The sequence below is a fragment of the Lygodium microphyllum genome, chromosome 20 (assembly GCF_053477565.2).
Source record: "Lygodium microphyllum isolate KBCC chromosome 20, Lygodium_microphyllum_v1.1.10, whole genome shotgun sequence".
NCBI lineage: Eukaryota > Viridiplantae > Streptophyta > Polypodiopsida > Schizaeales > Lygodiaceae > Lygodium > Lygodium microphyllum.
Genome location: NC_141154.1, coordinates 65,463,045 through 65,607,223, shown reverse-complemented (window position 1 = coordinate 65,607,223; position 144,179 = coordinate 65,463,045). Strand labels below are relative to the sequence as shown.

Below are 144,179 nucleotides of genomic sequence, written 5' to 3'. Positions count from 1 at the left end.
TTTTTGAAGAAGAATATGTAGATGATTTGCTACAAGAAATGCAACATATTTATTGTCCCATGATGTAATATCCCAATTCTAGTTTATTCCAGAAATCTCTCCAACCTAGCCACACTGCTGAATAACTATATGAATATCTAGAATCTATATTTCTTGATTGGTCTGAAAAAGATTATCATGCTGCTTTTGATGAGATTGATGAATATGATCTTAGTTGAATTCAATGGCAAAGAGAAGCTAACAAAGTTTTGGATCAAATGCCTCTGTGCATTGACCTAGAAAACATGCATAAGGATGAATTCACCCGCTATGTTGAAGGACGCCTTGACTCCAGATTTATGGGTGAAAGCATTGAGCAACATCCACCACACATTCCTCCAACGGAGCTTCATGCATGGTATTATCATGACCAAGAATTTTTTAAGAGGAATGCTACTTATACACTTACTTCCTCAGACGAAGATGGTGATAGCATGATCAAAGAGGACTTTGTCCATATAAATCCGCACAAATCACAAGATTCTCCTACTTTAGTTCTGCGAGCTCAAATGAATGCTCATCATGTAAGTAAAAAAACTTCAAAATTATATAACGTCAATACTTCCATTCCTATGAATGCTACAACAACTACTTCTTCATCAAAACCTTCCTACAATAGCTTCTACAAGAAAATTGGAGTACCTGAGAAGGTGGATTCATTCCCAATTTGGTCAATAGATGGGAAATCCCCTAAGAAAATAAAACTCCCCATCTATATGATGTACGCATATGTTGGACAAAAAATAGTTGAAAATCCACAAACAAATAGAATAGATATTCCGAATGCTATGATGCACCGATTTGTTAGTTGCCCCAAGCAGTGGTGGGTATCCATACACCCATAGGTGAAAATGGCAATTGTTCAACATGCAGACCCAGTTCAAATATTCTTTGAACTCTTACTTAGTGAATTAGTTGGGAACAAACTAGATGATGTACTTGAAGCAAGAGAAGCTTTCTTTAAGTCTAAATTGTGCGACCCCAGAATGTACAAAGAGTATCTTATCTATACGAGAGATCTACTCTATGAAGGACTTGACACCCATGACAATTCGATGTAAGAACACCTTGTATGTTCATTTCTTGAGCCAATTCCATTTTACTGTAAACAAAAAATGAAAGTAGAGACTTCAGGACAGTGTAGGGAAAATTATACAGACAATAGAACAAACTCAATAAAGGATCTAAAAGCTTTAATAGATTTAATCATGGCTAGTATCTCCCGTTGATAGAAATGATAATTTTGCTGCGTATAAGAGAAAATTCCTGAGGCATATCTGTAGGGGTATAGTGTGGAAGATTCTTCTTCATATAGACAAGCCAATAAACAAGTATTTAATTGGCCATGGTCATCCAATCTCTCCCAAGGACTTGTTGCTAAAGAAACTAAAAAAGGTGACATCACATTTGAACATGTGCAGGGCATCCAAAATACTATTGTTGATCTTTTGTCCTGAAAGCGACCTTGACATATGATGAAAATGTTATGTACAATATTCCACATTTGCAAGGCTTGGACAATCCTCTCCTCCCACCTACTGCATGTATACTTCACCAATTTTTAGGAAGGATAGCAAGCTGGAAGGTGCTTTCATATTGTCCAACTATGAGCGCAAGCATTGCCCTTGGTGGTTAGACATGAAAAAGGGTGAATTCTTGGAGGAAGAGAAGGAGATGTATCTCAGGCACTTGAAAGGAGAATGCAAGTCAGATTCAAGCTCTTCATGCAATTTGGATGTGCAAAAACGAAGGAAGCTAGAGGAGGAATTGAGGCAAATCAAAGAGAGAGAAGAGGCTGAGAGACTGATGAACTGTGCCAAGGGAAGACATCCTACTGATAAATCGGATCTAGAAAAGAGTATGATCTCACATTGGCCAAATTCATTGTTATTGGGGATTTTATATATTTTCTTTCTTTTTGTTGGTTTGTATGTGAGACCCATTGGGATGTTGTTTATGTAGAGTTTGTGCATTTGACTACTGCCATCCTTTCTCGCAAGAAGATGGGTCACATAGAGTTACAACATGTGCCCCTTGAACATTTTCATGAGCTTGCAAATAAAAACCCTCGAAGTCACACATATGTGTGGCCATAGCTAGCAGGAGAATTTCTTGCTAGAAATTTCAAGGAGGGTTTTGAGGTGATAAGTTCTATATAGAAGTGGATGGCAGGAAGAAGCTAAGAAATTCAAAGCCAAGCTCTTGGAGTGTGGAGTATTGTTTCATTCACCTTCCCACAAGCTCCCATGTAGTGGGTTTTGATGACATTCCTCCATGGAATAGTCTATCAAGTGAGTGTCAAGATTGTGGGAGAGAAGGAAGGAGTCTCACTTGTAGCTTTCTTGCTTGCACAATGGGGAATACACACAAGGGTGGAGGCTGAAAACAATTTTCCTCTTCTTAGTTGTGTAAGCCAAAAAAACTCTCTTACAAAGAAATAGAAGAACCCTATATATGGGTCTCAAACCAAACTCAACTAACTAAGGTGGCATACTAACTGAGCCACGAACTAGAGTAGATAAGGATAGCTGTCATGTAGCTATTATTCATGGGCGGTGTACCAACCGCATCTGCAACTGACACGTCGGTGACATAAATGCACAACGGTCACCCTAGCATATCACGAGTGGAGCTCGATATCTCAACACTCCCCCTCGAGCTCAATCCCAATTCCTGCACACCAAGCAGGTCTCTGAACTTGCAGAGCTTCTCTGCGCCCAATGCCTTCGTGAATATGTCAGCTACCTGATCCTGTGTGCTGACATAAACTAGATCAATAAGACCTAGTAAAACCCTCTCTCGCACATAGTGATAATGCACCTCAATGTGCTTTGTTCTAGCATGATAGACTGGGTTATTTGCCAAGTGTATACTGCTCATGTTGTCAGAATAAATGACAACTGGCCCATCTGTAGGCTGATGCATATCATAAAGTAGCTTATGCAACCAAGCTACCTCACATGCAGCCATTGCTGCGCCCCTGTACTCACCCTCTGTGCTCGACAAGGCAATTGTAGGCTATTTCTTGCTGCTCCAAGTGACTGCAGCACTCCCAAAAGAGAACACATATCCACTGATAGATCGTCTATCAGAAATACTACCAGCCCAATCAGCATCAGTGTATCCATGCAACTGTATCTGAACCCCAGTCTCATAAAGTAGTCCATACTGCAATGTGGACTTCACATACCTGAGTATGCGTCTAGCCGCATCCAAATGTGGTTTCCTTGGAGCCTGCATAAACTGACTTACCAATCCAACAGTATAGCTCAAATCTGGCCTGGTAATAGTCATATAAATCAAGCTTCCTACTATGCATCTGTACATAGTAGGGTCTTCCAGAAGCTCACCTGCATCTGCGCTCAGCTTCACATTCTGCTCCAAAGGAACTGAAATAGGCTTACAGCCTGTCATCCCATATTTGGACAGCATGTCCAATCCATACTGCCTCTGCAAGAGCTGTATCCCACTTGGTGATCTAATCACCTCAATGCCCAAGAAATAATGCAGCTCTCCCAAATCCTTCATCTCAAACTTCTGCTTCAATAGCATTTTCACATGAAGGATATCTTCATCACTGTCACCTGTCATAATCAAATCATCAACATAAATGACAAGTAGCATAATATCTTTCTCTGTTTTTCTCACATAAAGTGAGAAGTCTGCCTTGGAAATCTGAAAGCCAATAGTGACAAGATATTGTCCTATCTTGTCAGACCATGCTCTAGGTGCTTGCTTCAAGCCGTACAATGCTTTCTTCAACCTGCAAACAAACTCAGGATGAACAACATGCACATAACCTGGTGGCTGCTCCATATAGACCTCTTCTTGCAAATCACCATGCAAGAAGGCATTCTTTACATCCATCTTATGTAAAGACCATTCCTTTGATGCAGCCATAGCAATGACTGCTCTTACAGTTGCCATCCTTGCAACCGGACTAAATGTTTCTTCATAATCAATGCCATATGTTTGTGCATACCCCTTGACTACTAATCTTTCCTTGTATCTGTTCACAGAACCATCTGCATTGTGCTTCACCTTATAAACCCACTTACAGCCAATTGCATTCTTATCTTTAGGCAAAGGTACCAATTCCCATATAGCATTTGCTTCCAAGGCATCCATTTCTTCATCCATGGCTTTCTCCCATTTTTCTTTTCCCATGGCTTGCTCAAAAGAAGTGGGTTCTGGTTCCTGTATCACTTTGACCATATATGCATAGTGAATGGCTGTAAATCCATCATATTTCAGCCTATCCACAGGATACCTAGCTCTGGTAGACCTGCACAAAGTAGGTTCACTCCTAGGTGCTCTCAAAACATCCCTGGTCTTCCTTACTCCAGGTGTAACAATAGAAGGAATACCCAACTCATCATCAATGCTCTGTTCTGAGCCACTGGATTCACCATCCACATAAGAGTGACCTGCATTCACATCAAACATGGGCTGATCTACCTTCTCTTTTCCTTTTCGTGATACCTGCATACCACTATCTGCATTGCTTTGAGAAGATTCTCTTTATCTCAATTTGCCTATCCATGGCGAAGAATGTGAACCACTGCTAGAGGACACTCCAGGTCCACTAATATTTTGTGACTGCTGATGTGAATTCTGTGCAGCATTACCATTTTGTGCATCTACATCATCAATCACATTTACTGGTTTATACCAACTACTCATCTCATCAAAAACAACATCTCTGCTCACTGTAAACTTACGAGTAGAAGGGTTATAGCATCTATACCCTTTTTGCTGCAGAGAGTAACCAATAAAGATGCACTTCTCAGCTTTTGGATCCAACTTGGATCTCAACTCATCTGGCACATGAACATAGGCAATGCATCCAAAAATCTTCAAATGAGAAATATCTGGTTTCCTACCAGTATACCTCTCCTCTGGAGTCATCCCATGTATTGCTGCAGTGGGAGTCCTGTTCATTATGTAGACTGCTGTAGCAACTGCTTCAGCCCAATAGAAGTGTGGCAGGTCTTTTTCATTGAGCATGGCACGAGATACCTCTCCAATATGCCTGTTTTTCCTTTCTGCAATTCCATTTTGTTGTGGGGTATGACTGCATGAATATTGTTGCTTTATGCCATGCTCTTGCAAAAACCTTACAAACTCATTTGAGAGGTACTCTCCCCCTCCATCTGACCTTAGGCATTTTATTTGCAGACCTGTTTCTTTTTCAACCATAGCTTTAAGAGTTTTGAAATGCCCAAAAACTCACTTTTCTTTTTCATGAAATACACCCAAACTTTTCTGCTATAGTCATCAATAAAAGTGACAAAATAATGACAGCCTCCAAGAGATGCAGCTTTAGTAGTCCACACATCAGAGTGGATTAATTCCAATGGCTTTTTATTCTCTTGAACATGTCTAGGAAATGGTTTCCTTGCCTGTTTTCCAAATTGGCAGGCTTCACATACCTTATGCATTTCTGCAACCTTGAATTTAGGCAATCCTGCAACAATATTTTGGGCCTGCATTGATTTAAGTCGCTGTACATTAACATGACCAATGCGTTTATGCCAGATATCAATATCTGCAACTACACCGGTCCCATGTGCAGACATTGCTGCACTCAATTCAGACATGTCTGCATCCAACGTAAACATTTTGCCCTTCTTCTTTCCTTTTGCTATCAAGCGACCTTTATTTTTCATATCCTCAACAAAGCATCCATGAGGATTAAATCTGACCTACAAGCCCTGCTCAACCATTTGACCAACAGAAACCAGATTCTTGGTGATATTCGGGACATGAAATACATCGGACAGGTATTTCTTTTTCCCATCCTGCATAGACAAAGGAATTTTTCCAATCTGCACAATAGGATGTGCAATATCATCACCAGTCTCCACAAATCCTGGTTTTTCCATTTTTCTTGCATCCTCCATCCATTCTGCATGACCTGTCATGTGGTTTGATGCACCTGAGTCAACATACCATACATCATTACTTTCTTCTGCACTTGTCACAGAATTATTCATGTGCTGCACCATAAACAAATGCTCATTTCTGCCATCACCCTGTCTATTAGAAGACACATAATTCCCTTGTTGCAATTTTCCATTCATGATGTCATTCTACTTTTTATAGCAGTCTTTAGCCATATGACCAATTTTATCACAGTAGTAGCATTCAACATTACTGTTTGCATTTTGGCCTCTTTGCCATCCACCACGACCTCTTTGGCTCCCCCTGCCTCTAGAGTTACCACGTCCTCCTCCATAGGACTGGTTTTCTTGAGTTTGCTGCATATTCTGATTTCTACCACGGCCTCCAGATCGGCCTCCTCTACCTCTGCCTCTACCTCTTCCAGCATTTGAGAAGAAAACAACTTCTTTTGAAGTTCCTCCTGAAGAAGATGCACCACCATTTCTCTACTCCTTAGAAATTAGAAGAGCAATCAACTCCTCAAAATCAGGAAATCTTTCACGGACGGAAATGGATGTTCGAAACTGTGCATAATCCTTTCCTAGACCATTCAAGGTCACTGAGACTAAATCATCATCTTCCACTGGCGACCCAATAGAAGCAAGTGCATCTGCAATCTTCTTCACCTTCATGTGGTAGTCATTGATGCTCATATTTTCTCTTTGCACATTATGCAACTCTTGCTTGAGCTGCATTTTCCTGGCTTGCGTATTTGTGCTATATATTTTTGACAAAGTATCCCATGCCTCCTTTGGCGTACTTGCATCCTGAATATGCACAATCATAGAGTCTGAAATACTGATAGACAGCCAGTACATAACTTTCCTGGCTCTCTCATGCCATGCTTTAAATGCCTGCATTTGCTGTTGATTGGGAACATCAAGAAGAACTGGTTCTTCTTCATTTCCTGCAACAAATTCCCAATATCCTTTTCCCATAAGGAAATTCGTCATTCTAAACTTCCATGCTTGGAAGTTGTTCTTGTCAAGCTTTTCAGTTACAATCTGTTAAAGAGAATCAGACGCCATTACAGAACACTGCAAAAAATTCTGTCACTGCAAAAAAACACAGCTTCACCCTCACAAGGGCAAATCTGCAAAACTGGCGAAAGTGGTATTTGACCACACAGTCACTTCCTAGTGACGATTTTGCATCAACAGGCAACAAGGATGATTCTGTAACTCCCAATGTCTCTGTGCACAAGCATACGATGCAATTTCTACAGTAACTTTTCACCGACCTGTAGAACAGTGGCTGCACAGCATAAAACTGGGCCTTTTCCTGAGTGCGTGCAGAAAACTTCCGCCTCCAAAACAGGCCCCGAAATGGCCTCAAATCAAAAAAACAGGGTCGCCAAGGGCTAAAGCTTTATCCCGCAGCATATACTGCCCTCTTGCTTCACCGCGAAGGGCGTCTCAACCTGAGACAATGCACTCTTGCAATTTCCGGCTATGCTACCTGCAGAGATCTGCTCCCAAAACAGAAAATGAAAGCAACACTACTCCTCTTACCAGAACACCGCGAGCTTGGCTTGCTTTCTTGAGCTCCTTACCACGAACAAGGCTCTGATACCATGTCAAGATTGTGGGAGAGAAGGAAGGAGTCTCACTTGTAGCTTTCTTGCTTGCACAATGGGGAATACACACAAGGGTGGAGGCTGAAAATAGTTTTCCTCTTCTTAGTTGTGTAAGCCAAAAAAACTCTCTTACAAAGAAATAGAAGAACCCTATATATGGGTCTCAAACCAAACTCAACTAACTAAGGTGGCATACTAACTGAGCCACGAACTAGAGTAGATAAGGATAGCTGTCATGTAGCTATTATTCATGGGTGGTGTACCAACCGCATCTGCAACTGACACGTCAGTGACATAAATGCACAACGGTCACCCTGGCATATCACGAGTGGAGCTCGATATCTCAACAGTGAGCATATCAAGTCATCATTGATAGAGGCAAGTGTAGTTATGGATGACTTGGGATGGAAGCTTATTATTTGTATCCCTTCATGCCTTGGAGTTGTGAAGAAAATGACATCACACACAGGATTGGAGATAGGTATCCAATGGGCAATGGAGTGTTCAAATCCTTACTCAAGTACAACAAAATGCGGAGTCTCCTTCAAGGTGTGAGGTGTTTTTTATGTCTCTTGGTTGCTCAATAGCAATTCCATTTTAGTTGCATTGTACTTAAGTGTATTTGTGTTTACACAGAGTTGAGTTTTTCACATGATGGCTTTCCATAAGGTTGGAAAGAGACCAAAATATGACATAGAGGCCGCCTCAAAGGTAGGAAAAATAATCAGTATACCCTTGTTCAATGATGCGATTGAAATATAAGTTTCAATGTTAGCTTTGAGTTCTAAAAATGGTAATTGTATATTATGATAGCACAGGTTGGGAATGACTTGCAAGAAGATTTGATAGAGGACGTCATCCACCATTACTTGCCCTCATCTTTGAAAGCACGGCATGATGGCAAGAGTGGTAGATGGCATGGGCCGCTAGAGAAAAGTGCCTCACATATGTTGCTATTCATGGAGGCATTTTTCCCTCCTAATGGTTGTGTACTTGAGATTGGAGGAGGAACTTCACCTTGCATGAAGGCAGCCATGCTTATTAGGTGACACCCCTACATGGTGATGGAGAGTGATGCTGAGATATGTGAAAAGTATTAGCTTCATTTTGTCAATGGTTACTTCTATGACACGAATACAATTGGAGCTATGGATGTTGACACTAAGGACAATGAAGATGCTGAGGCATTCATGTGCAATGTTCCATCCGATAAGTAAGTGAATGAGTCCAATGTCTTAAGTGTATCTTAGTCATATTATTTTCTGCAAATAAGCTGAATCGTTGTAGCTATTTGCCATGTTATGCAGAGGTAGGACATGGCAAGTAGCATATGACACAAGTATTGTCAAAAGAAGAAGAAGACCAAAATGTGTTTTCATTGATGACACTGCTATTGAGGATTAAGTTTTTTTTCCTTTATGGTTACCAACAACCATGCACATTTCTAAATTTTGATGATACTTCAATTTCTATCGTTCATAATAATAGTACCAATGTTATGCTATTTGTGCTCCACTCTATTCAATGCTATGCTACTTGTGTTCCATTCTATTCAATGTTATGACATAAATAGTGTCAAAAGAAGAAGACCAAAATGTGTTTTCATTGATGACAATGCCGTGGAGGATAGAGTTTTGTTGACTTTATGGTTACCAACAACCATGTACAATTATACATTTTGATGATGCTTCGATTTCTATCATTCTCGTAATAATAGCCCCAATGTTATGCTATTTTTGCTCCACACAGATTCAATGTTTTATTGTTGACAGTGGAAGTACCACATATTTGTGAGAGTGGTGGGAACTTTTATTATTGACAATGGAAGTGTCGTGGTATGTTTGTAAAGGTGGGATGTGTTGCATGATATAAATCCTTTTGTTATGCTCATGGATAATGGTTACCTCGTGGATAATAAATAGCACATGGTTGTTTTCTTTGAGAAACTATATTTGTCAAGTATTCATAAATACTTGCTCGTGCTCGACTCACTCACCACTTCCTGCTTGCCAAAAGTGGACATACTCCCATCCAATTGGTATGTAATCCAATGATCTTTCATGCAAAGATCAAGTATATTGAGATCCGTTACCACTTTATTAGAGAGGCAATTGAGGGCAAGTAAATAGATCTTGTCGAGATCTCTATAGATGAGAATGCTATAGATTTGCTTACTACAAGTCTCCTAGTGGATGATGACTGTAGGATGAGACCATCTATTCCTCAACTTGTTATACTTATATGTACACTTTTTACTTTCTTACTTTTTTCTTGTTTCCTCCTCACTCATGCACATTTGCCTAGGAGGTTGTTGGGGGGTTAGATGCCACATGTGCCTAGCCAACTACATTTATCTTTTTCTTCTTGCCCGCTTTCATATACATTACAGGTGGTGGCTATCCATCATTATCACTTTATTCTTTATTCTTAATATGACAATAGAATAAGGGAAGGAAAATCACATATTGTGATTGTTGGAGTTCCCGCATACGATCATACACTCTCTCTTGCTCCAACATCCATAGCTCTTGCTTCTACATATGCTCTCATTCTTACTCATCCCTTTCACCTTTCATGCAAGGTCAATGGGGTGGACCATCTCCACTAGCTTGTCAAGGGCCATGAGCATGATAGAACATTACATATAGAGGCTCTATGAGACCATCCTAATGAAGCTCTCCAATGACCTAGGCGTATCCTTGTACAATGAAAGCTAGCACTGAGATGAATTGGCCTGCAAACTAGTCATGTTCAAGCAACAAATTCAAGAAAGGTGTGATGAGAGCCTATATACCTCTATTTGAACATTTAAAAATAACTTTAAGCCCAACTTAGATTGCTCCCTAACACCTTGAAAAACATGGAGAGGATTCAAGGAATCACTTTTATGATAGAAGTGCCAACAAACCAAGAGGACCTAAACTGACAGTTGTGAAAAAAGGGTTACGAAGAGTACGAGCTCAAGGCAATAGGATTGATACAACCTAGGTAGCCCCATCCAACCTCTCCCATTGCCGTGGATTCATCCACAATAATGACACCGCCCATGTGTTAGATTTCATGGAAGCAGCAAGGAGAGCAACACGGAGTGAAGCAACATGCTTCCTCTCTCTATTCTTCTTCTTATTCATTTTGCACACACATAGTGCATATACAACCTAAGGTCATAAAGACCATTCACACTAGAAGTAGAACCGACTTATTTAATATACCTAACTAATCTAGCCAGACTAGTTGTGTCCAGCTCATGTCGATCAAACACACATATATGAGCTTGATATTCTAACACTCCCCCTCAAGCTCAAGACAACATATGTACTCCAAGCAGCTGTCTAAAACCACAAAACTTATCTTTACCCAAGGACTTGGTAAAGATATCCGCTACCTGTTCATCAGTCTTCACATGCATAAGATCAACTCGTCCTGCAAGAACCATCTCTCTGATGAAATGGTAGTGTACCTCTATGTGTTTCGTCCTGGCATGATAGACTAGATTCATAGCCAGGAGTACACTACTTATATTGTCACATAGTAACTTCACTGGAGCATCTACCTGTATGTCCAAATCAGCCATAAGCTTGAGCAGCCATGAAATCTCGCATGCTGCCAATGCAGCACCCCTGTACTCTGCCTCAGTACTCGACAAAGCAACCGTAGGCTGCTTCTTGCTGCTCCAGCTAATCATGCCGCTACCAAATCCAAATGCATATCCACTCGTAGATCTACGATCATATGAGCAACCTGCCCAATCTGCATCTGTGTATCCAGTCAATATCAAGGGCTTATCTCTGACATAGAACAGCCCATACTCTACAGTGGACTTAACATATCTCATAATGCGTCTAACTGCATCCAAGTGCGGCTTTCTAGGCTTCTGCATAAACTGGCTTATGAGCCCTACAGCATAGCTCAAGTCAGGCCTAGTGATGGTCAAGTAAATCAAGATGCCAACCATCTGTCTGTACATAGTCACATCCTCTACTTCAGCCCCAATGTTCATGTCTAGCTTGACATTCTGATCAAGAGGTGTATCCAGCGGTTTGCATTCAGCCATGCCATACTTCTTTAGCATCTCTATGGCATAGTGCTTCTGCATCAACCATAACCCATTGTCAGCTGGAATTACCTCAATGCCTAAGAAATATTTCAGTTCTCCCAGGTCTTTCATGTCAAATTCAGATTTCAGCATCTTCATTACATGCTGTATGCCCAAGTCATCATCACCAGTGATTATCAAATCATCAATGTATATGACCAGCACTACTAAACCACTGTTAGTCTTCTTTGTAAATAGGCTATGATCAGCCCTGCCAATAGCAAAACCCAATCTCTGCAAGTAGTTACTGATCCTAGCATGCCAAGCTCTCGGAGCCTGTTTCAGCCTGTACAATACCTTTTTCAGCCTGCATACATAATGCTAAAATCAGGGTGAACATACCCTTCCGACTGAACCATATAGACATCCTCTGCTAGGTCACCGTTAAGAAATGCATTCTTAACATCCATCTGCTGCAATTTCCAGCCTTTAGTAGCAGCCAAGGCAATCATAGTGCGTATGGTTGCCATCTTGGCAACAGGGCTGAATGTTTCCTCATAATCAAGTCCATACTGTTGGGCATACCCCTTTGCAACCAGCCTGGCTTTGTATCTCTCCACACTGCCATCTGACTTGCATTTGATTTTGTAGACCCATTTGCAGCCAATGGTCTTTTTCCCTTCAGGCAGTGGTACTAAATCCCATGTTTTATTTTCAACCAAGGCATTCATTTCTTCATCCATGGCTACACACCAATTCTCATCTTTCACTGCTTCAGCATATGTACTTGGTTCTTTGACCTCCATCACTTTTGTCATGTACGCATAATGCTTTGCAGAGTAGCCACTGTATGTCAACCTGTCAACAGGGTATCTGACCCTCTGCGAGCGTCTAAGCTGTGGTGCACTACTCGATTCCCCTCTCATGAGGCGGAATATACCTGCTATGCCTTGTGCCAGGCATATAGACAGTCGGAATACCAAGTTCGCTGTCTAAAGTATCACCAGACTCAAAGCCAGAAGTCATTCTGCCAGGTGTCATCATACCAGATGCATCCTCAATAACTTTCTCTTTTCCTTTGCTGTCCAAGAAATCATGTCTCCCCCTCATTGACATACCGGTGTCAGTGGATGGCGAGCTCCTCAATCTCCCTGTCCATGGGGATACTGTCTGACTACGAGGTCCTGTCATAACAGTACTCTGCTGTAAATCAATTGTAGAGGCATGAGTGGAAGGAGTATCCGCTGGCACTGCAACTGGTGATACATACCAAGAACCCATCTCATCAAAGATAACATCCCTGCTTACCAAAGTTTCCCTGGTAGAGGGATCATAACATTTGTATGCCTTCTTCTCCTGCGAATATCCAATGAAAACACACTTATGTGCTTTGGGATCCAACTTCTTCCTTTTCTCATCTGGAATATGCACATAAGCAAGACAGCCAAAGACTTTCATGTGACTTACATTCGGCTTATAGCCATACAACTTCTCAAACGGTGTCATCTCATGAATACTTGCAGTGGGAGTCCTGTTCAAAATGTATTCTGCTGTCATAACAGCCTCTGCCCAATAGTAAAGTGGCATATGCTTTTCATTCATCATAGCCCTAACAACTTCCATCAGAATTCTATTCTTCCTTTCAGCTACTCCGTTTTGCTGCGGAGTGTAGCTGCAGGTGAGCTGCCTACGAATGCCATTTTCAGCCAAGAAATCATCAAATTCATTTGATACACACTCCCCACCACTATCAGATCTCAAGGAAGAGATGTAGCATTCAAACTCCTTCTCAACCTGTGCTTTAAATTGTTGAAAAACAGCAAAGACCTCATCCTTTGTTTTCAATATGTAAAGCCAGGTATAGCGACTGTAGTCGTCAATGAAGGATACATAATATCTGGATCCTCCCATAAATACATTATGAGCTGGCCCCCAAACATCAGAGTGCACTAACTGCAATGGACGTGTACTCTGTCGTACATGCCTGACAAATGGCAATCGTGACTGCTTACCGAACTGGCAAGCCTCGCATACATGACCAATATCTGAATATTGGAACTTCGGTAACCCTATAACCAGCTGTTTCTTTTGCATAATTTGCAGCCTTTGCAAATTGACATGCCCCACTCTCTTGTGCCATATTTCCAAATCCCTAATAGTGCCAGAACCATGGGCAAACATAGCTGAATTCAGCTCTAGCAAAGAAACATCAAGAGTAAACATTCTGCCATTCCTGTGACCACGAGCTATCAACTTGCAGCCATTGCCAAATTCTTCAATGAAGCAGCCATGCTTATTGAATCTAAACTGCAAGTTCTGCTCTGTCATCTGACCAACAGATAACAAGTTCTTCTTAATTGAAGGGACATGCAATACATCATGCAAATTTTTCTTTCTGCCATTATGGACCACAAGAGGCACTTTGCCTTTATGCTCAATGCTATGCTGCGTGTCATCACCTGTGCATACATAGCCATGTTTTTCAGCCACCATATCCGTGAACCAATCACCGTGAGGGGTCATGTGATTCGACGCCCCCGAGTCAATGTACCACACTGTATCATCAGATGATTTTTCAGCAGCCTTATCTTTGACATACTGCATGGCAAACAGTCTATCACCAGAGTCATCTGCCTGACTGGACGTAGCATAATGTCCATGCTGCTTGCCCTTCTGGTTTCCTTGCTTCTTCCAGCAGTCCTTTGCAATATGCCCATACTTTTCGCAGTAGTAACAATCCTTATCTTTATTTGGATTGTCTGACTAACGCTGCTGCTGCCATGAGCCTCTGCCACGGGAGTTAGATCTCCCCCTGCCTCGAAAGTTTCCACCACCTCTTGCATTTGATGACTATTGATTGCTATTACTATAGGATGCATTCTGCTGGCCTCCTCTGCCAGATCCATAGCCTCTACCACGGCTACCACGACCACGCTGATTCGAGTAAAAAATTGCATCCTTATTCTTTGAGCTGCTTGACCCTGTAGCTAAGCCAAGCTTCACCTCTTCATGAATCAATAATGCAACCAGCTCATTAAAGTCAGGCATCTCAGCCCACACAGATACTGAAGTGTCAAAAGACTTGTACTCCGGACCCAAGCCATTTAAGGTCACTGCAACCATATCCTCATCTTCTACCTGTGAGCCAACAGATGCCAGCTGATCTGCTATGGTCTTAACCTCTGTGACATAATCTTGTATGGATCTGTTCTTCCTCTCTATGTTATTGAATTTCTGCTTCAGTTGTATCTTCCTTGCACTTGTAGTTGTGCCATAGTATTTGACCAATATATTCCATGCATCTGCTGGGGATTTACAGTTCATGATCTGCATCACCATAGCATCCGAGATACATAATGACAACCAATGTAAAACTCTGCGAGCTCTTTCCGTCCAAGCTCGATGCGCTCGTCTTTGATCAGCTGTAGGATTCCTGTCTAGAACTTCAGGTTCAGCCTCAACACCTGTCACTAAGTCCCAATATCCTTTGCCTATCAGAAAGTTCTCCATGCGAAACTTCCATATTGCATAATTGTTGCTATCAAGCTTTTCTCCCACAATCTGGGTTACATTATCAGTTCTATCAGCATTTGCCATGTTGTAGACCTTGCCTGACTACCTGCAAACCAAGATCTTCTTAACAGTTCAACTTCAGCCCGGAACTGTTTATGACAGTTTTCTGCAATTAATTGTAGTAAAAAACCAGGGTATTTCAGCCCACTGATAGTCCAAAACAGCTCACACCAAGTGGCTTAACCTGTGAGTAGAGCAGTCAATGCAAATACTATGTATTCACTTCGGTCTGAACTCCTACAACCTCACTGCCAGGATACATATATGCAGTCTGAAAACTGTAATTCTGTGAGTGACCAGCAGTGATTTCAAGCCCAAAACTCAGTAGTATACATGGCATACATGTCCCAAACCTTCATAGACATCTGCTAGTACATGTAGCAATCCGAGCATAACCAATGGGGCACAGATCAGTGCATAGATAGAATGTATAAGTATCAAGCCTTCTGCTTACAAATTGCAGTTAGCAACTTCTCAGTAAACCACAGTCAATCCAGCTCCAAAAACAACCTCAAATCATGTCAGACATTCACTTTGAAGTGTTAGGTTCAATATATGAGCATTCGGGTAACTATAGGCATCCTGTCTTCATGAATCCAATTCATATATTGCATTTACTACTTGCAACCACTGAGATAATGTCACTGCAGTAATCACGAGCCTTATACTTCAACTTCCATGATCCCTTGATGCTCAACCCAATCCATAAACCTCCAGCATACATATCCCATGTCATACATATGATAGATCCCAGCCAAGTGTCAAGTAATGCTTCAATGAAAGCTAATGCTTGCTGCCCACTGTTTTGAGACAGGTTTCCAGCCTGTTTACACTTTCAGATCTGAGTATTTTCTTCAAGAAACTTCAGCTCAAAGGCATGAGAACTGATGCATATGTCTTCCAGAGTGCTCCTAGGCTCCAATGAGGTCCATAAAGCATGTCAGAGAGCTTCAAGGCTCTTCCAAAGTATTGCATATGTTGTATATACACTGTATACAGTAGTTCAGCCTTCTGTCCCAGGTCTGTGTACTCTGATTTTAGCTCATAACAGAGCTCCAACACAAGCAATGGCTTCTTGTAGCCCTGAACTACCTTCCAATATACGCTCACTAGCATTTGATGACTTCTTGTACAGTGCTCATGTCAATTTTGCTTCAGCAGAAGCGATGCCTTCATCAGGCGCAAACACGCAGGTCTGACAGGAGTGTACAGCAACACCATTTGATGATAATAATCATGATAGGGCCCACACTAATACTCAATCAAGCCTTTGAAGACTCCTCAGCAAGCTACAACTCCTCCTTCAAGCAATAGGAATCCAATGCTTCACAGTACATACCTCTGTGTGACCATTGATGGAAATGACAGCCAGTCCTCTTCCTTTTCCAGCTCTTCAGGTCAATCTTCAAGTCTTCTTCTTGAGTGCATTCCACCAGTGAGCCCATTCATGGCTCTGATACCATGTTAGATTTCATGGAAGCAGGAAGGAGAGCAACACGGAGTGAAGCAACATGCTTCCTCTCTCTATTCTTCTTCTTATTCATTTTGCACACACATAGTGCATATACAACCTAAGGTCATAAAGACCATTCACACTAGAAGTAGAACCGACTTATTTAATATACCTAACTGATCTAGCCAGACTAGTTGTGTCCAGCTCATGTCGGTCAAACACACATGTACGAGCTTGATATTCTAACACCATGGACCTACCAGGCTTACCAAATTTTGACATAAGGGAGTTAGAGGACCAAGCCATAGTAGCTGAAGAGGAAGACCTAGAGCAGAGGGAGGCCTACATGGCCATGATCTAGACCCTATGAGCCCAACCACATAAGGTATCAAAGTATCCCATCCCCTTGAGCTCCTATCAATAGAAGAGGAAGAAAACCTCAAGGAGACAATATAGAAATACCAAGAGAAGCGGGAGGGGAGACCTTCTATGAAGTTTGACTTCAAGGAGAATGAAGAGAGCAAGATTCGGAGAGCCACTCCCATTACCCACCCTACAACTACTCGTACTATGAATAGCTAAATACATTGCTACAAAGTGGTTTGACCCCCTAGATATGAAAGCTTATCAAAGGTCATGTAGGATTCAAGGAAGCTGGGGGAGGTACCTGAAATTGAAGCCCATGGAAGTATAGCCAAGACTATTGAAATGGCAATGCCTCCTATCTCCAACTTGTTGTGAAGGCCTCTATGTAAAGTCTTGAAGGTGTGTCCTCCATGCTTTTGAGACTTCTTTTGCTTTCTTTAAAATAAGAATCACAAGCTTAGTATTGTATCTATGCTTCCAAAAGGGACTCAAATAATTAGATTGGATGGTGCACACAGAAGTTGTTTGAAATCCATCGGTGCCCTTTCAATACATTGTTGGATTTGACCTATTGGATTTGTTGCCATGCTTGCAAATTTTTGAGCTTCTCTATGTCTTGTGGAGTCTTTCATACCTTTATTAGCTATATGGAATGGTTATATTGAGGCAAACATCTAAGAAAACTTATAATCCCTCAATGGATTCAACCCCTCTAGAGTCACGTACAACTCCACAAAATGCTAGAAAGTATGGGAAATGAAACTAGGGTGCTTTTTCTCTTTCCTAAAGTAAACTTCAATAGGAATCAACGACCCTAGTGTCAAATGATACAACTATAGAAACTCCACAAAATGCTTAAACTTATGGGAAAGGAAAGTATAGTGCTTTTGCATATGGAAAAATCAAGTCCTAGTAGGATTCACGATCTTGTGTCGAGAACCAGTGATACCAATGAAAATGCATCAAACTTTGAGATGAGAAAATAAGGTTCTTTTCAACATGCAAAAAGGCCATCCCAGCAAAAGAACTGAGCCATAAATGGAATAAGAAATATTCCTTGCTGAAAGAAACCCTAGAAAGGGGGAAAAAGAAGCTTAAGGAGCCTTTGCCCATGCCAAAAGTGAATGTATTCAAGTCCCAAGAGTTTATGGAAAGAAGGATGAATCAACAACTTGATTCCCATAGAGGAGCTCAAAAAACTATCCTCATGATATCCAATGCACTATCCTTGAGATCGGTAAAGGATATTTACAATAGAAGACGAATTAATATGAGCTAGCAAAGTGGGGCCTTGGCCTAACTTCAAGAAACTACAAAAATCTTTCTAATAAATTTCATACATGATAGCTATGCTATATGTTTCCCGTGTTCATAGGATCACACTTGTGGATAAGGACATGCACACAACCAAACTGATAAGGTATGGGCTTGATGATATGCTTATGCCAATGCATATAACCAACAAGAAGGCCTACAACATTGTGAACATTCCCCTCATAAAAAAGCTAAAGGAGAGCATTATGGAAATAGAGGAAGTAACTAGGCAAGATACCAAGGGAGACAAAGAAAAAGAGATAGATAAAGAGAAAGAGGACAAACAAGTGGAGGAAGAGAGAATATGAAGAACAAGAAACATTTCATAAGGTTACGCAATTTGAAATGCAAAACTCTCAAAGGCTTCTACTCATTCTAGGATAAGTGGTGGTGTATATTGGGAGAGAAGAAATCCAACATTACTTGATAATATTGCTTGAAGAAACCATATTTTTCCATAGAAAGGACAAGTAGATAAATGGCACAACCATATTGGTCCTCCTAAGATATATATTCTTTGTCTTTTTATATATGAGTGTTATTCTTAATGGATCACTTTTTTCAATAAGGTGCATACTTTTCAAGGCCAAAATGGAGCCTTTTTTTCTTATTTTTGAAGTATATTTGTAAATCCTCAATTTTCTCCCTCAGCTCATTTCTTCCGAGCACTCAAAGAACATAACTACATACATACACTTAAGATCTTTAATCTAAGCAATATATGATTATCAAATCCTCTCATATGTGCCTATTTTCTCCTTTGAAATGTTATGAAATAAAGCTTACTTATTTATTGAATAAATTGGGATAAATATTTACATGTTGAAGTATAAGGAAATGTATTTTATTGCAATTTGTATTGGAACTAATGTTAAGAAACTTCTCGTGTATATATTTTTTTAAATCTTTAGATTCAAATAAAAACTTGTTCTTTCATGAAATACAAATTATGTTTGCCTCATCTAATGGTATAGATTCATATTTTGTATCTCTTAATAACAAGATTTGATCCATTTAGTACTTAAAATCTATTTTTTATCCCTTGGCTTAATATATGTGATTTTAGTTCATAGCTTTGTAGTTTATCACCAAGAAATTTGTGTTTCTTATAATAGCTTGACTTTTTATCTGGATTTTTTTTTGGAGAGAGAAAAATTACATATAAAATATTTATGATAAGATTTGACAAAAAAGAGGCTATCCCCTAAAGGAATGGAGTAGGAAGTGATTGAGAAGACAAGTGATGACATGTTTTTTTATTTTCTTCACAAAGCAAAAATTTTATTTAAGCTCAACTATATTATGCTTATGTTCAATATTCCTTTCAATCTTCAAGAGCTTCTAGAGAATCTGACTAATAAGCTTCAAGTTGCATGAAAAGATCATATTATACATATATACAGTCTTGCAATTGACAATTATGTTTATTACATTGATTCAAGCAACCAATGCTTCCAGGAAAACTCTTATTACCGGGTGGAACCTCATTGAAAGTAGGTTAACCTTTAACAAATAACATGTCCATGGATATGCTAACTAGCACAAATCTGGTATGTGTTGACTAGACCTAAATACCATCCAGAATGCAAAATTTTCTATCATCTTATATATCTTAAAAAGCTCTTCAACTAGGGATTCTTGATGTGTACTTTACAATGAGTTATAATTTGATTTGTAAAACGTTTACCTTACACCTATTTCGTAACATGTTACTACTTTTAAGCATAAAAAGCATACTAGGATAACTTGCTTTCATCCTACCAATACAATAGCTCATCTTTATGTTTTGTTAATAAGTGATTTTTCAATCTTAGAACATCTTTGTTTGTTAACAAGATTGAGTTATATCCTAAAAATCCATTATAACCATCACCAATAAAAAGTTTTTGTGGAAAGGAGATGTACTATTTCCTATGGGATCTTCAAGATATAACCTCTAACCAAAGATCAAGTTTTTTGTTTTCTTCAAATCTCCATGTATGCTTCATGGACTCTAAAATAGTACTGAGTTTTATCATTTTTATAAACTCATCTAGCTCTATATGAATATGATAAAGAGCCTTTTTACCAAAGATATAAAGATCAATAGATTATTTATCTATAACTAAGAATGTGATTTGAATATCCATATCAGAAAACTATGTAAATTCAAAAAAGAAGAAAAAAAAGGAAGAAACTAGTGAGAAGAAAGAAAAAAGAAAATAAGGATGAATGAAGGCAACCAAAAGTCAAAGAAATTCAAATTGAGTATTTATTGTCACTTTTATGATGAAAAGATAAGATCATTATTAGACCAATCCATTTCATCTTTATGGAGACCTTGATTTCTAAGTTTGGTGTAAGCCATGAGAATATTATGATAGTGAAATTTCACAATTTCAAATATACTTATTTTTTAAACATTAGACTTTTTAAAAAGTCACAAAATGACTTTTCCCCCCAAATATTTTCTTTCTAGGATCTCTTACAAGACTTTTTCAAGACCTCAAAACTCCCTTAATGATCCTTTAGTTGAGAGATCTATGCTCTCCCACATTTGCAAGAGAAAATAAAGAGATACTACTTCTCTTTTATGTTGTCCCTATTGCAAAGTAATTCCTTTTAATCTCTAAAAAGTTCTCCATTCTTACTCTCTTGCTTTTCTCTTCTCTACTCTTGTGGAAGCTTGTGGAAAAAGAGTATAGCTTCTGAATGAAGGACGATATTTAGTTTACATCTCCTCCTTCCCCTATTAGATTAGTAGTGGGTATGAGCTAAAATGTGCAAAAACCTCAATAGCTACAACATGTGAGCACTTTAAAAACCTACCACAAGTGATTCAAATGGGTTATGTTAAATGGTCTACACAACAAAAATAAAAATATAAGCAACAACTATAAAAGCATGAAAATCATTTAATGAGCTTTAAGTATATAGAGTTTTGTGTCCCCCTTCATTGCTTTTTGTTGGCTTGCTTTCAATATAGGGAGCATGCAACCTCTCTTTTTGCTACTTTATGCCCCACTCAACATGTATTCTAAATGTGCAATGAATTACACTATCAACTAGAAAGTACAAGCATAAACTAGTGGATGGTTTCAACTATCAAAGCATCAGTTGTGAAAGGAATCTTTAATGGTCCTCAAATAATGTTTAGTATAACCAAAATATCAATTGGCCGAAGTGCATACCTAATATATATTATAAGTTTTTCTTTTGGACATAAGAGCATATTAGGGTCTTTGCTTTAGCCTAGTAACATGGATGTGAATTATGTCAAATGTAGTAAGTGTTCAAGCATTCAATTCCACTTATATTTCTATAAAATAAACCACCAAAAGAACATGAACATACAGGGTCTTTGCTTTAGCCTAGTAACATGGATATGAATTGCTTCAAAAGTAGTAAGTGTTCAAGCATTCACGTCCACGCATATTCCTATACAATAAATAACCAAAAGAGCATAAATAAAAGTACATTTGTTCATGTTTCAAAAGGAAATCAACATGGATTTTCATGTAAGAGGAGCATGAAAATTCAAAATAGCACTTTTAAAGACACCTTCAATAGATGAACATTGTTTGTTGGTATTTATTTTCATTTACATTTTGTTTTAATATATGAAAACTTAAAGCACATTGTTTGGCTTGTATAATTGAGCATATGCTTCATTATATCTTTTAAGTAAAGAATGAACCTATGCATTTAGCATAAATTATGTGTTAACCATATTCTTATGTCAAAGCAGTGGGTTCACCTAGAGGACCACGAGAAACAATCCAAGAAAAATGCGTGTTCTATTCTGTATTAATAGTAAAGCTCTCATTATTATTTGTAAATAGCAAAGATGTTATTGGGATAATTCTTGTGGGATGTCACCGCCCACTTTAAAACTATGCTTGCATCACCAAACATCTTCGCTTTACAAGCACCCTAGGCTAACACATTGGTTTACACCACAAATCGCAGCCAATGATTTAAGCTTTACAAACTCCAAAATAGAAATACTACTAACTCAGGTGATATGCCAATATAGTCTAAAAATGAGCTAGACAAGGTACAACTGAGATGTTCTATACATGCTTGCTTTCACACCATATATATGAGATTTCATAGAGTGACCTCACCTGTCCAATCCAAGAGTTCAGGCTGCCCCATCTTATGACAAGCCACATGCCAGTCTCTATCAAGAACTTGCTGGTCTCTGGTCAACTCTTTAAGCAAAAAAAGAAGAGTTGAAACACACCATCATTGGCAATGCCATTCCAACTTATCCATTTGCATTTCTTCCTTCCAGAACCAAAGCAGCATTCCCATTTTCAGAGGAAAATTGGTGTGAGGCTAAGCAAATTACCCCCTGATAGAGCTGGCCCACTCAAGTCCCTCAATCTGCAGACTACTTGAAAACTTTTCCAAAATGTAGAACCAGCAGTACATAGAAGAAAAAGTTTATGGCTTTTATCAAGAATAGTCTCACAATCAAAAAAGTATTTAATAGCAGTGCACAGTACAGGATTCTGGCAGTATCAACACATATAAAGCTTGTCAATTCAGTTGTCTTGACTGGCATGCAGCCAAATCTTGCTCACTTGTTTGCACTATCAGACACCCGTGGATGAAGCCAGCCCTACGGAAATAGTACTTTATTGAATGAAGCAGACAAATAGTTTACCTTCAATGGTTTGCTTTTGGCCAAAATTGTCTGCATGTGGATCAATACATATACCATAAATTTACAATGAAATATAATAATGATGCTTTGATCTGATCCAGTCTTTTCCTCAGTTAAAATTGAAGTGCCATGAACACATCCCAGTTACTCATTCTCACCCCAACACTAACAAAACCATTAAGTAGAGATATACACATGTGCAACATGACTCGCAACTCAGAGCCAGAGAGCCACGTGATATGGATGTCCACTGGCCCAGTCTGATGCTGATCAAAATCAAGGGAGGATTCTCAAGTCTTCTGAGTACCAATTTATTCAGGTGCACTGCAGAAATCTTGCGTTGAACCTACTGGCAAAAATTTTTGAGACCAAATATCCCAGAAATATTTTATATCAGGGCACACGTGTATCGTTCAAGGACAAGGACCCTAGCTGATCACTTGGTGGAGCACCTGCTGCAATTACTTGAGCATGGTGCAGCACCTCCATTGCCTCTGCTACTTTTGCCTTTAAAGCTTCAGGTGACTCAAGAAGATGTAAAACTTCAGTCTGATCCATCTCCAAAAGCATACCAGTGACTTTGCCAGCATGGTCATGTTCTAACTGATCAACCAGGGGATATAACTGTTCACCTAGCATCTAAGTTTGCCCAACCAACATGCATCAGCAAGATCACACCAACAAAACATTGAAGTACCATAGAGAAAACACATGCTCCAGCTAGTCATTAAGAAGATATCATGAACAAACAAGTTGAAATGACATACCACTCTCTGCTGATCTGGAGGAGCTGAAGCCAAGGCAGATGCCAGTGCATTGATTGGTATAGGTTGAGGTAAAGCTGTGTCACCTGTAGGCACTGCTATTCCACCAATTTCCAATGGAACAGGAAGCATAGTGCCTACTAACCCCTGAGGAGGGATGACTGCATCTGGCGTATTCCTTGCATTTGATGTGTAGCGGAAACCGCGATTGGCACGTAACAGCTATGATCAAGAAATAATACACTGTTTAGGTATCAACAACAAAACCCACAAATCCGTTTGACATGCAATTAGGAATTCACACCATAGCTTTTGCAACATTGGAATATATGACCACAGACTGACAAAGCCACAAGTGTGGTATTTCAAAAATAATTACTCGAAGCTATCCTGTCCAACTGTGGAAGGAATCATGTTCAGTGAGTTGGCCATCTAAGGGTCAAGTTATGGAGGTACCTGCTGCTGCTGTTGTTGCTGTTGCTGCTGCTGCTGCTGCTGCTGCTGCTGTACATTGCCTCGTCTCCCAATAAGTCTCCCTTGCTGCCCTTGCCTTTGAACCATGGGAAGAAAAAAGTTTGGCATTTGTGTTCCACCAGGCCGCATCCCAGTAAGAACCTGCTGCTGGTACCCATATCCAGTTGGCTGCAATATGTTGAGAAAACATAGAGCTTTTGACATTGCTAAATCTCTTGATATTTATCAGTATCGAGGCTGAATTCAAAAGGCCACATGTTTCATCATAACAGATTATATGTTTCTAAAGGAATATTTTCATAGTCAGTCAATAACATATTTTCACTAGTCTTGCAAAAGCTCAAGGAAGGTAATTCAAATAGACATGCAAACTTAAAAGCCTTTTAAGCTCACTGACACTTTAATCAAAGAACCTTGTACAAAATAAACCATGATTGTCGCAATATAACTTATGTCCATAATCTATGTTATGTTCACTAACTTCATACATAATTATGGTTATCACCTCGAAACTTACCTTTGACCTTACTTTCCTTATGTGCCAAAATTTGCTCGGGTACCAAAATCTCATCCAGCTCCTCAACCTCGGGCTGAATTTCAACAAACATATCTTCTGACACATCATCATGAAAAGGCCTCAACAAATTGACATGAAAGGCACTATGTATCCACCAATGTGGAGGTAATTTCAACTGATATGCCACATCGCTGATCTTCTCCAACACCTGGAAGGGCCCATAGTATCTAATACTCAACTTTGGATACAATCTTTCTCTTCCTTTCATCTTTTTCAACCTTGCCTTTTTAAAACGTAGCAATACATAATCACCCTTTGCAAAATGCAAAGCACATCTATGGCGATCAACTACCCTCTTTTTCTTTTCTTGCAATCTTTGAAGTGCATATTTTATCATCGCATAGGCTACATCCAAGTTTTCCACATAACAATCAGTCTCAAAGATCTTATCCTTAGTTTACAGAATAGGTGGTATCTTCTTGCCACCCTCAACCACCTCAAATGGAGCTTTGCCCGTAGAACTATGGAGAAGCAAACTCAACCAAGGGAAAATACTGCTCCCACTGTGTCTTGTGGTCTGAAACATAGCACCTCAAAAGATCTAGCACTGTGGAATTTGCTTCCTCATACTGACCATCTGTCTATGGATGGAAGGATCATGAGAATTTCAGCGTGATATCAATATTCTCAGACACCCCTTCCAAAATATACTAATCATCCGGGGGTCTTGATCACTAATGATCGACTCTGGCATACCATCATACTTAAAGATGTACTGCAAAAACAATCGTGCCATACGATCAGCCTTTATTTTCTTCCTCACCGGAATGAAATGGGCTTGTTTGCTAAACCTACAAATGATAGTCCATATCCCATCATTCCTTGTAGATGTCTTAGGAAGCTCAAAAATTAAGTCAATTGCAATGCTTTGCCAAGGCCTATCTGGAATAGACAAGGGCTGCAACAAACCCAGCATCTTTTGCCTATCATGCTTTACCTTCTGGTATACGATGCATGTTTTAACAAACTGTTCTACATCATGCCTCAAAGCTAGCCAATAAACAAAATGCTCCACGGCCTTGACCGTGGCATCAATACCTCTGTGTCCTGCATACGAAGGAGCATGACTTTCAATGATAACTCTAGGCCTTAACTACTTTGTGGCACACAATCATCCATGCATCATCAGAAATCCATCTCTTAGCACAAAGTGTTCATGCCATTGGCCATTGCAAAGCTGATCATAAACATTCGCAAAGTCTGAATCAACAACATATTGCTCTTTCATAGCATCCAACTTAGTGTGATAAACCATGCTGATGGCTGAAATTTGTGGCTTACGTGACAATGCATCAGCCACAACATTCTTTTTACCATCAATATATACAATTTGAAAATGAAACATAGAGAGAAAATTTGCTCATCTTATATGCTTCTCTGACAACTTTGTCTACATCAAAAAGTACCTCAAAGTTTAATGATCTATCTGCACTATAAAATCAACCCCCAACAAATAATGTTTTCACGTAGACAGTGCATGAATTACAGCCAAGAGCTCTTTCTCATAGACCTGCAAATTCTTTTCTGCACCGTGGAGAACTCGACCGTCCTGCAACCAATTCAATGCAAACATTTACTTGAATTGTACCCACGTTGACAGTGCTCTACCTTGCATCAAAAGAGTGGACTACCATTGTAATGCATTCCCTTTCAAGAAAGTGGTGCCTTTTTAATCTTCGAGAACTCCGTGAAGTTTCCCCCTGAATAGACTACATCAAATTACTGAATGAAAGTCAAAGCTTTCAGCCTATCTTATACACCACTGAAGGACTCAAACTTCACTACTTTTCCACCCTCACCATAGTGTCAAGTTGTCATACACTGGCTACTGCAAAACAGGTGCACTTGCTGAATTTACATCAAAACCAACGCCAAATGGAGTATTTGCATGACGAGCATTCATTCCTTGAGCCCCATAAGCATTTAGGGGTGCAGATACAATTCCAAACATGCTGCTTTGTGCCCCAGGCATCAAGCCACTACTGTCATACATAGGGTTTTGCATATTTCCAACCATACCCGAATACATTGGGCCTTACACACCATATATTGGTTGCTACATACCATAGGGATTTGTGCCATACATTCTCGTATGTGGTCCTTGTCCAGCCATAGCATGAAAAATCACAGCCCTTTTATTTCATTAGCATCTTTGGAAGCTTCAAATGAAGGGTTATCTTCGATGTATCTTGCTGTCCCAAAGGTGTAAAAGATGTCTTCTTCTTCTTGCTTTTCATGTCCTTCTTTGAAGCATTCAAAAATCGAGTAAATTGAGGATCCTTTGCCAATTCAGCAAAGAGATTTACTGCTGTCATCATCGTTTTCTTAAACTGGTCACATCAAATTCCTCTTCACTTTGTTGGTCATCAACCTCCTTATACCCTGAAGGCTATGCATCTTGCCCGATAGCAACATTTTCAGCTTGCCGTCCATGGTCTAAGCCTTGTCCAAGGTCAAGCATTGCATTTCCTTCATTCCCATGTGAATGCTCATATTGAGAGGCATCATTACTACTTAAGTCCATCTCACTATATAAAGACATATAGCTGTAATTTTTCAGGCTTCAGCTGAGAGTAAAAATCAGCATTAGCACAAAGCTTTGGCTTGCAATCAAGTGTCTCGGGTCCACCAAATCAAGGGATTGAGTGGTAATTTCGGCAATGGAACCATGAAACCAACCTTCCTCCTTGGATAGGGCGGTAAATAATCTGATTAAGCACTACTTACAGCAATTAACAAATTCACAAAACTCAAATGCACACTTTACCATATAATCTTGGATATTGGACACCTTGTTGGCCCCAAAACTAGCACCCTTTCGGTATTTATTTAACTTAATTGAAGAAGAAGTTGATGTACAATGGAATTCTCCCAATCCCTTTCGGTATTCCAACTTCCCTTGCTATCCAAAATGACCAAGAAGTCTTCAATCTGATTTGCCCCTTGATTCGGGCAGTCAATTGGCCTTCATCTGCTTTGATGGAGATAGAAAATGCCTAAAATTCATTAATTTGTTGGTCCCTCCACTTAAATTTGAATAAAAACAACTTCAGCCCTATTAAATCCAAGTCTTGGAGCTTTCAATTTCTAGCATGCTTCCCGAGGCTGCTATTAAACCCTAATTTCTGTTGCTGCAGATTAGGGTTTACAACAAAAAAATCTGAAATTTCTCAACCTCTCGTAATCTCAATGTTGTAATCTTCGGAGCAAGGCTGTAGAAAGATTGGAAGATGAGAGAGAATGCTAAGGAGAAGAAAATTCTGACTTTCTTCGCAAAGAACTGAAGAAAATCTGTCATTTACTACTATTGTCCTATGTCAACAACTTGTAGATACAAATAACTGAAGAAAATCAATCATTTACTGTTAATGCCCCGTCTCAATAGCTTGTAGATGTTGTCACTTGCTATTGATTGGTCTTCTCCTACTCTTGGCTGCCTCAATGATCCTCCAATGGCTGCAAATCAGACCAGCAGAATCTCCTCCATCTCTCTTGTAGGTTGAATACACTACTCTCTCCAACCTCTAAAGACGTTTTTCAGTCTTCCATGGGTATTTTTTACAAGTGGTAGCCTTCCCAAATGGTTTTTCCAGCATTATCCATAACTAAATATTAATTTTCACTCTTTAAATACTGAAAATTAATCTAATAATTATTTCAATGCCCTGAAAAATAATTTGACTGACCAATAATTAAATTGGCTAGACAACTTCCATTCCTGAGTGTCTTTGCGTCATCTTTGACCATTGGATTGGCATTAGGTACCATTAAAAGCCACTTCTCTAGTGTCACCAACTGACACTTATGGCCAAATGAATGACCTAGGCCAACAACTAGCATCAGATACCACCAAGTACGTGCACGGCATAACTTACAGCAACTTTTGCCGTTGACATCCCCTAATTTTCTCGGATCCCAAGCTTGTAAATTTACTCTAACCCTAGTTACACCTCACATGTGCAGCATTTACTTAACCATGTGGTTAAAAATTAATCCACATGTTAAGTAAGGTTTCAAAAATACATGTCCTCATGACACCTAGTACCTATAGACATAACTTATTACAACTTTTGCCTTTGGTACCAACTAATATCTTGAGGTCATGATTCCACACTGTGAAATAATTAACTTTCATCTCACATATACAAGTGACATTAATACATTTGATTAACTTTTAATTAAATGCTAAGCAAAGAAATAAAATTTCACGTCCTCGTGACACGAAGAATCACCTGTAATAGTACCATCAATAGGATTCTCAAAGGTTGAAGCCTCGTCGAAAATCACATCTATGCTCACCTGAAGCTTATGTGTCATCAGGTTGTAGTGTCAACAGCCCTTCGTGGTAGTGATGTGCCCCACGAAGATGAGCTTCTTGGACTTCAAGTCAAGCTTCGTCTTCCTCTTCTTCTTGTCAACATGAACAAACACATCGCATCCAAAGATACGGAAGTTAGACACAAAGGGCTTTCGACCAAAGAAAGCTTCGTAGGAAGTTGTGTCCTATAACGCAGAAGTCAAGGAGAGGTTGCAAATGTGAACGACAATAGCCACCGCCTCACCCCAAAGGGTATGAGGAAGACCTCGATGCTCCAACATCAATTAGGCCATCTCTAGCATGGTCCAATTTGCACCTCCACCACACCATTCTCCGAGGGTGTGTTCAGATGGGTATGCTCCACGCGAATGCCGTAATCCCTACAAAACCGACAAAAGAAGTCGGAAGTAAACTCGCCACCATGATCTACTCGTACGCCACAAACTTTGGAAGTAGTCTATGTCTCCACAAACACCTTCAACTCGCAAAAACTAGAATACGCCTTGCTCTTGTACTCTAGAAAATAAGACCACACGTAATGATTGAAATCGTATATAATCAGCATCAAATACTTGGCCTTCCCAAGGAAGGCCATGCCCATAGGTCCGCAAAGGTTGGTGTAAACCAACTCAAGCGGGGTAGAAGTCTGTCAGAAGTGAAGCAGCGGTGGAAGCATAAACATGTGCTGAAATAAACTGCTGAAACACAAGACAAAAAGAGAAAAGAAAAGAACACAATACAGATGAGAACTCAGATGTATGCACGGGAAATGGAATCCATATATCTGAACACGAGACAGTCGCATACAACAGTGAGTCACTGGCTGCGTGGGCACTGGCACTGGCTCCTCTCTCCACAGAGTCTGCAGATGGTAAAATGAAGTGGCTGACTGAGGAGGAGCCACTGAGTATAAATAGGCTGAAAAAGTGGGGCGCAATAATGCTGGTCGGACAGCATTAAAGCTGGCCGACTGGTACATAAAATGCTCCACTGGCATAAAATGCCACCCCAGAAAAATACCTAAAATACCTAATAAAAATGCCTAGCCCAGATCAAGCTCAGACTCACACATGAGCTGACAAATACTCTGCTAACACCCTCTCTCAGATCATGAGTGATCTGATACAATACAATAGTACAATGAATAGGGATCAGAAACTATACAACATAGAACCACCAAGTAGAACCATGGATACCCAAGCAATGGGTGATCAAGCCACCACCAAGGTGCCTCGGAGAGAACCTAATGTCGATGTCGATCGTACCAAACACCTGAAAATAGAGAAGATCATAGCATGTCTCTGTGTCCATCACCAATGTCTCGCAGTAGCATACAAGACCAGCCTGTCAAAAATGCCTCTGAACATAGGTGACCATGGAGTCCCTGCCTTTGGCCAGACCGCCAAAGTGTCCCCTCATGTGAGCTCCAGACGAAAGCCTCCCGCTCTCTGTCAGAGAACCAGCTCATCATGAACGTGGATGTCAATCCCAGCTCCAGGATTTGATTCCGCCAGACTGAAGTCGATGCGTCAGGGACGTCCCTCTCTGGAACCTGTGCACCTGTATAAAAGTATAGATGAGGCGCGGCTGCCCCACCTGAACACCCGCTCACACTCTCTCTCTGGCACAAGAGAGTCGTGAGGGATGACCTCATCACCACCACTAGAAAGCAGCCGAGGAAGGGGCCACCAAGCCCTTCCCGTGATCCGAAGAAGAGGATCCCTTCCACGCCTTGGACTTCACCTTGGTCGGAGGATCGGAGCCGGAGTCTGATGAAGGAGAGGACTCATCGGTAGAGTCAGCATCCCGCGTCGTCTTCTGCTCCTCCTTCCTAGAAGCCGCTAACTTCTTGCAGTCCTTCCGCAAATGTCCCTTCTTGCCACAGTGGTAACACTGGGCCTTCGACTTCTTCTGCCCATGACCCCTCTCTGAAGCTACATAAGCCTCACCTCCATAATGTGCCGGAAGCCGCCCCTGTAATCTCAAGGATGCCTCATGCTCAAGAAGCATCGAGGTCATATGTGTAAAACTGACAGGAGTTGATGATGTCTGCACCCGCAAAGCATTGGCCACTCCATCAAACTCCGGGGGGAGCTTGTAGAGGACCGTCCCGACAAGATGCACCTCGGGAAGAGCAGATTGCATGTGCCGAAGATGGTCCTGTACCTGCGTAACACGAAGAAGAAAAGACTAAATAGTATCTTTCGGCTCAAACTTCATCTGCTGGAGCTGGCCATAAAGTGTGACGGCCCGCATGGTGGAAGGTGCCTCATACATCTGCTGCAACTTCTGCCATACTTCAGGAGATGTCCTACAGGAGGTAACCGCCGGTAAGACCGCTTTAGAAATACACCGAAGCAACGCCGAGTAAGCACGGGCATTGTCCGAGTCCCATGTGAGCACCGCTTCCTCATGGTTGTCCTCATCAAAGTCTTCAGGAAGAGGAAAAGGACGGAGAGGTCGAGCAATAGCTCCACAGACGATGTACCATAGCCGCTTCTGCACAAACCAAGCTTTCAAGACAGCACTCCATGTGAGATAATCAGGTCCATGTAACTTATCATCAGTGGAAGTGCACGGAGGAGCCATATGGAGAGGATAAGAAGAGAAGTAGAGAAGAGATGGAATTTAAAGAGGAAACACAGCCAAAACACAAGCACAGACTACAGAAAATGAGAGTTCACATGCAATGGAACCCAAAATCTGATCAATAGAAGACAAAATCTGCTGCAGAAAGTCAAAAAATCAGTCAAAAAACTGCCAAAAACAGCAAAAACGGCCTGAAGTAACAGTCAACTAGCCACGAGAGACGCTGAATCAGCAAAACGCAGGCTGTAAACTGGAGAAAAACAGGTAGAAAACTGTCGCCAGCAGCTGCAGATGAAAAACGCAGGCAGTAGAGGGTGCATAGGCAGCAAGCGATGGCAAGACTGCAAAAAACGCAGGCTGAAAACAGCCCCAAAACAGGTCGCCTGGCTGCGACAGCAGTCGTCCGATCAGCAGGGGTACAAAACAGTCCTGAAATTAGCAAGAAAACACAGCAGAAACATAGATCCTGAAAACTGATACCATGTCAGGCAGCTTGTGAAGGACTGCATGAGCATCTACAAAGCCTCCCACAAACCTCCCCCCACCACTGATGGAATGGCAGCTGGCTCAGGTCTGGCTGCAGTGGAAGGCGAAGGTGCAGGCCCTCCGGTTCGCCCTCGTCTCCAAGAGCCCTGATTCCCATGTCAGAAGTGGAGCAACGGTGGAAGCATAAACATGTGCTGAAATAAACTGCTGAAACACAAGACAAAAAGAGAAAAGAAAAGAACACAATACAGATGAGAACTCAGATGTATGCACAGGAAATGGAATCCATATATCTGAACACGAGACAGTCGCATACAACAATGAGTCACTGGCTGCGTGGGCACTGGCACTGGCTCCTCTCTCCACAGAGTCTGCAGATGGTGAAATGAAGTGACTGACTGAGGAGGAGCCACTGAGTATAAATAGGCTGAAAAAGTGGGGAGCAATAATGCTAGTCGGACAGCATTAAAGCTGGCCGACTGGTGCATAAAATGCTCCACTGGCATAAAATGCCACCCCAGAAAAATACCTAAAATACCTAATAAAAATGCCTAGCCCAGATCAAGCTCAGACTCACACATGAGCTGACAAATACTCTGCTAACAAAGTCCTCCTAGTGGCAACTTGGGAAGGTGGTTGCCTATGTTGCTTACCTCTCAAAGAGCTAGGATACAAAGTGTGAATAGGAGAAAAATCAAGGAGTCCCTCCACCGTCTTCTTCCTAGAAGCCCGTTAAAGTTGAGATGGCCATAATGAGCATGGCAAAGCAGCCCAAGCTCATGAGAAGACCTCATGACTAAGGCGGTGAGTGTATAAAGCCCACCCCCCTAGGATCCTATCCAAAGAATGGCACCTCTAGACTCATCCTCCACTGTCACTACATCTTGTGTGTAAAGACTACACAGGTACCAGGTCATATAAGACTATGAATAGACAGTAGGTTGAAACCTAAATTTGATACATAGAGAACTTTGGCTGAAGAAGATTGTCTGACTGGCAATAAAGGAATAGTCCCCACTTCTCAAACGGGAATGGTAGAGTTGTCACCAATGGTTACTATGCCCCCTCTAGCACTCAAATCCTGAAGTTATTCATGTTTGTAGGTCATGTGAGAAGAGGCCCCATTGTCAACGAGCCAAGGCTTCTCTTAAGCGGAAGAAGCAAGAGTAGTATCCTCCTCGGCAAATACATAGACAAAGACAAACTCTATCGTCGCTAGGGCAGCCTTCGAATTCTTCAAATCCTTTTTCTCGAGATGAGTGCCCTTTCCACAATGTGGGCACTTCGGCTTCTTTTTCTTCTCATCCTTTTTGTCCTCCCGCTTCTTGTTCTTGGCCTGTGCCTTCTTCTTCTTCCCTCCACCTGTACCTAGAGGAAATGCCTTGGTGGAGCCATAACCACTAGCCCCAACCTCTCTGAGTCGCTCATCATGCTCCAAGAAAAGTAGTGAAAGCTCCTCCCATAAAAGTGTCTCATGTATCCTCGATATAATAAGGCTAGTGTAGAAGACATTGAATCGAGGAGATGGCAGCTCAGTCAAAAGGATCATAGCCATGTCTTCAGAGGATATCATCTGAACAAGACAAGCAAGCTCACCTCTTATGTCCTTCATCTTTGTGATGTGCTCCTTCATAGAGAAGGAAATGTAAAGACTGAGCATCAGCAACCTCTTCTCAAGATAAATCTTGTGGGCAAATATCTTGTGCTGATACAAAGACACAAGCTTCTTCCACGCTTCTGCCACGGTCTTCAACCTACGAGCATACACAAGAACACAATCTTGCAAACTCATTAAGAGAAAGAATCAGGCTTGGAAATTGAGCCGATCCCACAAGGCTGCTCAATCCATAGAAGTCCCATCTATTAGATCCTCCTTAGGATAAGGGATGGAACCTAAAACAAGAGCCCAAAGATCAAAGGTGTCGAGCAAGCACTCCACCTTACACAACCACAATGAATAGTTTGAACTGTCAAGTTTGTCTTCTTTGGGTAATGAAGGTAGAACTGGCACCTACATCGAGGGTATCAAGGACAACATCTTTACTTCAAACAAAGCCTTCTGTGATAGATAAATAGAAGGGAAATAGGTGCAAACGGAGGACTCATCTTGCCGACTATAATCACGATAATCGCATCTCCACTCAAAAGAGTGTCTAGAAAGAAGCTCCTCCTCTAAGCCATCAAAGCTCGTGAACCGGTAAGATATCTTTGACCCTATAATCACCCAAAAAGTTTTGTTTGGATGGAGACAATGCGGAAGACAAAAGATAGTTAGCTAGAGGGACTGTAGATGCATCGTCTGTTAGGAAAAAGCAATTGCCTGTCACCAAGAAGTTGTCGCCTACTATAGAAAATTTGTGTTTTCAGGAAAACAAGGGCTGACTCATGTCTAGATACTGACACCTAGCTCCTACGGAAGTCGCTTGGCTACCAGAAGGTTGGTTGGATGGTGAACAACTAGGACATAGCAAAATGACCAAAAGGTCCACTAGGTAATGCCATGGAGGCAAACTATGGTACCAATTGATCCATACTTGATGAAGGCTAGGTGGCATTCCCAAGTCGTACAAAATCCAAAAGTGGGGGATGGGAGGATAAACCTTTATCAAGGAGACACCACCCTACTGAGAAAAAGGGCATGCCTAAGGATAAAGAACCCCCCGGAGTGATGTATGAAGGCATGAAAGGTGCACTTAATGAAGCCTAAAAGGAGGGTGCAACGGAACTAGTGGGTGGAATGCGTGGAACATAACAAGTTAAAGGGATTTTGTCATTTTTGTAGATGTGGGATATGTGTTAGTTTCCTTTTATCCATTAAATGCAAATGATGAAAAAGATGAATCACCAAAATCAGATCAACCATGAGATGTAAAACCTAAAGGAAAAGATGAAGAATGAGCACTCAACATAGATTCTCGCAATTTTTGTTTACCTTTTCTTAAGTTCAAAAAGAAAAATTTGTCCTCTTCAAGGCTTATGATCGAATACTTAGTATAGAGAGTTCCTTCAACCTGAGCATCACCAATATCTTACAAAAAAGAGAAAGTAAACTCAAAAGATTGAGTAGTAGCAATATGCATACCTGACATAGGAGTGAATGAAGATGGAGAAGTGTATGTAAAGGATGAAGGAGGTAAAGATGGAGATGATAGTAGTAATGAGGGAAATGGTTTGTACTTCATGCTAGTTTCCACATTAGGATGGCCAATTCATTGTTGAACTTCCGTCCTTCTTGCAAAATCATTAGAGTGGTGTACCGAATCTAAAGGAGAAATCTCATATTTACCTTCAATCTACTCTTGAGCGTGATACATGAGGATGAGATCATATTTAGCTCATGAGATCTGATATGATCTGTGGACTCCATGGTAGTCCAAAGACTCTCCGACCATGTCCGAAGGAGAGTAAGTTGTGAAGCCCACTTCGTCTCGTGTTTCGATGTGCTAGGCTTGAGAAAATTATAATGATGCCGTGATGATGTGTTCGAAGCCATCTTGTCCTCCTATTGTTCTTGCTTCTTGCAAAGGGCTTCCAAATCAAAGGCTGAGGTTTCTGTGGAAGAGAACCTTGATTTGATACTATATAAAGAAATACTCTAACGTAGAAACATAAATGAAAACGTACAACAAGAATAAACCCAACAAAAAACAATTAGGGTTAAGGTAACTCAAAGACAATGAACACAATGGAAATTTGAATGAATGGTTGAATACTGAATATACAATGCTCATGCAACAAACAAACCATGCAAGAATGAAAACCATACCCCAAACTCTCATGTCTCAAGGACCAAGGCAAAGGTGCTGAGCAAAAGAGTGTGTCATACTCCTGACGAATTTTGAAACGCAGCAAAGCAACCTCCAGAAGTCAAACAGCAACAAACACAGCAGTGTGTGGTGTTGGATAAGTATCAAACAAGCTAAGGAGAGAGAAAACAGCAAAGGCAGATTTTGATGATAACATGGATTGTCAAGCGGCAGCTTGGAAGACCAAATGCACCCTTCTAACGATGTCTAAGTGAGGGCAACAGCTGGAAGGGCCAAATGAGGCAGTGCGAATAGTCCCCAGGCTGAAATCAGCACTAAACGCAAGGCAATTGGTCGCGAGGCTCATGCACAGCCACTTGAGAGGTGGAGGATAGCAGCAGGTCCAAGGGGTGTAGATTGCAAAGGGGAGACTAGAAACACGCACTAGACTGATGTAGACAGCAAAGGGTAGCTTTGGCTAATATGTCCTCCACGAACAAGGCAGCAAAGCTAGAGGGCTTGAAACCCTGCAAAAACGGGATCGGGCTGAATGGAGGACAACATGCCTATTTATAGAAAGTTTTGGGACCTTGTATCGCACACTATTTTAAAACTCTCTCAAACCATGCACCATTTAAGGGGTAGCTTTGGCTAAGATGTCCTCCACGAACAAGGCAGCAAAGCTAGAGGGCTTGAAACCTTGCAAAAACAAGATCGGGCTGAATGGAGGACAGCATGCCTATTTATAGAAAGTTTTGGGACCTTGTATCGCACATTGTTTTAAAACTCTCTCAAACCATGCACCATTTACGGGGTTTTCATTAATTAAGTATTTTTGAAGCTATTTAAGAGGCCAATTCTGCATGTAATGCTTATTTTAGCTCAACACCTACAATAGTGAGAATGTTGATCTAAAAAATCATTAGCCTTAATTAAATAGCCCAAAAACATAAATTAATTAATGAATTTCAACATGCTTTAAAACAAACGTGATTCTAGAGAGTTGCAATGTCCCACATGCAAACACTAATTTGGGAGGCCCCAAACTATCTATGAATAGACAGGCTGCCCTCCCACTCAATCGATCTCGTTTTTGCAATTTCCAAGCCCTATAGCTTCACAATCCATACCCCGTTCTGGAGGATATCTCAGCCAAAGCTGTCCAATCAGCATCCTCTATCACTAGGCACCTATTGTGTCCAGCCTTCCACTACTGATTCGAACTGTTTCCAAACATCATCTACTTGCTAGTCATCCTAGCGGCTGCAGTCTTCGCATCAAAGCTTGCATTTGCTGATCTTCCCAACAACTTTGCATTCAATGTTGTCCAATCGTCACCCACTATAGGTGACCACATTGCTGCCTATGTTTGCTGTTGCTGCTGCCGCCCACTTGGTCACCATCTTCTAATGCTGTGTTTTCCAGATTCACACCTTCCTCAAGCTGCCACATCATCATCACAATCTACGTTTGCACTTTTCTTCTCCATCTTTGTCTATCTAACACTAATCCAACATCCACTACTATGTTTGCTGCCACCAAACACATATGGAAGCTGCCTTGCTGCAATTCAAGATCCGTCGGAGTACGACACACTTTCCAGTTCATACTCTGCCACGGTCCTCAAGACACGAGTTCCTTCACTGCATACTGTGTTTGCTGCATGAGCATTGTATTCTAATCAAATTCATTCCATTTGTTATTCACTATGTTCATTGTCTCTGAGTTACCCTAACACTAATTGTGTTTTTTAATCAATATGTGCCATTGTTGTACGATTGTATTTTGAGTTTCTATGTTAGAGTATTTCTACACATGGTATCAGAGCTAGGTTCTCTTTGAAAGAACCTAAACCTTGATCTAAAAGCTCTTCTCAAAAGCCAAGAACCAAAATAGGTCAGATGACTTCGAACACATCTACATTGAAAGACCATCTGTCGAGAACTAAGCACGAGTGGCATCCACTACCAACTCCAAAAGGTTCCAACAAGACAATTGATCCTTTTGACTTCAATGGAGACATCATCGATGAGGTGCTACAACTGATCTTGGCATACAAAGCCGGGATATCTAAGAAGTTACATCAACAAGCCTTCAAACAAAAGCTACATGAAGAAGGTATATTTGGCTCTTTCCCATCAAATGTAGTGCACAAATTTAATGATGTTGCAAGACCGTCGAGACCTCCACTAGGGATGGGGGCCCCTATTGGAGAGAGAGATCCGAAGTACATTCCATATGTCTAACTACACCACTTGGCTGAATCTGATGAGACACATAGTTAACCCTTAGAATCTATGGGACCTTGTGCAAGGATTGGAAACCCATCCTGATCCCGCATTGTTCCATATGAAGTTGTCCTTTCATGAAAGGCCATAGTCGAGTTGATGCAAGGTCTTATCCACGAGTTTGACTCATAGTTACAACATTTTGACCTAGCATTTGTACAATAGGAACACTTGATTGACCCTATGCAGCTCAAGACAAAACCCATCATATCACACTTGACCATGATCTCCAAATTTTCAAAACCACTAACCGAGATAACCTTAAGGTCAAGTTGACAGAGTATCAATGCCTTCTTGCCAAGTTCTCTACCACGCGGGCTCTTTAAATCCTTTGATGACCAAGTCATGTTGTTTCTAAAGTGGTCAATGAAATACTTCCATTTTGTGCAACATGTGATTTCACAGCGTATCGTGCCCACCTTTTATGAATGAGTGTCAACTATTGCGTTACACTCAGCTATTCAATCAATTTCATAGCCCTACATCTTTAGAGGGGGGCCTCACTACCACTTCTCAAAAGGGGTAACAAGAGAAGGGAAAGCAAAATCAAAACCAAACATCAAAGCAAAAGCAAAAGCAAAAGCAAAATCAAAACCAAGCTAGTGAGTCACAAGGAATCTCCCAATCATCTTTTAAACCGGGGTGGTAGAATATACCTAAAAAGAATAGGTATTCTCACATTATAAGAAGGTTGGCCATTTTGATAACGAGTGTCGATCAAAGGTAATAGGCACACAAACCCTCACCCCTCAATCGAGAAACTCCTAATAGGGGAGGGAAGGTGACGGCAACCAAAATCAAGGGCAATGGCATGGTCCAAACCCACATTGCCACCAGTCAACCATCATAGTCAAATTCGTTCTCGACGCCAAAGGACCTATCTAACTAGTCTACTAAGGCTCACCAAGGATTCGAGTCTCACTCATATCTTCGAGTTGTCTCTCGATGAGGTGATTGTAGAGGCCCACTCCCCATCCAAAACATTTTCCTAAACCAACCTCTACAGCCAAGCATTCCCTCTGCTGGAGATATCCATCATGTCCCCCAAAATGGAATGAACTTATTATATGTTTAGTAGCTTTGCCAATTGGAGCAAGCAATCTTCTTTACAGCAACCACTGTCGAGGTCCTCGAACTCTCAAATTGGTTTAGTGATTGCTCACAGTGAGGCACAACCTACTAGCTTGTATCACATGATAGTTTCTTTCCGAGCCGATAGTTGAGGGCTCAGAGTTCCAACCCTTCCAAGCTTTGGCCACCATACGAGAGCCTACAAGCAATGAGTGTCTTTGGCATTATCTCTTGGGGCATCTCAAGTACCAATCTCTTTATGAGTTGTCTCGCCTACAAATAGTTAAGGGTCTTGCACGCCTAAAACTGTCTAAAGATGTCTATAAAGCATGTTAGCTAGAAAAACAACACCATATCCCATTTCCTCAACAATCTACACATCAACCTGAGGTGTCATCCATCTTGATCTTTGCAGGGCAACATCCACTTTCACCTTAAATGGTGTGTTATACCTTTTTTTTAATTGTGGATGATTTCTCTAGATATATATGGGTGTATTTCTTAAAGCATAAATCTAACATGTTCACCTACTCCTCTACATGGGAGGAGTTGATACATAACCAAATTGGTCATCGTGTAGGTTACATGAGGAGTAATATTGCTGGTGATTTTATCTCCCATGAGTTCATGGAGTTTCTACAAGAGCATGGGATCTCTCGCCAACTCATCTCTACTAACTCCCCTTCCTAGAATGGAGTGAGAAAGCATAGGAGCCGAACAATCATGAACATGGCATACTCCATATTTTTTGCAACAAAGCTCCCTAAGTACCTTTGGATTGAGGCTATTAGCACTTCAATGTACATCTTTAACCACTGCCCCACTACAATGGTCTCTCAAATGACCCCATATCATGCATTCTTTGGCTCTTAAGATGTAGCTTTCCACTTTAGAGTCTTCAAATGTCACGCCTACATACACACTCCTAATGATAAGGTAGAAAAGCTCACTTCTCAAGCTAATGTCCTAAATTCTATAGGAAACTTCTTCGAGGCAAAAGCCTATCGTTTGTTAGATCCTTGGACAAGGTGATCGTAAGGAGAGATGTCATTTTTTATGAGAGAGACATTGTGCACTCTTCTGCACCAAACTCCGAGCTGATTCCTCATGATACACCATCACAAATAGTACCTTCTGAGCCAGGTCTACTACCCACTCCTAACCTTCCCATAGATTCTTCAGCTCCGATGCCCCCCTTCACAAGACCCGTTACCTTGCTGGTACCAATAAACCATGCCAGATTCGAGGATCTTTCCATCGAATTCCACTTCAGAGGGCTCTAAAAGATCTTCCCGACTTGTCCCCCAAGCTTCATTTGCATCGTTATTTACGACTAACTATAGCCCATTCCAAGACAAAAAGTTAGCAGGAGGCTCTTCGACACCCCCAATGGTGAGAGACTATGGAAAAGCTAGAAAGTACTGACCAAAATGAGACTCAATCCTTGGTGGATCATCTGAGTCACAAGAAAGTCATCAAGACTAAGTGGATTCTCACAACCAAGCTAAAAGCTTATGGGACTTTAGACAAGTACAAGAATCGCCTTGTAGTGCAGGGGTTTCAACAAAAACAAGGCATTGACTATGAAGAGACTTTTGCCCCTACTGTGCAATTGGCATCTTTCCATTTGTTGGTTGCGCTTTACCTACTCATCACGGTTGGCCGATCTACCAAATAGATGTTCGTCTAAGGGCTAATAACTCCTCAACGATACTTGGAAGACAATTTGTCCTAGCCAATTTAATTATTGACTAGTGAACTTAATTTTTTGAGCACTAGAACAATTATTAAACTAATTTTAAGAATTAATATTTTGAAAAGTAATTTAATAAGATGGATAATACTAAAAATGAGATTAGAAGACTGCCACTTGGCAAAACTTGCTCATACAAGTGAAAAAAATGTTTTTAGGGGTTGGTGGAGTCTATTCCAACCATTGTGAGAGAGAAGGAGGTTGTTAGAGAGCAAGGAGAGGCTGCTGATGTGATTTGCAACCACCAAGGATCAGTCCTACAGCATGTGGCAACAATTTGGAGCCCTCTAAGAGCAAGTGAACACAGCCCAAGATCCTTCTGGTACAGACTACAACATATAGGACAGGGCAACAATCTTTTCGATAGTCCTAAGCTATAGGTGACAACTTCCATGGCTATTGAAGCGGGGTAGCAACATTTTTTCAATGTTTCTAGCAAATTTCTCTCTCTACAGGATTCTCTCTCATCCCCTAGCCATCTCTCAAGTTATCTCAGTATTTTCTAGTAGTTTGAGCCATCAGAGGAAGAGATTTCAATCTATACTAGAAATTAGGATTCAATAGTCGCCTCAAGATGTGTACTCAAAATTAAGAACCTAGGACTTAAATTCCAATAGGAAATTAAGAAATTTCAAGGAGATTCAAGAGGCCAGTCAACCAACATCAGATTTGGGATTGAATTTGTCTTTCAAGGAGCAAGGTAAAGGCCAATCCCCAAGCAAACTAAGGGGCAAATTGGTTTGGAGGCTTACTAGTCAATTTTGATAGCAAGAGGCACTTGGATTAGCGGAGATCAAAGGATCTCAGTTGTACTTCTTCCATTTGCAATATAAGATAAAGAAATACCACAAGGGATCCTACTTTTACAACCAACTGGGTGTCCAATGTCCAAAATTAAAGTGGTAAAATGTGCATTTTCAATTTATGTGAATTTTATGCTTACTGTAATTAGTGTTTAATTAGGTTATTTACCACCCTATCTGAGAAGGAAGGCTGGTTTCAAAGTTCCATTCCCAAGATACCATCAGTTCCCTTGAATTGACGGGCCCGAGATACTTGATTGAAGGTCAAAAGCTTTGCCCTAGTGCTGAAATTGTATTCAATTGAGCATTATAGCAAGAATGACTTCACATAGTAATATGTAATCAAGCAGGGATGATGCCTCTCACTCTGAAAATTCATAAAATATTGTAAAAAATGCAATGCTCGATCTTGGACAAGGCACACAACATGGGCAACAAATTGAGAATAAGGGAATTGAACAAGAGGTGGGTCCTTTTAGGCCTTTAGAAACTGATGATTAACAAGAGGAAGAGAAATTTGATGACTAGTTTAAAGATCAATTGAGAACAACAACTAAAATGCAATCGACAAATGATCCTCAATTCATACACTTTTTGTACCCTTAAAAGAGGGCAGCAAAGGCAAGAAGAGAAAATTGTCTTTAAGAGCTTTAAGACAACAAGATGCACCGAAGGAAGAGCCAATACAGCAGCATAATGCTCTAAATGTGGGTCCTGAGCATAAGCAAATGATGCTAGTGGGGCAATCAATGCATATGCAAGGCCAACTTGGAAGTACCAATCCAATGCTTTTTGGACAGTAGGGCATATATGCAATGATGGGGCAGCCATGATACTTTGGTAGTGGCATTACTTTCCATGCTATGGTGGATAAGAGACTGCACATGAGAATGTATAGCACTACTCTTTATGGTATGCAACAACCAATGCATGGTATGCAAGGCCCAATGTATCCAGGTATGGTTGGTAATATGCACAATCACATGTATAACAATGCTGGCATGATGTTGCAACACAAAGTGGCAAGTTTGGCAATGCATATATATAGCCCACTATGTTTGGGGCTCGCCGTATTAACCGGTCATGCAAATGCTCCATATAGTGTTAGTCTGAGGAAAAATGCAACTAGTAATGCATGCAATGTATAGGAAAATGTATCTTGGTATGGTTGGCAGTATGCAAATTCCCATGCACAGTCACATTGCAATGGTTCAAAATATGCAAACAAGAATGTTTCCTAATGCATTTGGTGCTCCTAGAATTTCAAGTACACATGAGGGGCTAGTCAACTAGGTGCAGTGTTGCATATTAGTTTAAGTTGGAATTGCAACAATGTGAAAGTATAAAGCATCGCAATGCTTAAGGGAAAAAACGGCCTACAACCTAGTAGAGATTTTGAGGCAAGTAAAGTTAGAGGTAAAGTTTCCATATGCTTCTTGGTGAAGCTTCAACACTATTTCACCAATAGATGCAAAGTGGATGGAAGAGGATGACTTGGCAAACCATCCTCAATTATTGCAGCTTTACCGAGATGCCTTTCAATTGGAGCCGACTTCGATTTGGACTCAGTCAAGTTCAACACAATAGGGATCCGAAGCATTGCCTCATGCTCAAGGTGGGTTTAGCACTTCCACTCCAATTGTAAACAACTCTCGTATGTAGTGGATCTCGGATATGATCAACATGCATCCAAGGTACTGTGTTGACAGTATGTCTACCTTGAGGTCGCTACTTAGTGTACTAGTCATTGTCAGATGTATACAAATGAGTATGAGTTTCACCCGGACAGTGATACTATACCTTTGCATCAGTTTATGATCAATTTGGCATGAGTTTTTGCCTTGATTTTGAGATAAAAATACTAATCGGTTTCAACTCAATTTTTGATTAGTTTGAGAACCATTTATGGTCACTTTTGGGATCAGTTTTGCATCAATTGCTGATCAGTTTTTGCAATCAGTTTATGATTAATTTGAAGGTCACATTTGCAGCAATTTGTGATCAGTTTTCAGATCAGCAAATGACTAGTTTATGATCAGATTTTTGCACAATTTTCAATGGTTTACAGCCGGTTCCATGGATAGCAGCATGTTAGTAAATGCACCATGGTTTATGCTGAGATATGCTTTACTATGATCTATCATTCATCGTCTAATAGGTTCTGGTGGAGGGAGAGGAGCAAGTGCCAATGCCTTCATAGCCGGTGACTCACATTGGTTCTCTATTGTCTCATATCTTGGTATATGGATTCCATTTCCGGAGTATCTCTTAGCTTCTGAGTTCTTTGTGCAGTGTCCTTTTCTATTGCAGTGTTTCTCTTTCCTTTGTCTCGTGTTCAGCAGTCTATTACAGTAGTTTTCCACCCTTCCATCACTGCATCCACTTCTAACATGGTATCAAAGCAGGGGATCATTGTTTCTGCTGCTGTTTCAGGTCTGAATTATGACTTTTCGTCTGCTCTTTGGACCTGTTCTGACTGCTGCGACTGATTTAAAGCCTGGGCGGCCTTTGCTAATTTTCGGCCTGTTCTGCTCTTTTCTCAGCATTTGGCAGTCTGCCATTTGTGTTTACAGATTTCTAGGACTGTTTTCAAGGCTAGGGACCTGTTATTGCCCCTTTCCAATCTGTGTTTTGGGGACAGCAGGCTGAGGCGACCTATTTTCCTGCAAATTGACTGCATTTATTGCAGCTACTGACTGCATTTTACTGATCAGCCTTTGTGTTTTGCTTTTTTGCTTCTGTACAAGGCTGGGCGACAAGTTACATGCTGCTTATTTTCTGTGTTTGGTCCGTATTTTCCTTTTGTGCTACACTGCTCAGCTTTAGAGAGGGTTCGTGTGCATCCAGTTGTCGTGTTCTCATCACTACACTCTAATTACTGTTGATCTTTTCTCTATGTGCTTTCTTACTGCTTGTGCAATCCTTGTGACTTTGTATTTTTGGCATACTTTTCTCCCTGAAGATCCCTTGTCTTTCTTCATCTTCTCTGTATCTCCCTCCTCATAGTTCCTCCGGCATCTCCTCCTAATGGTCAACATACCAACATTATTTCCTCATCTACAAGTGTTATGTTAAAGGCATGATGTGTTCAACTTCAAGTTTCTATGAGGATGCTATTACTTGGTGCTTTAGATGTTCCAGTTTCAGAGAGGGGTGCCATATAGTGAAAGAAGAAGAAGTCTCTATGCTATTATTGCGGCGAGAAAGACCACCTCCATAAGGACTATAGGACATTAGCAGCTTTACGATAGGTGCATGCACAAACAGTGATGAAGGGTGACGACTCTCTGGGCGAGTCTTCCTCATCTCCAAGTCCATGTTTATACTCCAGCTATGTGGCCCTCGCAATGGCTGCAAGGGCCTCTCTTCCAAGGTGCTAGGACAAATCATACGGTCATCCCTCACAATTCTCCAATGCCAAAGAGGGCGTGTAAGAGGATGGTGCAATGGGGCTGAAGAGCCTCATCTATAGAGGTATACAGGTGCACAAGTTCCCGAGAGGGGTTTCCGTGACACATCGACCGAAGTCTGGCAAGTTCAAACCCTAGAGCTCGAATTGACATCCAAGTTCATGATGAGCTAATTCTTTAACAGAGAGCAGGATTGGCTCCTAGTCAAAGCTCACATGAGGGGACACTTTGGAAATCTAGCCAAAGGCAGGGAATCCATGGTCACATATGTTCAAAGGCATTTTTGATAGGTTGGTCTTGTATGCTACTGCAAGACATTGTTGACAAATATCAAGAGCTGCTATGATTCTTCTCTGTTTTTAGGAGCTTATACAATCGACATTGACATCAACATCAAGTTCTCGAGGCACCTTGGTGGTGGCTTGCACACCCACTACTTGGGTATCCATGGTTCTACTCCAGTGGTCCTTGTTGTATGTACTATGATGGGCCATTATCATTGTATATTCTATTATATCATATCACCCATGATTTGAGAGAGGGTGTTAAAAGATATACTAGTTCATGGTTGAGTCTGTGCATGTCAATGGGCTAGGGTACCAGGATTCCTAGATTATTTAGGCATTTTATTTGGCATTTTATATGGTCATTTTAACATTTATTGCTGGCCGACTTCTCAAGCACTACTCCACCATAGTTAGTATCATGCATCATTTGTCATTCATCGTCTGACAAGTTCTGGTGAAGGGAGAGGACTAGATGTCAGCGCCTTCACAGCCAGTGACTCACATTGGTTCTGTACTATCCCATATCTTGGTATATGCATTCCATTTCCCAAGCTTTTGAGTTCCTTGTACAATATTCTTTTCTTTTGCAGTGTTTCTCTTTCCTTTCTCTCTTGTGTTCAGCAATCTATTACAACAATTTTCCACACTTCCATCATTGGATCCACTTCTGACAGCTCATTCCAAGGGTCATATTTTTGTATCACAACAAAAGTATGCTCTTCAATTGATAGACCAGTATTGCACTGATTAGACACAACCTATGGCCACAACTCTTGATCCTACTATTTACTTATCTAAGGATACTCTCGATCAACCCTTCATGAGTACACATATAGGTCTATTGTAGGGAAGCTTCTTCGGTTGATTCATACTAGGCCAAAATTAGCATACTCAGTTGGTTTACTTAGTCAGTATTTCACTACACCTAGAATGTCACATTAGACAGCAATGCATCTAGAATATCACATTAGACAGCATATTTACGTGCTTTGAGATATCTTAGATGTACCTATTCTCATGGCTTGACTTTTAGTCATGGTTTGTGCTTACACAGCTATATAAATTGTGATTGGGCAGGAGATCTTGACACCCAACGTTCTCATGGCAACTATCTCTTTTCCTTGGGCAAAGCTCCAATTTCTTGGTCCAACCGAGCAAAAGATAGTGGTGGCTTCCATGGGGTTGAGAGCTCCCTACAATGATACTACAAATGCCAACTACCCGAGGAGCTTACTAGCAGCACTTTAGTTCCCTTGTGTTGCTCCAACTATCATCTACTGTGACAACCAAAGTGCAATTACACTAGCCAATAAACCCAATATTACTCCGCGAACGAGGCACATTGTAGTACACTTCCACTTCATCAGAGAGCAAGTTGAGCTAGGCACTATACACCTAGAGTTTGTGCCTTCCAATGATAATTTTGTAAGTATATTAACGAAAGTGGCCAATCGACTGGTTCTCCAATATCTACTTCCCAGGATCATCGGCTTGGGTACGCCCTTCCCTACTGCTTCAGACTAACAGGGAGAGGGTGACTCCCTCTAGCTTTCCTTTCCAGTTTGAGAGGAGGCAGTTTCTTTTCACTTGATCGTAAAAGGGTGTTACTTATACATTCATTCAAACGTTATATATTTACTTTGTACTTGGTATCTTCATCCGCATCATCAAGATGACCATGATTCTAAAAGAGCGCTTAGGCAAGTGAACAATTCCCTTGCAAGGGCACTGTCTAAGGGGCACCGTTGCATAGCATTTTGCATAAGCATATTCACACTAATTGTCTCTTGTATAACTCTAGTGCATCAACATTTTGTTCTTGTAAACATGCATATGTGAGCATTTATCCCTTTTCAATCTTTGACTAGTGGACTCCGGATCTACCATATTCACGACATTGCACATGGCAATCTCCCTTGCTTGCTTCGCTTGTTCAGCTTGCCTAAACCTATCTTTTTTGCCTCTACCACATACCCCCCTATACGTCCACTATTCTTTATTGTTGATATCCACTGGTGATATGGATAGCCTTGTTTGTTTTGTGAAAGTCTTGGGATTGACATTCCCTTATCATTCTCCCTTTGGGACATTGTTACTCAATAGGCCAAAAACTTATGGCAAACCCTCAATGATAAATCTTTTGAAAAACAAAACAAAAATCCCTCCCTTGTTTAATAAAAAGTCCATTGTGTTTCCATCCGCCTTTGCAAGACTTGGTAGGCCATTGAGCAACTACGATGCTCTGGCCTCTTTGAGGTGAACACTTGCTCCCTTGGTAAAATTACCATCGCCTCTATAGTCTAGGTAGGTCACTAGATAGCCAATGTGCACCCTTTGCCCGATGCCTTGGCTGCTTTGGGGTGGGACACTTTGTTTTTGCAATTTGCAGGTGTTGTAGCTTCATTGTCCACACCTCGTTCACAGAGGATATCTTAGTTGGAGCTGTCAATCATCATCCTCTATCGTTAGGCGACTGCTCAGTGCTACCGCCCAGCCTGGTCACCATCTTTTGCTGCTACGTTTTGCAATTTCAGACCTTCCTCAAGTTGTCACGTCATCATCACAATCTGCATTTGCAGTTTTCTACTCCACCTCTACCTATCTGACGCTGATTCGGCTAACATCCACTACTACGTTAGCTGCTACCAAACACCCACAGAGGTTGCCTTGCTACAATTCGCGATCTGTCAGAGTATGACACACTCTCTAGCTCATACTCTCTACCCCTATCCTTGAGACATGGGAGTTCTAGTCAATATTTCTTCACTGCATAGTGTGTTTATTGCATGAGCATTGTATTCTATTCAAATTCATTCAATTTCTTATTCACTGTGTTCATTGTCTCTAAGTTACCCTAACCCTAACTATGTTCTTTTAATAACTTGTGCTATTGTCGTACAATTGTGTCTGAGTTTCTGTGTTAGGGTATTTCTCCACAAAGGCACCCTACAATAAATCGATCTGTGTGAACCGAGTACCGGCTTGACCTGCAAACCTACAAAAACATTGCTTGCAAACCCATGTGACCTATGTAACTTGCAAAAGACCTATGAAAGTGATATACATGACCTGCAGCAGACCTATATGGCATGCATGACCTACAACACACCTATATAACCTGCAATAGAGCTATGTAAGTAACTTGTGTGACCCCTATCCTCGAGACATGGGAGTTCTAGGGTCAGTATTTCTTCACTGCATAGTGTGTTTGTTGCATGAGCATTGTATTCTATTCAAATTCATTCAATTTCTTATTCACTGTGTTCATTGTCTCTAAGTTACCCTAACCCTAACTATGTTCTTTTAATAACTTGTGCTATTGTCGTACAATTGTGTTTGAGTTTCTGTGTTAGGGTATTTCTCCACAAAGGCACCCTACAATAAATCGATCTGTGTGAACCGAGTACCGGCTTGACCTGCAAAGCTGCAAAAACATTGCTTGCAAACCCATGTGACCTATGTAACTTGCAAAAGACCTATGAAAGTGATATACATGACCTGCAGCAGACCTATGTGGCCTGCATGACCTACAACACACCTATGTAACCTGCAATAGAGCTACGTAACTTGTGTGACCTACAATAGACATGTGTGACTTGCGTAACCTGCAACACACCTATATAATTTGCAGCAAACTTGTGTGACCAAAGACTAACAAATCGATCGAGGTGTATCCAAAGAAGCAGACAACGTAGACCTCTCGTGGCGTCAATTTGGATTTCCTTGACCAGCACATAGGTGGGTAGGGGTTGCAGAACGAGATGAAGTAGGCAGGCACCACAAGGTAACGGTTGATCCAATGGGCCCAAGCACTTTGGAATTCACACACCCAAGTACATGTCCTCTATAGAAAAAGGGTGACACATTCAAGTGCATGCTAGCTCAAGCTTACAGGCTGATGAGTTAATATGTTCGTGCAATTCAAGGCAAGGTATCCATTTCACCGAATGGTGAACATGTAGTGGCAGGTTTAGGGACATCTATTATATTACAACAAATTGTGGCCTTCCATAAGTGGGCTGTCATCTTCTATTTTACTATTTACAAGTCAAATTTCCCCAGTTGCTTATATCCACGGGTGGCTTGAGGCATTGCTCTTACATTTGCTTAAGGAAGCTGACAATGGACAAACGCAAGCTCCTCTCATTGAGGAGATTCATGATGGGCCAAACGGATTCATCGAGGTTCTCTTTTGCACCCTAGAAGCTCGTGCTCAAATAATGCAGAATGTCCCTTTATTTTTGGATGGTCAATTAGCTCAAGTTGTAACACGGCAGCCCATGGAGGAATTTCAGGATGTTCTTAGGCAAGCACATCCCATTTCAGTGGAGGTCGAAAACTTCCCTTTGCATCTTTGGCAGCTTCTTCCTTTAGTCTTGCAATCTCTTGGGATAGGGTTTAGTGGAGCCTCACTTGGCATCCCGTAATAGAAATAGAGCTTGATATAGGCACGCCTCTCCCCACTAAAATATGTTTTGAAGCTCTTGGTTTGCATGCCTTGGCTTATGAGTTGAAGTGAGGAATTTGACAAGGACTACATAAGATGCATGCAATGAGGTTGCTTCATATTTGAATGTAATCATGATCCTAAGGTATCATAGCATCATGGGAATCTAGATGTTGGGATGCATCAAGATTCAAAACTAGATGGCAAACACAATTAGAGCACCAATGTCTCCATCAGACTCTGACAGAGTTCACAACCAAGAGATGACAGACTAATAGAAGAAAATGGCAAGCTAACACCCCCTCTCAAATCTTGGGAGTATATGAAGACCCAACAATCTCATATGATGAAGCATGGAAGCCTGTGGGAGAGGCTTTGTGAAGAGATCCGCCACATTGTCCGCTATGAGACAATAGACTACTGCTAACTCAAAACACACACTCTCGAACAAAGTGGTATTGAACCTTAGTGTGCTTCATGTGAGCATAAAACACGGTTCTTAGACAAATCTAAGGCACTCTCATTATCCACGCACACCTATATGGGTCCTATCTATGGAAATCCAATCTCTGCCAATAAGCAATGGAGCCAAACTGCCTCCTGAGTTGTAGAACAAAGTGCACAATACTCGGCCTCCATAGAAGATAAGGCCACAATAGGTTGCTTCTTGTTGCTCCATGAGATAGCTCCAAATCCAAGGGAGAAAGCAAAACCTATAGTGGAGTGTCTGGACTCCACATCATCCACCTAATCTAAGTCACTCCATCCAACAAGAGTGGCCCCCTCTCCATACATGATCCCATAGGGTCGAGTCCCCTGTAAGTAGCACAAAACGCACAAAGTAGCTCACTTGTGAACTTGAGCCAGAGTCTTCATGAGAGAAAGCCTAGTATGGATAAGCCAAATCAATGATCCAACAAGACACGTGTACCTGGTAGCATCAAGAAAGGGATCTCCGGTAGAAACCAACTTGGACTCCATGTCCATGGGGCAAGAAATAGACCGACACTCGGCCACACCAAACTCTAAAAGAAGCTCGGAGATGTACCTGTATGGAAAGATAAAAATGCATAGTTACCTGGAACGGGGAACAGGAACGGGAACGGGACCCCCTGGAACGAGGGGAGCGTCCAAGGTCGGGGAACGGGAACGGGGGGAACGGCACATGTCTTAAGTGCCCCAAATATGCCCTGCATGACCCAAATTGCCCCAAAGAATGTCGCTCTAATTGCCCCAATACCCGTCAATGCTTGAAATTGACCCAAATGTCCCAAAATTGATTCGATTACCCCCATAGCTCCAAATTGCCTTGAATTGCCCCAATTATCCCAATTTCCCTTGAAATTAATAATATAAATGGATGAATACCTTGGAATTGAGGATCAGTTGAAATTTGGTTCTGATTTGCAAGAGTTGATAATGCATCAAATTTGAACTTTGCATGGACTCCTAATTAGCTTGTGGTTTGTCTTGATACTTTGAATCTTCAACCCGAGAGAGAGAGAGAGAGAGATTAGTGTGTGCACATTAGGCAATGGAGATGGGTGAACATGTGGTAGAAGGACTATGACCCAAGCAAAAAAAAAAACGGGAAAAAACGTCAATTTTCAGTCAACAGGCCTGGAACGGACGTTCCAAACAGGGAACGGCAGGGGAAACGACAGGGAACGGCAGGGAACGTTCCCTGGCCGTTTCACCTCCTTGGAGGGTTTGGAACGCGTTAGGCCGTTCCTACAGGCTGGAACGACCGTTCCCTGTTTCTATGTAAAAATGCTCTATGCCATCAAGTAGACCTCCAGACCAAGGAAGAAGTGAAGGATCCCAAGATCCGTCATGTCAAACTCTTGCCGCAAGATCTCAAGAGTCCGATCAACCTCTTGTGAGTCACTCCTTGTGATAATCAAGTCATACACATACAGCATGACTAACACACAAACTCCCACCCTCAATCTTATAATAAAGGTTAGAGTCATGATTTGATTGATGGAAGCCACTATGTAAGAAAAATCGATCAATCCCCTAGTACCAAGCCCTAGGATTCAAGCCATATAGAACCTTTCGCAATTTATATACATGATTCTCCTTCCCCTGCACAAGAAAACCAAGAGGCTGTGAAACATAAATCTCCTCCTCAAGGATGTCGTTCAAAAAGACAGACTTCACGTCCATCTAAAATGACAAACCAATGGTGAAGGACTAATAGAGCCGAAATAGCCCAAATAGTAAAAATACAAGTTGTAGGTATGAAAGTCTCTAAATAATCAAAACCCTTGGCAACAAGCCTAGCTTTATGCTTGTCCAAGGAGCCATCACCTAGATACTTGGTCTTAAAGACCCACTTAACACCAATCACCTTCCACCTCCGTGGACGCGGAACCAACTTCCAAGTTTGATTGCACTCGATCGCATCAAGCTCCTCCTACATAGCACAGCACCAAACATCTTGTGCAAGAGTCTCATCAACTATAGCAGACTCATGATCCTAAAAAATCTGTGACATAAGATCATAGTTCACACAAAGTGAACTGTCTCGCTGGGCTTGTATCCTAGCTGATCTATGTGGGCCTAAAGGGGAGTCGCAACAAAGTGAGTAACACTTGCATCCTCCATGAGCTGTCAATACCACCAAGGAATGATGATAGGCTCATCCTTATGTGGGGGAGACCAAGAGGCCTCTAGTACCTATAATGTACCTATCTGAAAAAGAGACTCCCCCTCATTGGATAAAGGTACATCCTCTCATCAAAAGAAAAGTGTTCCTCCTCAAACAGCTTAAGTTCCCCAAAAGACACCTTAGGGGACAAGGAAGGAATAGAAACACTTAATGAAGGAGGAGGAGAAGGAGCCGTCAGGGATGGAAAAGGAGCAAAAAGGGGAGAAAGAGGGGATGGAGAGAGGAGTCATCAAAGACGAAGAAGAGGTGCAAAGAGGTAACCTAGAAGGAAAGGATGGAGCCGATGGTGAAACGGGGTCAACTAATGATGAAGAACCACTTGCACAAGATCATCAGAGGCTAAAGCCTCATCAAAGATAACATCCCTGCTCACATCAACATTTTGTGTCAACGGGTTATGAAAGGTGAGAAGAAACGAAGCTTGGTTGGATGTGAGCTATGGAAAAAAGCAAGAGCAAGAAGAGAGAGAGAGAGACATAAATGGGAACTCCAACAGTCACAATGTGTAACCGAGCCTTCATTTATTCAAACTGTCACTAAAAGAATAAAGAATAAAGTGACAGTGATAGGCATCCACCACCTACAGTGTACAGTGGCAGGTACTATTAGTGTAGTAATACATGGGCGGCTAGGCAAAGGCACATTTACCCCCAACAACCTCCCACTTAAAGGTGAATCTGCCCCAGTGAGGAGTGAAAAGAAAAAGAAAAGACAGTACAATGTACACATGTACAACAAGATGAGGAAAAATGTCATCTCATCATCTAACGCCCATCAATCTCCTGAGAAAGGCAAAGCGCTCAGTAGTGAGACTTTTGGTGAGCAGATCTGTAGGATTTTCATCAGTGGAGATCTTAACAAGATTCTCCACGACCCCATGTATGAAGTGATACCTCACCTCAATGTGTTTCATCTTCGCATGGAAGACCAGATTCTAGGATGGCTGAATAGCACTCATAGAATCTAAATGCAGCATAGGTATAGTATCAATCCCAAGGTCATGAACCAAACGGCCCAACCATATGGCATCCTTGCAAGCCTCAGTGGCTACAACATACTCGGCCTCAATGGTAAAGAGATCCATACACTTCTGAACCCTAGACATCCAAGAGACAGCATCTCCAGCATAGGTGAATACATAGCCAGAAGTGGACTTCCTACTATCTGCATGTCCTGCATAATTGGAGTCTGTGTACCCCACAACTCCAGTATCCTGGCTGCCATAGCAAATACACATATCTGCTGTGTCTTTCAAGTATCTCATGATACCCTTCACGGCATCCCAATGTTTCTTGCTAGGTGTAGCCATATAGCATGCCACAACACTAACTGCAAAGACAATATCTGGACGAGTGGCTATCATGGCATACATCAAACTGCCCACGGCTGATGCATAAGGAATCTGGGCCATCTTGGCCCTCTACTCATCCGTCTGCGGACAATCGGCCTGTAAAACCTTCACATAAGAAGGCAATGGACAGCCAATAGGCTTTACGTCCTGCATGCGGAGACGCTCAAGGACTTTATGAATGTACTCCTCTGGGAGAGGTAGAGTAGTCCTTGATGCCTGTTGCACTTAATGCGCATACAAAGAATGTGAGAGACCTATCCCAAATCCTTCATCTCAAAGCTCTTCTTCAACTGAGATTTAAGAGCATCCAGCTCATCATGAGCTTTCCCTGCTATCAGCATATCATCCACATAAAGTACCAAAATAAGCAATGAGCCATCACACGATTTCTTCGTATAAAGACATGAATCCATAGCACTCCTACTGTAGCTCTATGACTGCATAAAGACATCAAACTTATGATACCACTCCCTAGGTGCCTGCTTCAAGCCATAAAGACTTTTCTTCAATTTGCACACTAGGTGCTCTCTGCCAGATTCTGCAAAACCCTTAGGCTGCTCCATGTAAATCTCATCATGCAAATCCCCATGCAAGAATGCAGTCTTGACATCTATCTGATACATGTTCAAGTCAAGCTACGTAACTAAGGCCAAAACCAAGCGTAGGGTGGTTATCTTGACCACAGAAAAAAAGACTTCATCAAAGTCAACTCCATGCTCCTATTTAAAACCCTTAGCAACAAGTCTTGCCTTATAAGCCGGCTTGGGGTGTCCAAGGATACTTTTCAGCTTGTACACCCATTTGCATGGCAAAGTCTTCTTGCCCTGAGGCAATGCAACCAAATCCCAAGTCATATTCTTGTGCAAGGAGTCAATCTCAGATTGCATAGCCCTCTCCCAAGGGTGATTGTTACCCCTGCGCATAGCCTCATCATAGGTGAGAGACTCTCCTGCATCTGTAACCAAGACATAATGCATCGAGGGCTCAAATCTATCAAGTGGACGTCTATCTCTAGTAGACCGTCTCACGACAGGCTCTGCTACCTATCCAACACCCTGGCCATGTGTACCAACTGATGCTGCAAGCTGACCACCTGGCTATGCAGGAGCACGTGGCTCCTCTTGGAATATAACCCTTGGTTCTCAGGTTGCCTATGTATCTTATCTTTATGGAATACTACATCATGGTTGCGGATGACTTTTCATGCCTGCGGATCCCAAAGGCGGTAACCCATCTCGCCTACATCTCCATAGCCAAGGAAAATGCATTTGACACTCTTAGGATCCAGCTTAGTACGCTTGTCCCTGGGCACATGACAGAATGCCTCACATCCAAAGACACGTAGATATGTATAAGGCGGAGGTTCTCTAGTCCATACCTCCTCTACAACCTAGAAATCCAAACCACTGGAAAGTGATCTATTTATGACATACACAGCTGTAGTGATTGCCTTAACCCAAAAGCTCTATGATAAGCCTGCATGGCTAAGCATAGTGCGTACACGCTCCTAGATGGTTCTATTCATCCGCTCAGCCAAACCATTCTGGGGTGGGGTATAGGGGGCAATCAACTGACGCTTAATACCCCTCTCGTCACATAGTTGCTTAAAAGCACGTGACACATATTCTCTCCCATTGTCAGTCCTAAGGCATTCCAGCCTATGCCCAGTCTGGTTCTCAACCAATATAAGCCATCTCTGAAACACAACCAAGATTTCTGACTTAAACTTAATGGGATAAGCCCAAACTTTACGCGAAAAATCGTCAATAAACGTCACAAAATACTTTGTACCACCCATAGACTGATAGGGCATGGGCCCACAAACATCCGAATGTACCAATGCCACGGGCTCATTTATGCATATCCTACCAGACTTCTTATGCGTATTCCTAGTCTGCTTGCCATAAAGACAATGCTCACATGAATCAAAACATGTGTAGTCAAGGGGCGGTAAGTACTACAAACCAGAAAGCATTTTCATTCCCTTCAAGGACATATGGCCCAAACGGACATACCAAAGAGATACATGTGGGATGGAACGGACTGACAAAACATGATCAATAGAGGACCCATTAACTACAAGAGGATAGAGGCTGCAAGCCTTGGCACCTCTAGCAAGCACAAGTTTGCCATGGTTGATCTTCCAGGCAGAATCCCCAAATGAAATATGAAATCCAACATCATCAAGCTGCCCTGCAAGCATAAGACTGCATGTAAGCGTAGGTACATGATGTACATCCTGTAACAAAAAAGTAATGCCAATAGAAAATTGCAGCCATACATCCCCAATGCCAACAATAGCAAGTGATCTGTCATCACCCAAGCCCAAAGACAGTGCGGTAGGAATGGAACCACTCACAGCATGGTGTAACATGAAATGAAGCACCATAATCCAAAAGCTAGCACTGCACATACATAGAGTGAGCCTCGATCAACGGCATAGCATCACAAGAACTAGCTGCAAGTATGTACTTCCCATCGGAGTCATCAGTCTCTATGACATTTATCTCCTCGATTTTTACACTAGATTTCACAGGTACTATGCTACGATCAGATGGCTTTTCTTGTACTTTGTCTTTCTCCTTCTCTTTGCACTTCTCATTGCGCAACTCATGACATTGTGAGCGCATATGACCCTTCTTGCCGCAATAATGACATATCACATTAGCATTTCTCCCACGAGACTTGCTGTGCGACTTACCACGCAACTTAGACATAGATTTCTGCGAGTCTCTGCCATGGCCATTCCCACTGTCATTCTCGTCATTACCATCTTTGCCTCTCTAACAGTCAAAGCATGCGACACACGAGAGGCATCCGAGTTATTACGGTTTCTCTCTTCCTGCAGAAGAGCACTCTCTACATCAAGCAAGTTTAAAAGAGTAGCAGGAGCACATAAGGCAGTGCGGAATACATCCCATGACTCACTCAGAGTCCCAAGCAAAAACAATGAAGTAACCTCATCATTAAAGGTAATACCCTGCGAAGTCAAGTTCTTGAGAATAGCATGAAACTGGCTCAAGTGAGCAAACATCCTCATATTCTCTTTCATGCGTAGATCCATAAGTTGCTTTAACCAATACATTTGACTTGCTGGACTTTTCTTGTCATAGAGGTTTTTTATCTTATCTCAAAGCTACCAAGCACTCTGTGCTTCCTCAATCACATTGTAATGCACCTGTTCAGTGAGAGACAAGATGAGCATGGACTTGTATAACTCATCAAGCTCATCCCATTTGTAATCATTCATAGTTTCAAGCTACTCGCCATGCATCCTTAGTGGCCTTATCCGCGATTTCTGCACCAATACCTGCCAAACTTGGCTCTTCCAATAGGAATAATTCGTACCATGCTTAGTAATGTTGAAGATAGCACTGTCAGTGGAAGAAGAATCCATAATGCAGTCCAAGACAGTGCAGACAGTTCAAAACTACTTGCTGTTTTCTGCTGTAAACAACCAAAATACCACAAAAAACAAGGCAAAATGACCACGAACTAATAGCTAATGATGTTGCCCACCAAGTATCATCAAAAGTATATAAAATCAGAATGATCAACATGAAAATTTCACATCAATCCATGCATAATTACTTGCTGTAATAAATTACACCTGATTGACTGCAACCTGAGAACTGAATAAAAGCACTGAAAGAACACTTCAATACCTTTGTAGCAATGCCCTGAGGGTGCCTCAATAGGCTGGGAAAATGCTTGGGGGACGGGGGAGTGACGGAAGCTCGGGAAGGTCAGCTACGGCTGCCGAGAAGGAGACCCAATGCTGTAGGTATTTGAATGGAAGCTAAGAATGCCACGAACCAAGCTCAGGAAGTCGGGAAACCTTGCTCTAATACCAGTTGAAATGTGAGAAGAATCGAAGCTTGCTTGGAAGTGAGCTATGGCGAAGAGCAAGAGCAAGAAGAGAGAGAGAGAGAGGCAAATGGGAACTCCAACAATCACAATGTGTGACCGGGCCTTCCTTTATTCAAACTGTCACTAAAAAAATAAAGAATAAAGTGACGGTGAAGGACATCCGCCACCTGCAATGTGTAGTGGAGGGTACTGTCAGTGTAGTAATACACGGGCAGCTAGGCGGAGGTGCCTTTACCCCCAACAGGTTAGAGAGTCTATAGCCCTTCGTGGTTGTGCTACAATCCACAAAGATAAGCTTCTATGACTTCAAGTGAAGTTTATTTTTATTTCTTCTTGTCCACATGGACATATGCATCACACCCAAAGATGCGAAAGTGGGATATATAGAAGGCTTCTTCCCAAAGAAAGCCTCATAGGGAGTCATGTCTTGCAATGCGGAAGTTAGAGACATATTATAGATATGCACAACCATAGCAACCGCCTCACCCAAAAGAGAGCAAGGTAGACTCCAATGCTCCAACATCGATCAAGCCATCTCAAGCATGGTCCAATTGACGCACTCTACCACACCATTCTCTGATGGTGAGTTCAAATGGAAATACTCTATCCGAATGCCATGATCCTTACAAATTTTGGAAAAAACATTAGAGTAAAACTTGCTGTCGTGGTCAGCTTGTACCCTGCCTACCTGTGTGGGCAGCATTGCTAACAGACAGGCAGGGTGGTGGTGAGAGAAGACAGGAAACCGGGAGAGGCAGGCAGGGTGGAGGTACTGGCAGTCAGCCCATGTATCACTGGCAGGTCATCCGTTCAGGTCATTCCACCTTTATTTATCCTTCTTTCTTTTTTGTTTTCTCCTTTCTTCATATTTTCTTCAAGATTCTACAATGTTAACCTCACATCCACTCTCTCAAATCCATCTCACACCACTGCTGCCTTTCTTCATTTACGTGAATGTTATGCACTCCCAACCATACTTTCATAGAAATATAATCAGAGGAGATCATACAAGAGTCGTTATATGGTTCTATGTTTAAAATTGGCATCACTATATCGGTGCCCTTCCCATGTAATGAGACCTGTCTTGTGTCAAATTCAGTTATATAAGTGGCACTTTAACATCGCCTATTGTGTATGTTGCATCAGCAAAGAAGCTTATACTCTCCCATGGCTTCTATCCCCCATCCCCCCAAGACCTACCTTGAGAGGCTTGTACATATGAGTGAATTTTGATTGTAGACAGCTCCAGCTAGACTGTTGAGCATTTGTACTTCATTGTATCTTTTCTTCTGAGTAAGATAACAAGCCACACCTTTTTTCACAAAAGGGGGGGGAAAGGCAAAGGAGCTTGTGGTTCGAAACAGATCTTGAATTTCACGTCCACAGTAAATTAGAGCCAACTTGCAAGAGTCACAATATTCTATTATGACAGCAAGCTAGCCCCTATGCAATTGCTTATCTAATGTGGCATTTTCTCCTCCTCGTGTTAACAAGAGCTGCGTCTACTATGCTCCTTCATCCATTTATTCTCTATTAATCAATGCGAGACATTTGAATCAAGTCTGAATCATTAAAATACCATTAAATTTCTCACCTGAGGGGGCATCAGTCCAGGTGGAGGCTGACCGTAAAATATCTGTTGCCCTAAACCTGCTGCCCCAGGATGGAAGGTTGGCAAACTAGTAGGCACACCTCCACCACTCATAGGAGAACGCATCTGCTGAGCAAACTGGGCCTGTCCACCAATAGGAGATGCAAACTATCAAGCGTATGGATGTCAGCTGTAGGAGATGCAAACTATCAAGCGTATGGATGTCAGCTGAAAGCATCCCTCTTAATGCAAAAGGCAGACCATGAGAGCCTTACTTGAAGCCTCACCCTCCTTTCCTCTTTTGTTTGAGCAGGTGCAACATATAGCGGTTTGCTACCAACCATTTTTCCATTCATGTCAGATATCTGCAGTGCTTTTAAAACATCAGATGGAACACCAAACAAGTATGTCTCAAAGTTCCATGGCAAGAAGAGTACAAACTTACTGCTCGGGAGGCTTCATCTGAGGAACTGAATGCAACAAAACCTGAGCCTCTACTTTGGCCTTGAGGATCCCTCATCACCTTCAACCGACATCCCAATGTTAAAGCTCCCACATAAGAGATATATCATCTTTGAACACACTTCTAAATGCATGCAAGTCCATAACTCGGTAACAGGGGTATTAAAAATAGATCTACAACACGTGCAAGAAATGTTAAATCATATTAAATCACATTATATCAGCTCACACAGGAGCAAAAAACTTATCTCAGCTATGGCTCTCACTTTGCAGGATGTTATGCTGCCAAACTCAGAGAACAAATCCCTCAGCTTTTCATCGTCAATTGAGTCATCCAAATTTTTCAAATACAGGTTAACACCTTGATACTTCTCAATCCTGGCTTTGCGTTCCTGTTCAAATTTTGCCCTCAGTTCAGCCTCCCTCTCAGATTTCTTTTGTGCTCTACCAACATACCACTCTTTGTCATTGAACTTTCTCCCATTCAAGGCCTCAACAGCCTGTAATGCATCCTCAGCATGCTCAAAGTTGACAAACCCAAAACACTTTGACTTTCCGTCTTCATCTTTCATCACCACTGCACTGCTGATTGCTCCATGTACACCAAATATTTTTCTGAGATCATCCTCCGTGGTTGTATCTGCAAGATTCTTCACATAAACATTGTTAAACTTTGTGAAACCAGTTCCCTTGTCTCTTTCCTGCCTCCTAATAAACGGTCCAACATAAACCTGCTTGTCATTTAAAAGCATCCCATTAACCTTCTCAATAGCACTCTGAGCCGAATTCTCCTGTTCAAATTGCACAAAGCCATACCCCTTTGACTGGCCATTGCTGTCTGTAGCAACTTTGCAAGATAATATGGGACCAAAGACAGAAAATGTATCATAAAGAGCCTTGTTGTCGATGCTTTTATCAAGGTTCTACAAAAAGGGCATTTTTCACCAAAAGTTGATTAATACAAATATGATATAACCGTCAAGGTAAAATCATCACTGAATTGAACTTGAAACCATCGAAAGGTGCGTACTTTAATAAAAATGTTGCCAGTGCCACTCTTTCGTATGCTGGGATCCCTGTGCGAGAACATTATTCTGATTGGTTTTCCACTGATAGGAGTGAAGTTCAGCATGTCAAGTGCACGCGCCGCTGCAATAAAAGAGATCATTTTGAGTGTCAAGGCTTTAATGGATCAGGCAGCTGATTAGAGATCTTTAGTGGATAGAGGCAAATACTGTCCGTGACTTTACATAATCCCTAATCCTAAGGCAATATCTAAAAGCAATGTATATTGTGAAATCCAAGCCAATGCAATACAGCTTATGAAGTACTGAGCGTTGAAATGCTCGAGTGGTTAATCTGGTCGGCAGGGAGCACAATGAGTTTTTGACAGTTTCACATGTGGATTTTCCCTTGTTTTTCCCTCTACTGTCCAACATCATGAGCTTCTGCTCGGGACACATTACTCAGGGCCGGCAGCCCCTGTCCACCCCCAACCGCACCCAGCTAGGTGTGTGGTCGCCCCCTTGCAGAAGCTGATGATGTTGTCGTAACCACAATAGGAATTTGTCTAAAACTTCTCCTGGAGGAGAAGCCTGTTTCTGATGAACAAACAAAACACATGGAGCCTGCAAATTTCTGATGTTGGCAAGCCTGATGTTTGTCCATTCAAGGCTGCTATGCTTATGATGGGAGGCCAATGAGTGGGCTGATGAACAGGAGGCCAACTTTCAAAAGTTGTTTTTACAACAAGTCTCCATGGCATACCATCTTGTGCGTTATTGAAATTGACATAAGCATATCCAAGGGATCGCCTGCTGATAAGGTCCCTGCAAACTCTAATGGAGACAACCAGGCCGATCTGGTTGAAGACTTCGTACAGCTGAGCTTCTGCGACTGTGGGCTCGAGATCGCCCACATACAGAGATGTGGACACAAACTGGTTAGAGGCAATAGGACCTCCCTGGGCCTGCACAACAGGAGCAGGGGCCTGCATTTGGGCCATTCTGGCGCGATGGGTTGATCAAAAATTTGGCCTGATTAGATCGGACTGAAGTGGATGATGTTGAAAATTGGCCCAATTCACGCCCAAATATGTGTATAAAATGATCTTGAATTGTCCCGAAATTAGGGTTTAGCAGCTTAGACTGTCGAAACAGGGGAGTCTGAGAGAAGTGCAAAATAGGAAGGGCTGCGATACCCAAATGCTGGCAGACAGAGAGAAAGAAGCAGGAGAGAATGTTTGTGAAATTGTCCGTTTTGCTCTCTCTCTCTCTCTCTCTCTCCCTCTCCCTCTCCCTCTCCTGGGGCTTGTTCTGTCTCTCCTCAGACAACAATAGATCTTATTTATTATCCCAATCTTTTACTTTTTGGTGGGGTGTTTCAAAAGGCCAATAATGTATTCCCTCTACTCTTTCCTCATTCCAAATTTCCTCTTTTGGTTGTAGTTGCGTGTATCTATAAAAGGAGACATCTCCAATGCAAACGAGTCATGCCTTTCACATTTTAAACAACCCCTCCCCCTCTCTCTCTCTCTCTCTCTCTCTCTCTCTCTCTCTCCTATCATTATCATCTGCGATATCTGTCAACAACATATCCCATCATCCAATCAGCGAGAATTGTTCCCTCTCTCACCAAAAAGAACACCTTTAGGACACCTTCACCCTTGGCATCTGTGTGGGGTGGGCCTCACCCTCCAAGCATCACACACCTGCTTCAAAGTTAAGCTCCCATGCCTCATATGCATCATGAGCCTTTGGAGAAATGTATGTTATGATACCTCTCACATGCTAAAATCAAGGGACCCTAATGTGAGAATTGTATAAATATGTTGTGTGTTAGCAACTTTCTTGTTGCCAGTGTTTTTCCCTACATCCATCGATGCAAGCAACTATTTCTCGTTTGAATGGGCATCATGTAAAGGTCATTCATAGCATATATTACACTGATGATCTATTTGCCCAAATCCATTGGTGCAAGCAACTATTTCCGAATCGAATACTCATCATGTGAAAAAGGATTTGGATGCTTTGTCTTCTTCGTGGTAAGTTAAAGTTCAATGTTGTATGAAGAGGCAAAGACTCACATGCGCATGTGCACAATGTGTGAACTTCATGTTCTTTCTTAACCAAAACAACCATTCCTTAAGATTCAAACATGGTCTAATCACCCTACACTTCCAAAGGGACACCTCCATTTTCTTTCTCCTCATACTTCTTTCAAGCATAACATGTTGACCCATAATGTCAAATACATTATTTTGCAATGGTTCACGTAACATTTTATGAATTTGACATTCAAGGGGCTAATATGTCCGTGTACTAGATCAACGAACCGTCATACTTTTTATTAACCAAAAAAGTCATTCCTTGAGACCTAAAGAGTAGTCTAGAAAGCCAACATTTCTCCATCAGAATGTGACATGCAACTATCTGAGGGAAGCACATCAAATAGCTTTGTATTAAAAATCTAATGAAGGCCAACAAAAGGCATTGAACATAAGCTTTAAAAAGCTTAAAAGGGCAAGGAATGATAAATTAGAAAATCAAATCGGTGTGACATATATGATGTACAAACAATCAACAAATGTATGTCTTTAGATTGCATTTTCAACATGGAAACATTACTAATGTTCTTTTTTAAACAAGGCCATTGAAATAAATATGGATTTAACAACTAGTACTTTTGGAATGTTATAAGGGCACTATTGCTTTTCCTCCCTACACTTCATGGGGCAATTTTGAAACTAATCATGAGAATCTTCTTTCTTGTTGCAAGGTTTGGTGGTGAAACCTTTAAGCATGATTTCCTCCTTTTGTGTGAGGATTGAAGTAATTTATGGGAACAAGCAACCAAGCCTGCTTAGAGGGCCTTCACATGTAGAACGCAAATGACAGCTCTACACATGTATGCTCTCTTATTGATGCCTTCACATAGGTAGATTGTGCTCTTCCACTCTAGCTTACCTACTTAGAGGGACTTCACATGTAGCACAAAAGTGACACCTCTGCAAACTTAATGCTTTATTATTGATACCTCCATGCACGTAGATTGTGCTCTTCTCCTCTTACTTTTCCTATTTGGGCAAAGTTAGAGGTGCAACACTCAACTTCTAGATTTAAGCCAAACTAGTTAACTATGTCACATGTGAACCCTTTTGAATTTCCCAACTCCATTTTTCATATTACAATATAATATTCTTACATATAATCTGGTGTTGACACATATATAAATGTTCTTTTCAAAAAATTACTTCAGTTTTGTAAAGCATCGAGTGTTATCTAAAATTAAATCAATTAGCTATAGATGTGGCTTGTTTGTTTTCTTCAATCGAAGAGTAATTCTATAACAATAGTCGCTTTTTTTAATGTCTTAGAGATTAGGGAAGCTTGGGTAGGCATTGCATAGACCTTGCTTTTTAATCATTCGATAGTTTCTCAAAGCCCAAATTCTCTCCAATAACCTCCATAAAAGGGTATCCACCCCTCCATGTATACCCTTGTTTGAGGAATGTTCCACTGAACGAGGGAGAAAAAGTAAAACATCCAACCATGCTAATTTGTCTAAACAAAGCATGAATGGCTCATGGAAATTCCTACTAAACTAATCCAAAGCAAGTGCAAGTGGACAATGGAGTGTTAGTTTATAGCAACTCAAAATGTCCTAATACATGTGAGGAGTTTTCCCTAGTGTGTGCTGGTAAGGTCAATTTCTTAGTGCTTGATTGCAACAATTACTTTAGGTTTCAGGTGTGATTGGTTGCGAACTATTGTCTATAAAGTTCATTGATGTGAATAAGGAGTTCACTCTCCCAAATATTGGTTCTCCCAAAGCACGTGAAGTGAGGAATCTTATAATAGCATTATATGATTAGTGTCTAGTAATGCTAAACTAACTGGTGATGATGTAGCTCCTTTTACTAATCCAAGAGATCATTACTATGTGGAACATGATAATGGTACTTTTGTAAGCTTGTTGGACTCATGATATTTTGTGCATACAAGATAAGATCCAATCATTTTCTCTAAGAAAAGCACTAGGAAAGCAAAAGAACATTGACTTAATTACAAAACCCAAATCTATCACGTGAGTGACTTGTTTGGCCACTATATCTACCTCAACCCATAGACAAGTGGTAAGGAGGTTTAAATAATTTTTGCATCCCTTTCAATCAAATTGCATTCTCTACTTGTCTTGTAGGAGCAAGTAGTAGGGCGCTAAAATAAATACTCGAGGTTTTCTATCAATTGATTCATTTCTACATCCATATTTTCATATACCCATTTTTCTTCCTTAACTTTGGTAGTACATTAAATTTATGCATGGTAATTTCTTCATTTACCCAAGAAGATGGTTTGAGCTAATATCGCAATGTGTATGAGCTTCTCTAAGGTATTGATCACTTTTTAAGAACTTGTGAATTAGATGCTTCCATTCCTTCATATTTGAATCATTCCTTTTTTTTTTCTTTGCAATCGAACCCACAATGATCATTTGAAGCGTGTAGAGATGTCATTTTAGTTTTGTGGCTCTATCAACCAAATCAAGTGTTTTATGGTTCTATTTTCCTTTACAAGGAGCTTTAAGTGTGAATATGCATAGGTTGAAGCCCCCCTCTAATAGAGGCTTTGCTTTAGTATGCCATGTCAAGGCAAGCTTCAAGAAATTTGAAGTTCTTATTATTCACTTTTAACTATTCGTTGTAAGGGCTAATGATCATGGGCAAACGGTTAGGAACCGTATTATTGCAACATCATAGAATCATTGCTCAGTGAGAGGCTTGATGAAGTGAAATTTCTACGTGTATATGCACAAGAGATGCTTTGCATGTTCCATGGATTTTAGGAATGCCACAATTATTTGCTTGATACAAGATTCATTGTTAGAGTGTTAAGTGAAATAAGTCTTATATCAACCAAAACTTTCATCTTTCTCTCTCTCAATAATGTTGGTGGATTGTTAAGATAGAAAGTGAATGTTATAGATGATTATATATTGGAGGATTTGGGCATGCTCATTTTCTTTATTGTAGGAACTATGCCAAGAGGGTATCAAGAAGACTACTTGCTTGATAAGAAATGGGGGTAGTCAATCTTATTAAATTGTAGCAAGGAAATGAATATGATGTCTCTTAACTCAAGCTTTAGAATGATCATTTATTTGGTATAAGGAAAGGGTAATGCAAACTCTTATTAGTTCCATATCAAAGAAGTACGGAAAGAGCTCTAGTCAACACCTATCAGACTTTTGAGAGAGTGTAAATGTAAATCATTGGTAAGGGCTATGGGGAGACCAACAAGGATTTCGTTAACAAATGCTTATGTTTCCAACAACACAAAGCCTTCATTATTCATAATATCCAATGATTTGTTATAGCCTCCCCCCCACATTCACTTTCTTATTACATTGCTTATATCAACCACGTAGCATATATGTGGTTGTGGATATGTTAGCCAAATGTGTGGATAGGCTAACCAAAGCTACATGTAGCAAGTGGAAGTTATGGAAGGATCCTTATATTACATCTAGTATACTTATGCACAAATCTTTAAGCTACATGATTTGCACACATTCTCAATCCATAATTTATGACTCTTCAAAATACATGGGTTTCTTGCTTATAAACCAAGTTTCGTGAGTGATTTTGGAAGGATTTGTTCACTTCAATGGGCACCAAGTCACTTCCATCACACCCTACCATCCTCAAGCACATGATCAAACATAGCAAGTCCATGATTGGATTATACTTATTTGAGACATTATTTTCTTAATACACACAGAGTTTGGGACAAATGACTCCCCTTACTACGTTTGCATGCAATGCAATGATCCACTCGAGTGTATGTCCCATCTTGAAGTTCTTTTACAAGGTTAAGATGCTTCATCCCTCTCCCATGAAAATAAAAAGCCACAAGCCAATATGAATGAAAATAGGGTAACTTAAAAGTAATGTATTCAAAGCTTGAGTGCACGAAGAGTTACAATGAGCTGTGCATGCCTAGGAAATTCGAGGAGGGAGATTAGGTACTTCTAAAACTCCATAGAACCTAGCAGTGGTTCTTTTACGAGTCACATATGCCTATGAAAATTGAATAAGGAAGGAGAATAGGTACTTCTAAAGTTACATGGATTCGATGCCAAGCTTCTTGCTCATTGGTTTTATAGGCCATTCCAAATCCTAAAGAGCAAGAGACTTAGCGTTAAACTAAATGTTCCTTTGACATCAAGACCTATGGTGTTTTTTGCATCTCTCAACTCAAGGAGTAAGGAGATAACATATTCACTAATGAGGAGCTACCTTTACTTAATGAGGACATGTTTGCTACATACCTAAAGCATAAGATGCCAATAAGGCATGTTTTGACCTTACACACCATGTGTGAATATAAGCATGTGAATGAGTTAGTAGAGCCAAATATATGAGGCTTGTCAAGAAAGTAGCACACCGGCCTTCTCTACTAATGAACATAAATCACATACTATTCATGGAGTAGCTACGTCAGATCCATCCAGACTCTACATACCTACAAAAACTTTTGTAGATCTATGCCATGCACGGATTTGGTGCCGGTTTTTGTGCAACCTTTTGTCCGAGGTAATGAATTCTCAAACCTAGATATAATCATGGCCTCTTAGAGAATCAATTGACCATTAGGACCCAAGACCATTGGTGAAATTCATCAATTGACAAATTGGTTGCTTGTTGCCTAAAATCAAATGTCTACATATGCCTAGCAACAATCGACGAAGGTCCTGTTGGGGGTAAAGGCGCCTCCGCCGTGCCGCCCCGTGTATTACTACACTGACAGTACCCGCCACTGCACACTGCAGGTGGCGGGCGCCCGTCACGTCACTTTATTCTTTATTCTTTTAGTGACAGTTTGAATAAAGGAAGGCCCGGTCACACATTGTGACTGTTGGAGTTCCCATTTCTTGTCTCTCTCTTTCTTGCTCTTGCTCTCCCGCCATAGCTCGCGTGCAAGCTTCGATCCTTCTCACCTTTCAACTGGTATCAGAGCTTGGCATTCTCTTGCTCGAGCTCGACTCGGTGCTTCCCGACCTTCGCATCGACTCGCTTCACACATTGGATCTCCATCCCGGCAGCCATATCCGATCTCCCCGAGCTCCCGTCACTCCCCGGCTTCCCGAGCACCTTCCCAGCCTATTGAGGCACCTTCAAGGCATTGATACTGAGGTATTTGATCATTCTTTCAGGGTTTTATTTCAGTCTACAGGTTGCAAACAGCAAGGGCAGCCATGGCTTCAAACCCTTGAAGCTTATTCCCCTCATATTGTGCCTTACACCTATCAAGGCTCAAAGAGGCTTGTCATAGGCCTTTGATAGGCCCTTCTTGAGCCCCCCATTACCCCCTTTTCAGCCCATGTGGAGCAGCAGCAAGTTCAGCACCAACAGGGCAGATTGCATCTTTTTTTCCAGGCTGTGAGCACTCATCTACTTCAGCTCCACACTTGGCCATTGCTTCTTGCTCCCTACCTTGATCAAGAGGGCTATAGACTTCATGTTTGATGTCATTCAAGCTTTGGGCATTGGTCTTGATCATTCGGGGCTGATCTCTTCAGATTTGGAACTGTCATAAACTGTCATAACAGGCTGAAAACAGGGCAGCACCATTGGCATTAGCATTTGTTGCTTATACTCCATTCCGATTGTGCTATTTGATGCTCGTATGCGGTCTACATGATGCCTAGTGCCTTGGGAATGTATGCACATGATTATGCCATGATTTTGGCCTGAAATATTGGCTGATTTGGGACTGTTATTTACTGTTATATAGTGCTGGAAACAGGGCAGCCACACTTGGCATTGGCATTTGATGCTTATACTCTACTTCGGTTACCTTGTTTGATGCTCGTATGCGGTCTACTTCCTACCCGGATGTATTGGGGATGTATGCATTTGGTTTGACCATGATTTTGTCTTGAATTCGGGGCTGAATTCTACTGTTTAGAACAGTAAATACATGCTGGAATAACAGTGGGCTGAAGGTACTTTACATGCTTTGGCACTTACCTACCGATACCGGATGTATGCTTTGAGCTTTGGCATGATGTCTCTGACATTTCGGGACGGCTTGGAGCATATGTATGAGATTATGGGATGCTTTTGAGCTTTGCATTAGCTCCGTCTTCACTGGCATTTGGACCAACTTGGCATGCTCGTGGACCGCCTATGCCTCATGTCTCTGCTTGACAGTTAGGCTTTTGCATTACATGCTTTGGTTCGTGACATATGCTATTTGGTTCATGTATGCCATACCGACATTTGGAGCTTGGATTTGGATGTATTTGAGCATTCCCGGCTTACTTGATCACTGAACTTGGTTGCTATTTGGATGTCATTGAGTTGACCGAGAGCTTATTTGGGCTTATGTATTGCTTCATGGTTAATACGACCGGTGCTTCATGTATGTCATGCTCTCTTGGATGCGCTTGATGCATTGGCAGGGTCACTTATCACTAGTGCTTTCTCTTGGGTTGTTTGAGCTTCTGAGCTCACTTTGTAAGCCTTTTGTGCCAGTGGGAGCATTTTACATGCTTGCTTGACCTTTGACAGTTGCATGCTATTGGAGCACTTACATGTATTTGGAGCAGTTTATGTCTTGAGCAGCTACATACGCATTGAGACTTTGGGATCATACTCCGATCTTTATGGATATGCATTGATGTACTCTTGGTTCACAGGATGCTTATGAGCTAAGTCTTATATTTGGATCTTTCTCTTTGAGCAGACACCTATTTGTGTCAGGTTTTGGCAGTTACAGGAACACTTTGCCTAGAGTGTCTGGGGGTGTGCCTTTCACCGGCAGATGTTATTTTGACATGCTTCGGTGTTGAGCTCATATTCTTTTCACTGTCATTGGCCTTGCTTATGTCCGTTTCATGCCGGCTTTGGACCTAGCATTGTTTGCTTGACATTGGATCCTATTTTGGGACAGTTTGCTCTCTAGACTGCATACCTGCAATTTATTACATCAAGCAGTTATTGGTGGACTGAGATGTAATTTTCATGCTGAAATATCCTGATTTGGTGTACCGCACCTAGTACTAAGTGGGCAGCAACTTTTGGCACACTTTGCTCGCCCTTTGGACCCCGTTTTGGTCATTTTTGGGCAGTTTCTGTAGTAAAACAGCAAGCAGTTTTGGACTGTTTGGGCATTTCCAGCCTGCATAATGGCATCATCTTCGCATGATAGTGCCATCTTTAACATTACAAAGTTGGATGGTACCAACTACTCTTATTGGAAGAGTCAAATTTGGCAGGTCTTGGTGCAGAAATCTTAGATTAAGCCACTTCGGTTGAGTGGGGAGCAGCCTGAAACTATGGACAATGACGACTGGCTTGAACTTGATGAGCTATGCAAGTCCACGATTGTATTGTCTCTCACTGAACAGGTACATTATAATGTATTCGAGGAAGCACAGAGTGCATGGGAACTATGGAATAAGATCAAGAATCTTTATGATAAGAAAAGTCCGGCAAGTCAGATGTACTGGTTGAAGCAGCTTATGGATCTGCGCATGAAGGATAATGCGACTATGTCTGCTCACTTGAGCCAGTTCCATGCTATACTGAAGAACCTGACTTCGCAAGATATCACCTTTGGAGAGGAAGTAAATCCTCTTTTCTTGCTTGGGACTCTGAATGAGTCATGGGATGTATTCCGCACTGCTCTTTGTGCCTCTAGTGCTACTCTAAAATTGGCAGATGTTGAGAGTGCTCTTCTTCAGGAAAAGGTGAATCGCAAAAACTTGGATGCCTCTCGTGGTAGTCATGCTTTGACAGTTAGAGGCAGGAATGACAGGTATGACCGTGGTAATGGCCGAGGCCGTGACTCGCAGAAGGGTCGGTCTAAATCTCGTGGCAAGTCGCGTAGTAAGTTGCGTGGGCGCAATGCAAATGTCACTTGTCATCATTGTGGGAAAAAGGGCCATATTAGACCACAGTGTCATGAGTTGCGCAATGAGAAGCGTAAGGATAAGGGGAAAGATAAAGTGCAAGAGAAGTCCTCTGATCGCAGCATAGTACCTGCGAAGTCCAGCGTGAAGATTGAGGAAATTAATGTCACACAGACTGAGGAGCCCGATGGTGGTGATGAGTTTATACTTGCAGCTAGTTCTTCTGATGCTTCACACTTGACTGAGACACCTAGTATGTATGCACAGTGCTGGTTATTGGATTCAGGTGCGTCCTTCCATGTGACGCCTTACCGTGAGTGGTTTCACTCTTACCGCACTGTATCTGGATCAGTCAGACTTGGAGATGACAGGTCTCTTGATATTGTGGGATGTGGAGATATTCAGTTGCAGTTTTCCACTAGCAGTTCCTTTTTGCTCAGGGATGTACGTCATGTACCTGCGCTTACGCGCAGTCTTATGTCTGCAGGACAGTTGGATGATGCAGGGTTTCATGTTTGTTTTGGGGATTCTGCCTGGAAGATTACTAAAGGCAGACTTGTGCTTGCTAGAGGCGCCAAGGCTGGCAGCCTCTATCCTCTTGTTGTATCTGGGTCTTCTGTAGACCATGTTTTGGAAGTGGGCTCTATCCCACATGTATCACTTTGGCATGCCCGTTTGGGGCATATGTCTTTAAAGGGAATGAAAATGTTATCTGGTTTGCAGTATCTTCCGCCTTTGGACTATGCACGTTTTGACTCGTGTGATCATTGTCTTTATGGTAAGCAGAATAGGTCTACACATAAGAAATCGGGTAGGCCATGCATGAGTGAGCCCTTGGCTTTGGTGCATTCAGATGTTTGTGGGCCCATGCCGTGTATGTCTATGGGTGGCGCGAAGTACTTTGTTACCTTCATTGATGATTTTTCTAGGAAAGTATGGGCTTATCCCATAAAGCAAAAGTCCGATGTCTTGGCAGTCTTTCAGCGTTGGCTTGCTCTTGTTGAGAACCAGACTGGGTATAGGCTGAAATGCCTTAGGACTGACAATGGGGGAGAATATATCTCACGTGCTTTTGAGCAATTTTGTGATGACAGGGGTATTAAGCATCAGTTGACCGCCCCTTACACCCCCGCCCAGAATGGTTTGGTTGAGCGCATGAACAGGACTATTCAGGAGCGTGTCCGCTCTATGCTTAGCCATGCAGGCCTACCACAGAGCTTTTGGGCTGAGGTAGTTAGTACAACAGTGCATGTCATAAACCGATCGCCTTCCAGTGGATTGGATTTCCAGGTTGCAGAGGAAGTTTGGGCTGGCAAGCCACCCTCTTATGTGCATCTCCGTGTCTTTGGATGTGAGGCATTCTGCCATGTGCCCAAGGACAAGAGGAGTAAATTGGATCCAAAGAGCATTAAATGCATATTCCTTGGCTATGGTGAGCCAGGAGAGATGGGCTATCGCCTATGGGATCCGCAGGCACGGAAAATAGTATGCAGCCATGATGTCGTCTTCCATGAAGACAAGATGCACAGGCAGCCTGAGAAGGTGGTTGAGATCCGCAGAGTGATCTTTCAGGAGGAGCCTAGAGCTCCAGCACAGCCAGTAGTATAGCCTGCAGCAGTTCCTCCACAGGGCCAGGGTGTTGGACAGGCAGTTAGACAGGCAGCAGAGCCTGCGGTGAGACGGTCTGCTAGAGACAGACGTCCACCTGACAGATTTCAGCCCTCTATGCATTATGTTTTGGTTACAGATGCAGGAGAGCCTTTCACTTATGATGAGGCTATGCGCAGGGGTGACAGTCACTCCTGGGAGAGGGCTATGCAGTCTGAGATAGACTCCCTGCATAAGAATGAGACTTGGGATTTGGTTGCCTTGCCTAAGGGCAAGAAGGCTTTGCCATGCAAGTGGGTGTACAAGCTGAAAAGTACCCCTGGACACCCCAAGCCAGCATACAAGGCTAGATTGGTAGCAAAGGGTTTTAAGCAGGAACATGGTGTGGACTTTGATGAGGTCTTCTCTCCTGTGGTTAAGATGACCACCCTGCGCTTGGTCTTGGCTTTGGTTGCACAGCTTGACTTAGATCTATATCAGATGGATGTCAAGACGGCTTTTCTACATGGGGACTTGCATGATGAGATCTATATGGATCAGCCTAAGGGCTTTGCAGAACCTGGCAGGGAGCACCTAGTGTGCAAGTTGAAGAAGAGCTTGTATGGCTTGAAGCAGGCACCTAGGGAATGGTATCATAAGTTTGATGCCTTTATGCAGTCACAGGGCTATAGCAGGAGTGCTATGGATCCGTGTCTTTATACGAAGAAAGCCCGTGATGGCAGTTTGCTTATCTTGGTACTCTATGTTGATGATATGCTGATAGCAGGGAAAGCTCATGATGAGCTAGATGCTCTTAAATCTTAGCTGAAGAAGAGCTTTGAGATGAAGGATTTGGGACAGGCCTCACATATACTTGGGATGCGCATTAAGCGCGATAGGCATCAGGGGCTTTTGTATCTCTCACAGCGGGAGTACATTCATAAAGTCCTTGAGCACTTCCGCATGCAGGACGTAAAGCCTGTTGGCTGTCCATTACCTTCTTATGTGAAGATATCACAGGCCGATTGTCTGCAGACATATGAGCAGAGGGCCGAGATGGCCGAGATCCCTTATGCTTCAGCCATGGGCAGTTTGATGTATGCCATGATAGCCACTCGTCCAGATATTGCGCATGCAGTTGGTGTTGTGGCACGCTATATGGCTACACCTGGCAGCAGACATTGGGATGCCGTGAAGGGTATCATGAGGTACCTGAAGGGCACAGCAGATATGTGTATTTGCTATAGCAGCCAGGATATAGGGGTCGTGGGGTACACTGATTCCGATTATGCAGGACATGCAGATAGTAGGAAGTCCACTTCTGGCTATGTATTCACCTATGTTGGAGGGGCTGTCTCTTGGATGTCCAGGGTTCAGAAGTGTACGGCTTTGTCTACCACTGAGGTCGAGTATGTTGCAGCCACTGAGGCTTGCAAGGAGGCCATATGGTTAGGCCGTCTAGTTGCTGACCTTGGGATTGATGCTACACCTACACTGCATTCGGATTCTATGAGTGCCATTCAGTTGGCTAAGAATCCGGTCTTGCATGCGAAGACGAAACACATTGAGGTGAGGTATCACTTCATACGTGGTGTCATGGAGGACAGGTCTGTTGACCTTGTCAAGATCTCCACTGACAAGAATCCTGCAGATCTGCTCACGAAGAGCCTCACTACTGAGCGCTTTGCCTTCCTCAGGAGGTTGATGGGCGTTGGATGAGATGTCGCCTTTCCTCATCCCTTGTACCTATGTACATTTGTACTGTCTTTTCTTTTTTCTTTTCTCTCTCACTAGGGCAGATTCGCCTTTAAGTGGGAGGTTGTTGGGGGTAAAGGCGCCTCCGCCGTGCCGCCCCGTGTATTACTACACTGACAGTACCCGCCACTGCACACTGCAGGTGGTGGGCGCCCGTCACGTCACTTTATTCTTTATTCTTTTAGTGACAGTTTGAATAAAGGAAGGCCCGGTCACACATTGTGACTGTTGGAGTTCCCATTTCTTGTCTCTCTCTTTCTTGCTCTTGCTCTCCCACTATAGCTCGCGTGCAAGCTTCGATCCTTCTCACCTTTCAGGTCCTATATGTGCTCATAGGCAAAAGGTCTACAATGGCATCTATTAAGCCCATTGAAACAATGGTGTCATGCTGCTACGCGCACACCATGTAAAAAAAATCTAGAGTGTGCATTTCTTATTGATTTAGAGAGCCAATGTCATTTTAGACATTAGTGTTAGTGTCCATGGTTCAAAATATTAGATTTTTGGACAAGTTTAGCCAATTTATCATTTTTGGCGACATGAGCAACATGTGGTATCCATAAGAGATAGAATACACATGCGCCAAGAAATCTTCTCACATTTAAGATATTTGTGCATTTTTCTTGCATTCTACTGATGGTATCTATCTTGATTGGTGAAGGTTTATGTCCATAGGGGCCCCATAGATGTCCGATCACTAGGACTTCTTCTACTCCAAAAATCGACTTGGCTCTAGAAAGGGTAAGATGTACCTCTTCTAGCGTTGTCAAAATCTTATCACAATCATGAATATGGTTAACTACAAATGTCCTACATCCATCTTCGTCAAGCTCCTCATTCTTTTCATTGACTTCACATCACTTGATAGGTACATCATCAAGAAATGGAAGAGTAAGTTGTGGAATAAAGTCCCTTAAGACTTTGTGCATGGCATTCATCATATGGGCTACAAAGTTTGTTGCACCTTGTGGTAGAGTACACATGCAGACCAATCTAAGAGGTGTCTTCATTGTGGTAATGTCTTGGCTTTCTAATGAATGATGAAATTGGTCATATCATGAATATAGGTCATCCATAGAATAAATTGCTCTACCTGCAAAAGCTTCAGCAAACTCGTCAACAATTGGACCCGAACCAGCATTTTGGATTGTGACACGATTAAGAGGCTGTAGATCTTGGATGAATCATAAATATCCATTTTTCTTGGATACGGTAAACCATCGATTTGAGTAAGGTGCTAAAGAAGGTTCTAAAATCTTCATTCTAATCTTCTCATTTAGAAGTTCCAATAATTTGGGCAAATGCGCCCTTGGAACGGGAATGGGCTTGAGGTTCCAACGCACATGTGGAATCGTAAAAATGACCATAGGAGCCACAATATTTGGATCCACACAGCCTATTTCACTTGGTTGAAATGCAAAAGCTTTTCCATGTTTCATTAGCATTTGCATAAAAGAGTGTTTTTCAGCCTCGGCGAAAGAAAATAATTTTCACCTATTTTGAGCTCTTTTATACTTGTGACCAATGTTGGAAGGATCACGAAGACTTGGCTAATTTGCTGCCCTATCAGCCAACCCTTCACTTTTAGGAGGCAGTGGGATTGCCACACACTTAACTTTCTTATCCAACGTCTTGTATTTTGTCTCCACTTGCGCTTCAACCTTGTTGAGTAAACCAATGTCTTCTTGTTCAACAAATTCTTAAATTGTTTGATAAAAATCCAATGTACATACTTCTGTGGATTAATTTTCAGCCTGATTTTTTGTATGAGTAGCTGCATATATTTCAGCCAATGTATCAATAATAATTACTCCAAAAAAAATACCCGAATTACCTTCATTTTCAGCTATCATGTCATAAGTTTTCATCTCCTTTTTACATGACATAAATATTTTCTTTTAGCTTTCTTCATGGCTGGAAGAGACTTATAACAGCCCATACTATTGGCTGTACATACATACAGATTTGCTAGAGACACAATTTCTATAGCATAAGGAGGTTCAATCTTTTTACATGACACACTGTTATAGCCTCCTTTTATAGCAGTGCAGCCCGAAAACCCTTGAATTCTCGGGCATTAGGAGACACAGGATAATCACACAGTCAATCTCTATTTCCATATGGTTAACACACACAGTAAGAAATTGCACAACTTGTTCATTATCCTTGCTTCGGATTTGAGCATAGGATGAACCATCATCAAGAGCTTTTGTTTTCGAACAGGCTTCAGAAATGTAAGGTTGCCCAAGAATGATAGGGTAACTACAAGAGTCTTGAACAAAAAAGTGAAAATTGTCTTTTATGTCTCCAATAGTTACCTACACATTAGGACATGCAGCATATAACTCTCTAGAAGAGTTGTTTGCAACTCTCATTCTCGCCAATCTGGATCAACATCTATGGGCCATCCGCTGCTTTCATAGAGACTCCTTGCCATGACGTTTATCTCAGAACCATGGTCTAAGAGTGCAATACATGGTGTTTCTTTTCCTCCAATTTTGACAATTGTCTCCGTTGTTGCTCTTGCCCGATGTGTATGGAAGTAGTGATTGTTGGGAATGAATCGGGCTTCTTCCTCATCATGCATGTGCTGTAGACGACCTTCTTTTTGAGAGGTGGGCTACCCAACTGGTTTGGACCAACCGACCATTACATTTTCAACCTTCACTTCTTTAATTTTTGCATCCATGCTTTCTTTATCTTCAGCTTCAATTGCTACAATTAACTCTTTAACTGCTTCAAGCTGAATTCTTTATGCAATCAGCTTCTCTTCATCCTGCACAAAGACTCGAAGAGCTTGCAAAAAAGCATGCATTATTTCTTCAGCATCATCACCAACATGCTGTCTTTTTCTTTTGATTATATTAAAAATGACATCATGGAATTCACGTTTGGCAATTCTGAGAATTTCACCTAAGATGAACTCAATTTTACTTCCCACAATTCGTTCTTCTAGAACTCGTTTGAGATTGGTTGTAGATTCTATGTCATACTACAATTTGTAGCCTGGATGCTTGCCTTTCTTCTTTCCTTCGGTCTTCTTTGTTTGTGGCGCATGTTCCATCTCTTGATCTGGGTTTATATTTTCAGTAAGCTTTGGTTGTTCAAGCGTTCTTCTAGTTACCCGTTTTCGGAGGGCCAGAAGAGGAAGGCCCTAGTTCATCTTCTCTTCTTCTCTTTTTCTTCAATCAAGAATTCTTTGTGATTGACATCAGCCAAATGCACAAAGGCAGAAAAAGAATCTACCAGTGCTTTCCAACTAGTTATTCCTTGAACACATTGACTTGCATTAGCCAAATCTTCTTTGGCTGCTTTAAACGTTCCATTTGATCTAGTGCATGCATCCATACTTTAGATTGCACATTAGCTTTACATGCTTTCAAATTTGATTTAGTTGGTTCAATTTGTAGCCCATAGGTAGCTGCATCAATTGCTGCATAGGCATTCTTTACAGCTAAATCTTCTAATCTTTTCTTCATTCCACCATTGCCAAAATTTGGCTCCAGTGGAAGACTAGTTTCAGCTACATGAATTTTTTTGTCTTTCCAAAAGACGAGCTTTTATGCTTCAGCCTCATGGAAGGTAGAACACTCCCTCTTGTCATGTTGTTGGTTGTTACACCAAATACAACGCCTCTTATAGCCTTCTTTCATGGGTCTTTGAGTTGATGATCGTTCTCATTCTTCAACTTTGACATCCAGCTTCTCCACCTTGGAACTAATTGCTGTAAGATTGAGATGAAGGTCATGCATGCTTTAATGAGTTCATCCATGACATCATTTTTAGAAGTAATAGAATAAGAAAGAGTTGGTTGATTAATCAAAGGAATAGGGGATTTTGAAGCTGGAACAAGCTCCATCAATGGTGTTGTTGAAGTTTAAGTAGAGCACAATCTTAGTCGCATTCGCTCTCTTCGAGCAATCACGTTAACTACATCACTAACATCTGTCCATGTAGTCTTGACTCCTAATTCAGAAGTAGCATCTTCTAGGCAATCAGCAAGCTTCTCTTGCAGAATGGGATCTGCATCCCTTAAGGAATAATTCAATCTTCTGATCTTCCATACTTTGTTGGTCTTCAACATCAAGTTGTCCAAATTTACTTTTAAACTCATGGTATAAAGCTGTTGCAGCTAAAGCTTTGTTGGGTTTCTCAACCTCATTAGTGAAATTTTCTTCATCATTAGGCTAGAGTCTTCTAAGAAGAATTCTTCGCATAGGGCTTTTTTGAATGCAGCCCAATCCGCATCTCGTTGAAAAAGACCATGGATTCTTTCTTGAAGACCATACTTGGCTAGTCTGGCAAAATAGCGACTCCATGCATGCTGCGATACACCAAGAAGAGCAACATACAAGTGAATGAAAATAAAGACATTTTGACCATTCAATTGTTTTAATTCCCGCCCAACTTCCTCTAGGGCCTTGATAGCTGTGGAATCAATCTTCTCTTCATCTTGCCTTTGTTGTTATTATTGTAACATTTGGATTTGTTGTCGCTAAGTCTACTGCAGTATGCGCACCAACTGTTGTAGAGTATCTCTTGAAGAATCACACATCTTGGAGTTCTCTTACACCGACCTTCTCGTCGGGTTCACCAATGTCGCAGTGCATAGGGTTGAAGGTCATCACAGGGGTTTGGCAAGAAAACTGGATAAGATAGATGGAGATGTATCTTCAAGAGATAAGTAGATTATAGTGAATGTTTAAAGGTTCAAGAGGTACTTCACGGTCAATCATAGGGGTTTTAGAGAGAAGAATGTATGGGGGTTCAAGAGCTTAGACTCCGGAGAGGGTAGAGATAAGAGAAGGGTTGAAGGTTTCAAGCCAAGTTCTTGAAGATGTTGATAGAACTTCCAACGCATGTTCTTAGCAAAGATCACAAGAGTATTATCTCATAAGTTCTAACTCAAATCAAGCTTGTTTTCTTGACTGTAAGAGCAATCACAAATTATAAAATCAAGTACAATATGATGTCAAGTATCATAAACAACTCTGTGTCCCATCATTCATACATGATGCCATAGCACGAATCAACTTTGCATTATAACATTCAATGTAGATTGTTAGGGACAAAAGCTTATGAGTCAATTACAAGGCTTGTAGGGTAAAGAGACTTGCTTCAAGAGGGCTTCAAATTGAGTTTCTAATAAGGATAAGTTACCACAGCCAAGAAATAAGAGAAAAATCTCCTCTTAATTCAAATCAAATCATCTATGAATGATCTACAAACATTGCCCTACCATAAGGGCACATAATACTTGCATATTTTGACAAAATGTCTTCTATAGAGTAAGAAATGAATTAAAAAAACAATGATGTAGCTAATTCTCTGAATATAGCTGAAGATATTAGCCCCAAATTAGCCCAAATATCTTCCAAAAGTCACCTCTGATGATAGCATAAACTTCCCTTAACACGGTGTCAGTGTGTTTAGTGTCGAGAGTCCACCACGGGGGTAGGAGACAACAGGGTGAAGGTAGATTCAGGAAGAGGAGTAGACGGAAGAGAAGGGGTTTGAAGAAATAGCAGACGTAGAAGAATACTCCCTTAAAGAAATAGAAAATGAAGAAGAATACTAACAAAGATGAAGCTTGTCAGTTTATTCCTGCATTATGAGAATATAAAACTCTAATAGACATAAAAGTGTATGAAATAATACCTTCCTCTATGCTGCTCAAATCACCAATCTGATGCCTCCATTGGCTCCGAAAGGGGGGTAAAATACCAGGACACTTGACTAGAATTCAGCCAGATCACTCCTTCATCTCCCACTTTCGAAGTGTTGTACACTGCCTGAAAACAGCGATTGCATGTCGCGCGATTTCATCACTCTCTTTTTACATAATCCTCTCAAATTGGCTAAAAGCTACATGCTTTCTTTTACATGTTATCTAGAAGTTTTCTACAGTTTTATAGATTTTTACAATAGATAATATCTAAAATTTATCAATTATTAAGAGAAGGCCAAAGATTCTCTTGGGGGGAAGAGCATACTCTCACTGTACGCAAAATAAATGAGTTGTTAATTTCAGCCCCCACTCTCAAAGGGCTGATTATTCAAATGGTCCACCCATCATCCTCACTGTGGATACAAGTCCCATTGGGATAGGATGGGCTGTTGGCCAAGAAGACCTTGAAGGTCACATGTATGCAATTCGTTTTGGAGCAATGGTTCTCAATGAACGTCAAAGAAGGTATACACAAGTAAAAAGGAAATTGTGGGGAGTTGTAACAGCATTAAAGTGTGATCATGAATACTTTATAGGTGCTAGAAGTTGATTGTCTTTCACTCTTGGGCATGATTGCCAACTGCTCTAGACCCGACATTGCTATGCTAAGATGGATTGCATGTATTAAATCTCTCAACCTCGAATTAAAGCATATTGCAGGAAAGGGGAATCAAATTGCTGACATGCTATCACGTGCAAGGTATGACAATGAAGAAGAGCTTATGGAAGAAGATGAAGCTGAAGAATCTATACTCGCTGAATTTCATTCCATGGCTGCTGAAAGTACATTTTCAATTGCTGCATATAGAAACCCAAAGCTGAATCTTGCAGGTGCAGCTGATCTTTTTAGTGGTATAGCATTAAGTACAGTAAGAACGAGAAAAGGTACTGCTGTAAATTAGCATACAACAACAAAGATCAAAGATTTATCTATGGAACAAGGGTGGTCAACTAGAAGCCAACATGCTCATTGCATTGCTCAAGTTCTAGTTCATTTCCTTGAAGAAGATTATGAAGAAGATTGACTGAAGATTGGCCAATATTTGAGCACAATGAAGAAGAAAGAGACTTGGACTGATGAAGAGTTCAAGCATATTAAGAGGAAAGCTTATGGATTTTTTCTTAAAGAATGGCATCTATGGAAGCACACAAAGAAGAAGAAAGGAGCACCTGTCTGAGTTTTAGGTAACAAAAGATTGCAACAACAGGTAATGAAGGAATTTCATGAAAGCTTGTGGGATGGCCATAGAAGCATATGGGGAATCTTTAGTAAAGTCAAAGGAAAATATTGGTGGCAAAACATGTATCAGGACATAGCACATTTGTTGAAACCTGTTATGTGTATCAGATGTATTCTATGGTCAAGCATCGAGACGGGTTACAACTGACTTATCCCTTGTCTATACATTATAGATGGGTTATTGATCTTGTAACTATGTCTAAAGGGATATGGAATATGCGGTACTTAGTGCTTGCAAGAGAAGATCTAACCAATCAAGTTGAAGGTAAAGCTTTAACAACCAAGACCACTCAAGCTATTTGTCGTTTTTTGTTTGAAGATGTGTTTTGCATATATGGTTGTATGGGTAAAGTAACTGCAGATAGAGGAGAGTTGGATGTTGATGAGGCACACAACTTCTTTGCTCAATTGGGTATTAAGTTGGCTTTAACATCAACCTACAATCTTGAAGGAAATGGGAAAAGTGAGAGAGGGCACTAGCCTATTCTCAAAGCTCTAGCAAAGTTTTGTAGAGGAAAGATCAAAGAATGGCCTAAAATGCTACCTTTTACATTATGGGCTAACCGGACTACTCACAGTACAGTGATTGGCTATATGCCAGCTGAACTTATGCATGGACAACAACCAATTATGCCAATTGAAGAATCTATTCTCACATGGAGTCTTCTATCTTAGGAGGAAGGCATCAATAGAGAAGAGTTGCTGACTTTGCGCGTATGGCATCTAGAAAGAAGGCTTGAAGATGTTCAAGCGGCTATTGAGAAGCTAAAGACAGCAAGACTAAAGAATAAAAGAAGATTTGATAAGCAACATTGACTTCGGCCAAGAGAAATTCAAGAAAATGACTGAGTGCTTGTCTATAACAACAGCCTAGACAATCAATATAGTGCTTCTAGGAAGATGGTAAAGTGTTGGTTTGGCCCATATGTGGTAAAGGTCATTCATGATAATGCCACATATTCATTGGCTGAATTGGATGGAACAAGCATGAAGATACCCATAGCTGGAAAAAGAATCAAGCTCTTCAAATGAAGAGAAAGTTCAACATATGAGTTAGAAGACTTGGATATAATTCAAGAGCATGAATACATACATGAAGAAGAAGAGGTAGAAGATGAAGACATTGACATGGCAGAAGATACTTCTTCTAACATTGCAAATCCGTAAGACTTTGGCACATGCCAGAGGATGTGCAAGTTAGGAGGGGGTGGATGTCATGCCGCTATGCGCACACCGTGTAAAAAAAATCTAGAGTGTGCCTTTCTTATTGATTTAGAGAGCCAATGCCATTTTAGACATTAGTGTTAGTGTCCATGGTTCAAAATATTAGATTTTTGGACAAGTTTAGCCAATTTATGATATTTTAGATACTATCTCTTGTAAAAATCCATAAAACTGTAGAAAACTTCTAGATTATGATAACGTGTAAAGGAAAGCATGTAGCTTTTAGCCAATTTGAAGGATTTTATGGAAAAAGAGAGATTGACAAAATCACGCGACACGCATTCGCTGTTTTCAGGTAGTGTACATCACTCCGAAGTGGGAGATGAAAAAGGAGTGATCTGGCTGAATTCTGGCTAGGTGTCATGGTAGTTTACCCTCCTTTTGGAGCCAATGGAGGCATCAGATTAGCGATTTGAGCAGCATAGAGGAATGTATTATTTTATACATGTTTTTGTCTATTAGAGTTTTATCTTCTCATAATGCAGGAATAAACTGACAGGCTTCATATGTGTTAGTATTCTTCTTCATTTTCTATTTCTTTATGGGAGTATTCTTCTACGTATGCTATTTCTTCAAACCCCTTCTCTTCCGTCTACTCCTCTTCCTGAATCTACCTTCACCTTGTTGTCCCCTACCCCCATGGTGGACTCTCGACACACTACACACTGACACCGTGTTAATGGAAGTTTATGCTATCATCAGAGGTGAATTCCATAAGATATTTGGGCTAATTTGGGGCTGATATCTTCGGCCATATTCAGAGAATTAGCTACATCATTGTTTTTTTAATTCATTTCTTACTCTATAGAAGACATTTTGTCAAAATATGCAAGTATTATGTGCCCCTATGGTAGGACAATGTTTGTAGATCATTCATAGATGATTTGATTTGAATTAAGAGGAGATTTTTCTCTTATTTCTTGGTTGTGGTAACTTATCCTTATTAGAAACTCAATTTGAAGCCCTCTTGAAGCAAGTCTCTTTACCCTACAAGCCTTGTAATTGACTCATAAGCTTTTGTCCCTAACAATCTACATTGAATGTAATAATGCAAAGTTGATTCATGCTATGGCATCATGTATGAATGATGGGACACAGAGTTGTTTATGATACATGACATCATATTGTACTTGATTTTATAATTTGTGATTGCTCTTACAGTCAAGAAAACAAGCTTGATTTGAGTTAGAACTTATGAGATAATACTCTTGTGATCTTTGCTAAGAACATGCATTGGAAGTTCTATCAACATCTTCAAGAACTTGGCTTGAAACCTTCAACCCTTCTCTTATCTCTACCGTCTCCAAAGTCTAAGCTCTTGAACCTCCATACATTCTTCTCTCTAAAACCCCTGTGATTGACCGTGAAGTACCTCTTGAACCTTTAAACATTCACTATAATCTACTTATCTCTTGAAGACACACCTCCATCTATCTTGTCCAGTTTTCTTGCCAAACCCTTGTGATGACCTTCAACCCTATGTGCTGCGACAACGAGACTTTAAACCTAAAGCTCAAAAGGTCAAAATTGAGGGTCCTTCCTATCAATCGACCTTTTTTTATTGAAGTACAGTCGTATATTTTGCTATTTGACTTTGAGGGATCAACAATATATGCAATAATTTGATACAATCAGGACGCCCTACAAGCTTGTCACCTTCAAGAGTCAGAGATTGTTGGAGCCATCACAAGTCTAGCACCAATTGAGAAATCATGGTGCTACAAGTCCAACTATGATGCCTATTTCTCCTCCAATTCTGTGTTTGATAGACTACACCTCAAAAAAGCTTGCATGCCATTTTTGCAAACAAGAGAGGTGAAACCTCCCCCTAGGATCCAACTTGCACACAAGTGACAATGCAAGCCAAAATCAACATAAAAGAGACTTGACATCACACTCACCTCCTAGTCGTACAAACAAACAGGGTCACCCTGGAGTTTGGGAGCTAGAAGCACTTTGGGCCACAACTACATCCCAAGGGTTGGTGTCTCTTATACCACTAGCCCATACCATCTCAGTGTATAGATGCATAGGCCAATGGGCCAAGAGTCCAAGAGTGGTGATCATAGAACGAATGTGCACAATAGGGCCTTGAGTCCTATTTATAGGACTCGGTTGCCCTAACCCCAAAGTGTTCTTAGTGCCTTTGCACTAAGTCACTTCTTAACCACCATGACCATTGTTACTACTACCCATGTAGATGTCCAGGGATATAATACTTCCCCCCTTATGAAAGATTGCTATCCTTAGGAATATCCTCAGGGACAAAGTTCAAAAAATGACTCTTCAATGAATGTACTGACTCCCAAGTAGCATCCAACTCTAGGCAGTTTTTCCAATTGACCAAATACTTGGAATGAATGGTCCAACAAGATTATTTAGTCCTAAGGTCAAGAACCAATTTGGGCTCTAGTAGAACATAATGAGCATTATCCTCAAGCGATGGAACTTTCTCAATTAGAACAATTTGCTCACCTTGTCTCAATCGTTCTTTCAAATGAATCATGTGGAACACAGGGTGAACTCCAATTTTCAAAGGTAAGCCTAACGCTTAGAATACACTACTTATCTTGTTAATTTGGAAAGGACCACAATACCTTGAAGACAATTTATAGCACTTAGTGATAGTCATTTAATTGAAGTCCTTTGGGACTTTAAGGTACACTAGATGCCTTTTTAGAGCTCCTAAGATTATGGTGTTGGTTAGCATAAAACATGGCATGATCTTGGGCCCTTTTAATACTTTTCCTCACAATCATCAACATCTCCTACATATCATGCAAAAGGAGACCACAGAATGCATTTTCACCCCTTGAGCTTTGTACTAATTTGTGGTTCCACTCATAATGTGAGAAATGTGGGATCTAGAGCATGGCAAAACTGGAAGCTATGGAGGATGAAATGAGAAGTGTGGACTCATGATGGAGAAGATAAAAACACTGTTTGTTACACAAGTGAATTAGGTTCCAAGATTGAGACTTGGACTCATAAACACAATCTTGTGTATGTGGACAATGACATTGACACTTCACTGAAAAGAAAAGAGTACTATCATTGCATTAAGAAAGGAAGCAAGTACAATGCTTTATAGGAAAGTAGGAAACTGCAGTAGGCACCATTGTGCATATGGGATAAGTTAGCCTGCATATCCTTGACCCTGAAGCTCCATACAAAGAGGCTGTTTAGTGAGTGTGATTGCTGATTCTCAACACCCCTCCTCAATCACAACTAGAAAGGCACAAAGTGTGTAGAGGCTGTAATGAGGACCACCTGCAAAGTGTGGGCACACCACAAACATGGTAGACACCACAGGCTGTTGCAGAAAAGGCTAAGTGTGGGCAGCAAAACATGATGGACATCCAGAAGTTGTAACAGGGGCCTCACAAAGTGTACAGGGACTGTAATGCCAAGTTACATAAGGAGTTTACAAAGCTTATGGCAGGAAGCATTAGGGCAAGGAAGTACAAGGCTTTTAAAACAGTCTATCAGAATTATGAGAGTACAAGGACTGATGAGTCTTGTCCTTCCGATCCTGGTGGTCTTCATCTTCATCTTCTTCTTCCTTTGCTCCATTTTCTTCTTCTTCTTTGACTGCGACTAGATAGGCCTTTTGGGATCTCTTTCTTGCGTGGCAGAACTTCTCGGTGTGTTCGGTCCTTTTGCAGAAGTCGCAGAAGAGCTGATCCTTCTTGCCTTTGTACCTGTTGCCAACATATAATGCATGCTCATCTCTAGAGGTACTTGGTTCTTCCTTAGTTTTTAGCTTCTTTTCTTCTTCTAACAGTGATGCCTGGATATCAACAAGTTCAGGATTTGGCATGTTGATTAAAGTTGTTGATACATTATTATATTTAGGAGGCAAGCTCTTAAGTAGAACACCGATGCAAACATCTTCATCCATTTTAATGTTGATTCCTGCAAGTTGAGTTAGGAGTCCTTCCATGTAATTAAGATGTGTGGCAAGTGATGTGCTGGACTTCATTTCAAGCCTGAAGAACTCAATCAGAAGACCATACTTTGATGATTTAGATTGTGCACCGAATAGGGTGTCAAGTCTTTTCCATGTATCCTGTGAGGTCTCACAGTTATCCACATGATGGATATAACTGTCGTCTAGCTCCAGTTTGATAATGGCCTGGGCTCTGTCATCATTCTTTTGCCAAGTAGTTGCAAGGTCCGCGTCCCGAGGTTTCTTCTCTTTGCCATTTGTGATGGCCTAGAGACCCTTCTTCATCAGGATGAGCTTGATGCGGGTTTGCCAAGTGTGGAACTCGACTCCTTTGAATCGAGCATTTGGAGAGTCTTTGCCCATGTTAGACTTACGAGAACAGTAGCAAATCAACTTCAGATTTATTAGATTTGAGCAACAGAAGAATTGGTTGAGAGACACAAGTGCTAAAAAGCACTAACTGAGTGTCAATGAACACCAAATCTGCAAAGTCCTTTACTCTTTCTAAATCCAAGTCTAATCTTACTCTTTTTAAATCCAAGTCTAATCTTCCCCTTCTTGATTTGATGCTGATACCTTCAAATCTGAGTGACACTACTTTAATGAACTTCAGAGAGTATTGCTCAGTGATTAAAATCACTATTGATAACTTCAGTGAGAGAAAACAGTGAAAAATGTCAGAATTTTGAAGCTTTGGCTATGGTGGAATTAGGGTTTTTGAGACAGGGACCTGGTTTTTCTTAGATTGCAGGAGCTACACTTGATCATTTTCAAAAATTTTTACATGCCTAGGAAGCTGACTTCATGGGCTATCAAAGCCCTATCATAATTGTGAAGATCGTGGCCTGTATGAAGCACGCAGACACGTCGAACAGATTTGGCGCAGTTCAAGACAGGTTTGCGCGATTTCTGCAATGCTGGGGTCAGGGCGCAGTAATGTCATCGATTCTCGTGCCAGGATGAAGCGCCTTGAGTAGAGGAACAACTCCCTAGAAGAAATCAAGAGCTGAAATGGCCTGGTTGAGGAGTTATTGAAGCTCCAAGTAAGGTAGGTCCTGTCTGGCTGTGGCAGACACAGAGCAAAGATTGAGGATTTTCACAATGCTGAGCTCCAGATGGTCAAATGTCCTGGATTGATGTGATACAGGGAAGCTTTTGAGTTGGGGAATACTTTTCTAGAAGGAAGCTCTAAGAGATTTGACCTGTGAAGTGAGATATAAGCAGCTCAATCTGATAGGGTGCTGCTGGCTATGGCTGCCATGGAAGCTTCAGTGAGAGTAGAGTTGGGAGATGAAGTCATGAGCTGACATTGAGCTAGACTGAGGTTGAGAGGAATCAAGAGAGGCTAGAGAAGCAATGGCATGCCCAACTGGGCTCTGATACCATGTGAGAAATGCGGGATCTAGAGCATGGCAAAACCGGAAGTTATGGAGAATGAAATGAGAAGTGTGGACTCATGATGGAGAAGATAAAGACATTGTTTGTTACACAAGTGAATTAGGTTCCAAGATTGAGACTTGGACTCATAAACACAATCTTGTGTATGTGGACAATGACATTGACACTTCACTGAAAAGAAAAGAGTACTATCATTACATTAAGAAAGGAAGCAAGTACAATGCTTTATAGGAAAGTAGGAAACTGCAGTAGGCACCATTGTGCATATGGGATAAGTTAGCCTGCATATCCTTGACCCTGAAGCTCCATACAAAGAGGTTGTTTAGTGAGTGTGATTGCTGATTCTCAACAATAACCATACATAAGCATTAGCAAACTATAACTAGTAGCCGAATGCTTAATGCTATTATAAGCAAATTCAATCTGAGGAAGACAATGCTCCTAATTAGATTGTATTTGGGAGACAAATGCATGAAGTATATCAATCATGGTTTGATTTGTTTGTTTGGTCTATCCATATGTTTCTAGATGTTCGAGGATGATATGGGTAATCAAGGTTTCAATTTTTGAAATACTATAGTAAAAAACAACTAGTGAACTTAGGACACCAATCATTGACTATTTCATTGGGCAAACCATAAAGTCTATAAAAATATTTTATAAAGAGATCAACCAATTCAATGGCTTTTCATGGTCATCTTTATAGGAATGAAGCAAGCCTATTTCATCAATCAGTTGAACACAACCTAGATTACATCATAACCTCGATTTGTATGGGGAAATCCTACTACAAAATCCATAGAAATGCTACTTCATTTCCTATCAAGGATTTGTAAAGAATGCAACATCCCCACCTATCCATGCCATTTCACCTTGTTAAGTTGACACTATGGGCACTCACGCACATAAAACTCAACCACGATCTTAATATGTGGCGAATAAAAATAATGGGTGACCAAGGCCAAAGTCTGGTGTATGCCAAGGTGTCTAGTGCTTGGAGTATGATGGCACTTGTATAAAATTTTCTTGTGGATAGCATGATCGTCGAGCACACACACTTTTCCTTCTTTAAAAAGTAGTCCATTCTGAATGGAATACTTTTCCACCATCTCTCTCAAAAGCTAGCCTTTGAGTGTGTTAATAGTATTTTGTGAAGAGTAAAGTCGAATAAGGTTAAAGCAAAGTCAAAGTGTAAGTGTTGGCTACTATTTTTGGAAGGATTATAATTTTGTGGAGCTGCATTGTATTATTTTGGGCACTTATGCACTATTGTTGTACTCATGGACACAAGATTATCATGGATGTATTATTTTGTGAGAGCTACACATTGCATTTATCACTCGCAATTGCATTCGTCATACTTGCAACTATTGCATGGATTACATATATATATTTGTGATTAGATTAGCCTAGGGTTGGTCTATTTAGACTAAGGTACAAGCATGCTATGAGGATTGATTGGCCTAGATCCCACAAAGTGGATAGGATACCCAAAAAAGGATGCAAACCCTAATTCAAAGTGGTGGAAACCCTAAAACACAAAATGGGTGCAAACCCTAATTCACAGGGGTGCAAACATTAAAATGCAAAGTGGGGTGCAAGGGTGCAAACCCTCCTAAAAAAGTGCATTGTTCTAGAGAGGTGACCTGATCTTAACCCTAATTTGTATATATATAAGGGTGGGAGGTCTCAGTTGTATTTACCCTTTTGGTGTATCCATGCTATGGAAGCTCTAAGTTGAGGGAGGGACTAAGGGAAGGTGAAGCTCTTCGTCATCTTCTTGCTTTTCTCTTCTTCTCTACTAGCTTCTCAACTCATTGGTGGATGCAAAGGAGCGATAACATTGAATCATGTTTATCGTGGTCGTGGAACCATCTTTGAGCCTTTAAGATTTTGGACTACAATGTGGGAAGGTGAATTCACTACATCTAGAAGCTAGTCTTATGTTCTTGCTTCCTTGGGATAGAGAGGAGTATGCTTGGTTAGTTAGAGCAAAATGTTGAGAGACAATGTGAGAGATTGTCACCAAAGTGAATTGTAGCTTTTGAAACAATAGAATTCTATCAAATGTTCCAATTATTGCCATGTTTGGCTCAACATTTTGGTTCCGTTGCCAAGACTAAGGATGATGCAACTATTAAAGTTCTCACACTCCTACTATGTAGTAGATATAGGAGGCCTATGTATGGGCATGGATGGGGTATTGATCATCCACATTTGTGGGTAGCATTCAGAAACCCAGTTGGCTAGGTTAGGAAGGTCAAATTGAAAGGAATTGGCTCATTAGATTAAGATTGAAGCAATACGAATTGTTAGGATAGGAAAAGATACAAAAACTCAAAAACACAACAAAGCTTTAAAAAACACAAAAACACAAAAAATGCAAAATACAAAACTCAAATTAGAAAATGCAAAACTCAAACTTTTCTTTCTTAAACAAAACATGTGACATTTTTGTGGATTGAAGATATATCATGCTTGTCATGATTGTTGGGTGTTGTGTGTATTCAAGTGAAAGCAACACAAAAACATAAAACTCAAAACTTAAACTTTTCTTGCTTAAATAAACCATGTGACATATTTGTGGATTGAAGATACATCATACTTGTCATGCTTGTTGGGTTGTGTCTCGGGTTGTGTGTGTATTGAAGAGAAAGCAACACAAAAATGCAAAACACAAAACTCAAAACTCAAACTTTTCTTGCTTTAATAAACCATGTGACAATTTTATGGATTGAAGATACATCATGCTTGTGGGATTGTGTGTGTATTGAAGTGAAAGCAATGCAAAAACACAAAACTCAAAACTCAACTCTTTTTACTTGATTAATTCGTGTATCAATGTTGTAGATGCAAATTTCTTATTATGGATGATTAACAACATGAGCATTGAAGGAAGAAAAGTGATTAAAACTAAAAAAACTCCACAAAGACTCGAAACACAAAAGCCAAGGTATCATACTATTGGGGATTCAACGTGCATCATGCAAAATACATGGCCATTGTTTCATTATTTGGTTGTTTGTTGCTTATTACCATTTGATAGTTAGGATCTGTTGCACCTAGATTTAGAGTTTCTTTGCACTAAAAGATCATCATCATCATAGTTCATGCTCACATTAAAAGTTTATCCACATTCATAATTTACTCACACTAAAAGTTCACTCACATCAAAAGGCCACTCACATTCAAAATTCACGACCCACATATACATCACATTAACCCGCCTCATCACATCAACTCACCCACTTGCACCATCTAGGTCACATTCTCGTCACATTGAACTTGTACCACCCAAAAAACCTATAACTTGCACCACCCACTTGCACTACCTTAGTCACATTGCACATGCACCACCTAGGTCGCATTACACTCTCACCATTTGCACTACCCCCATGACTTGCACCACCCACCTAGGACTTACATTTGCACCATAGGTCACATTGCACTTGCACCACCCACTTGCATCATCTAGGTTGCTTTACACTCACACCACTCGCACTACCCTTACGCCTTGCACCATCCACCTAGGTTACTTTGCACTTGTACCACCTACTTGTACCACCTAGGTTACTTTATACTCGCACCACTTGCACTACCCTCATGACCTGCACCACCCACCTAGGACTTGCACCATCTAGGGTTTGCATCATCTCACATCTTGAACCACTTCGCTTAACACTTGCATCACCTAGCACTTGTACTTGCACCATCTAGGGTTTGCATCATCTCACATCTTGAACCACCTCACTTAACACTTATATCACCTAGCACTTGTACTTGCACCACCTAGGCTACACCCTACACTTTGCACTTGTACTACCTACATAGGACTTGCACAATTTGTCACTCCCACAGATAATCCCACTCCCATGCACATGTAAGGTTAGCTTGACATGATTGTGATGATTTGAGGAATTGTTGCATATTGTTTGAACAAAAAAAGAATGCTTTTGCAGATCTCACTCTTATATGTTCAAATTGTCTCAAGTGTCTTTAAGACTATATGTTTTGGAATAATTTTTTTGGGAAAAGCATTTAAATGCCTTAGGAATTCACTAAGGAACTTGTACAAACCAAGGTTAAGCGGCCTAGGAGACACTATGTCACATCATAAGAATATGGCACACCTAGCACCTAGGCAACTTACATTACGCTAACATCACCTAGGGACATGTAGGATCATAGTGTAGAATCACAACAACCATTTCCACACCCAGGCATAGAACAAACAACAAGTTGAGGGGGGGAATCATCCAAGCTACCATCAAGAGCCAAAGTCTAATCACTATTATAAGAAGGGCACAATGAGAGAGAAGTTATTGATCAAGCTATCAAGAGTACCAAGTTGAATTCACATCATTCTAGAGATTTAGAAAGACATAAACACACACAAGAAATGACACAAGAACTTTAATTTGTAAGAAGAGTATCGTCTAGCTTTTTGAAGCCTAAGACTAAGTTGATGTGCCTCTAGTGTTGACAAGCAACAACCCATGGAAGTTGCTAGTCCTTCAAAACAGCTAATGTCTTGCAACAACCAAGAAGCTCTATCACCTAAGCCAAAATAGAACATCTAGCACACCAAGAGCCTAGTGCAGTTGCTCAATCCACTAAAAAGGATATATAAGGGATAGTTAAGAAAACGTAAAAGGATTGAGAATCCCCCTTCATGAGCATTGTCAAAAAGAAATCTAGAAATTCCAAGACCTAGAGTGTTTCCAACTAGTATGTGGATCCTAGTGTGTGGTCATCTTTGACTGACACGATTGACCAATCCACTGGCTCAAAAGTTATTACTTCCAATTTTGAGGTGGAACCCATGTAGTCCAAACCCTTGGCTACAACCAAACATGTCATTTCAGCTAGGAACAAGCCTCTAGTACTTCAGTCTCACACTAGAATACTAACTCTAGCCTAGAGAGCACAATGAATCCCATGACTCACAAATCTTATTCTTCTCAGCTAGAAGCTTCAGTGCATTGTGAAATCCAATTGAGATCTCTCATGGAGACTTTAGTAAATATGAGGCAACAAAAGGATCAATCCAATATTATGAGCTCTAGAGAACTAGATAAAATGCTATTGACTTCACTCACTCATACACATATTCATACTGACATTGGAATTCAGATTGTTGAGGATGAGAAGCTCTTAGAAAGGCCTTTGACATGGTCAAAGCAATCACAAATGTATTGGTGTTACCCATTGGTTGTGGGAGAAGTCATGAAAAAAATGGCCAAGGCAAAGCAAGAGAAGCATCACTTGATTCCTATGTTCCACTTTGAGCCGTGCATGGCAAGCAAGGAATACATTGCAGCATTAGCCATGAAAGCCAAAGGTCAAAGTGAGTTTGAAAGAAAATGGTATTCTAGTTGAGATTTAGGTGCAAGGTATGGTAGCTATCTAATGACTATTGTTGAGTAGAGAAAGGCACTCTAGACTTCCATTCATGATCCAACATATGTAGCACCTATATCTCTGAGAATGCTTGCAACTATCCACGATGTCAACATTTCTAAACTTGCTAAACTAGATCCCTTATGTGACAAACTCCTTTCAAAGGAAGAGTTGCACATTGCAAGTCTATTGGGAAAAAGCAACATGATGATTGATGTTACTAGATATATTTTCTACCTTACACATGACCCACAACTTCTTGATCGCCATGCTTAATCATAGTACAATCCCAATTTCTTTGACTGGTTTATCCCAAGGTTGAGTGACACAATACTTCATATTTCCTTTGCTTCTAGTACCACACAAAATGACTCTTCATTTCATGATATGAAGTAGAGTGATGTACACAAAACTTCTACTAACACTAACATAGTGGCTAAAAGTAGTGTGCTTGAAATTCCAAACCCTAAGGATGTAACTATTAACATCCCTACTAATGCACACCACCAGTTCAACCAAGTTGAGCCAACTAAAACCCAAGATACTCCAGAGGATGCTTCTCAAACTCATCTCCAGATTAGCTCTACTAAACTTGACTCTCCTCGTGGTCTTTGGCCTTTGCTTGTTTGTTGACCACTCAACATCATGGTTGTTCATTTGGCCAATAAATTCAATTCCTTTGAAACAAAATGGCTACTTCAATTTGATGCCATATTCACTACTTATGCCAAGTTGTATGTAATGATCAATTTAGGCATTGCTGATAATGAGACGATCCAAGTTTCTTCCAAATGGCATCCCACTTTGGGAAGAGAGTGAATACCTCCACCACAAAAGACTCTTGGTTCAAGCTGAATATGCTAACACCCTTTCTCAGTAGCAATTGCACTCATGTTGAACAGAATCAATGACTAGTCTATACTTGATGAGCTTTAGCAGAATTGCAAATTCTCAAGTCCATTCTTACAGAAGTGGTTTTCTCATCAACTTGAGATTTCTTGCGATGGCACTCATCTTATGACAATGACTGAGTAGTGTCGTGCCATCAATACACTAATCTAATCTAACTTACTTTGAGACCACTTCACTATGGTTTATCATCCTAGGTCAAAATTTGGATATGCCATCACATCTGAAGTATTATCCAATGCTTGATAAAATTTTGATTGAAGAGAAATTGTATACAAGTAGTCACTTTGCAGGACCATCCTTGTTTGATGATTTGATTACTTACATTTGTGGACTAGATACAAAACCAATTGACTTGGATGCTTTTGTTGAGTTGGAGTACAATCCAAATTTCTATGACTAGTGGATCCCAAAAACTACAAAATACTGTTAACATAGTGTTTGAACCACCTAAGCTTTCTGGGCTATTGGGTCCCTCTTGAACTAGTTGCTAGAGCTTACCAAAGTGAAGATTATTATTTTTAATGCCCTTTGAGAGAAAGGTAGAAATTAGTCGAAATCTCGAAGAGGACAAGGCATCGACTTTAGAAATTTGACTGAGAGCATCGATAACTATATTAGTTGCGCCCTTTTTATAGTGAATTTTGAAGTCAAACTCTTGTGAAAGCTCCACTCATCTTGCTTTGCAACCATGTAGAATGGACTAATTACATAAGTATTTCAATAAGTGGTGGTCCATCCAAATAATAAACCTAACGTAGTATAAACAATGACACCATACTTTTAAGCACATGGATGACCAATAATTCCTTATCTTGAGTAGCGTAACGTGTTTGGAAATTAGCAAGCTTACAACTCTCAAATGCAATAGGTTGGCCACCTTGATAAATGACAGCACCTAAGGGATAATTACTTGCATATGTATGAACCTCAAGAGCTTTATTTGGATCAATGATTTGTAACATCAATGCAATAGTAGCAAGTTGTTTCAATGTTTGAAAACATCGATCAATCTCACTAGTCCAAACAACAGGTGGACTAATATGTTTCTTCTTGCTTTGGATACCCTTAAGCAAACGTGTTAAGGGTTCAGCAATATAAGCGTAGTTCTTAATAAATTTCTCTAAAAACCCTGTAAAATCTAAAAAGAATTTTACTTGTCTTATGTTCTCGAAATAGCCTAATCAAGCACTACTCATATCTTTCCAAGATCAATGTGAATACCATCAATCTAGATGATATAACTAAGGTATAACAACTCCATGCGAAAGAATTTGCACTTGGATAGTTTAGCAAATGATTACTCTTGTCTTAAGAGATATAAGATGACATGTAAGTGTTTGGTATGCTCCTCTAATGACTTACTATAAATAAGGATATCATAAAGGAAGACGACTATCCACTTTCTAAGATACAATTGAAATAAATGATTCATCATCTGTTGGAAAGTTACAAGAGCATTGGTTAATCCAAAAAAATAGGACCGAAAGTTAATCATGTCCATATTGCATTCGAAACATAGTTTTCAAGAACTTCTCTGAAGCTATTTATATCTAATGATATCCAGATCTTGGATAGATTTTGGTGAAATAACGTATACTAGAAAGTCTATCTATAAGGTTATTCATCCTCAGCAAATGGATATTTATTCTTGATGATTACCTTATTGAGACCTTTGTAATTGACACAAAAGCACACTAAGCAATCATTCTTTTTTATGAGAATGACAAGTGTATCCCATGGAGATTTACTAAGCTCAATATAACCCTTAGTCAAATAGTCTTAAAGTTGCATAGTTATCTCGTTATTCTCTTTTAGGCTAAACCTATAAGGTTGTTAAGAGATGGAATAACTACTGGATAAAGTTTCAATTATATAGTCTAAGGCTCCACGAAATGACAAATGTCCCGTCAAGTAGCTCGGATGAAAAAACATCAGCATACTTATGTAATATTGGATCTAAATACTCACATTTAAACTCATATTAAGATTATTATTTTAAAAAATTAAATTACATTGAAAGCTATACAATTGAATGTTTTCAATGAAACAAATATAAGTAATAACAGTTGGATCAGAAAAGCATCGAGCAAACTCCATTGCTAAAATCATATGTATATAATTTTCTATTATCTCGAAGCAGCCCTCGATCACATGGAAATGATGATTAAGCTCAAAACAAAGTACATGATTTTTATAATTAATATACAAGTAGTAATTTCCAAGGACTTTGTTTTGTGCAATAAATCTTTAAATTCATGCGAGGATGCATCTAGGCTTTTCTTCCTCATATCAAGCTCAAATAAATTTTTGAAAATTTTCAATCTAATCATCAATTACAAAGCATTTTCAAAAAATGGATTAAAAACCAACCCGTCATTGACTTAGGGAGTAGACATGTCCATCAAGCGTACACCTTTCCCTAAAACATGATCTATATTTGTTCGATGGATTGAGCATCATTGAACTGATACAAATCAAAATACACTGCCTATTTGGCTAGCCATGAATTGATATTTGTCTTGCCACATTCATTCTTCTCCCCTTCAAAGGGATCGGGTTGGAATTGAAGAGGCAATGTCCTAATGACTATGGGCACAAGCATAAAATGGAGAGTACAAAGCTTGACTAATTGCCATTGCATTTCCGTTACCTAAGCTTAGGGAATCGCCACAATGGATGAATCTATTATAGATTTGAAGGAAGAAAAAGCTTTGGGATGCTACCTATGCATGTGTTCGAGTTCTTGGAAGAAGCGTGATAAGCATCCTCCATGTGTGTGTTCGGATTCAAAAGAAGCCCGATATGTATCCTCCATGTATTAAGGTTCAATGGAGTGGGCGCATCAAAGGGAGAGAGTTCATGAGAAGACATGACTCCATAAAGAGGAGATGTTTTGGAAAAATAGAGAGATGGTTTGTTTTAAGCTTAAAGAATGTGAAAGAGAAAAGCGAGAGAAGCAAAGATAGTATAAGACTTGATTCTTTTTTTTAAAAATGGTATGGTAACCAAAGAGGAGTTAGCTTAAACAAAGCTTAAAGGAGAAATGTGGAGGTGAAGTCTTTCAAAGAGAAGACCATTCTTTTTTTCTTTTTAAAAGAGAATCAAGAATTCTCTTTCCAAATTTATATTTTAAAAAAGTTATTTTGGCCACACCTTTCAAAATAATGGATTGCCCTGCACATTAATCATCAAGAAAGGAAGCTCGATCCTTCCTTGCACATGTGGATCAAAGTACATGTGTTATATTGGATTACATGGGTTTATGTGAGGAGGTTGTAATGCATACTAGTGTGCAACTACCACAATCAAACACAAGACCAATTGAGTATTATTATGGCTTGGTAGGTGAGTGAGGTAGTAATGTGTTGTTTCATACCAAGTAGTAAGGTGTTGTTTGTGCCTATGATATAGGCAACTAGGAGTATGGGGGGGTTTTCGGGCAAGGGTGGGCATCGAGAGAGAGAGAGAGAGAGAGAGAGAGAGAAGGAAAATTTAAAGGGTAAAAGTTCAATGTGTTGTGTGTACATATCATAGAGCCCAAATGCCAAGTAACATGATAGAGCAGTAGAGGAACTGTTATAGTGATATATGTGCGTGTTCCTCACTTGTGTGTTTGCATGTGTAACAATGTGGGTGTTCATATGTGTATAACCATAGAGATAAAGAGCTAATTGAGGTAGTAATAGTATGTTGTCCTAGGTCTATTGATGATAGTACTAGCCCTTCTTAATGGGAACAAGAGACCGTTACACACACACACACACACGTGTGTGTGTGTGTTATGTGAAAATGTATGTTAATGCGTGTAGACAGAGCAAGGACAAGTAGTGAGTGCATGTGTGTGTGCGTGTGTGTTTCTGTGAGCCCATCTTGCCCGCAAACTCTCAACTTCTATGAGCGATACTACCATTTTGTATCATAAAATATCCTTCAAACTAGAAGTAGATGGACACAAGTGGTACATCTATGTCATTGCCATCATCATCCTCACATGCAACAACAACATCAAAGTGATGACGAGCAGGTGGGATCTCCAATTTTGCAACCTCTTTGGCGACATCCAATACTTTTTTGTCCAACCTATCTCTATGCTTTGGAAAAATATTGTTGTACAGCAAGCTCTGGCCACATGATATGCTATAAGCAGTCAATCCTTTTGCTTCAAACCAATCTAATAGTCCATGCAATGTTGGATTTTCAGGTATAATCCAGCGGTCCCATACAGACCAACTTATTTGACCATGCTTAGAAATCTTGGGTGGAACAGGTTCTGCCATGGAGAACAATGGCAAGGCTAGGTTGACAAAACTATTTCGATATTCCTCAACTTTATGTCCAAGAATGACCTTGTACAACTCTAAGCACACAAGGCCACTCGCCAAGGATGTAGTTGTAGCAATGGCCGGGATAATATGCCCAGCAATAAATTTTGCTTTTAGCTTATCAACCTCTGGTATACTGTAATTTCTTGCCCTCATGTTTGCAAGTCCAGCAATCAATTCCATGTGGAAATTAGTATCATTATCCTGCATTACAGTAACATGGTTCAGTCATGCAAGCATTTTGAGAATAGTATTGAAAATGAATATGGTAAAGGGATAGAAAACATGCCTTCTCAAATTGTACAGGTGTCATTCTAAACCCGGGAGGTAAATGTTGGGCACCCTCCTCAAGCATTTGGATTAACTGATCGATAACCACAGAATCATCTAATGCTGAGACACTTACACTTGCAGCCTTCTCATTTGTAATAATATTTACTCCTTCCTTGGGCTGGAAATGAGGCAATTGAATTTTATCAATTGCTTCAGCAAGCTTTTTGGAGTTTAAAGCCCAGTCTGGCACTGCAATGCCATATGTCTCAGCCCTTAAAATAGCTGCTGCAGTTATAAAGGAGAGACAAGAGTGATCTTGGGAGTTGAATTCAAGGGGTTTAGGAAACCGCTTGGGAGCTGACCAAAATGAAGCACCAGTACTTGTTTTGGCATCCTCCGGAAACGTGTAAGACAACTGCTTCACCCTATTTGCAAAGTAGTCCTCAAACCTGCAATAGGCCAGTGGTAAAGGTTTAAGACAACTTATAAAAAGCACAATTGACCAAGACAGGCCAATAGAACTAATGCTTTTCCACAAACTCCCCATTCAGGTAAGGCCTCAGCAAACTAGTCTGCTGGCCTCCCTATTTAAGCTTACACCAAGAATGATAGTATAAATATGTCACCTCTTTCGGGCCCACATTAAACAGTCCTCAAAATTGGTGCATCTTTCTGTAACCAAACACTCCACAACTCTTTCAAGCAGTTCTCGAGCCTGTGCATCCCCAGCGGATCTCATGGAAGCCTTGTAATCCTCTGGTTTGCACAAAAAAGTGTTTGCCTCAGTTGGTGTCTTCTCCAGTAAACCCTCAAATTCTGATCGTGCCCAGGTCAGGCAGTGATTGATATTGTGAGGAAAGGAATGAACTGTACACATTGGAGCCTGCTTCTCTGGAGGATCCCTTGAAGCTCCATAGTTTTCAGTTGCATGAGGAATAACTATTTGAGTATTGCACTTGGTGCCAAGAGTTCCAGATTCTAAAAGAGGCTTTTGGAAGTACACACAACGAGAATCAACATAAAGCCTTGCATTAACGTTGTCCAATGCATTTATCACAACATCAACACTATCCCAGAATGCATCATCAAAAACAGTTTCAGTTTCTGGGCTAACTCTATTTTGAAGGGCTTCAATCTTCATGTTTGGGTTGATGGCCAACACTGCTGATGCAGCCACAGTAGATTTAGGTTGCCCAATATTCCAATCACGAAACAGAAACTGCCTGCTTAAGTTGCTCTTTTCAATAACGTCATCATCTGTTACAACAAGTTTCCCTTTGCCTCCACATGCAACCCCCATCAAAGCCAAGTTCTTCAGAAACTCGCAACCAAGTGCACCGGCACCAACAACAAAGACCTTGGCATCTTGCAGCTTCTTCTGAAGCTGGTTCCCGAATACAGTAACTTGCACATCATACCTGCTGTCTGAGGTAACTACATTCTTTGCTTCAAGCTGCTCTATTGGGAGAGACTCCAAAGAATCAAAGTAGAAAAACTGTTTTACAAGGAGCCATCAGAAGATCAAGTTTGCATCAGCCAGTGCACAAATATTAGCATGTCTCTGAAGATTGCGCCACAAAATCATCATGCTTATCAACAATGCTTTATAGATCGAGACTTGGAAATAAGGCATTGAAATATCAATCCAGTAAGTCTGACATTGAACAATTGTCGAAGTATTCACTTTGTATGCTTCAAAAGTCATACACAACTTCACACCAATTAACACGGTTTTGATAGCAACGATAAGACACTAGTCTCCCAAAACATACAACTCAAACAAAAAAAAGCTAACTGCTGCATCCACATTGCATACTAGCCCGTATGAGTCCCATATACCGACATAATCTGTACTTGTGCAATACACTTGCTACCCTTTCCAGAACCTATGCTCATCCTCCAATATTCCTGACTGCAAGTCATGAACCACAAACTCAGTATGCTCCAACACTAGTGGATGTAAATGCTAGCTAAGGAAGATGAGGCCAAGATGACGAAGACTGATGGCTCCTGAAAAGAAGATAATGTGATCAAAAGGCCTGCATAATGTCCTGACTGGACAACAACTGGTTTTCCATCGGTACAAAAAGATACCAAGGGAACACAAGCTTCAATGCAAATCCATATCCTGTACAAGTTGTGGTGAAACTTCAGGACAGACAGTTCTTGAAGGATACTACCACTTCTACTCCTTGCCAAGAGGCTATGTATTTGTTGATGCTGCAATTTTAGATGAGGAGAGAATGACCCATTTATTGGATGAACTGGAGGGTTCTCTTCAGCACACACAAGGGGTGCATTTTAAAACAAATCGACTGGGTAAGAGAGTCAAGTGGTAGAGAGAACAGCTCATACCAACATTGAGTTGCACCATTTTCATATCAGCCATATTTTTTATTATCAGGTTGGCCAGGTAATTTGGTTTTCTATGGTGCCTTTTCAGCATTTACAGTCTATTTATATGCAGCTTTCATGGATTATTGTAGACTGTTGCCCATATGGCAAGGACTACCAACCTGCAAAAAGACTCAATGGAGCACAAGGGGAACATGGCTAAATTTTCTGTCAAGTTCCAGTATTTTGAGGATATTTTCTAGCCATTTTATGCTCTTGTCAGACATCTAAAATGAAAAGAGAATGGGAGATGATAGAGTGACCACAACATGTCCTATGTATAGGGTAATTTGGAGCATTTGTACTACCGTGTGCAGTAAGTGCCAATAAGTACAAATACAGCCTTTCTAGGGTTGTTAATGGAGACCAAATTTAGGAATTAATGCAATACAATTAAACATTTATGCATCTAATGACTTCAGTTGCTCAACACGTCCAACTCTACCCTACTCCTTGGAAGTAAATACCATGTGGTTCTTGAAGTGATTGTGGTAGGTGTGGCTTTAGCCCCTTAATCCCAAAGGACTCCATTCCCATCCCCTTCACTTTATTGGGAAGTTTGCAGTGGTCATGTGCTCATCCTCCAAACTGCAGCTCCTAATTTCAGTGTAGGACAGCTCTCACCAAGGGTTGATGATGTGGAATATGGAGCGGGGGTCCCCCATGCTTTGATTTATAAGAAAAAATTTGGTTACATCACCATGTGCTAACAGGGATACAAGACCATTTGGGCACCTCTCGAGCAAAAAAGCAGAATGCATGAATGTTTTCTCATTCCCCACAAGCTGCCACCAGATTTTCTTCATGCTTCCACATTGCCTTCCACAGGGAGCCTGTTTGGCAACCCAGTGCCTTTTGTAAAAAGATATGTTCTGTGTACACTCGCACATATTGTACAAGTTACAACTTTCATGGACAAACTATTTAGGCTAAGTTAATTTTTCTGTCAGATGAACTCTGCAGCCTAAGGTCTAGAAAAGACAGACCAGAAAAAGTATTAGGGAGCTTCCTTGATTCACACTAAAGTAATAACAAGCATTGCCACAATAACATTTTTAATACGAGGCACAAAACTGAATCTGAATGTTGGTGTGCACCTAAAAGAATCTGGGTAAAATGGCTCACCTGAAACAGAGGATGAAATTTTCCCGAGCACGCCTTGACTACTTCTTGCCCAACAATGGCTCCAAATATGGCTGCCATTGGATTGAGAATCAACCCTGCCCCAATTGAAAATGATTTAAGAATATCTTGATCATGAGATTTGAACCTTAAATTTCCAGCCTTTTTGTTCATAGTCTTTGCTATTTCTATGAATGTTATAGCATCATTATCACATGCTGGCTGTGGTAGCCGACCAAACTCTGCACGGAAAAGGTCAAGAGCCTGGAAAGCCATATGTAATAGAGGAGGGCGATCAAACTTGGAAAAATCGCTAAGAAGAAACTCCCCAGGATTTTGAAGTGCTTCACGTAAAGATTTAAAGTTTAAAACCTTAGGTTGCTTCACTTGAGTAACAATGCCACCCCTATCATATGTTCCAAATGTAGTGGTGTCCTCTTCCAAGACAAAACATGATGGTCTGCAGTTCTTTACCCGCCTTGGTTTTCCATCATTCAACTCACTCATTCCTTGTATCTCCGTAAAAACAACCATGTCACCATCTTGAAATTCCAACCGTTCATCATCCACACATGATACAAATGCAGGATTTTCATTGCTGATGGAAGCAACAATACCAGTATGAGGTTCTTCTCCATCAACATCAAGCACAGTAAACTTGGGACCAAAGTCACAAAATACACTCCCAAAAAGTCCATGTATCTCTGCCTTAATAAAAGCAATAGACGGCTCATGACTGCGGCAAAAATCATCATACTCAGTAGCTTTTTCAAGAGAGACATCTGTGACTACAACAACCTGCAAGCAAAACAAAAAGAACAAAGATCATTACATAGTATAGTGAACATACGCATATTTGCACACATGCACACACATACCTGAAATTTAGAGAGTAAGCTCTGAGTAACCTCAGACATCTCCACACTAACAAGTACAGCTGCATTCAGTTCTTGCAGCTTCTCAGCACAGGCAAGTGCTCTGTTTTTCCCAACGTCTGGCTCTGAGATACAGAAATTGGCCCCAAGGTCCCAACTGTCCACCAGTCCCGTGTCATGCAGTGTTACAGACTTGACACCAGCCAGTATTATATTCTTTGCTGCAAGTCATTGCCAATTTAGATTATGTAAGCTCAACTGGCCAAAAAAAAACGAAAAAAACTTGCTTCATAGCCTAACACTGACAATGTCACTAGGTGGTGATACTTTTTGCAATTGCTTTCCTTATTTACTTATATAAATATTTTATTTTTCTTTTCTTTAGTTGCTGTTGCTTTTTACCCCCTAGAGTTCTCTTGGAAAAGCTAGGATCTTTGCATGGCCAAAAGAGACATCCATTGGGACAAATTGGACTAATGGTTTGTCTTAGCCTTAGGACTGGTTCCATATTGAATGGGCACTAAAGAATAGAATGCCAGTGGTTTAGGGCTATGTGCTTAGCCACTGGAGATGGTGCAGGACAATGAGCCTGGCCAAGACAGAAGATGCACGTGTAAGAATGCTCACGGAATAAAAGTCACTGTACCTGAGCCACATTACACTTTTTGATGTGGTTGCAATGATAAAAGTTGCTCAAAACAACTCGAGGAATGGAGGGATCACCGTCTCTAAAATTTAGGGAGCTACTATTTTTGGACCCCAGAATCTGTTCGCGTCATTATCTTTGTTTTTGCACGAGGATTAATTCTCTAGTTTGTGACGAGGTCAAATTTTGCACCGATCATGGAGAATTTTAGACCGGAAGGTTTAAACGGGAAAATTATTACATGTATGCCATGTGGCACAAATTCCCAAAAGAGAGAGAGAGAGAGAGCATTTAAAAAAAACGTAATAGGCATAAGGGGCAAATCTGAGAATGAAGTTTTGGAGGAGTTGAGGGTAGATTGCTACAGTTTCAATAAACCATGGAGAGTACTTCTTCGTCTCTAACTCATGTACGGAGGTAGAGCTTGCTCCCTTTGATCAACTCTCTCTCTATTCTCAAAGGAAATGCTTTGCATGATGGGCTAATTCCATCGAAGGTACAGTTCTGTGTTTTCTTTGCACTTCTGCTGAGGCAAGAGTCTCACTGTCCAGGTGTTCAGGAGCAGTTGTTGGCTTCTCCAATGCGGGAACTAAAGGAAGTAATGACCATGCCACACAAGAGCAGGGTTTTTTAGCTCTGATTTAGTGCTGTTTATGGGACTATTTTAATACTGGACAGTAAGAACAATGAATTCAGAGATCTGCAGATTGCAATTCTGCACATAAATCATTGAGTTTTGGTCACAGAAAATGCTAGACAGTAAGAACAGTGAATTCAAAGATCTGCACACTGCAATTCTACACATAAATCATTGAGTTATGGTTACAGAGAATGCTTTCCTAAAAGGGATGTTGTTCTAGTCATGTTGTACTGTCCTTACGCAACTGGGATTTACTCAAAAAAGATGAAAACCAACGGTTCTCAAGTTATGTATTTTGGAACATTTCATTTTTGTAACTTTTCATCTTTTAATTAATAAAGAAATACCAAGAGGGGTGCTGGTCTTCGAGGCCAATCTGGTGTTGAGCGAGGGAGTGACGTCTCTGTTTTTTTGTGTGTGTGAAAAGACCAGGTGTTAATTGAAGAAACTACCGCTTTATGCGAGTCATAGACCGGTTTCAGACAACAACCAACATAGACTACCAGGAAGCAGTTCCTTCAAAAGTATATGTGGTTCATGATAAAATCTTATCATTTTATAAGATGTTACCATCAACATAAATGATGAGGCCAGGCCCCATACAAAAAGTTTTCTTAAAAGAAAATATAAGATTATTAACTCCAGTATTGTGGTTCCTTGAAAGACCCCTTTTGTAAAGTAAATTTTTAATTCACGTACCTTTTCTGCATGCAATGACCTAGGTGTTGCTTGTATCATATTGGTAATTCATCATCCAGCACCAGAGATAGACCAATAACATGCTGGATCAATGACACTAACGATAGCCGATTGCCACACAACAGTCAGCTTCCCCAATTGGACTACTCGTTGAACTACCTAGGGGCTCCTATAAAGGGACACCTACCCTTGTCACACGTAATGAACCTTGGTGTTGCTCATATCATATTGGTAATCCATTGGCCGAAACCAAGGATGGGCCATTGACATGGCGGCGGACCAATGACGTGTCAGGTAGGCAGTTGATTGCCACATGACAGCTAACTGCCCCAGTCAGATTGCTTGTTGGACTAGTGTGGGGCTCCTATCAAGGACCACTCCACCCTCCCAAAAAAAAAGGTACAATTATGAGTCTTCATCAACCTCTCCTTAGTCTTCCTTAATTTGTGTTCACACATAATGGTGTCTAATGGGGCTGACCTGTGAGGTGCCCCATTAGACACCGTTATGCTAAAAAGATGCATTACAAACTCAAATCCCTAATTAGCTCTTTAAAACAGCACCAAAATTCAAATTACCAAGATTTATTGAAAGATTACCAAAGTTTCTACGCCCCATGATCCAAGACCTAAACTTTGGGAGGATCCACATTGTCTGAAAAGAGGCCTGAAAAGAGGCCAAAACAGGTAAGAAAGGGCTCGAAAACATTGGCGCAATATAAGGAATTGGCTGCAAATAAATATTTTATTTGTGAACAAAAGGGTCACATTGCAAGGGACTGTCCCAACAGGCAACAAGCTGGAAAATCAGAAAATCCGGGAGATTCTAAAGGAAAGAAGCCCAAAACATCAATAGGATTGGTGTTTGATGTTGTTAGTGATCAATCCAATGATGATGCTACTAAGTTGTACAGAGCATGGGCAAAATTAGGGATCAGCATGCATTGATTTTCTTTGATAATGGTGCACGAGCCAACTTCATCTCTATTGACATGGCAGCCCGTCTAGGCATCAAAGAGGATGAGATGGGACCACTAGGAAGGTCGGAATGGCATGTCAAGGCCATGCACAACTTGTCACACCACTCATTGGAAAGCTTTAGTTACATATACAAGGATATGTGGACAATGAAGAGTTCTTCATTGCTCCACTTGAGGGTTGTGATGTATTGTTTGGTATACCATGGTGTCACCGTATGCATGCAGTGATTGATTTCCGTGCAAAAAAAATCATTACTCAACATAAAGGAAAGGCACTCACAATCGATGTAAAGTTAAAAGGTGAATCTGTCCCTATTGTATCTGTAGTTGTCATTTCCAAAGTAATAAAAAATCATATTTCAGCGCACTTGGTTATTACTAAGGATAAAGATGATAGTGAGAATGTTGGAAATATGTCTAAGTTAAAGAAGAATCGCATGTCATTTCTGAAAATGTATGCTGATCGCTTCTCTCAATCACTTTCAGGGCAACTACCACCTAAAAGACCAAAAGATCATGGCATAGATCTTATCCCTCTAAGTAGCTCACCTAATAAGCCACCCTACATAGTCAATGCAGCCAAACAAGAGGAGATTATGAGTCAGGTAAATGAGCTATTAGAAAAAGGGTTGATTCAGCCCAACTCATCTCCTTTTTGTTCTCTAGTACTTTTGGTGCAAAAAAAGGATGGTTCATGGCACATGTGCATTGATTATCGTGCTATGAACAAGATTACGATAAAGAATCACTTCTCCATGGTGCAGAAAAGAACTTGCAAGTCCATGAGAAAGAGCTCTTGGCTGTAATTCATGCATTGTCTACGTGGAAACATTATTTGTTGGGGGTTGATTTTACAGTGCAAACAGACAATCAAACTTTGAGGTACTTTCCGACGCAAACAAAGTTGTCAGAGAAGCATATGAGATGGGAAAATTTTCTCTCTATGTTTCATTTTCATATTGTATATATTGATGATAAAAAGAATGTTGTGCCTGATGCACTGTCACGTAAGACACAAATTTCAGCCAGTAGAGGTATTGATGCCACGGTCAAGGTAGTGGAGCATTTCTTTTATTGGGCAACTTAGAACTGTTTGTTGGGACATACATCGTATGTTTGAAGGTAAAGCATGATAGGCAAAAGATGCCAGGTTTATTGCAGCCCTTGCCAATTCCGAATAGGCCTTGGCAGAGCATTGCAATGGACTTTATTTTTGAGCTTCCTAGGACACCTATAGGGATTGATGGGATATAGACTATCATTTGTAGGTTTAGTAAACAAGCCCATTTCATTCCGGTGAGAAAGAAAATAAAGACTGATCATATGGAACGATTGTTTTTGCAGCATATCTTTAAGTATCATGGTATGCTAAAGTCAATCGTTAGTGATCAAGACCCTCGCATTGACGTTTTTTTTTCTCAAATAAAATGTGGCTAATTATACTACTTTAAGAAAAACCCCGAATACAAGGAAGTGCTCATATGCTTGACAGACTAGTTGGAGCTGATGCAGAGTCACAGATATATCAAGTGTACAAGCCTCTCCGTGCGGTCTAGGGGGGATGGGGGCAAGAAGCCATGGAGGGGGGTGTATCGCCATCTGGGGCTGCTTGCATGCATCACAAAAAACAGGTCCCGACCGCCTTAAGTGCGCATGAAATGACAACAGAGCTCTTGATGAGCCTTGGAATCGCCCTGCACCTGATCCCACCAGCCGCGGAGGAAGTGGATGATGGAGGTCCAAAGCTCTGCTAAGGTCGCCTAAAAGTCTCTCTGTGTCAAAAGCCTCTTGGCACCGTGCCTTCCAGATATTCCATCCAGTAAGATTTCCTATGATCTCCCATACCTTAGTGCGGTCTGCTTTGGACTCCAGTACCTAGCGGATGGGTAGAGCCTCTAAACCGACCACTGCACACGACCCTGCCTCAATAATGAATATCGTGTCCTACATCCTGGCCTCATACAAAAGGTGACGACCCTGGTTGACTGCTTGCCAACAAAAAGCTCCCCATGAGATACATACAAGGCTGGGTGCTATACGGCAAAGGATGCGGCATGCTCCTCTCCACACAAGCTGCGCCGCCTCACGCGACCAAAGGTAGTGCTTTGGGCTTTCCAAAGGTTGCTGTGTGCAGCGCTTACAATCTCCCTCCTACATCATCTAGGCAAGCCAACTTCCCATCGCCAAGCTTCCATGTGCCACCAACCATAAGAAATACGATACCCTCCTTGGCCTCCAGCTATCCCATAGGCGGTGCTAGAAGGTCCGTCGAAAGGCTCCTTGATGCTGTGCTCCGCCCAATGTCTGCTACGTGACAGCGCCCAATTCATATCCTCCTACATCAGTATGTGTCTACCAATCCTGGCAGTGTACTCCAAGAACCTCAATGGCTTCTTAGTGACCGCAATGGCCGGCCATAGTCACTCTCCCGGATTCCACTCTAGCTCATCAAGTGGCCTGCCCTCCCAGATCCAAAGGCACCACTCCTTGAGCTCCTCTCAGAAGACAAAATGATCCTGCCACCATGTCTTCCCCTGAATGCCAATCACCCGAATCCTCCTCCATGAAAGGACAGCTATCCCCTCATCTTGTTGCCCTTCGTCAAGAGCCAGACGCCCCCCCTCATGTATGGTGAAGAAGGTGTTGTGCTAAGAAATGCACTTAGCCACTTAAACAGCCCCAAAATATGCTTATTTTAGGCTTATTTGAGCCAAAACCCTAAAACGGGGAGCGGATCGAGAAAGTTAAGTGGGAGAGAATCTAAAACCCTAATTTTCTATAATTGGCAACCAACTCTCCACTCTTTCACAATCTCGTTTTTGCAGGTTTCAGGTGTTACCAGCTTGCTGCCCACACCCCAGTCACGGAGGACATCTCAGCCCTTGCTGTCCATCATTGTTCCCTACAGTCTGGCGCCTGTTTCCAGCCCTCCACACATTGATTGCTATTGTTTCTGCCTAGCGACCAACTGCTGTTCATTTGCACTGCTGTCGTACAGCCTACCACGCCAGCAAACTGCTGCGTTTGCAGGCTCCAGCTGCCGCTCTAACAGTTTTCTCTCTCCTGTCTACAGTCGCTGCAGTCTTTCTCTCTCCTGCAAGCTGCCCTGCCTGCGTTTTCAGTCTTTCTCTCTCCTACAGGCTGTCGTGCCTGCGTTTTTAGTCTTTCTCTCTCCTTACGGATGTCTGCATCAAATCCAACTTCTCACTGCTGCGTTTGCTGGTGTTTGACATCCGGAGGTTGCCTTGCTGCGATTCGGGATCCGTTCGGAGTACAACACACTCTCCAGCTCATTACCCCTGCCCTAATCCTAGAGATACAGGAGTTCGAGGTTCAGTATTCATTCACGGCATAGTGTGTTTGCTGCATGAGCATCGTATTATTAGTAGTCATATCATTTCATTTATTCACTGTGTTCATTGTCTCTGAGTTACTCTAACCCTAACCTTAACTGTGTTCTTTTTATCAGTCTGTGCTTTGTCGTATGGTTTCTGTGTAAATGTATTTTTCTTTACATGGTATCAGAGCCTGGTACTCTCTGAGAAACCTAGGCCTTTGATCTGAAAGCTCTTCACAAGAAGCAAGAACAACAGTAGGTTCAAATGACTTCGAACACATCAACACCGATTCAGTCTCCAGATCAGTCTATGCCGAGAACCGAGCGAGAGTGGGTCGATCAGCTTGCTCCACAAAGTTCCGACATAGTGGGAGAAACATCTGAGTACATGGAAGAAAAGATAGGCAAGCTGACCTCTGAGGAATATAAACTGATCGTAGCCTATCGACAAAAGAAGATTGAGGAGCTCGACCAAAGGATTGCCCTTCAAGAAAAGCTTCTAAATGAAGGTATGCATGGATTTCACTCTTCAAATGTTGCGCGTAAGTCTGATAAGATGGGGCCCCCTCTTGGAAAGTAAGATTCAGAGTATGTTTCATTTTTTCAGACTCTTCCGTCCTGTCTGGTGCAAGGTACTTTTGATTCATCTTTTGTGCCTTCTTATTTTACCTCTTCTGTTTTGCAATATACTGGTAGAGATCATGTGGAAGAAAGAGTCCAGTCTGTTGACTACGGAAAAGGTCCTTTAGAGGACCAATTCTTGTATGTTAACACATGTCGCGGGGATTATAAGAAAAAGCCAGGTACCTCTTCTTCTGTCCTTTCTTCTTTTCCGTCTACTTCACATAATCAGAATGAATTTGGTGTTCCTTTCACTTCATTACATGGTATATCATCGTCTTCACAATTTCATTTTCAGTCTTTAAATGATAAAAATGAACAAAACGAATCTGCACCTCATACACTTCACTTTCAAAATCCACCCATCCCACTACATTTTTCCGCTGCTTCACCACTTCCATTTACACCATTTATATTTCCATTTCAGACACCTCATGTCGTACCACACATCGATGTGCACACTTGACTGACCGCTATGCGGCTCGAGATAGAACCCGTCGTATTAATCTTGACCATGAACTTCAGCTTTTCAAAATTACTGACCGGGATGACTTGAAAGTCAAGTTGGCTGAGTATCGGCGTCTCCTCGCTGAATTCTCCACTACAGCAACTCCCAAGTCCTCTGACGATCAGGTCACATTGTTCCTAAATAAACTCCCCAATAAATACTTCAATTTTATGGAAGGAATAGTTTCAAAGCCTACCATGTCTACATTCTATGAATTTGAGTGTTAGCAATTGTGTTACGCACGGTTGTTCAATCAATTTGATATGAATTCCTCTTCAGAGGAGGTCTTCTTGCTCATTCTCAGAAAGGGCAACAAGGAAAGGGCTCACATGACACACTTTCTGACCGAGCCGACCGCCGAAGGCTCCGTGTTCCATAGCTTCCAAGCCTTAGCCACATCTCGGGAGCCTACGCACAATGAGCGTCTTTGGCATTTTCGCTTAGGGCATCTTGGTTATGACTCACTTTATGAGTTGTCACGCCGTGAGCTGGTTGAGGGCCTTCCACGCCTGAAGCTAGCTCGAGATGTCTGTAAAGCCTGTCAGCTCGGGAAGCAGTACCTCTTAGATTGATTCACGTTGATCTTTGTGGACCGACATCCACTGCTGCTTTGAACGGCGCATTGTAATTCTTTTTGATAGTGGATGATCATTCTCGATACATGTGGGTATACTTCCTCAAGCATAAGTCAGATGCTTTCACATATTTTTCTGCTTGGGTGCTACTAATTCATAACCAGACTGGTCGTCGTGTTGGGTGCATGAGGAGTGATAGCAGTGGTGAGTTTATCTCCCACAAGTTTTCCGAGTTTCTACAGAAGCATGGTATTTCTCGCCAGCTCACCTCTACCAACTCCCCCTCTCAGAATGGAGTCGTAGAGCGTAGGAACTGCCCAGTCATGGAAATGGCACACTCTATGTTGTTCGCAGCAGAGCTTCCTGAGCGCCTTTGGGTCGAGGCTGTTTACACTTCGGTGTACATCCTCAACCGGTGCCCGACTGCGGCTCTTCCTTAGAAGACCCCGTATGAGGCATTTTTTGGCTCTCGGCCTATTATTTCCCATTTCAGAGTCTTCGGGTGTCGTGCTACACATACACACCTGATGACAAGATAGGAAAGCTTACTCCTCGAGCTGATCTCCTTATTTTTGTGGGATATTCCTTTGAAGCGAAAGCCTATCATTTGTTCAATCCTCGGACAAACAAGGTGACTGTTAGGCAAGATGTCGTATGAGAACCCTACTGGTGGCCGATCTGTAAAGTGCGGAGACCCCGCATATCTAAGCCTGGGGAAAACCCAACCTCACCATGGTGCCCTCTAGGAAATCCCAGTCCACCCTGTCATAAGCTTTCTCGAAATCCAAGAGTAGTACAGCCAGTCTCTGCCCACTGTGCTGAGCCCACTCTGTCACCTCAAAGAAGGTGAATACATTGTCTAGGATGCTCCTATCCTGGACAAAGCCTGCCTGTATGTTATGAATGATGTCTGGAAGCACGGGGCGTAGTCGCCTACCAATCATCTTTGACAGTGTCTTATAGGCCACTGACAATAAGATGATCGATCTCCACTGGGAAAGCTCCAACCGGTCTCCTCCTTTGGGGAGAAGACTGATAAGGCCTGCAAAAAGACTCCCTGGCATCTATCTTGAAGTGAAAATCTCCTAGAAGGCCATCAGTAGGATCTTGTCGAAAATTAAATGTGTCTATCCATAATTGAATTGGCTAGGCTATTTGCAACCTAGAGTGGTCCTCAACCTCTGTTGATCCTTAGACTGGCATTAATTAATTAATTAATGCTAGTCCCTAGTATCACCACCGACAATTAGTAGCCAAATAACTGTCCCAGGGTCAGAATTGACACCTACTGACCCCCAAAGCCTAGCTGGCATAACTTATCATAACTTTTGCCTTTGACACCCATTGCATCCTTGGGGTCCTTGGCATGTTGCCATGAAATAACTACCATGTGCATCACATGTACTTAAAAACCCTTACACATTTGATTAAATAACTTAATCAAATGTTATTAGGGAGATTAAAGCATCTCAAAATTTCACGTCCCCATGACAAACCTTCCCCTTGAAATCCTGCAATCATCCTCGATTGCACTGCATTGTGCCAAAGAAAAAGTATATTGCACTGAAATTTCCATAAGGCATCACAAACACAACATTGCACACTATTGTCCAACCATGACACATGCCCCAAACCTTGCTGAAAATTTCCAGCTAGCATAAACAATCTAGAAGTGTTGCTAGAAACCCATTCGATCCATCCATAACTCATGTTTATCAACTCTTTTGACTTCAAAACCACAGTAACGCATATTTTCAACATAAACCATGGCTAAAACTATCAATGGCATTTACTAACATGCTATTGTCCATGGAAGCAACTGTAAACCATTGAAAACTGAGGATAATCTAATCATAAATTGGTCATTTGCCGATCTGACAACTGATCACAAACTATTGCAAATGTGATCCCAAACTGATCATAAACTCATTGCAAAAATTAACCAGTAATCAATGCTAAAACTGATCCCAAAGTGACCATAAACAGTTTTCAATTTGATTAAAAACTGAGCTGAAACTGATCAGAATTTTTGTCTCAAATATTTATGCCAAATTGATCAAAAGCTAATGGAAAAGTATAGTTTCAATGCCAGGGTGAAACTTACTCATCTGCATACATCTCACAGTGACTAATACACTAAGTAGTGACCTCATGGCAAACATTGTCAGCAAAGTACCTTGGATGCATGCAAATACATATGAGATCCACTACATACGATAGTTGTCCACAACTAGCGGAGTGGCAGTGCTACCTCCCCCCTTGAGCATCAGACAATACTCCGAATCCCTGTTGTGTTGAAACTGACTGAGCTCAAACTAAAGTCGGACTGAAAGCATCTAGGTAAAGCTGCAATAACTAAGGATGGTTTACCAAGTTACCCTCTTCCATCCATTTGGCATCCATTGGTGAATAATTTTGAAATTTCACCAAGTATCTCCTGGAAACTTTACCTTTGACCTTTCTTTCCTTATGTGCCAAAATCTGCTCGGGTACCAAAATCTCACCCAGCTCCTCAACCTCAGGCTGAATTTCACCAAGCATATACTCCGGCACATCACCACGAAAAGCCTTAATAAACTGATACGAAAGGCATTGTGTATCCGCCAATGTTGAGGTAATTTCAGCCAATATGCCACATCGTTGATATTTTTCAACATCTGAAACGGCTCATAGTATCTCATACTCAACTTCGGATATAATCTTTCTCTTTCTTTCATCTTTTTTAGTCTTGCCTTTTCAAAACGAAAGCACGTCTATGGTGATCAACTACCCCCCTTTGCTTTTCCTGCAAACTCTGAAGTGCATACTTTATCTTTGCATAGGCTGCATCCAAGTTTTCCACATAACGGTCAGCCTCAAAGATCTTATCCTTAGTTTGCAAGCTAGGTGGTACCTTCTTGCCACACTCAACCACCTCAAATGGAGCTTTGCTAGTGGAACTATGCATTGTGTTGTTGTAAGCAAACTCGACCAAGGGCAAATACTGCTCCCACTGTGTCTTGTGGTCTAAAACATAGCACCTCAAAAGATCTAACACTGTGGAATTTTCTTCCTTAGACTAACCATCTGTCTGCTGATGGAAGGATGATGAGAATTTCAACGTGGTACCCATATTCTCAAACAACCCCTTCCAAAATAAATTAGTCATCCGAGGTGTCGGGTTTCACCATAGAGGAGTGTCTTTGATCTGCAATAGGGCACTGAGACACTTTTTACTCTCCGTAAGAGAGGTTTTTTCCCCACAGTCATATTATTCTCTATCTGTGCATTTATGTTACACAATTCGGTCACTTACCACACGTTACACACTTTTAGGGTGTGAACGTACCTTAAGACACTTACACAACCCTAAGGTCTAAGGGTTGTGTTTTATTCTTTCACTTACACACTTTGAATCTAATCGTGTGTCGAGCTATATCTACACTCTCACACTCTCTCTAATGTTCACTTTGTGTTGAGTTGATAGTTACCATCTCCATCATCAACATTTGGTATCACAACACCCAGGTTTGCTAAGCTCCTCGTCGGCTCAACCTAGTCAAGCTCGCCTCTTCGCACTGTCTAGTCCTACACCAGTAGGATCGCCACCCTGTTGCTGCCCCCGACCCGCCCGACTGCTCTGCAGTAGCCCCCCTCCCGCCTTCATGTTCAGGTGCGTCACCCCCTGGTCCAACGCCTCCTATGTGCCCGTCGAGTCCCACTACCACCCTATACTGCGCCACCTGTGCTTTGCCAACATTGCCAGCTTTTGCCGCTTCTTCGCTAGTTGCCGCTAGGTCCTCTAGCTCACCTAGGCCGCCGCCTGCCCGCTTGGGCAGTTCCATCTGCACTCTCGGCAATCATCACTCATTCTCTGCCTACCCTTGGCGTCATAGGTATATCTCATTATTTTCATATTGAAATTTAAGTCGCATGCTTTGTACTCTCCTATCTCTCTCTCATCCAAGAAGCACTTTCTATTTAGCTTGATCTAATCCAAGCACTAAAAAAGAGAATCAACTTGGTGCTCAGAGATAGCAAAAATTAGGGTTTCAAAACCCTAATTTTCAGAATCGCGGCAAATCAATCTTTTTGTATATGGTTTAAGCACTTGGTGCCCGTGGTTTTGTTTCAATAAATTCTTATCGAGGAGGGCCGAGTCCCCTCTCAATGTGGTGTCAACTCTCTCTCTCTTTCTCTCTCTCTCTCTCTCTCTCTCTCTCTCTCTCTCATTTTCATGATGATAATTAATCGAGTTGGTTAAGTTCAAAATATTGTCATTCTCACATTCGTCCCCGCGCTTACATTGTGCATTTCAATTTATGTTATTTGCCGATTGCTATAATTAAGTGCTTAATCAAGGAATTACCACCCTTTCCAAGAAGGAAGGCTAGTTTCATCATGCAAATAACTCAGGTCATGGTGATGTCCATCAGCCAGGCACCTGCCCCAACCCTCCATTACTGCTGCATTTGTTGCAGTCCACCTTCTACCAGCAAGTTCTGAGCTGTTCCTAGCCATACGACTGCTGCCAAGGCTATATTTGCTGCACAGCCCTGCCGTACAGCAGCTGACATCATCAGACTGCTGCCGCTCAATCATTTCTAGCCTGTGTCTGCTGCCTGCAAGTGCCACTCTGATCAGATTCGTCCTCTAAGAGCTGACAACTATCGATTTGCTGCTGCCTCCTCAGTCTTCTTCAGCCAATGCACTGCATTTTTGGGACGGTGCAGCTTGCACTGCTATTTACAATAGTTGTGAGAATGCATGGATCTTGAGCATGGCTGCAGCTATGGAGGTTGGAAAGTGGTGACTAGAATCATTGCAACATGGACAAATGACACTAACTATTACTTGAGTGAATTAGGTTCCAAGATTGAATGCTTGGACTCATGAACACAATCTCAAGTAGGACGTGACAATAACACAGAGTGTAGTACAAAGTACAATAACATTGTCAAAAGATGACGTACCAGCAAGACAGCAAGGTTTGCGGGGAGAAACACAAAGTGAACTCAGCAAACATGGAGAAGAAAAGAGAAGAGAGAAGAAACTCTGATGAATGGAATGATGAAGTTCTGAATCATGGAGTGAATGTGATACAAGGGAACAAGGATGCCGTAGCACAAGGAAAATGATGAAGACAACCACGAACCACGAACCACAATGTCCTCCTGAATGTGAGCCAATCATTTCCTGGACAGTATGGACGTCAGTGCCACATCAGCATGTGCCACGTCAGCACCTGCAGTCAAACAGGTTACTGAAGTCAGACAGTTTTTACTGCAATCGCTGCAGTTATTTCCTATTTTTCGGCTATTTATAGCCGGTTTTGTGGCACACTCCAGTACACATTATTCAATGATTTCAGATTCTGATCTTGAGATCTGTGGGCTGAGACAGACTGTGCTCGGGCTGACGGAGATCAAGGTCATCAAGTCGGAGACATACGCAGATATTTCCTCTGCCCCCTTGTGTATTTCTGCACTCTTATACAGCATACTACACCGCAGATTTGCTGCCTTTACACTATCTCCTTTTCTCTCTCTCTCTCTTCTCTCTGTGTTCACTCTCTCTCAGTCTTTGTCCTACGCTTCTGCATCGCTTCACTCTGACATGGTATCAGAGCGTGAAGATGGACTGATTGAGGGCTGAACCTATCTAAAGAGGAGATTTCAACGCGACACAAGGCTGCGTTTCCAGGATTCGAGGGCGAGCGGGAGGGTTGTGCATCGAACAAGGCTGAAGCGAGCGTGGGCATGCGGGAAAGGAGTCTAATCGGTGAATTTGCTGCAGGTTATTGTTGTTCGAAGGGGAGGAAGGCTACATTTGAGGCCTTCCATTGCAGATTTTACCTTTTCATCGCCTCCGGCTAGTGAAGAAGGTTTGGGCAGCGGAGGAATCAGCCCTAGAAGGCTGCGTTTTCACAGTCAGAGGGGGCTGTTTTTTGTTTGTGCAGGTATTGCAAGTTAGCATGTCTACAAAGACTGATTTGAAGTTCCAGGCGATCATGGACAGGAAGGTGCCTGTCCTACTAGCTCTTCCATCAGATCAAAAGCTTGATGGTGATAATTACCGCATCAAGCGGGTGATGATGTTAGCCATTTTAGAGTCTTATGATTTGGCGGAATTGGCGATGGAGGAGACTAACAGGCCCTCGGTGAGGGATAAGTCCAAACTCTCTTCCAATGCTCGTGCAGAGTTGACCAAGGCCCAGTCTCATTGGGACAAATTGAATGCCAGGATTCGATCTTTTTTGTTTCTGTATTGCACCACAGCCGTGATAGGTCACATCGAGCACTTGACGGTGGCTCATGAGATATGGCTGGAGCTTGATCAGATGTACAACCGGATGACCTTGATGAAGAGGGTTTTTATGGAGGTGCAGATGCGGACTTTGTCTGTGAATAAGTCTTCTTCACTTCGGGAACACATCAATAAGCTTCGGCAGCTTCAGATGCAGGTTCAAAATGCGAGAAAGCCTATTTCCTCCAAAGACATGGCGATCACTTTACTATCCCAGTTGCCGTCACGATTAGGTACTTTTTATTCCGCTCTTATTACTTCAGGGCCGGAGTCGACTCTTCAGTGGGAAGAGTTGGTTCCTATGGTCTTGGACCAAGAGGAACAATCGAAGGGATAGTGCAACCAGCCTTCCTTCTTGGAATGGGTGGTGATAACCTGATTTAAGAGTTAATTACAGCAACAAATAAATGCACATAAAATGAAATACACACTTTACCATAACATTCTTGGACAGTAAACACCCTGTTGGCCCCAAAATTGGCGCCCCTTGCGGTATTTCTTTAGCTTTCATTCAATTGGAAGGAGTACAACTTGAGATTCTTCAATCTCCTCCTGCTAACCAATTGCTCTTGCTGTCATAAATGTCCAGCAAGCCTTTTGGGTCGTTTGCCCCTTGATTCACCCAGGACTTCTTCTCCAATTTGACCCTTGACTGGTCAAATGCTGCCCCAAATCAATTCGGGATGGGCTGGCTCCTGAAATCCCTTGATAATCTTCAATTATCAGCTGTTGATTTCAGTCCCTTGAGCCTTCAATCTCTAGCACGGATCCCAAGGCGACTGCTAAACCCTAGTTTCTGGTGTGAATTAGGGTTTACTGCAGAAATTACAAATCAGCCCACCAAAAATGGCTGAGATCTCCTCCGAATGGCTAAGAATTGCTGAGAATGGCTAAGCATAGGCTGAAGGAGATGAGAGAATGCTGTAGAGAGAGAAAATTTTGAGATTTGTCGCGAAGAACTGATCAGAATCAGTTGCTGCCCTGTTGTACCAGCCCCAAACAGATGCACCAACAACAATAGGAGCATCAGAGACTGTGATCTTCAAGAGAAAGTGCATCAGCAACAATTGTCAGCTTCCCAAGGTCAAGAATATGCAATCTCCATCACCAAAATGGTCTCCAATGGCTGGGAATTGGCCCCAAAAGCTGGCAGCAACAGCCCAACCCCTCTTTCCAACAGCTCCCAAATGAAAAAACGAGATTTCCCTCTCTCTTCAGCCCTATTTAACCTTTCCCCCACTTGCATGGGAAAGTTTTGCCAAGTGGCAGCTTTCTTAATCCATTTTCAGCAATTTCCAGTCATTTAATTAATTTTCAGAATTAATTAATTCTGAAAATTAATTCAGCCCTTAATCCATGCCCAGAAAATTGACCTTGCCCATCCAAAAATTGATTGGCTAGGGCATTTGCAACCCAAAGTGGTCCCATGCATTAATTGACCCTTGGACAAGCATTAATCCATTAAATAATGCCTAGTTCCTAATGTCACCACTGACATTTAATGGCCAATAAATGATCCTAGGGGCAAACTGACACCAAAATTCACCTAGAATCTAACAAGTGTAACTTGTTACAACTTTTGCCTTTGACACCCATCTTTTTCACAGGGTCCTTCGACCTTCAACTGTGAAAAAGTAGCTTGCACCTCACATGTGCAAAACATGTGTATCTTTTAATTGCACATTTGATTAATCCTTTAATCACATGTCAATTAAACATAAGCAAAGCATCAAATTTTCACGTCCTCGTGACAGACAGAATGCTTCCAAATCGGAGGTATTGGTTGATCAAGCCTCTTAGAAGAAGGGGAAGGACCAAAAGAAGAAGAAGGAGGACAACAAATCCAAGAAGGACAAGAGAAGGAATCGACTTGCCATATTTGTGGAAAGATCGGTCACTGAAAGAAGGATTGCCCCGACAAAGACAATAAGGATACTAAGAAGAAGGACACGAAGGACTCTGGAGCGGTGGCTGCACCCTCATCAGTTGCTTTTCTACACTTAGTAGTCATTGAGGACTCTGCACCGACAACTTCTGATGCTGCGATGACAGCTCCCCAGGCTCGAGAGTGAATTGTGGGCAATGGTGCCTCACGGCAAATGACTCCTTCTTCCCTTGGTGTTGCCCATTTGCGACCTTCGCATGGGCAGATTCTCATTGGAGACAGCTCTTCTGTATCTATTGCTGTGCGGGGTGAGATGCAGCTTATTCCAGATGGACGTGGTGGTACCCACACCTCTTAGGTGTTGCATGTGCTAGGATTCGGATATCATTTACTTTCGATTCATAAGATTTGTGCTCTTGGCCTCTTGGTGGAGTTTGACAGTGATACTATTCGACTCCTTGATCGTGGATCGAGGAAGGTTCTCTCTGCAGGGTATGAGGAGAATGGAGTCTACAAATTGAAGTCTTCTTCAGCTCTTACCTCTCTTCTTCTTACTTCTCAAACACAGTCCGAGCTATGGCATGCTCGGCTTGGCCACCTAAACTACGAGTACCTTCGAAAGGCGTCGCAAGGGTCATTTGTCCAAGGCTTGCCAGACATAGTGGTGAGCCATCAGCCATGTGTCTCCTCCATTCGTGGGAAACTGCATTGGGATGCGATTCCCAAAAAAGCTTCTAGGAGGTCTACTTCACCCATGGAGCTTGTATCTACGGATCTTTGTGGCCCGATGAGGACCGAGTCCCTAAAGGGGAGCTTGTACTTCATGTTGATCGTAGACGACTACAGCAGGATGACTTGGGCCTATTTTTTGACTTTGAAGTCGGAGGCTTTCTCTCATTTCAAGGATTGGCCTCTCTTTGAAGAGAACCGTTCTGGCCGGCAACTGAAAACCTTGCATTCAGACAAGGGAGATGAATTTATATCTAATGAGTTTGCTCGTTTTTGTGCAGATAGGGGCATTCACCAAGAGTTTGCTAACACCAACACTCCCCAAGAGAATGACATTTTGGAGCGGAAGAACCGAAGTGTGATCAAGATGGCACGCACCATGATGAAGCACCGACAGAAACCTCAGTTTCTGTGGGCCAAGGCAGTGGTTACCGTAGTTCATATCCTTAATCGATCTCCTACTTTGGCCGTTGACAAGATGACACCTTTTGAGGCTTACTTCGAGACTAAGCCTGATGTCTCTTATTTCAGGATCTTTGGGCGTGACGCTTATGTGCACATTCCAAAGACGCAGCGTGATAAGTTCGAGGCGGCTTCTCGACAACAGGTTTTTGTTGGCTATAGCTCCCAATCCCAAGGTTATCGTTTGTTTGATCCTGTTAAGCGGGATGTCTACACGAGCCGAGATATGCGGTTTGTGGAAGTACCGGCCACAAAGGAGAGTGAGGAGCACCCCATCCTTGGAGAACCAAGGGAGAGTTGGACTCCCGAGACAGTTCCTTTGGAGCCAGAGTCTCTTAATGGAGATTCTTCTTCGGATTCAGAGTCTTCTCTTCCACCGGCCACCCCCAAGGAGCTTCCGTCGATGGATGTTCCTGAGTCTTCAGCAGATGAAGAGCGACTGGGAGAGGTTCGTCCTCCTCGTTGGGCCCATGACACCCTCCGAGATTCAGGGATTGAGGGGGTCCCTGAGGAGTGGAGACTATAGGATGAACCGCGGAGGTCACAGACGAACCATGCACATTCTTCGGAGCTTGTCTGCTCCAACTATTGTTTACTGACCCGTGTTATGCAGGATCGAGAGCCCACTTCCGTGAAGGAGACTTTGCAGTCTGATCATTGGCGGAAGGCCATGGAAGCCGAGTTGGAGGCTATTGAGAGAAATGGCACTTTGTCTCTTGTGCCTCGTCTCTCTCACAAGAAGGTAATTGGTGTCAAGTGGGTCTTCAAGACCAAGTACCTTAGCGATGGTTCTTTGGACAAGCACAAGGCTCACCTTGTTGCTAAAGGTTTTGCTCAGCACCCAGACATTGATTTCCATGATACTTTTTCCCCCACTACTCGTATGGCAACTATTCGCGTTGTTCTTGCCTTAGCTGGCCATAGGAGATGGCCTATTTATCAGTTGGATGTGAAATCGGCCTTTTTGAATGGTGACTTACAGGAGGAGATCTATGTTGAGCAGCCTCCTGGCTTTGGATCCTTGGATGGGAAAGTTTACAGGTTGAAGAAGGCCTTGTATGGCCTGAAGCAGGCTCCGCGTTCATGGAACGAGAAGATTGACTCGTTTCTTCAGTCGAAGTTGGGATATCGATGCTCCAAGCCCGATCCGCAGCTTTATGTGCACACTTCCGAGGTTGGTCGTGTGTTGTTCGTGTTATATGTTGATGATTTGATTTTGACAGGGAATCATACACAGAAGGTCCGCGAGACCAAGACAGCTTTACATCAGGCATTCGAGATGACGGATTTGGGGCTTCTTCATTTCTTCTTGGGTCACGAGATTTATCAGTCTCAGAGGGGGATTTTCATCTCTCAGCAGAGGTACATTCAGGAGCTCTAGGTGACTTTTGAGATGGAGACTTGTTGGCCCATTACTACTTCTATGGATCCGAATTGGAACGCCACTTCTCACTCAGATTCTCCCGTGATGGATGCTTCACGCTACCGTCAGTTGATTGGATCCTTGATTTGGCTTCTCAACACTCGTGTAGATCTTTGTTTTGCTGTGGGTCTTTTGGCAAGGTTCATGATGGAACCCAAACAGGTGCATTGGCAGATTGCCCTGAGGATTCTTTGGTATTTGAGGGGGACCTCTAACTTAGGGATTTCTTATCCCGCAGATACAAATGCTTCAAATCTGGTTCTTGCAGGTTGGAGTGACTCGGATTGGGCTCGCAATGTGGACCGCCGACGGTCTACTACAGGCTACTGTTTTATCTTGGGTACAGGTGTTATCTCTTGGAGTAGCAAGAAGCAGCCCATGGTAGCCCTTTCTTCTACTGAGGAGAGTATTGGGCTGCGTCTTCCACCACATGTGAGATTGTCTGGCTTCGGAGATTGTTGGAGGAGCTTGGCTGTCCCCAGACTCGTCCTACTCTTCTGCGGTGCGACAATGAGAATCGCATTGCCTTGATACGGAATCCTGTATTCCATGTGCGGATGAAGCACATTGAAATCCAGTGTCACTTCATTCGGGAGAAGCTTCTGGATGGGACCATTGATGTGGAGTATTGCAAGACGGAGGATAATCTTGCAGATTTGTTCACGAAGGTGCTTCCCCAGGCTCTTCTTCAGCACCATTCCTGATCCCTCAATCTTTTTGACCCATCCAGGATCTAAGAGGGGGTGTTAGCCAGTCATTTCCTGGACAGTACGGACGTCAATGCCACATCAGCACCTACAGTCGGACACGTTACTGCAGTCGGATAGTTTTTACTGCAGTCAGCTGCATTTAATGTAGCCGACCTGCTGCAGTTATTTTCTATTTTTCAGCTATTTATAGCCGGTTTTGTGGCACACTCTAGTACACATTATTCAGTGATTTCAAATTTTGATCTTGAGATCTGTTGGCTAAGAAAGATTGTGCTCGGGCTGACGGAGATCGAGGTCATCAAGTCAGAGACATACGCAGATATTTTCTCTGCCCCCCCTTGTGTATTTCTGCACTCTTATATAGCATACTAAACCGCAGATTTTCTACGTTTACACTGTCTCGTTCTCTCTCTCTCTCTCTTCTCTTTGTATTCACTCTCTCTCAGTCTTTGTCCTACGCTTCCACATCGTACACTCTAACACTGAAGGGGTGCGAGGGCAGTGGAGAGGCTGGAGAGGAGAGGTGACGGACTGAATGAATCAGCTGTGAGGAATGAATGAGAGAGTGGCCTATAAATAGGCACAGTCAATCTAGGATGGCACCCCTTTTTGGGGCTGCAAACCCTAAACACAAAACGCAAAAACGCAAACTACGAGTGAAGGGTTTCTCAATACCCCCTCTCAGTCCCAAAAAGGGAAACAAGAGAAGAGTGAGGTGGAGATGAAATGCTACATGCTAAAGAATGCTCATGCAGCAAGTGCCACTTGGACAGTGTCCCTCGTGGGGAAATTGTTCACTTGCCCAAGTGCCCTAGTACAAAGATGATGAAAACATGCAATGCATGGGAGGAATGTCAGACTTTGTGTGGTGCCAAGAACCATAAGGATACATCCGTACTCGATCTCGGAGGTTGGCTCTATGCTGACCAAGGGATAATTTACAAAGAAGATCCACCCTATAATCTGAGAATACCACCTGAAAGGAGACCTTTGAAGATAATCAAGAGATTGGATGAGCTATAGAACCTGAAAATCAACACACAGAGAGAAGCCACTAGCTCCGTGTATGCATGCAAGAAGGAATATGAGGGCCTCATCACCAAGTCGCAAATGAACCTCCAAGGCCACGATCTTACCGAAGAAGGTATCTGGGGTGGTAAAGAACCCCCATAGGTGGCCTCTTGAACCTGAGTAGGCGAGGGTGAAGGGTGGGGCTCAAACTGAGCAATGAGTAGGCAACAATTGTTGCTTCTCAATGGAGCGGACCGGAAAGTCGAAGAAGAGGAAGGAGTTGAGCAGTCACTGTCTCTCAAAGGAGCAGACTGACGAGGAGACGGTATCACTGTCTCTCAATGGAGCTGACTGCAGATCTATAGGTCATGGAAGCCACTATACACCTGAAAATAAGTGGGAGAAGACTATTGCTCGCATTGCGACAATCTCCAAGAGGTCGTAGCACCAATCGATCCTCCATGTGCTTGAAAGGACTTAGTGCGCATCGGATGCGTCTTATGGCCTTGAGCATAGTACTCTGATCGCCGATGCAGAACGATCTCTATGGCCCAGAAATGAGAGGTGGCACAAGGAGTGCCTGGTGGAAGACGCATATACTCCGAAGGGGTGGGGAGCAAAGGACGATGTCGACAGTCTTCAATGGGATGACCGTTCGTGCCACAATAGTAGCACCCAGTAGAAGTGCAATCTGTCAGTGGAGACACCATGGTACCGGTGTGGCAAACTAGTGAAGGGAGGGTGGGAGGGAAAAAAAAGAATATCTTCCAATGCGCAATGAAAATTGTCACAAGGATGTGAAAATTTGATGCTTTGCTTATGTTTAATTGACATTTGATTAAAGAATTAATCAAATGTGCAGTTAAAAGATGCACATGTGAGGTGCAAGCTACCTTTTTTACAGTTGAAGGTCCAAGGACCCTGTGAAAAAGATGGGTGTCAAAGGCAAAAGTTGTAACAAGTTACACTTGTTAGATTCTAGGTGAATTTTGGTGTTAGTTTGACCCTAGGACCATTATTGGCCATTAAGTGTCAGTGATGACACTAGGGCCTAGGCATTAATTAATGGATTAATGCTTGTCCAAGGGTCAATTAATGCATGGGATCACTTTGGATTGCAAATGGCCTAGCCAATTAAAATTTGGATGGGCAAGGTCAATTTTTTGGGCATGGATTAAGGGCTGAATTAATTTTCAGAATTAATTAATTCTGAAAATTAATTAAATGGCTGAAAATTGCTGAAAATGGATTAAGAAAGCTGCCACTTGTTTCCCATGCAAGTGGGGGAAAGGCTAAATAGGGCTGAAGGGAGAGGGAAATCTCGTTTTTTTTATTTTGGAGCTGTTGGGAAGAGGTGTTGGACTCTTCGCGACAAATCTCAAAACTTTCTCTCTCTACAGCATTCTCTCATCTCCTTCAGCCTACGCTCAGCCATCCTCAGCAATTCTCAGCCATTCGGAGGAGATCTCAGCCATTTTTGGTGGGCTGATCTGTAATTTCTGCAGTAAACCCTAATTTACAGCAAAAATTAGGGTTTAGCAGCCACCTTGGGATCCATGCCAGAGATTGAAGGCTCAAGGAACTGAAATCAACAGCTGATAATTGAAGATTATCAAGGGATTTCAGGAGCCAGCCCATCCCGAATTGATTTGGGGTAGCATTTGGCCAGCCAAGGGTTAAATTGGAGAAGAAATCCTCGGTGAATCAAGGGGCAAATGACCCAAAAGGCGTGCTGGTCATTTATGACAGCAAGAGCAATGGGTTAGCAGGAGGAGATTGAAGAATCTCGAGTTGTACTCCTTCCAATTGAATGAAAGCTAAAGAAATATCGCAAGGGGCACCAATTTTAGGGCCAACAAGGTGTCTACTGTCCAAGAATGTTATGGTAAAGTGTGTATTTCATTTTATATGCATTTATTTATTGCTATAATTAACTCTTAAATCAGGTTATCACCACCCATTCCAAGAAGGAAGGCTGGTCTCAAAAATGATAGAGATATCAAATGTTGATGCCGAACCCGCCACCGGTCTTGTCTTCTCTGATGAGGAGGAGAGAGAGAGACTAAAAACGCAAGAAAAACCAGCAGTAGCAATCAGCATGATGAAATTAGCTCTGAACAATGTGTGGTCGGCTGGAAACAGGCGCCAGACTATTATAGACAGCAACGGCCAGCTTGGACCACGATGTCCTTCGCGTCCGGGGTGTGGGCAGCAAGCTGAAATACCTAAAATTTGCAAAAACGAGATTGTTTTCTGAATGGTGAGTGATCAGCAACAGTCGCTCTACTGTAAATAGCTGCAAACTGCGGGCGGAAGGCTGGAAACGTGCACTAGACTATAGATGACAGCAAGGGACAGTTGAGACTGCAATGTCCTCCATGAAAGGGGTGTAGGCAGCAAGCTGAAAACACCTGAAACCTGCAAAAACGAGAATTTGATGCAACGGAAGAAGAAGAGAAGTGAATGCCGAACCTGCCACCGGTCTTTGCCTTCACTGGAGTGGAGGATCTTTGCCGCTGTTTGAGCAGATCCAGCTCTAATACCATGTCAAAAGATAACGTACCAGCGAGACAGTAGGGTTTGCAGAGAGAAACACGGAGTGAACTCGGCAAACATGAAGAAGAGAAGAGAAGAGAGAAGAAACTCTGATGAATGGAATGATGAAATTCTAAATCATGGAGTGAATGTGATACAAGGGAACAAGAGTGTCGTAGCATAAGGAAAATGATAAAGACAGCCACGAACCACGAACCTCAATGTCCTCCTGAAGGGGTGTGAGGGCGGTGGAGAGGCTGGAGAGAAGAGGTAACGGATTGAATGAATCAGCCGCGAGGAATGAATGAGAGAGTGGCCTATAAATAGGCACACTCAGTCTAGGATGGCGCTCCTTTTGGGGGCTGCAAACCCTAAACGCAAAATGCAAAAATGCCAAAATGCAAACTACGGGTGAAGGGAGAAGGGTTTCTCAACAGCATTGCATTGAAAGATGAACCAAGTACATGCTTTTATAGCTTTTCCAGCTTCTCCACTCTCCTCGCTATGCTTATGGGATACAGGTCTCCTCATCATGCAACATACATCATTTGACCTATTTTCCAACACTAGTCACTATATGGAACAAGGCTCATGTTTCAAGGTCCGTTGAGAGTATGACACACTCCCCAGCTCATCTCTGCCCCAGTCCATTTTGAGACATGGGAGTCCAAGGTTTTTTATTCATGCTTGCATAGTGTGTTTACTGCATTGAGCACCATATTTTTTACATGGTATCAAAGCTTGGTACTCTCTCAAGAAACCTTAGCCGTGATCTAAAAGTTCAACATTAGAGACAAAGAACTCTTACGAGAAGATGGCTTCAAACTCTTCCTCACCACATTCAATCTCCTAAACAACCTTTTTCGGGAACCAAAAAGATAACATAGAAGGAGAAAGTTGAAACATCTAACTACCATGTTCTTACCAACCATACGAGATCTCACAGACTGAATATGATTTGATTCTTATGCATTGAGCCCAACAAGCTATTGAAGGTAAATTTGATTATCTCCCTTTAGATTCTATATACAAATGTCAAATCTAAAGATCTTGCACATTCAACAGAACTTCCAATTGGGATTGGCCACCCGATTGGAGAAAGAGACACAGAGTAGTATAGACCTTTATTCTCTACTTCTACTCCTTGTCAAATATACAAGTTTACATTTCTATTTCCACTTCTCTAGTTCTTACTTCCATGTAGGATTTTAGTAATAATTAAAGGGAAGATACTCTTCTATCTATCCATACCAATCAAAGTCCTGAAGATGACAAATTCTTGTCTCAAGAAGAGGGGCTTATAAGAACAAATCAAGCAATCCTCCTAGTTTTTCTTCAAGTTTTGTATCTCCAAGTCAATTTAATGTGTTGTTTCTCCATCGCCATTTCAATTTCCACAAAGTCTTTCATTTTCTTTTTTCTTTTTTCCATTTACACCTCAATTTTCAATCCCACTCATCCCACCTTTCTCTTTTGCTACTTCCATAGCTTCATTTATATTGTTTTCACATCATCTTTCACCATCCCACATGTTCAATCACACACCAGACTGGGGGGGTCTTCAAACATAGGCACATCCTTTCACTATAGGTCCTTTGCTTTTGCACAACCAAATGGTGGAGGTGCACCGGTGGTGCATGTTTATCCTTGGGGACATACACGCAAGGATACTCTTACTTTCCTACATCTTTCGCATCCCTACCTATTGGTAGTAGAAATCCCTTCAAAAAATAGATCGCTCAATATAACTTTTTCATTGAGGTATACATGTTTTATAGTCTCTTATTGCATTTTACAAAATCTATCGATTTGATTGGAGCAGAGACATCGATCATTCAACACTTCTTATCTTGGTTGTATATCTTTGGTGGAGCTTCACACTCCAGTTAAACATGGAGTCTTCTTCTCCCAAGGCCGAGTTTTAGCCTTCCTTGAGGCTACTTAGGAGGCCATTTATTTCACAAGTTTTTAGTTGGCTATGCATCTCTCTCTTCTTCTTCGGGTGCTACTCCTTTTTCCCCACATCTACATCGACATCTTGGGATAAGTGGGGGTGCTTAATTTTCCTTCTACTATCCAGTGGTGAGAGGGGGTTGTATTCTTGTCTCAATACTTACAAGATCTTAGTCCATCATCATCCATTTGTATCTTGATGATCATGATTGTGAAAGAGTGCTTCTAACAAGTCAACATTACCCATGCGAGGCTATATTGCATTTTTTTAAGCATAACACTTTGCATTGTTCCTTGCATTACCCCATGTATTAGCATTGTGTTCGTGCAAACATGCATCTATGCACATTTATCCTATTTTCTTCATCAAAGAGTGGTCAAATTGGATCCACCATATTCATAGTAGCTCACATGGCAGTCCATATGGCAGCTCCTCCTACGATAGCATATGGCACATACCTTTATATTTTCCTTGTCACCAATATCCTAGATAGGTGGCTGGGGTAGTCTTTCAATTTTGTAATGTTGGATCTGACCATCCCTTATTTTCCCCCATGGGGACAATTTCTTTACCAAAAAAATAAAAGAAAAAAAATAGTTCAAAGCAGTTTCATCCCCTTTGTAAGTCCTACCATGCCACTTGGCAACTAAAGATGTCCGATGCATTGGCCTCTCTTGGGTAAACCTTTGGGCTCCGGAGGTAAGATAACCTTTGCCTCTAAAGTCTTGATAGGCCACTGGGCAACCAACATGCCTGCATAGAAGTGACCCATGGAGTGTGTGTGGATGTGGCAATGCAACATAAGCAAGGATAGATACCCCCCCATTTGAGAGGCTGATGGAAAGGGTGGTGAAGTGCCACTGTTGTTGTACATTTTGTATTTATATTGTGTTCTTCAAATTGCGTCCCACTGTTGTTGTACATTTTGCATTTATATTGTATGCCCTAGCATTTATTTACAACATGCACCCACAGCCTCATCCCTTGGTTTAAATCAAACCTCTCTCCATATCCAGCTTGCTGGTCCAACTAAAAGTGAAGGCTAAAATTTTCATCACAAAATCTACTCAATGTCCCAATCTCTCACTTTTAGTCTCCAACTTCTCACTTCTTCATGACACACCTCTAGAGTGATGTGTACAGCACCAATGACCTAGGCTAATTTTCATACTTTTCGTTTCTTCTGAAAATAGTAGCATTTGCATGTGTATATGTTTTTTAAGCACAGTACCATACATTTGTGAAAGCTACAGTGCTGTTTTTATGAAGCCCCGTTTTCAAACCAGTCTTGGATGAAGCCAAAAGCAGCTTAGGGCACAAGGGCCATTTGCTGGAAGCTGGTTGCGAAACTAGTTGCCTCTTTGCATGCAGACTAAGGGAATTTATTACAAGTGCAACCAAGAATACAAAGCAGCTTTTGGCCAACTCAAAGTCAGGAACCACTTTAATCATTTTAACTCGCCCTCTCCCACATCGAGAAGAGCACTTTTTATTTAAAACAAAAACACTGAAATGCTTCCTCTCTCCTTGGGTTGTCACCATTAAGACTTGTGCAGAACTGGTCTAGGAGCCAGACCCTTGCAAGAACAGGTCCTGTGTTAATCATCAACATAACTGAACTTGCCAAGAACCTGAATGTGACCCTCTCATACCTATTTCAACACCCAGGCCTTTCAGACCGGAAATCAGCACATTTGCACCAAAGAGGCGACGCATGGTTTCTCTCCCATAAACAGCCAGCTGGCGACTATGAAGATCTTCATCAATCTCTGTCTCTGTAGACAGAGTACCCTCAGCCATCACATCTTGGATGTCCGTGCCTGCTGCAGCAACTACTCCGGTGTGCTCAGACTGTGATTGTCTCGTGGCATTCCCCAGCTCTTTCTTGGCAGCTCTTTTCTTAGGAAGACTGTAGAGGAAGAAACTGCACAGCGATTACAGGCGCTCATATTATAAACCAGTGCACATCCTGTGATCTTAACCATTCTCAATTAATCAAACATACAATTTAAAGGGAGGATAAATTGTTTCTTTCTTAAACGCAACAAATACAATGAGGATCGCTCACACATCTGTAATAATTCGCAATAAGTCTTACAACCAAATTCAAAGGGTAAGGAATTGTTCCTCTCTCAGAGACAATAAAAACACAATAGGATCACTCACACATCTGCAATCACTCTTGCAAACAGTTCAAAGGGAAAATGAATTGTTCCTCTCTTAAAACCACCTGCAGTGATTCTCAACAAGCGTTGCAAAAACGGTTTAAAGGGGAGAGCGATATCTTCCTCCCTTAAAAGCACTACAAGGACAATGAGAACACTCACAAGCCTGCAAGTTCAGAATATCAAAAAAAGGCACCCAAGCATGCCTGAACTTCTTTCGTGCGATCGGAGAATCTGCAACTGAAATACAAAGGAAGTGGATGTAGAGCATCAACTTACAACAAGAGGACGGCCAAAACCCCGAAGATCAGCATGTGTGGAGATGGCTATCAACCGAGACGACAAGAAAGAGAGGTGATCTCAGAGGTTTAAGGAGCTGAACAGATGAGATGGATCTGGTGAAAAAGCTGATTGGGAATGGAGCTAAAGGAAGGCGAAATGGAGATGGCGACGATGCATATGCGTTCTGTCGTCAACATGTGTAACGCTTACGGGAAGTCTGTCAACATACGGAGATGGTAAAAGAGGCTCAAGGTCACGCGTGGATAGCACTACGGTGTATGTTCACTAGACTTCCAAGACTAACACAAGGTCTAGTAACAACTAGCGAGGCTGGACCTATGCACACACCTTTGGCCCCTTTCAGACACCCCCTGTCAGATGCGTCTAAGAAGGATGTCATGCGAATTAGCAAACCTTGATTCGTCGCTCAACTGCAAAAAGTTGTCTTCAGGTGGAAAATTTGGATGCCGTTGTATGGTGAACAAAACAAGTGATTAAACTCGCTTTCAACAACATGTTTACCACTTAGCCAACAAAAACTTTGTGAAATATTATGTCAAATGTTTGTTAAGAAACTAAGTATGAGACCTTACGCAAACGGACAACTACATGTAAACTTCTCTATCCGTTAAAGTGTGAAATGGGCCTTATACGCACGCTCATTGAATGCAAACTAAGACCACCAAAACTAATGTCCAATGCATGCACCTCTTTGTGTGCAAAGCGTTGGTGCTTTCAAGGGTGCAATGTTTGTCATGAATATCTCTAGAGCGAATTCTTGCTTTCCCATGGACATCTTCACTCCCATAATCCCATTTTCAAATTTTATGTATCCCCCGAGCAACACACTTTTGCACACAATTTGGTTCATTCGTGTCAAATATCCACACCTAGATCAAGCCAAAAAGAGCATGTGTGCATTGCCTAATGTAATGGATTGTATTCTCTCTAGCAACAATAGCATAGCATTAGAAGTGTCTGTTGTGAATATCTCCATGGGTCTATCAACTATCAAATCTTGCCAAGTGAATTGCCACTTCCCCCGAGCATCCTCACTTTTATTTCATGGTTTAATTATGCATCTAGAGATCATGTCTTTACACACAATTTGATTCATCAATGTCAATATCTACTTCTAGCTCAACTTATAAAGAGAGGGTGTGAAATACCCAACTTTGTGGAATTTATTATCTCTAGCAACAATGCTACATCCTCAAAACTGATGTTGTAAGGTCATTTACAATAAAATGAAAAAGTTTATCCTCAATGGTCATTAGGGTAACTTGTTTGTAAAGGAACATTGTCACTTATGTGTATAATAGGCCTAGCCATAATTTTCAAACAAAATACATGTTAAAGTGCTACACCATGCAAAAATCTACAAGACCCAAATGTCTCACTTCATATTTCACATGTAAAAATTTGAAGCGTATATTTCAAAATTGTGCGGATCCTTTTTTGTCATAGAGGGTCCAACCGTGGAACAAACTTGAACTTACATCTCCAAAAAAGGAAGGGAATTGCATCATGTGAAGATAACTCCTCCCCCGTCACAATCGTGTTGTATCTAAATCATGGATGCTACACTTTTGGCTTCCACTAGTGTTTGCAAAAGTGTTACACCATGAGTGTCATCACATGAGTACATGACGTAGTGTAGCTTAAGGAAAATGATTTCTACACCGAGTGGCTTTTGTTAATGAATGCACTTGGAATTGTATTTCAAAATTGTCATCCTTTGAGTTCCAAGGTTCAAATATAGTCCAACAAATGTACTTGGAATTGTGTTTCAAATGTGTCATCCTTCAAGTCCAAGGTCCAAATACTATCATTCGATCACTCAAATCAATGGAAACATGCCATTTGAGCTTTCTCTTAAGTAAAACATGATATGCAATGTCAAAATACAAGACACTAATTTTTTACAATTTGAAAATCTCATTTCTTGAGATATGTTAAATTAGAAGCTCATGTGTTTTAGCTTGGGACATGGCAAGCCCTTGAATTTTGTTAGTGAAAGATAGTAGAGAATGTAGAAAGGGACATATGAGACGTGATCCCATAAGCAATTATGTTTAAAAAATATATTCTTAGACTTGCCCAATATACGATAATAAATGCATTAAATAGATTATCATTACACTTTAAAGCACAAGGTTAAAAAAACCAAAGAAAAAGAATTTGTGAAGGAAAGATCCAAAAAGCCAAAAGAGAAGCTGGACTTGTAAAGTGATGACGAGCACAAGTCTCAACCCATGGAACATGAAGTATTGATTTGGCCGAGCAATTTTGACTATTATTATATTATTATATTTTAATACCATAACTATAATGAACATTCATCGTAAATTTGAGTGTCAAGCTCCCTCCCATGTGTTGAGATGGCAACTCAACATGTACGGACATTGATGATGGACTGCCTGGTTAGATGGGTCTGCATGTCTACACTTAGTATGTTGATAGTCATTACAATCCTCACATGGCCACCGACTTATCACTTATTATATTTAATTTGCTACACCTGCCTCTACAGCTGGCATAGCTATAACGACAATTTATTAGTGTAGCTAGTTATGCATTGTTTGACTTAATATGCTATTTTTCTTTATGTTGTATCTTATCTATACTTTGTGTATAGTATATTGTGTGTGAAAGAAGAAGAAGAAACTAGAAAGAAAATGTTTTGGCTTCCATCTCTCTTCATGTATTCTTGAGTGAGCTTCCTCTTGTGTGTATGATATATGTTTGGCACAACAGCTCAAGCAAGTTCACCTACCACACGATTCTTGGCATGGTATCAGAGCAACACCATTGAGAAAGGCTGGTTTTGAAGGTTGAAGTGAAGGAGAAGAAGCAAGGCTTTGAGCAAGCAAGCAACAAGTAAGAAGCTCTCCTGTTCTTCCACTTCTTCTCTTGGATAGTACCCGTGGAAGCATCAAAGTAGGACAAAGCAAAAATCTCATATTACTATGAGATTTTGTATATGAGCAGAGCACTGTATGTTCTATAAATTAGTCCTTTGGAGTTGGCGGCTACTTTTTTGGCCATCAAAGGTCATTTTGAGCCCCGTTTTAGACCTGCAAGGTTGTTGACAATAGTTTCAAGGTATATTATGATTTTGGTTGTGTCAACCGAAAGTGAGTGCACAGGTTACAAATTTCAAATCTGTAAGTTTTGAGACTTTTGATAAAAAGAAAACACAAGTTATTATATGCTAATAGGTTGCAAATTACATACGTTGTTGAGTAGTCAATGAAAAAGACAGCTTGGTTTATTGCTATGCACTTGTAGTGAAAGACAGCTTGGTTTATTGCTATGCACTTGTAGTGAAAGATTGTAGAAGACTTGCTTATTGTTTTGTATCAATTTTGTGACAATGGCAAAGAACAATGGAAGCCCCATCCTTGAGAAGCTAGACAATAACTCATAATGAAAGTTTCTTGTGACAAACTTCCTTATTGGAAAATGCCTTTATGAGTTTGTTTCAAGTAAAGAGAAGAAGCCAGAGCTAAGTAATCCTACACAACTGCAAAAGAATTAAAGGCATAGAAAGAATGAAATGCAAAAGACAAAAAAGTTATGTATTGGCTATTGGGACATATGAGAAATGCAAAAACTTCACATGCACCTTAGACAATCTTTGAGAATATGTTTTCAATAAACACAAAGGCACGAAAGATTCAACTTAAGCAAGAGTTAAATACATTGAAGAAAGGAAAGATGTTTATAAACAAGTATGTGTTGAAGGTGAGAAGCATTGCAAATGCCTTCGCAGTTATTAATGCAATGCTTGATGATAATGATTTATTTTCATCTACTTTGGGTGGCCTTAATAATGAGAAGGCCTGGAAATCTTTTGTCGCTTTTACATATGTACAAGAGCCATTTCTAGTTTTTTATGAGTTGGTCTCTCTCATGATCACTAAAAAGATCAAAGTGTAGGGTGAATTATATTGAAACAAGTGGTAAACCGGTCCAAGCATTTTACTCAAGTTTAGGAAGGGGACTTGGCATATCCTCTTCAAGAGGTCCTGGTATGGGACATGTAGTGATAACCAATAAAACAGGTTAAACCAATAGTCTGGTAAAATACAAGATTTAGAAGGCCGTGGAAACTTTAGAGATGAGGGAAGCTCTAGAGAAAGAGGTGGATGACAAAATAGAGGTTCTAGCAATTCTATTATTGTTTGTCATTATCGTGGCAAAACAAGTCATATTACAACCCATTGTTATGCTAAGAAAGATGATATCTATAGTGATAAATTGTAGCAAGAAAACTATGTATATTCTTTATGACAAAATGAAGACAAAAATGAGCATTTGTTTGTTACCAGCATATTTTGAATGTTGTTACAAGAAAGAGAACACATGATGATGTATGGTATGTTAATTCAAGTGCATCTAATCATATGACCAATCATGCTGAATGGTTTGGAGAGATGCAAGATTTACAAAATCCAAGTTATATAAAGATGGGTGATAATTCATATCACCCAATCTCACATATTGGAAAACTTTCTTTGTCCTTACATAATGGTCAAACAGAGAGTCTATTAGATGTATTACATGTGTCATCAATTACAAAAAATTTAGTATATGTTGGTCAAATGGTAGAGCAAGGATTGCAAGTTTGATTTTATGAAAAAGATTGCTTTGTGGAAGATTTTAATGATAAGTGTAGGTTAGTCACAAAAGGAAGTAGATTTGGCTACATATTCACCTTAGATACTAGAATTCCTACTATGAATGCTGCTATGTATGCTAAAGGCAAAGCGGAGTTGGTTGCATACATTGAAATATGGCACAAGCATATTGGATATGCAAATATGCAAATGCTTAAATTAATGTAGTTCGAAGGGTTTGTTATAAGGTTGCCTACATTTAGAGTTGCAAAATTTCATAAAGTGTGTGAAACATGTCACATTGGTAAGTAGCCAAGACAACCTTTTTTGCATGATAGAGATGTTAGTAGGAATATACTTGATGTTATGCATACATATGTTTAGGGACCTACATAGAACATATCTCTTGGTAGTAGCAAACATTTTGTCACATTTACTAATGATTGTTCAAGAAAGTTGTGGGTATATTTCATAAAGGAAAAGAGTGGTATGTTTGAGTACTTCAAAGCTTTCAAGACTATTGTTGAAATATAAACAAGCTTGAAGTTAAGTGCTTGAGGTTAGATGGAGGGGGAGAGTACCTCTCTAATGAGTTTAGTGACTTCTTGAGGTCTCATGGAATAAAGAGACGATTTACTTACAGGTATACCCCACAACAAAATGGAGTTGCAAAAAGAAAAAATAGACAAATTGCAGAAGTCACACTTGAAAGTATTTGGTTGTATTGCATATGCTCATGTGCCAAATGAGCTGCAAAAGAAGCTTGATCCAAAGGTTGAAAAATGTATTTTCATCATATACTCTTTAGAGAAAAAAGAGTATTGTTATTATAACCCTGTCACAAGTAAGTTCAAAGTGAGGAGGGATGTTATTTTTAATGAGATGAGTAGTTAATATGCATCTATTGGTGATGCATTGGATGATGATCATGATCATGATAGTTATGTGTAGAAAGAAAAGTAAGAACCACAGAGCTTTAGTGGACTAGAAACATCATCTGGCACTTGGGGCATGGTCAGTGAGTGTAGTCACTCCTAGATTGTCGGGTATCAATCCTAGAGTCAGTTGGCTCTATTGCCCTATCTAATCACCCTGGGGACCTATTGGGTGTCCTATAGCTAGGATTTGGCCCCCACAGGGTATGGGAAAGACTAAATTTGCCAAAACTAATATTGTGCTCTCCTGTCCAATTTGCAGGTTTCGGTCCGATTCCCAAATCGGACGTTTGATTCTAGGCTATCTGATTCTGGATTGTCCAAGTCCAATTTGTCTGAGTTGAATGGTCAAAGCCGTCCGATTTTTGGGCTAGCCAAGGTTTGTTTGACTGGATGATCCAACACGTTTAATTATGAAAATCAAACAACTTTTGGGCAACCGAATAGTCTAAATGTGATGGGGATGTCAAGCGTAGACTTGCAAATTTTTGGCTCTATGCTCTCGATGCTTCCTTCCAGCCTCTGGCACACTCCAGGATCAAACAACAAGGAGTTAGCAATCAAATCAACTCACCTATAGCTCATGAATACATCCAATCACACGAATCAAAGCTCTCCTTGCCTCCCTACTACCCTACAACAAACTTGTCTAGCTCTCTCTCTCTCTCTCAACCTTGAGTGCAAAAATGAGCTCCCCTTTGCTCTCTCTACCTCTTAAACCCCTTGTCCTTTAGTCTTCCACTCCCCTCCTTCTCTCTTGCCTGCATTAATGCCTTGAAGCCCCTTTTTCTCCCCGTTTCACCTTGTTTTGTAGTAGTAATCATACTGTATGTTCCCTATTTTTCTTGAGTTTTCCCACCTAAATGCATCCAAATCATAAGTAAACACTTAACTAATCCAATCTACTTGCCTAAACCTTAAAAAACCAAAAACTTACTTGCAAAAGAGATTGAATGCCCTCTAACTCCCTCACTTCCTACCTATCTCAAGCACCGGTTCGGGGCAAACCCTATGCCAATGCTCGATTTAGAGTGTGCAACTCAAAGCTTGAATCCTTTTGTCCCAGAAAAACAAAACCAAAATGTGGGAGCTCTCACTCAACCACCAAAACCCATGGACCGCTTATTGTTTCAAGTGCTTCAAGGCAAGTGCAATGGCTACCTCTCACATAGTTGTGCGCATTCTCACACCTATAAGTGTAGTGATCTTAGCTTCATACCCGATCGAGTTGGCTCCTCCCATGAGCTCTCCGATAGCTCCACAATCCAAGATGCAAGCTTGATCCTCAAGCTCCAAGCTCCAAGCTCCAAGCTCCATTGTGGTGTGAGAGACAAGAGAAGAGAGGAGAACATGGAGAGCTTCTCCACCATGGTCCCTCACCCTCACACACTCACTCCCTCTCTCAAGCACAAGCACAAGCAAGAAGAAGAAGAAGAAGAAGAAGAAGAAGAAGAAGAAGAAGAAGAAGAAGAAGAAAAGGAGAGCTAGTTTTGGCCACATATAAGACAAGGATAGGGCGCACTTTTATATTTAAAATGTGCATTTCTCTTTTTGCACTTCCCTTGGGCTTTTAAGTTTGCTTCTTGCACTTTTGACCCTTTTCCTCCTACTTTTTGTTGGGCTGCCCTTTTCCGCTTTGTTATGTATCTTTTAGATTTTCTTTTGCTTTCTTTTCGCTCTCTTTGTGGCACCAGGGTTAACATAGTCACAAAGAAGCTTTCACTCAAAGCCCCATATTGTATGTATCTCATTAGAGCATCCATTGACTCTTTGATAATACTACTTCTTAGCCTACTAGCAAACCACTTCCTTCTCAACCTAGCGCAACTTTCTCAAGCCACCCTTTGAGAGACCCTCCTCCTCAAGATGCCCACAAGAATTGCAAGTGGAGGCTAGGTATAGTGGCCCTAACAAACTTTAAGAAATACCAATGCTCTTTTGATCTCATGATTCCAAAGTTTAGCTTCTCAAGACTTTTTCACAAGATTATGCAATACCTCTACTGAAAAAAAAGTAGGATGTGGTTTTCACCATAGGAGCAAGATAGACTCAATTGCTTCACAAAAGAATATCTTTACACTCTACAGGGGGTTATAGAGGATTTTTTGATGGACTTAGTGAGTAATGCTTAGCATTGTGCAATACATGTAAAGAGTGTTTCTTTAAACACAAGGACTTTCAACTTGTAAGGAATCTTCAAGTAGTGAAGAAAGCATTTGTTTTAATGGAATGAATACTATTTATACTAGGGTCCTATTAGAAAACTAAGGATGTTTTGGGTGTATGCATGGGAAGCAGGTAAACATATCTTTTGAAAGAGTAACTCAACTTGGTTAAGATTATGGTTGAACATTGACTTTATTAAAGTTGTGTCCTAAAATCTTCACTCAACACTATTTTAGGGGGACTAGAGTGAGATTATATCTATTGGTAGAGGGTTTGATGCTTAGATCCCTCTCATCTCTCACTCTCTTTGAACTAGGTGCAATGCTAGCTTACTTCTCAGCATGATGGATTGTAAGTGATCTTTCTTGGTTAGACACTAGATTATTGAATAGAGAATTAGAGTATTAGTAAGAACCTTCAGGTTGATCCTATTGGGAAGAGGCCAAATGCTCCTCTTATGAGGTAGACTTAGAGCCTTCTTGACTAGCTAAGTTTGTGTGTTTCTTAGGATCCAAATGATACTACTTGGGAAACGAACCAAGTGATTAGTAAACATTACCTATCTAGTTTAGCTAGGTAGATATGTTTCTACAACACACATTATACCATGTATGAAGACTTGCTTACTTTTTATTGTAGCCCTTCACCATATAATAATTGATTATTAACCAAAATTAGAAGAAAACATAAATTGAATAAGAAAGAGATAAAGACAAGAAAATAGATACAATTTCCTCCCATGCATGGGTATTGATTATTAACCAAAATTAGAAGAAAACACAAATTGAATAAGAAAGAGATAAAGAAAAGGAAATAGATACAATCTCCTCCCATGCATGGGTGAGCACCTCCCCTATGCATTTTTCATATAGGTGTGCATTACTTTCTCGTGCTCAAAATATATTGAAAAAGCATCATTTTTGGGCTATTGCTTTCTTCGTATGGATGATATGCTTTTGGTCTAATAATATCTCAATTTCCAACTTAATAAAATATTATAAGGTTATTAAAAAAATATTTTCTAGCCTTTTAGGCATTGCACAAAGGTTACAACCAAATAAATAAATTACACATGTGTGTATATAATAATCCCACGCTAGAGAGCACTCAAAAACACAATAATTATGCACTAGTGAAGCACCCAAAAAAAATTGTCTTAAAATGTGCTTCATTCCAAATAATTAATCTACATAACTATATCTAATAATATTCTTACTACAACACAAAGACACATGATTTCCCTACAATTTATCTACTAGGCACAATGCAACTAATGCTACAGATACCACCACGCATAATAAGTCACTATCATATGGCAAGTAGATAAGGAAAGTCCAAAAAAGAGAGTATGAAATCATCTTATTTTCATATATATTATTATAACATTGCCAATGTTATAATAGTTGTTAAATCTAACCAAGCCAAGGATTGTTCACAAACACACCATCGACCCTCGTGGAACTTAATGCTAAAAGGGGGGATAATGTCATGTATGCTCAAGCAAGGGCAACCCTTGGTTCATATGTAAGGTGGGAGGGCCCGTAGTTCTAAGAAGCTTCTAGAACATTCTAGAAAATATATGTATCATTTCTCATGTCATTATTGATGGCATCATCCATTGTGTCAGCATATATGTCATGCCATGTTTCGATGTGCATATCATGCCATGTGGCATCCTCTTATAATGATATGTGCTCCCCTTAACTTCCCTAGGCTATAGTATAAATAAGGGTCATGGGGTACAAGCCCTTCATTCTTACCAACACCAATTGTGAGGCTTCTACAAAGTATGTCTTCTTCCAATTCTTGTCTTGTCTTGTAATCAAACCATGCTCTTGTGAGCTTTCTCTTGCAATTGAGTTATCTCACAATCAAGTTCTAGTTCAATTTCTCCTTCAAGTTCTTCTCTTGTAAGTTGTGAGAGCAATATCCTTGCTCTCGAAGAGCACTTGCCGTGCCCATAACATGGGTAGTTCAAGAGCACACCTTGGAAAATGTAAATGTTGTCAAGATTGTGGGAGAGAAGGAAGGAGTCTCACTTGTAGCTTTCTTGCTTGCACAATGGGGGAATACACACAAGGGTGGAGGCTGAAAACAGTTTTCATCTTCTTAGTTGTGTAAGCCAAAAAGAACTCTAGTACAAAGAAATAGAAGAACCCTATATATGGGTCTCAAACCAAACTCAACTAACTAAGGTGGCATACTAACTGAGCCATGAACTAGAGTAGATAAGGATAGCTGTCATCTAGCTATTATTCATGGGCGGTGTACCAACCGCATCTGCAATTGACACGTCGGTGACATAAATGCACAACGGTCACCCTGGCATATCACGAGTGGAGCTCGATATCTCAACACTCCCCCTCGAGCTCAATCCCAATTCCTGCACACCAAGCAGGTCTCTGAACTTGCGCAGCTTCTCTGCGCCCAATGCCTTCGTAAATATGTCAGCTACCTGATCCTCTGTGCTGACATAAACTAGATCAATAAGACCTAGTAAAACCCTCTCCCGCACATAGTGATAATGCACCTCAATGTGCTTTGTTCTAGCATGATAGACTGGGTTATTTGCCAAGTGTATACTACTCATGTTGTCACAATAAATGACAACTGGCCCATCTGTAGACTGATGCATATCATAAAGTAGCTTATGCAACCAAGCTACCTCACATGCAGCCATTGCTGCACCCCTGTACTCAGCCTCTGTGCTCGACAAGGCAACTGTAGGCTGTTTCTTGCTGCTCCAAGTGACTGCAGCACTCCCAAAAGAGAACACATATCCACTGGTAGATCGTCTATCAGAAATACTACCAGCCCAATCAGCATCAGTGTATCCATGCAGCTGTATCTGAACCCCAGTCTCATAAAATAGTCCATACTGCAATGTGGACTTCACATACCTGAGTATGCGTCTAGCCGCATCCAAATGCGGTTTCCTTGGAGCCTGCATAAACTAACTTACCAGTCCAACAGCATAGCTCAAATCTGGCCTGGTAATAGTCATATAAATCAAGCTTCCTATTATGCGTCTGTATATAGTAGGGTCTTCCAGAGGCTCACCTGCATCTGCGCTCAGCTTCACATTCTGCTCCAAAGGAATTGAAATAGGCTTACAGCCTGTCATCCCATATTTGGACAGCATGTCCAATCCATACTGCCTCTGCAAGAGCTGTATCCCACTTGGTGATCTAATCATCTCAATGCCCAAGAAATAACGCAGCTCTCCCAAATCCTTCATCTCAAACTTCTGCTTCAATAGCATTTTCACATGAAGGATATCTTCATCACTGTCACCTGTCATAATCAAATCATCAACATAAATGACAAGTAGAATAATACATCTCTCTGTTTTTCTCACATAAAGTGAGAAGTCTGCCTTGCAAATCTGAAAGCCAATAGTGACAAGATATTGTCCTATCTTGTCAGACCATGCTCTAGGTGCTTGCTTCAAGCCATACAATGCTTTCTTCAACCTACAAACAAAATCAGGATGAACAACATGCACATAACCTGGTGGCTGCTCCATATAGACATCTTCTTGCAAATCACCATGCAAGAAGGCATTCTTTACATCCATCTGATGTAAAGACCATTCCTTTGATGCAGCCATAGCAATGACTGCTCTTACTGTTGCCATCCTTGCAACCGGACTGAATGTTTCTTCATAATCAATGCCATATGTTTGTGCATACCCCTTGACTACTAATCTTGCCTTGTATCTGTTCACAGAACCATCTGCATTGTGCTTCACCTTATAAACCCACTTACAACCAATTACATTCTTACCTTTAGGCAAAGGTACAGATTCCCATGTAGCATTTGTTTCCAAGGCATCCATTTCTTCATCCATGGCTTTCTCCCATTTTTCTTTTCCCATGGCTTGCTCAAAAGAAGTGGGTTCTGGTTCCTGTATCACTTTGACCATATATGCATAGTGAATGGCTGTAAATCCATCATATTTCAGCCTATCCACAGGATACCTAGCTCTGGTAGACCTGCGCAAAGTAGGTTCACTCCCAGGTGCTCTCAAAACATCCCTGGTCTTCCTTACTCCAGGTGTGACAATAGAAGGAATACTCAACTCATCATCAATGCTCTGTTCTGAGCCACTGGATTCACCATCCATCTAAGAGTGACCTGCATTCACATCAAACATGGGCTGATCTACATTCTCTTTTCCTTTTCGTGATACCTGCATACCACTATATGCATTGCTTTGAGAAGATTCTCCTGATCTCAATCTGCATGTCCATGGTGAAGAATATGAACCACTGCTAGAGGATGCTCCAGGTCCACTGATATCTTGTGACTGTTGCTGTGAATTCTGTGCAGCATTACCATTTTGTGCATCTACATTATCAATCACATTTACTAGGTTATACCAGCTACTCATCTCATCAAAAACAACATCTCTGTTCACTGTAAACTTACGAGTAGAAGGGTTATAGCATCTATACCCTTTCTGCTGCAAAGAGTAACCAATAAAGATGCACTTCTCAACTTTTGGATCCAACTTGGATCTCAACTCATCTGGCACATGAACATAGGCAATGCAACCAAAAATTTTCAAATGAGAAATATCTGGTTTCTTACCAGTATACCTCTCCTTCGGAGTCACCCCATGTATTGCTGCAGTGGGAGTCCTGTTCATTATGTAAACTGCTGTAGCAACTGCCTCAGCCCAATAAAAATCTGGCAGGTCTTTTTCATTGAGCATGGCACGAGATACCTCTTCAATATGCCTGTTTTTCCTTTCTGCAATTCCATTTTGTTGTGGGGTATGACTGCATGAATATTGCTGCTTTATGCCATGCTCCTGCAGGAACCTTGCAAACTCATTTGAGAGGTACTCTCCCCCTCCATCTGACCTTAGGCATTTTATTTGCAGGCCTGTTTCTTTTTCAACCATAGCTTTAAGAGTTTTGAAATGCCCAAAAACTTCACTTTTCTTTTTCATAAAATACACCCAAACTTTTCTGCTATAGTCATCAATAAAAGTGACAAAATAATGACAGCCTCCAAGAGATGTAGCTTTAGTAGTCCACACATCAGAGTGGATTAATTCCAATGGCTTTTTACTTTCTTGAACATGTCTAGGAAATGGTTTCCTTGCCTGTTTTCCAAACAGACAGGCTTCACATACCTTATACATTTCTGCAACCTTGAATTTTGGCAATCCTGCAACAATATTTTAGGCCTGCATTGATTTAAGTCGCTGTACATTAATATGACCAATGCGTTTATGCCAGATATCAATATTTGCAACTACACCGGTCCCATGTGCAAACATTGCTGCACTCAATTCAGGCACGTCTGCATTCAACGTAAACATTCTGCCATTTTTCTTTCCTTTTGCTATCAAGTGACCTTTATTTTTCATATCCTCAACAAAGCATCCATGAGGATTAAATCTGACCTGCAAGCCCTGCTCAACCATTTGACCAACAGAAACCAGATTCTTGGTGATATTCGGGACATGAAATACATCGGACAGATATTTCTTTTTCCCATCCTGCATAGACAAATGAATTTTTCCAATCTGCACAATAGAATGTGCAGTATCATCATCAGTCTCCACAAATCCTGGTATTTCCATTTTTCTTGCATCCTCCATCCATTCTGCATGACCTGTCATGTGGTTTGATGCACCTGAGTCAACATACCATACATCGTTGCTTTCTTCTGCACTTGTCACAGAATTATTCATGTGCTGCACCATAAACAAATGCTCATTTTTGTCATCACTCTGTCTACTAGAAGATGCATAATTCCCTTGTTGCAAATTTCCATTCATAATGTCATTCTGCTTTTTATAGCAGTCTTTAGCCATATGACCCATTTTACCACAGTAGTAGCATTCAACATTACTGTTTGTATTTTGGCCTCTTTGCTATCCACCATGACCTCTTTGGCTCCCCCTACCTGTAGAGTTACCACGTACTCCTCCATAGGACTAGTTTTCTTGAGTTTGCTGCATATTCTGATTTCTACCATGGCCTCCA

At 41.3% G+C, this 144,179-nt stretch overlaps 2 protein-coding genes and 1 pseudogene across 4 annotated transcripts; 1 reads left to right on the top strand and 2 right to left on the bottom strand.

The window, feature by feature from the left end:
* Positions 1-1,677: 1,677 nt before the first annotated feature.
* Positions 1,678-8,607, top strand: LOC148018971 (uncharacterized; annotated as a pseudogene).
* A 14,145-nt stretch (positions 8,608-22,752) lies between these two features.
* LOC148018970 (polyadenylate-binding protein 2-like) lies at positions 22,753-62,241 on the bottom strand. Of its 2 annotated transcripts, none has more exons than XM_087701479.1 (9): positions 61,680-62,241; positions 60,943-61,061; positions 60,179-60,835; positions 59,896-59,973; positions 59,738-59,815; positions 59,454-59,594; positions 24,172-24,357; positions 23,719-23,937; positions 22,753-23,590 (listed from the first exon to the last, which is right to left on the bottom strand). In XM_087701479.1, exons 1-9 carry the CDS (start codon positions 61,915-61,917, stop codon positions 23,345-23,347), a joined length of 1,962 nt encoding a protein of 653 aa, XP_087557605.1. In that variant the 5' UTR covers positions 61,918-62,241; the 3' UTR covers positions 22,753-23,344. The 2 variants fall into 2 exon arrangements, with proteins under 2 accessions (XP_087557605.1, XP_087557604.1); XM_087701478.1 differs by having other exon boundaries at positions 59,726-59,815; positions 61,680-62,240.
* A 34,908-nt stretch (positions 62,242-97,149) lies between these two features.
* LOC148018969 (ubiquitin-activating enzyme E1 1-like) lies at positions 97,150-130,716 on the bottom strand. 2 transcript variants are annotated; one of them, XM_087701476.1, is made up of 7 exons: positions 130,452-130,716; positions 129,660-129,931; positions 103,012-103,229; positions 102,137-102,931; positions 99,244-100,112; positions 98,634-99,066; positions 97,150-98,548 (listed from the first exon to the last, which is right to left on the bottom strand). In XM_087701476.1, the coding sequence occupies exons 1-7, from the start codon at positions 130,484-130,486 to the stop codon at positions 97,958-97,960; spliced, it is 3,213 nt and encodes a 1,070-aa protein (XP_087557602.1). In that variant the 5' UTR covers positions 130,487-130,716; the 3' UTR covers positions 97,150-97,957. The 2 variants fall into 2 exon arrangements, with proteins under 2 accessions (XP_087557602.1, XP_087557603.1); XM_087701477.1 differs by lacking the exon at positions 130,452-130,716 and adding an exon at positions 130,335-130,438.
* Positions 130,717-144,179: the final 13,463 nt, after the last annotated feature.

Coding starts and splice junctions, on each gene's coding strand:
- LOC148018970 (XM_087701478.1), bottom strand. CDS start 61,917: ATGGCCCAAATGCAGGCCCCTGCTCCTGTTGTGCAGGCCCAGGGAGGT. Junction 61,062..61,679: donor TTTCAATAACGCACAAGATG/GTATGCCATGGA, acceptor CTTTTATTGCAG/CGGCGCGTGCACTTGACATG. Junction 23,591..23,718: donor CTCCAGATCAGCAGAGAGTG/GTATGTCATTTC, acceptor GGGCAAACTTAG/ATGCTAGGTGAACAGTTATA.
- LOC148018969 (XM_087701476.1), bottom strand. CDS start 130,486: ATGCTGATCTTCGGGGTTTTGGCCGTCCTCTTGTT. Junction 102,932..103,011: donor GCTTACTCTCTAAATTTCAG/GTATGTGTGTGC, acceptor TTTTGCTTGCAG/GTTGTTGTAGTCACAGATGT. Junction 100,113..102,136: donor AATTTCATCCTCTGTTTCAG/GTGAGCCATTTT, acceptor CTTGTAAAACAG/TTTTTCTACTTTGATTCTTT.